Source organism: Arvicanthis niloticus, chromosome 13 (assembly GCF_011762505.2).
Source record: "Arvicanthis niloticus isolate mArvNil1 chromosome 13, mArvNil1.pat.X, whole genome shotgun sequence".
In the NCBI taxonomy this organism is placed as follows: Eukaryota; Metazoa; Chordata; class Mammalia; order Rodentia; family Muridae; genus Arvicanthis; species Arvicanthis niloticus.
This window is the reverse complement of record NC_047670.1, coordinates 22,690,792-22,834,970: the sequence shown is the minus strand read 5'-3', so window position 1 is coordinate 22,834,970 and position 144,179 is coordinate 22,690,792. Positions and strand designations below refer to the sequence as shown.

Genomic DNA, 144,179 nt, shown 5'->3' with positions numbered 1-144,179 from the left:
CAGAACATACAGAGAAGCACACTGGGAAAGCTGTATTAGGCAGATCACAGGTCAGCTCATTGCTCCCAGATACCCCTTTCTCAGAACCCCCTCCAAACTGAGTCTGGTCTTTGTCAGGAAGAATATGACCAATACATGTAAATATAAAATTTGTTTAAATAACAAAAAATAAGGAAAAACAATTTATAAAAAAGAAATTACATTCAGGAACTATTATAATAGATGAAAATAGATACCAGTGTATGGCTGGGGTCACTTCTAAATACAGCAGAGATTTATAGCCTAGAGAAGATTAGGTTTGGGAGGGAGAGTCAATGATAGATGGAAGCAGGAACATCAGGGTGAAGGTGGTAACATGGCCGGGTACCAAGGGTGAAGGATGAGCAATCTAACAAGTATGAACGATAGGCTTTTTTTTTCTAAAAGAACCTAGTGCAGTCCTTGTTCCAACAGTGCCCTCAGGCCTAATGAGGATGGCTGCCAATGTCAAAGCTTAGAGGGCTCAGAGGAGACTGGCTGATGCTTAGTGAAGGAGAATATCTGAGTACAGTTAAGTACTAAGTAGAAAGAAGTAATACGCATCTTTGCAAAGTCTCATGCTGATGAAAACGTCTTATGCCTTCTTGGTATACTTTTATTCAAAATGGGAACAAAAACTAAACATTTCTTGTTAATATTTATTAACCTTGGGAAATGTCAGAATAAAAATGGAGTCTTTTTTTTTTTTTAATTAAGACTAACAAAAATAGAAATGCGAGGAGGTTGTAAAGAATAGTTTTCACCCAGAGTTGTCTAAAAGCAACTATCAGAAAAGATTTTCCTAGAACCACAACTTTGTACAAAGGCTACAGCAACCTCTCTCTCTCACCCCCCCCCCCCACATACATGTGCACATGCTCATGTAGGCATTCTTCTGCAAAGATATCTTCCAGCAACTGCCTGTTCAACCTCAGGCTGCTGCCACCTTTGCTATGAATCCTTGTAGCTAAGAACCATTTTTAAAAATTATTTTACATAATTCTCCTTATGTTCATATTTAAAACTCTCCTTTGCTCGTGGAATATGCTCATAATTTATTTTAGCACAGAATTTTTATTGAAATTCTATTTTATTCCCATATACACATCATTATTCTTTTGAGAATTTGTCTCTGTTCTGTGAGAGTATGATGTACGATCTCTCTCAGAAGAGGGCATCTAGGACTATTTTACATTAGGAGTTCTGTTGACCATGTTGCTGAGCAAAAACATATGTAACCAAATTGCATCTAATTTTTCTTTTGTCTGATTATCTATCCTCATATTTCTGGTAAGGAGCATTATATCAATGGGAGATAAAGTCTATCAAACAAATTCATTGTCATCCTCATAAAATATTTTTTTTCTTGCTGTTAGTGGCATCAATGACTAATAAAGAGAGAAAAGATGAAAAGAACTAGAGAGAGAGGAGAAAATACTCAGAGGCCTAAAACGGTCAATACTCTGGTTCCAGTATTACTATACCCAGTATATTTCTCAAGTTGTCATGATACACCAATATTCTCATAATAAATTTCCCATTTTCATTTTGCTATGTTGATACTTGTTAGCAAGTATCCCAATTCAACAGGATCCTAGGCAGATCCACCAGATAACTGGAAGAGAAAAGGGCCTAAAAACACCTTTTTATCGGTTCCTTATGAATTTCAAATCTTGTAGTCCAATCCCACTCATCTCCCCCTCTCCTCCTATCTATACTCCACCCTTGGAACCTCCTCCTAATAGAGAAAAAAAAATCTCATTGTGGAAACTGTAGTGTGTCACACAGAATACCCTTTTGCCCACACTTCTTTGCTTGCAAATGTTCACTGCAATGACTTGTTGGTGTGGTGCAGGCCTCTGGCTTTTGCTGCTCTATGGATACTGGAACTCATTAGAAATTGGCTAGGATATCCTGTTGTTGCCTTGTGTCATAAAGGACCGGCCCCTTCATGCACTCTAGCAGTTCATCAGTGGGGAAGATGTTGAGGTGGGCCAATTCGAAATTCTGGATCTGGGCCCCAGAGGTATCTGAGTTGCTCAACCCACCAGCTTTTCTGAAGTCATGCCCTCAAGGCTGACTCACAAGCAACCCCTGCTATCAGGGCCAGCTCTACCCTGCTGCCCAGGTGAGATGCAGGGACAGCTTTCCAGCTCTGAGGATCTTGGGGCCAATTCTCCCTTCTGCCATTGGTGGCAAGGCACAAGAGGGAGGAGATTCTCTCCCTCCCTCCCTCCCTCCCTCCCTCCCTCTCCTCCCTCCCTCTCCTCCCTCCCAGCCCTCCCTCCTCCCATGTTACTACATGATAGACAAGTTGTGGGGACCATCTCTCCCTGTGCTCATATCCTCAGGGCCTGTTCACTATGACCCTCATCCCCACCATCAGGGTCATCCCTACTGTGCTGCTCAGATGAGACACAGGGTTTGCTCTCCCAAGTGCTGTAGAAAGTGAGGGAAAGGCAGAGCCAGCTCTCCTGCTCTCATAACCCTGTCAGGGACAACTTTCTTAATGGACATTGGTGGTTATGGCCAGAGGGAAGGGATGGTATCTCTTTCTCAGTGATGCCACTACATACCAGACAAGATATGGGCCAGCTGTTCTGCACTCTCCTCCTCTACTGTGCTCCCTGGGCAAAATACAGGGTCTGCTTTCTCAAGTTGTGTAGGTGGTAAGGGGCAAATCTAGCCATCCTGCTTTCATTATTCCAAGGCCAGGTTTCCCACCTGCCACAGGTGGTGAGGGGCAAGAGGAGAGGAGATCATCTCTCCCTCATCCATGATACCACACAGATCCAGCTCTCCTATTCTTTTATTTTCATCCTTTTTATTAGACATTTTATTTATTTACAATAAAGATGTCATCCCCTTTCCCCATTTCCCCCTCCCTAGAACTCCCTATCCCATCCCCCCTCCTCCTTTATGCTTTTATACCATTTTGATTACTTGCATGTATTAAGGTCAGTTCTAGAAGCCATTCTTGTCAGAACGACCTAAGACAGGCTCAATCTTGTTAATGAAATAAAAAAGGGGGAGAGGCGGAGAGCCTTTGGGCCTGCTTGGCAGGAATATGACATTGGCCAAGGACAAGGAAGTAGGCTTCAGGCAGGAATCTGACATTAAGCTAGAACAAAGAAGTAATTTCAGGTAGGAATCTAAATCTTAGGCTACAACAAAGAAATAATCTCAGCTCTCCTATTCTTGTATCAGGGGTGGGGCTAGAGCTCACCAGCACCTCCCACAATGTGAAAAGCACCTGGCTAGCAGCGGTGTCAGCTCTGTGGCTCTTATGTCCCCAGGGCCAGCTCTCTTACAGTGCCCAGGTGAGGTGTGGGGTCAGTTCTGCACAGCCCCCAAGCAGCAGACCAGACCAGCGATGTTTGACTGGACTATGGTAGTAACAAATCCCTGCTGTTTCAGGGCCATGGACATGCCCCCCAGTGGCATCACAGGCCAGAACCCCTATGGTCCCAGGTGGCATCACTGGTTACTCATACCAGGCTGTTCCTCATTACCTTCAAATCTCCAGTTCTGCCTCTCTTCACTGTGCCCATATCCTCTGTTTCTTTTTCTCTTCTCCTTACCAATTACATGTTCCTCTTAGAAATGCCTGGCATCTATGAGTGACTAGGGTTGTCTCAGGAATGGTCTCAGAAGTTCTACGACTCTATGATCATGTATCATGGCTCTGGGAAGGGGTTCTCATGGATACAATCTGACCATTAGTCCTATGACTGGTGGTTGTCTCAGGCTAGCTACCAGTCGAAGGCCCTTGACACAGGACTGGTTGTTGTCTTAGGCTTGATTTTTATCAAGGAATGCTAGTATTTCAATCATTCAGATGTTCATAGGTCAGAACACAGAAGGTAGACATGGCCTCTCTCCCCACTGCTACCTACATGTGATACAGCAGTCACACCCACAAAGCTTCTAGAGGCAGGGTTCCTTTTTTAAAGCTGGTCTCAAAACAAGCAAGGTCAGACCACAAGACCATCACTGAATAAATGACGGGCTCTTTCCTTTTCTTATGGAACATTTTCAAACAGAAGAGAGAATGTGGACTTTTTTTTCTCCAAAGAATAATTCTTATTAAAAAATTTAAAATACAATTATCATAAATGGCTCTCAAACTTTTCTTCACTCTTCATCTATTTTATAGAATAGATCTGGCATATATTCTTTCAAATCATAGCAATGATGTTTAAGTGAAGAAATCATGTCTATTAGTCCTTCCTTATTCTGGTAATTATTTGATATTTATAAGTCATAGAATTAGTTATTTACATCTTTTAATAAGGATAAACGTGTGTGAGTTATAGTGCCCATATCTTATTTTTAAAAGCACAAACTTTATAAAAAAAATGACACATGTCCAAAGCAATTAAAACTAATAGAGATAAATAATACAAAACACCTCTAAGTACTGATCAGTGGACTGCCATGTGATACACCTGATTGCAAACAATATTATGTATACTTAATTCACTTAAAGTTGGCTTTTTATAGTTCTTTATTGCTCAATGTAATGTACTGTATAGTACATACCTTTTTACTTTCAAAGCCAAGTAAATGCTTTTCTATTTCTAAGTGCTCGAGTAAAATCTGTTGAATGAAGGAAAAAAACTCAAGCTCCTGGCAGCTCTATTGCTTGGTTTATGTCAAGTTATAGTCATTATCATTGCAATAAATGGAGGTGGTTTAAAATACAACCTACAATAGCTATTTCAAACAAGGGGGTTTGAAGCAAGGGAATAGTAGTAGTAAGTATACATGCTCCCAGAGGACCATCTGACCTAAGTCGAGGGATATTGACTCCCAAAGAAAACTATACAGTCACTGTCCTGCAGGCTGGACAACAAAAAGAGGGTCAACTTGGAGTTACCATGTATCTTATATGACTTCAGTACTTAATGGCTCCAAGGTGATGATCAGAATTTTAAAGATGAGATCTTCAGAATTAGCAGCTTTTGCTGTCTCTAAGGGGCTGTAGTAAGATCAATTCAAGTCAGGTAGTGCCAGAAGAATCCAGAAGGAAGAGCAACTGTTGTCACTGAAGCAACAGCAGGTCAACTGGCGAAAGATACCTTGACTAATTTTCAAAAGCGTATGCGTGACTAGGGCTCCAGCTCAGTGGTGGAGTGCTTGTTTAGCATGGGTCAGGTCTGAGGTTCAATCTCAATCCTATCAGAAAGAAAACTGGAAGGAAAGAAAATAGCACATGTTGGTACAACCTGACCAGAAATACAGCCTAAGTGGCACATGCAGAATTCAGTCTGAATCCTTGTGGGACACTTCATGGTTCAAGTAATCACCTGGAAAGCTACATCTAAGGTACAAGGACAGACTATTGTCTCTGCTGATCTGGACCGGACTGACCAGCATCTCAGCCCTATTAAACATTACGCTCCACAGAAGATTTCTGTGACTCTGTGTTTTGGTTTGTCTGGTTATTCTTGATAGAAAATAAATTGCCCTAACACTTGGTAGCTCAAAACAATGACCGTTTTATTACTCTCATAGATTCTGAAGATTCTTTCAGTCAGCTTGTAGTAGAGATGACATGTTTCCATTCAGTATCTGGTACCTAAACTGAAAGGACATAGAGGCTAGAGAGTAGGGGGACTCAGCAGTTGGACTCTAGAATCATCCAGTTCTTCAACTGGTTTGATCAAAAACAATGATCCTGTCCAGAGTGTTGATGTCTTCTCTACATGGCTTGACTTCTGTGTAGACTACTGGTCCTAGACTAGACTTGCAAGTCTTCAATCATCCAATTCTTCCACAGTGCAGTTCTCCAACATTAATTTTATATGTGAATTTGGCATATTTGTCACTTATGGGTCAGTCTTTGAAGTCAAGTGTCTTTTCTACTCTATTCTACCATAACTGAAATAGCAACAAACTTCCCTTGTTTCAAGGTGTGGAGACTCCTTCCTGGTTGGATGTGTCAGTATCATACTAAAGAGGTTATAGGTGGCAGGTATCATCAACAGGGATAAAAGATTTTTAGAATACTTATCTCAAAAGTACTTTGAGTATAGAAAGATGGAGTCTTTCTGACAGAGGAAGAGGTGGTATGGCAGATAGTATCCTACATCTAACAAATTAGTCTCCAAGGTCTAGATGTGCCACTGAGACCAAAGGTTAAATATTACAAATAGATTATTTTGTTCTTGCTGTTATATTTATTATAACTTCTTAAACATCTTACAAATGCATGATACTGAACAGCCTTAAAATGTAAGATTCTTTGATCTTCACTCACTATTGCACAAAAATCCATACCCATTGTACTAGGACTTACCTAAGAAAGAAGTTTTAAAGAAAACTAAAAGAGAACTATAGAAGAAAACAATATAAACATACAATTTATATTAGATGTAGTGAATGTTACAATTTACAGCCTGCATTTTTATTGTTGTAACAGAGCCTGGACCCAGTTGGGACCACTTCTGTGAGTTCTGGAGAAATAGTGTGTCTGAGAGAAGGGAATTCCTTCATTCTCTCTCTCTGTCTATATATACATGTATACACACATACATATATGCATGATATACATATGCATATGTATATCATGCATATATGTATGTGTATAATATATATATATATAATATATATATGTATATATATATATGAATTTACAGGTAAAGATTTTGAAGTACTGTTTACTTTTGTCTCAAATGCCTCAGATTCTTGTTTATATCTTTCTCAATGTGTCAGGTTTTTATGTTTATCATTCAGAAAACAAATGACTATCTGAAAGAATTAAACATAACTTTCTCTTTGAATGAGTTAAATGTATGGGAATATACACTAATATTTTGCCTTGCTTTCTTTAGGCGTATTTGAGAGATAAGAGGTGCCTGACAAAAGCATTAAGGATATTTTATTTAGCAACTGTTATAATTCCTAAGAATATTAAAGGTTCTATAGAAAAGTAAAAGACTCGATTTTAAAATCTGTAACAAAAAATGAAAGTGTCTAACTGAAAAGGGTAAGTCAAAGTTAAGCATTAAATAATCAGTGGCTATATCACATAGCTACTTTCTTTGAAATTGCTTCTTTTCTTATCATTATAAATTGGTAACAATGAATGTGTATTTTAAAAGGACAAAAAATGAGAAACTACACATTTTTTATGTGATGTATTATATAATTCTCCACACTTAAGAAAGGATTTCCATGGAATTGGCATGATATCAAAATATTAAGGTAATGTAAAGTAATATAAAATGCCAGTAGGAAATCAAATATAAAATAGGAACTATTGTTAAAGCCCATTAATTATAAGTAAAGCACTATATATTTCAAATTGATACTAAGTAGTGATGAATAAGGGTTTGCATGATTCCAGGGGGAAATTACATATTCTTTTTAAGAAGCCTAAGTTATCTTAATTATGGTCATTGTCATTTTTGTAGTATTATTGGTTAGATAATACAAAAAAATCAATTAAGGCCAGCAAAAGTAGTTTTTCAATGAAACCTAATACCCCATTTATGTTCTCTCTGTCTGCTCTTTCTTACCCAGGAAACCTTCCCAGAGAAGTAAATAATAATTGCTTTCTTACTTATCTTTAATCTCCTCCTACACTCCTTCCTGGTTTCTCTTTAGGAACCTGCTGAACAACCTCTTACTAAGAAGTCAATTATATCCTAGTTTTCAGCTTCCACTTTCCATGATTCTTGATACTGCACAGCATGCCATGAATGTCTTTTCTTTTTTTTCTTCTTTTTCATTAATTTTTATTGCATATTTTATTTTACATTTCAGATGTGATCACATTTCTCCATTCCCCCCACCCAGAACCTCTGATCCCATCCCCCCTCCTGCTGATTCTATGAGGATGTGCCCCCACCCACCCTACCACTCCCACCTCCCCACCCATGAATTCCCCCACACTGGGGCATCGAGCCTTCACTGGACCAAGGACTTCCTCTCCCTCATATGCCCTACAATGCCATCCTCCCCTACATATACAGCTGAAGCCATGGATCCCTCCCTATGTGCTCCCAGGCTGGTAGTTTAGAACTTGGGAGCTCTGGTTGGTTGGTATTGTTGCTGTTCTCATGGGGCCCCAAACACTTTCAGCTCTTTCAGTTTTCTCTCTCACTCCTCCATTGGGAACCCCATGATCAGTTTAAGGGTTTGCTGTCAGCATCCATCTCTGGATATGTCAGACTCTGGCAGACCTTCGAGGAGATAGCTGCATCAGGCTCCTGTCAGCATGCACTTCCTGACATCCATATCAGCGTCTATCTTTGGTGACTGCACATGGGAGAGTGGTCTCCCGATGGCTCCTCCTTCAGTTTCTCTCCCACACTTTGTTTCCATATTTGCTCCCATGAGTATTTTGTTACTCCTTCTAAGAAAGGCCAAAGCACCGACACATTGTTCTTCCTTCTTCATGAGCTTCATGTGGTCTGTGAGTTGTATCTTGGATATTGTGAGCTTTTGGGCTAATATTCAATTATGAGTGAGTATATACCATGTGTGTTCTTTTGTGATAGTGTTACCTCACTCAGGATGATATTTTCTAGTTTCATCCATTTGCCTAGGCATTTCTCAAATTCATTGTTTTTAATAGCTGAGTAATATTCCATTGTGTAAATGTACCACATTTTCTGTATCCATTCTGTCTTTGTTATATGTTGGAGCATCTTCTGGGTATATGCCCATGAGTGGTATAGCTGGGTCCTCAAGTAATGCTATGTCCAATTTTCTGAGAAACCATCAGACTGATTTCCAAAGTGGTTGTACCAGCTTGCAATCCCACCAACAATGGAGGAGTGTTCCTCTTTCTCCACATCCAGGCCAGCATCTACTATCACCTGAGTTTTTGATCTTAGCCATTCTGACTGGTGTGAGGTGGTATCTCAGGATTGTTTTGATTTGCATTTCCCTGATGACTAAGGATGTTGAACATTTCTTTAGGTGCTTCTCAGCCATTTGAGTTTCCTCAGTTGAGAATTTTTTGTTTAACTCTGTACCCCATTTTTAATAGGGTTATTTTGTTGTCTGGAGTGTAATTTCTTTAGTTGTTTGTATATATATTGGATATTAGCCCTCTATCAGATGTAGGATTAATAAAGATTTTTTTCTGAATCTGTTGGTTGCCATTTTGTCCTATTGACAGTGTCCTTTGCCTTACAGAAGCTTTGCAATTTGATGAGGTCCCATTTGTTGATTCTTGATCTTAGAGCATAAGCCATTGGTGTTCTGTTCAGGAACTTTTCCCCTGTGCCAAGGTGTTGGAACATCTTCCCTGCCTTCTCTTCTATTAGTTTCAGTATATCTGGTTTTATTGGAAGGTCCTTTATCCACTTGGACTTGAGCTTTGTACAAGGGGATAAGAAGAGATTCATTTGCATTCTTCTACATGCTGACCTCCAGTTGAACCAGCACCATTTGTTGAAAACGCTGTCCTTTTTCCACTGGATGGGTTTAGATCCTTTGTCAAATTTCAAGTGACCATAGGTGTGTGGGTTTATTTCTGGGTCTTCAATTCTATTCCATTGATCTTCCTGCCTGTCTCTGTACCAATACCATGCAGTTTTTGTCACTATTGCTCTGTAGTACAGTTTGAGGTCAGGGATGGTGATTCCCCCAGAAGTTCTTTTATTGTTTAGAATAGTTCTTGCTATCCTGGGTTTTTTGTTATTCCAAATGAATTTGTAAATTGCTTTTTCTATCTCTATGAAGAATTGATTTGGAATTTTGATGGGGATTGCATTGAGCCTGTAGATTGCTTTTGGCAGGATGGCCATTTTTACTAAGTTAATCCTGCCAATCCAGGAGCATGGGAGATCTTTCCATCTTCTGAGGTCTTCTTCGATTTCTTTCTTCAGAGACTTGAAGTTCTTGTCATACAGATCTTTCACTTGCTTGGTTAGATTCACTCCAAGATATTTTATATTATCTCTGGCTATTGTGAAGGGTGTCATTTCCCTAATTTCTTTTTCATCCTGTTTATCGTTTGAGTAGAGGAAGGCTACTGATTTGTTTGAGTTGATTTTATATCCAGCCACTTTGCTGAAGTTGTTTATCAGGTTTAGGAGTTCTCTGGTGGAAGTTTTAGGGTCACTTAAGTATACTATCATATCATCTGCAAATGGTGAAATTTTGACTTCTTTTTCTATTTGTATCCCTTTGACTTCCTTTTGTTGTCTAATTGCTCTGGTTAGGACTTCCAGTACTATATTGAATAGGTAGAGTGAGAGTGGGCAGCCTTGTCTAGTCCCTGATCTTAGTGGGTTTGCTTCAAGTTTCTCTCCATTTAGTTTGATGTTGGCTACTGGCTTGCTGTATATTGCTTTTACTATGTTTAGGTTTGTGCCTTGAATTTCTAATCTTTCCAAGACTTTTATCATGAAGAGATGTTGAATTTTGTCAAATGCTTTCTCGGCATCTAGTGAGATGATCATGTGTTTTTTTTTCTTTGAGTTTATTTTTGTAGTGGATTACATTGGTGGATTTCCGAATATTGAACCATCCCTGCATTCCTGGGATAAAGCCTACTTGATCATAATGGATGACTGTTTTGATGTGTTCTTGGATTCAGTTTGTGAGAATTTTATTGAGTATTTTTGCATCAATATTCATAAGCAAGATTAGTCTGTAGTTCTCTTTCTTTGTTGGGTCTTTGTGAGGTTTAGGTATAAGCATAATTGTAGCTTCATAGAATGAACTGTGTAGTGTTCCTTCTGTTTCTATTCAATGGAATAGCTTGAAGAGGATTGGTATTAGGTCTTCCTTGAAGGTCTGATAGAATTCTGCACTAAAACCGTCCGGTCCCAGACATTTTTTGGTGGGGAGGCTTTTAATGACGGCTTCTATTTCTTTAGGGGTTATGGGACTGCTTAGATGGTTTATCTGCTCCTCGTTTAACTTTGGTACAATTAAGCTTTGTACCAAAGTTAAACTTTGTTTGTTTTAAACTAAGCTGGAGCCTCACTTTGGGCGGCCAAAAAATGTTGAGAGCCGCACTAGCCCCACGTTTGGGCACCAAAAATGTAGCGGCCCAAGCAAAATGTTGAGGCCCGGGTTGCCCCGAGTTTGGCAGCCACTGTATCCCAGTCCAAGCTGCTGCTTCGATCTGCCGCGGGTCGGGATTCAGCAAGAGAGAGAGAGTGAAGACGGACTCAAAGAATGGAGACCAGACAGAGTGTGTTTCAATCCCGTTTATTCTTCAGTCTCTCTTCTTAGTCCAAGTCCCAAGTCTTGAGTTCCTAGTCCCTAGTTTCTAGTGCCTCCAAGTTCCAAGTTTCTTCTTCCAAGTGCCAAGTGCCTTATGTCTAATAACTAACTCCAAGTTGTTGTCTCTAACCTAATTCCTAGTTCCAAGTTGTACTCTCTGAAGTGTCTGCTAAAAGTGTCTCCTCTGTCTGATGTGTCTGATTCTCTGTTCTGTCTCTGCCTTTTATATGTCTCACTTCTAAGCCATGCCTTTTGGTCACACCTTTAATCATGCCCTTAGGTCTTGTCTCTAAATATGATCTCTACACTTCTAAATCACATTCTTAAATTACACACCTTTAATCTCACACACCTTTAATCTCACGCACCCAAGGTATCTAAACCAAGATCATCTGAGTGTGCTCAGCTGTCCTAGGCTGTTGTAATCCAAGTCTCATGTCAGGGTATATGGCTCAAGATGGCTGCAAAGCTGATAGCCGCTTTCTGCTAAAAGTCGGCCCCCAACATTTGTTTAACTTTGGACAATTAAATAGAAAATTGGCCATTTCATCCAGATTATCCAATTTTGTTGAGTATAGGCCTTTGTAGTAGGATCTGATGATTTTTTACATTACCTCAGTTTCTGTTGTTATGTCTCCCTTTCCAGTTCTGATTTGATTAATTTGGATATTGTTTCTGTGTCTTCCATTTAGTCTGGCTAAGGGTTTATCTATCTTGTTGATTTTCTCAAAGAACCAGCTTCTGGTTTTGTGATATTTTGTATAGTTCTTTTTGTTTCTACTTAGTTGATTTCAGCCCTGAGTTTGATTACTTTTTGCCATTGACACCTCTTGAGTGTATTTGCTTCTTTTTGTTCTAGAGCTTTCAGGTGTGCTGTCAAGTTGTTAGTGTATGCTCTCTCCAGTTTCTTTTTGTAGGCACTTAGGGCTATGAGTTTTTCTCTTAGCATTTCTTTCATGGAGTCCCACAAGTTTTGGTATGATGTGTCCTCATTTTCATTAAATTCTAAAAAGTCTTTAATTTCTTTCTTTATTTCTTCCTTGACCAAGTTATCCTTGAGTAGAGCATTGTTCAGTTTCCATGTGTATGTGGGCTTTCCATTGTTTTTGTCATTATTAAATATCAGCCTTTATCCATGGTGATCTGATAGGATGCAAGGGATCATTTCAATCTTTTTGTATCTGTTGAGACCTGTTTTGCGACCAATTATATGGTCTATTTTGGAAAAGGTACCATGAGGTGCTGAGAAAAAGGTATATTCTTTTGTTTTAGGATGAAATGTTCTATAGATATCTGTTAAATCCATTTGTTTCATAACTTCTGTTAATTTCAGTGTATCTCTGTTTAGTTTCTGTTTCCATGATCTGTCCATTGCTGAGAATAGTGTGTTGAAATCCCCCACTATTATTGTGTGAGGTGTGATGTATGCTTTGAACTTTAGTAAAGTTTCTTTTATGTATGTGTGTTCCCTTACATTTGGAGCATAGATGTTCAGAACTGAGAGTTCATCTTGGTAGATTTTTTTCCTTTGAGAAGTATGAAGTGTCCTTCCTTATCTTTTTTGCTTACTTTTAGTTGAAAGTCGATTTTATTTGATATTAGAATGGCTACTCCATATTGTTTCTTGGGAACATTGCTTGGAAAATTGTTTTCCATTCCTTTACTCTGAGGTACTGTCTGTGTTTGTTACTGAGGTGTGTTTTCTGTATGCAGCTAAATGCTGCGTCTTCTTCATGTATCCAGTCTGATAGTCTATGTTTTTATTGAAGAGTTGAGTCCATTGATGTTAAGAGATATTAATGAAAAATGATTGTTGCTTCTTGTTATTTTTGTTATTAGAGGTGGAAGTATGTTTGTGTAATTATCTTCTTTTGGAGTTGTTGGAAAATTACTTTCTTGCTTTTTCTAGGTTGTAGTTTCATTCCTTGTGGTGGATATTTCCATAAATTATCCTTTGAAGTGCTGGATTTGTGGGAAGATATTGTGTAAATTTGGTTTTGTTATGAAACATCTTGGTTTTTATATCTATAGTGATTGAAAGTTTTGCTGGGTATAGTAGCTTGGGCTGGCATTTGTGTTCTCTTAGGGTCTGTATGATACCAGTCCAGAATCTTCTGGCTTTTATAGTTTCTGGTGAAAAGTCTGGTGTAATTCTTTTAGGTCTGCTTTTACATGTTACTTGGCCTTTTTCCCTTACTGCTTCAGTATTTTTTCTTTGTTTTGTGCATTTGATGTTATTATTATGTGACAGAAGGAATTTCTTTTCTGGTCCAGTTTATTTGAAGTTCTGTGAGACTGCGAAAGGATAGCATTGTTTTTGGTTGGGCACAGGTCTCGAACATTGGACCCTGATGGAACAATGGCGGGTATTTGGCCACACCCCCAGGGTCCTGGCATGAGTTGCAGTCTAAGACCTCCATTTAATCTATGCCATTCAGTCACATAGGGCAATGCCCCTACCAGCCCCTCCACAGGTAGAGGGCCTTGATTATTGGCCTCAGCCTCTAGAGAGATTTCCATATTAATGAAATACCTAAAAGCCAGAGGGCATAGCCTTTCCCAGACCCTCCTTCTTCCCCCTCCCCCCCCATTTAAGTCAGGTCTGCCCTGACCTAAGTAGGGGTGCAGGCAGATTCATCTACCATCCACCATGAAAATAAAGCTTATGAAACTATGGACTTCCTCATGTCTTTTGGGGTCCACCTTGGGGAACCGTGGAGAAGGTCTAAACTATGGAGCCGGAGTCTAATCTCCTGTAAGGACTTCTCTGTGTTCCAGCATGGGGACTGCCTCTTCGAACAAGCTAGCTGGCCCTGACAAGCAAGTATAGTAACTGAGTCTCTTCCCATGGAGCTTTCGGGGCTTTCCTCTCCGTTGTTCCTCTCAGCTGTGGGCCAGCCCACAGCTCCCTGTTCATCCGTGGCCTCCCAGCGGTGTCTGGGAGCTCCAATTAGAGGCCATCGGCCCTCTGAGGCATTCCATCTTTTTGCCCAGTCACCTTGGTGCTGCTTGGTCAATGGCCACTGTGAGCACTCGCCTGAGCACCCCAGAACCAGTAGGTGGAGGCCCTCTCTCCCGGTCCATTCAAGAGGCCCTGCCCCCTGTGGAACTTCAGATTGAGATTCTCTCATGCTTGGGTACAAGCCATGCAGTGTTCTCACTGTGCTGTGTGGAGGGAACTCAGTTAAATTCTTGCACTTCTGCCACTCTGAGCCCTGACAGACATATGGGGATCACAACACCACCCAACAGAGATCCATGCCCACATACAAGCTATCATCCCCACAGAAATCTGTAGGCTTCTTGTATGTTCATGGACATCTCTTTCTTTAGGATAGGGAAGTTTTCCTCTATAATTTTGTTGAAGATATTTACTGGCCCTTTATGTTGGGAATCTTCACTCTCATCTTTACCTATTATCCTTAGGTTTGGTCTTCTCATTGTGTCTTAGATTTCCTGGATGTTTTGGGTTAGGGGCTTTTTGCATTTTGCATTTTCTTTGACAGTTGTGTCAATGTTTTTCATTGTATCTTCTGCACCTGAGATTCTCTCTTCTATCTCTTATATTCTGTTAGTGATGCTTGTGTCTATGACTCCTGATCTCTTTCCTAGGTTTTCTATTTCCAGGGTAGTCTTCCTTTGAGATGTCTTTATTGTTTCTACATCCATTTTTAGATCCTGGATGGTTTTGTTTAATTCCTTCACCTGTTTGGTTGTGTTTTCTTGAATTCTTTAAGGGATTTTTGTGGTTGCTCTTTAAGGGTTTCTACCTGTTTACCTGTGTTCTTCTGTTCTTCTTTTAAAAAGTTATTTATGTCTTTCTTAAAGTCCTCCATCATCATCATTAGAAGTGGTTTTAATTCTGAATCCTGCTTTTCCAGTGTGATGGGGTGTCCAAGGGTTGCTATGGTGGGAGAACTGGGTTCTGATGATGCCAATTAACTGTGGTTTTGTTGCTTATGTTCTTGCACTTGCCTTTTACCATCTGGCTAACTCTAGTGCTACCTACACTTACTGTCTCCAACTGGAACCAGTCTGTCCAGTTATCTTTCTTGTGTCAGAACTCTTCACTGTCTAGATGTTTCTATGATCCTGTGATCCTGAGCTCCTGGGTGGAAGAATTCCTGGGACTCAGGGCACCTCTGGGATCCTGAAATCCTGCTGCTCTGACTACAGTGGTTTCTTTAGGATGGCTCAGGGTATGGTGTCTTCACAGGAGCAGACCAGCTAGGTGTTCACTGCTCTGAGTGGAATGGCTTCTCTAGGATGTTTCAGGATATAGTGTCCTCATGGGAACAGACCAGCTAGGTGTCTGCCCCAGCCAAAAGGACCAAGAGAGCTCTGTCTTACTTTCTATGACACCATTATCTCCTATTTTTCCCACCTCTTCAGATATTTATTCTCATTTTTCTTGGATGTAATATTTTTCTCTACACAGTACCTTAACTTTTCTAAAACAGCTACATAATTCACATAGTATGTGTTCTGCTATTTTAAAGGTTCAATGGCTTCTAAGTACTCAAGAGTTTGTATGTTTTAGTCCATCTTTTGTTGCTATATATGAATATAACATACTATTCATAAAAAGGGATAGAAATTTACCTAGTTCACAGCTCTGGAAATCGAGAAACCACATGTGTGGTTCCTACATCTCTTTGTCAATTACATATGGAAAGCACAGCAGATCTTACAGCTTCAGCCAGACCTCACATCATAAAGCAACTATTGCCTTAGAGCTGCTGTGGATGGACTGTGGGAGGAACTAACCACTCTTTAGAAGCACTAGCTCTACATACCACTAACATATTACTTTGAGGAGAGAGATGGACAAACATGCATTCTGAGAAGCAAATACTCACATCAAAGCATTTTGCAGTCATCAATAACTTATTCCACTCTAGTTTATCATCCCTCAGGGATCGGTGTACTCATAGGCAGCCATACTACATTCCCACTGCTGTCTTCTAGTGACCTCAAAAGCATTTCAGGTAAATGGATACATTGATTTCTTCACTTGCCAAATGTTTTCAAGTATTATCTATGCTACAATACATAGCAACACTTCATGTTTTCTAGATAAATTAAGAGATCCTAAAAAAAAAACTATCTGAATGCATAGGGAGTTTAAGATGAGTGTAACTGAGGTTCCAGAAGAAGGCTCAATAAATGAGAATAAAATCTCAGCTAAAACATTTACCATTTTGGTGATTCAGGTTAAAGTACAAATCTAAGAATCTCAAGAAACTAGCAGAACACATATAAAATGAACACAAGAAGTAAAGTAGTAAATATCAAATGTAGAAATCAATCTTGGAAGTAACCAGAAGATGTGGCATTTTTACAAACAGAAAAATTATGTTTCATTAATTACCAGGAACAAATATTTACTATAACCTTAAATAACGAATATTAATATAGAAACATTCAGTTTAAAAACCAAAAGAAGTAATTATCACTGAATTTATATTATAATACACAACACTATACTAAATTATACTATAGAAAGTTCTTCAGATAAATGAAGCTTTTTCCAGATGGCAATGTAAGCAATATAACAACAAAAGGAAAATATTATAAATGATAAACTGATATATAGCTACTTATAAATCTATTAGCATTCTCTTTTAATCTGAATTTCTTCAAGGACATATGATATTTGAAAAGAAAAGTCATAATGCTAATTCTGGCCAGGGAAGCAGATCAGTGTCTTGTTCAGCCATCATCAGAGAAGCTTTCTTCTGTAGCAGATGGAAACAAATACAGAGACCCACAGAGAGACATTACACAAAGAGTGAGAGATCTTGGGACTCTCTGTCCTGAATGGGATGTCTCCATACATTCTCTTCCCTCAGGGGTCGAGGAACCCTGTAAAACAGGAGGCAGAAAAAACTTAAGAGTCAGAATGGTTGGAGGAGGCCAAAGAAACAAGGCTTTCAACACCAACATGATCCAAGCACATATGAACTCAAAGAGACTAAGGCAGCATGCATACAGCCTGCACAGGGCTGCACCAGATATGGTCATAGAACTCAAAGGAGAAGAAAACACATGCTCCCATCTCTAATCCAGAAGATACTTACAACCGATAATCACTTGCAAAAGAAAATCTAGTTTCTTTAAAGGGAGAATAATTGGGGAAACAAAGTGCTTTTTTTTAAATTGGGTATTATATTTCCATTTCAGATTTTATTCCCTTACCCCACTACCTCCCACCACCACCCAGAAACCTCCTACCCCATCCCCCTTCTCATGCTTCTATGAGGCTGTGCCCCCACCTACCCCCCCCACTCCCACCTTCCCACCCTCATATTCCCCCCCATTCGGTGTTCATTCTTCATGGGACCAAGAATCTCCTCTCCCACCAATGCCCACATGGCCATCAGTAGGTGGTCAACAGAAAACAAATGCAAGAGCATCTTTGGATGTTCCTTGTCTCATAATTTTTTGTCAGGTTTTTTTACTTTTCTTTAAAAAATTTACTTTTTGTTTTGTTTACATATATTCTCTCTCTCTCTCTCTCTCTCTCTCTCTCTCTCTCTCTCTCTCTCTCTCTCTCCTACAAGTACTTTGAATATATATTATGGCTTCCAGTTTAATGTTCTTATGGGATTCCAGAGTGTATAAACAAGTGGGTCTCTGCATGTATATCTGTTTCTGGTTCCTTTTCTTGAGCTCTTTTCCTTCTGTTTGTTTTGTCCTGTTACAATATATTAGATTTTTAAAATTATGTTGATTCTGTTTTGTTATTGTTCCTTAGAAGCCCGTTTATTTTCTAATAGAAGACAGAAAGGAGTGAATTTCAGTGGAAGGGGAGGTGAGAAAGAATGGAGAGGAAGCTGTAATTTCAATGTATTATCTGAGAAAAACATCTATCTTCACTAAACAAAAAAATAAAAAGCATAATATAGTACTTTAGGTTTTATATTCAAACAAATCTATTTGTATTGACATCTACATTTATATCTTCTGTCTATATCTATAAATACATGTATATAGATAGATGGATAGATAGATGATAGATGAATAGATAGATAGATAGATAGATAGATAGATAGATAGAGAAGTCTTTGGGAGTAAGATTCGGGAGGGTACATGAAATCATGTTGTTCTACATTCTTTATATGGCACCAAAGTACTTGGAGTAGAGAACAATCTGAACAACAAAGAATTTACTATACTTACAAGATTAGGACCTGATAAATAAAAGAAAGTTTATGCTGGTATAAATATAGACACTTTAATAGTGATTAATGAGAAGAAATATTTATTTCTTATATAATAATCCCAATTGATAAATATAGACAGAATAAAAGCATACATCAGTTCCGTGGTATTCTTGTCAAATAATGTACAATTAAATCTAAATAGGAAGAAAAAAGAAAGTTCTCTAGTTAAGGAACATTATACAAAATAATTAATACTTTTGAAATATGTCAAGGCAAGAACTGCCATAGATTTTTTTTTTTTTTAGTCCTTGTAGTAAAGTCTTTTATCAGCCTGAAATTTATCAAAGTGTTGACAACTCTAGTCATATCAGGAAAGTTTATTCTGTGTCTTTCAGAAACTGATGGAAACACAATAAAGACTGCTTGCTGGACCACTGAGCAGTGGCTGCTCTAAGATTCTTTGAAAGTCAATCCCAACATCTAGGTTTTCTATTCCTTGGCACCTATTGATTCTAATTTGACTGAAAGAGACAGCAGAGAATTATTCTGCTGGTAGACTCATCAAGTCTTGTTGATCTTGTTTACATTTGATTAGAACTATGGGAGGAAAAAGCATAGGCAGGTAGCATGTGTGGCAGCAATTTCCTGACTAATGTCATTGGAAAAGGAAGAGGGAGGCTGAGCTAGAAGTTGGGAGGAGAGAAAAACTGCAGGGAGAGGAGGAGGAGTAACAGGAGAGAGGGAAGATGGCTGCAGATATATACACTCGTGTCTCTAGCAATCAAAGGTAGTTATTCATATCAAGGTTAGATAACTGAGAGATAACAATTCTAATTGTGTGGGCATCTTGTATATTGAGTAGTTATTGATACATAAATCTATTTAGTTAGTCTTTAAGCATTAAAAGTCTTATTTCTAACAGATTCTGGGAATTGGGATATCTACCTCAAGGATGGTGGTTATTGTTTAAGGTTAAGCAGAGCATCATGGGGGTGGCAGAGTTGGCCCAAAGACATGGAGGCCACAGAGATGACTGGAGGAGGCAGCAGTCACACCAACATTTCATGGGTCCCAGGCCAGCGCTACTGGTTAGCACGTACTACCATTAGTGTGAGAACTTAGAGCCGGCAGCCAGGCAGCTTCCATTTTTTCTAGTATCTCCCACAACAACATGAAAGGTAAAATAGAGGGAAACATTAAAAACTGAGCATGTACTCTAGTGTGTACGAGGGAGTTTTGTTAGGATTCATTGATTTTCCATGTACAAGAGAAGGTGAGGTGGTATAGGATGTTTGAGGCTTGGGGTTTAATTTTTTCTTTTAAAGTTAATGTTCTAAGCATACAAAGGAGTTTACTTCAATGTGATGTTTTTCACCCATTTTTATATGTGTATTATTTTTGTGTTTGTGTTTGTGTTTGGGTCTGTGTGATACATAGGTGTGTATGTGAGAAGCATTGACAAACCCATAAAGACACATTCAAGGAAGAGGAATACATCAATCACATGCCCTGTTCTTTCACTCTTTGCTTTACCCTTTGAGACAAGTCCCTCTCTTCATTTGAAGCCTGTAGATTCTCCTAGGCTGGAAGATTAATAAACCACAATAATTGTGCTTCAGCATGTACAGTGTTGGTGTTACAGGTACACATAGTCATGGCCACATTTTACATGGGTGTTGGGGATCTGAAGTCAGGTCTTCACACTTGAAGGTGTGCTCTTACCCACTGAACCATCCTCCCAGACCCTCAATATGCCTTTTGAAAAATAATTACACAATAATTATGGGGCTTATTTACATCAAGGGCTCTATTTACTTCAAGAAGATTGTGGCAGAAATTTTCCTGCCCAATCTATTTGCAGCGAGAGGCCTATGATTGTATAGGAAAAGAGTAGTCAGAGCTAAGGGGGAGAGAGATAGATAGAGATAGAGATAGAGATAGAGATAGAGATAGAGATAGAGATAGAGAGAGACAGAGACAGAGACAGAGACAGAGACAGAGACAGAGAGATGCAGGAGGAGAGAGCTAGGAAGGTGAAATGGCTGTGGACATAGACCTGAGTGGCATCCAGTAAATAGGTAGATATGAAATCTAAAGGTTAGGGTAATTGGGATAACTTTCTAAATTGTGTGGACATCTTGTGTATTCAGATTTTATTGATATATATATATATATATCAATAATATATATATATATATATATATATATATATATATATATATATATCTCCATTGATTAACTTTAAGCATCTAGAGTTTTGATCTACTGGGTTACTGGAAGGTGAGTCCACTGACAACCAGTTAGTTATGGCTGTGAAGGAACTAGCTAGTGGCTCTAGGGATGAGCGAACTGGCATTGGAAGCACAGTGACAGGTCACTACTAGGGCTAGCTAGAGAGAGTAGCCTGGAGGACACCCAGCTGGGACCAGGTGGCCCACCAGTAGCCAGCATTAGTGAGGAAACATGGTGGCTAAGCCAGAGCTAGCCGTGCTCCTTTCTCATATCTCCCGCTACAGAAGATAATTTCATGATATAGATTTTACCTGTATACTGAGTTCACTCATTCAGAGATTGGCCATGTTTTCTAAAAACTATAAAGCTTTGTGTGAATAAATTTAAGAGCAATTAAACAAGGATTGCCACCAACTCTTGTTAAAAACCTGTAGGTTTTCTTGCATGGTGATACATGGTTTCATGGTCAAACTATTCTTTGAGTATTGGCTTCATAACATAGGTCCAATATTAATGCTGTCACAAAATGGTAGATTGAAAAGAACTACTAGGAATAGGCATGTTTTGCCTAGGACTGTCAGCTACAATAGAGAGACACCCAAGCACCCACACTGAGTCTTATTGCAGATACCACTGTCCACACCAGATGTTTATCTTATTTCCCCTTCTCAGTGACATTCAAGTATCTTCCCTTGGGCATTACTTGTTACTTAGCTTCTTTGGGCCTGTGGATTGTAGCATGGTTATTCTGCAGTTTATAGCCAATATCCACTTATAAGTGAGTACATACCATGTTTGGCTGTCTGGGTCTGGGTTACCTCACTCAAAATATTTTCTAGCTACATCCTTTTTTTCTGGCAAATGTTATGATGTCTCTGTTTTTAGTAGCCAAATAATGGTGCCTTATGTAAGTGCACCCTTTACTTGAATGCAGTATCATTTGAGTTTTTTTTATCTTAGCCATTTGACTAGTGTAAGATGGAATCTCAGAATCAATTTGATTTGTATTTCCCTGATTACTAGGGATATTGAACATTTTTAAAGTGCTTCTTGGCCATTAATGAAATAAAGAAGGAAAGAAAGAAAGAAAGAAAGAGAGAAAGAGAGAATTTATATGACTTGGACTATATTTTCATCTCTCTTTTTTCTTCCTTCCTTCCTTTCTTTCTTCTTTCTTGTTTCTCCTGTATTCCTAGAATACAGAGGGTTTATTTCTGTATTCTCTCAAGTCTCCCAAGTTCTAGGACTATAAATGTATGCATATATGCACCATTGAAAAGTTAAACCTAGCTGAGTTTGTGTTTGACTCTGGCTTGAATCATGAGGGTGTGGTAGAGAACAGAAAACCATGTGAAGAGTGACTAAGTCCTGCTTAGATATGAGAAATTAAGCTTACATCTAAAATAAAAATTGATATCTATATGATATATTTCATATATATTATAATATATATAATACATATAAATTCACTATGTTGAAATCTTTTGAGAATGTGTATAAGAAAACACTTTTATTTTCCCAAGCTATCTAAAGAATAGTCTTGCATGAGGTGTAATTTGAAGGATACAGAATAGAAAATAATGACTTGGAATTTTTTTATTTTTATTATTTTAACTTTAAATCTGAGGAATTAACATTTCAGGTATTTAAAAGGTGCTAATTGGTGGCTCAGACTATAAGCAACACTGCCTATTTTATACAAACAACAAGTCCAACTTCAACTTCTATAATTAACAGCTATTTGTTTAGAATTTAAATCATTACTTCTGGTTCTATTTCACAGTGATGACAGTCAGTGCTTCACAGAGATGATTATAGGAAAATGCCATCTCCTGGGTTGGCTATAGTACATTAAAAACATCACCACTGATGAGAAAGCAGCATGTAACTGGGGAAAGTGATTCATGTTCAAGCATACTAAGTAACTTCATTTATAAGCTCCCTTTGAGACAAGGCTAGGACACGCAGTTTCAATATTTAAGGAAAAATCATTGAGATTTTTAAAGTATATTAAGAATTATTCTACCTTATTTTAGAAAGTCAACTATTAATCAGTTGTTGGCCATCATTCTCGGGCTTTGGAAATGTTAAGTATTCTCTATACAATATTTCATTTCACGCATCCATTCAGCATTTACATACTGAATATACACTCAAAACACTGCTCTAGATACTTGGAATAAGGAGCGAGAAAAGAAAATGGTAAAAGATGAGGAGATCATTAGATTTCTATAGGACTGTGAAAGGCAGCCTGGTTTCTGTTTGAGCTAAGGTTGGAAACTCCTGGACCCTGAGGGACGGTAGGTGTTTTGCCTGGATCCTAGACACTAGGCTCCTGACACGAAGCCACAGCCCTCCATAGATTTGTGGCCATCACTCACGTAAGGGCAATGTCCCAAGCCCTTCCACAGGTAGAGGTCATGACCACAGGCTGAGTAGCCTCAAGACAGATCTTCATTTTAATGAGGTACCTAAAGGCCTGGAGGACTTAGCCAATTACGCTTTCCTTCCTAGACACTCCTCTTTGCAAAAGGTATTTAACCTCAGGTCCACCTTGAGAAAATGGGGTACAGTTTTCTCATCTACTTTCCACCATGACAATAAATGTCTTAAAACCATGGACTGCCTCTTTTCATAGGGATCCACCATGGGGAGCAATGGAGAAGACCCTTGCCTACAGAGCTGCCTTCTAGTTTCCAGTACTAGGCCTTTCTGTGCTCCCAGCCATGACCACCAAGCCAAGCCAAGCCAAGCCAGCTGCCAGCTGACCAAGCCAAGAACTACTCCTGTGTGACCTAGCCAGAGTGCTCTCCCCTTCTCCCCTTTGTCCCAGGGATGTATACAGCTGTCCCAGGACCTCAGACTGTGCTCCCCCAACCCTGGAGTGGTGTCCCCCATGGCTTTTCATAGCACAGCAGTCAAACTTCCCATGGCCTGCCTCCCCAAGCAGCTGAAGCCCTGTGGCAAAGTGGACAGGGGACCACACTTTAACCCAACAACATTTCCTAGTTTATGTTTCAAACTGGTTACTGTGGTCGCCTCGGGAAGCATAACAGAGGACAGTGAGGGTGCTAGTATAGCAGCCTGGGTAAAGAACAACAGTATTTTGGACCAGGAAAGAAAAGGAAGATAAACACATGTCAGAATTTAGAGACAGAAGCATCAATGTTCTCTCTTTGTCTCTGTCTGTCTGTCTGTCTGTCTGTCTGTCTGTCTGTCTGTCTGTCTTTCTCTGTTAATCTCTCTCTCTCTCTCTCTCTCTCTCTCTCTCTCTTTCTCTCTCTTTCTTTTCATCTCAGCACTACCCTACATATTACTATGGCTGGTTGTATTAATGTTTCCTCTCTTTAAGTTTTACTTTCTAAAGCAGGCAGAAGAGTATAGTGAATAAGTATATTTTCTCACTATCTCTAGGCTGTGAGAATGTGGGAAGCTACACTTCCTATATTTCAATTAAATAGAGATGAAAACATAGTGTCTATCTCATGCTATTGTGAAGATTAAATGGGTTGATACACAATAGGCCCTTGGAATAGTACTTAGCAAAGAAAGGCACCTAATAATTGTTAGCCATGATTATAATCATCATGATAAAACATTCTATGCAAGGGTGATTCATGAGTACCCTTGGGCAAATATAATGATTCAATATCTTGTGATAACCTAGATTGCTTTTCAAATTCAATTAAACTCTTATCAAGTATTTAAAAATAATGTAGAAGACTAACGTTGTAGAATACACAGATGTGAGCAGGCCTACTTTCACTTAATAGGAAAGGAGGTAGACAAGAAAGGGTACATGTACAGACAATTAGGTGGATTTTGGTGGCAGAGAAATATTCACTTTGCACAATATTTACTAGGTTCTCACTGTGTGTCAGCCATTACACCAGGTGTCCTTAGCTTAAAAAATAATGCTTGCCATCCTATACAATAAGCTTCTTGCCATTCTGGAACCACCTTCTGGAGAATTCAAGGTGAGAAAGCTCTCTGAGATGAGTGTATGAGGAAAGAGATGAGAATGATTCAAAGTGAAATAGGAAAAATGAATGCTCTAAGAAAATACCATATAAGCTTTTGCTATATTAAGTTTATAATTTGAATTTTAAGTAAATTTTAAATGTATGTAATTTCCCCCAGTTATATGATTTCTCTGGCAACCTTTATTTATTCTGGCATGGAAACACAAGACAAATAGCTGAGCTCTTCTCCTAATCACACGGTTAGGAGAAGACTTGCAAACGCATCATTTTAGGAATGGTCCACCCAGTCTAATATGGTTGGCAGTAGTGGTGAGGAGGAGTGTCTGAAGGGGTGAGGTGGGGTGATGAACTGATTAGAATAATACAAAGTCTATACAAGGTAACTGGAAGTCCCAGTAGAAGACAAAGAAGGTGACTAGAGGTTATTAGCTGTTGTCAGAGAGGGTTGACATTGATGTCTTTATGGGTTGAAACTACTACAGGCAATTTAACACTGTGAAATTGAAATTATTTTGAGAGATGGTTATGAATCTTGGACTCACAGTGATGGATAGGTTCCCAGAAGTCATTGAAACAACTGCGAATGGTGGCAGAGTAAACCCTGAAGGGAAGAAGTGAACCTGAAGCTCCGGATGAGACATCTGCCAAGCCCATATGCCTGAGAGGAGCAATCCACATGCCAGGTTCTTTCTCAGCCGCAGCTAAGTGTTGCCAGCCAGGCATTCAGATTCAGTATTACAAAGGGTATGCATTTTCCCAGACAAGCCAATGTACATTTGTCTTATATAACATTCCTCAACTTTAAATGTTAGCAGCTAATTTGATTTTGGAAGGACCCTGGGAGACACATATCAAACCTAAACTTGTACCAGATTTGGCACACAGATATTCACATTTTCATCATTGAGCCAAAGACTTCAGTGGTTGAAGAGTAAGCTGGGCTCAAGTATGTGAACTCTGAGGTGGTGAGGAACAAATGATATGTTAGGCAAGCCACCCTACCCTCAAGACATTCAAGGAATAGCAAGGCTGCACTATAATCTTGTCTAAATACCTACAAAGCATAAGTATTTCCTGAACAAAATAACCAAACCTTTTCCTGTGTTAGCTAACAACTGTGTTGTCTGCCACATTTGTACCCTTGTTTCATACCTTCCAAATACTAGATATGATTTACTAAGATAACTTCATAAAATTACTTGTGCTTCTGGATAGCTTCTAATTTAGAATAATGTCCTGCCAACTTAGACATTTCCAGGATAGTGTCCAATCTTTACTTGAACAAACAGAGATATCAAAATCTATGAGTCCTCACTGAAAAACCCCATGGGTCTGTGTGATATATCAATTCCTTCAAAAGAGCAAATCAATAAGTTCAACCCTGTCCAAGAACAGGAGTGTTCCAATGGCCCTTGGTCAGAGGGTACTGACCTAAGGCTTTAATCTTACAAAACCTTGTCTCTTGTTGTAACATACAATTTCTCACTATTGCAATTACTGAAAGAATGAAGTATAAAAATATATACATTGTCAAAAGAGGTAAGAGGGATAGCTTTCATCTTTAAAATGGCTTTGGGGATGTTTCAACTTTTCTTTGTGTATAATGATTTAAAATCATGTGACTGACAGCACTGGTCTATAGAAGAGAAGGGTTTTTTGAATAGATCTTTACCATATCCAATTGTCTGGAACCTAGACTATCATTGGAACTTTCTCTTTCATATCTTCCATCAATTCATTTGGATAATATTTTACAATAAAAAAAATCCCAAAGGCTAAGGTAAAAGAAAAGGCAAAATGTTGTAACGTTAAATAAATATACTTTTTAACTAGTTAGCTGTACCAAATAAGAAAACTCATTTCTTCCCCCATTGAACAGCAAATTTTGACTACTGGGTATATAAAGCATTATTCTAGTTATTGGAGGTACAGTAATGAAGGAGTTTATAATCGCTTGAGGATCGGTATGGGAAATAAGAAGATAGTTGAACACAAACAAATCATAACAAGTGAAAGGAAACCCTGTGAAAAATGCAGAGCAAGTTAGAATGCCAGAGATGAGGTGATGGGAACTAAAGGAAAACTAATTTTGATGAGATACATGGGGAAGGGGTTAAAGGGGACATTTGAGTATAGACTTGAATGGACCATGGATGTCCTAGTAGATTGGTGAGCCTAGTCATTGAATCTGGGGAGACCCAAGCCTGGGATGAGTATGGAGATTGAAAAGGTAGGCAATGGACAGGAGAGTTACTGTGTGCCATGACAAGAACTGGACTTTGTTATAGGTATCTTGGAAAGATAATGGAAGAATTCTGGCAAGGGAGTTACCTGATTATTACATTTTAGAAGACAATTTGATTACATGTGGAGTCTGGAGAAGCAAGGGGTGGGGGAAGTGATCAATAAAGAGGCAACTGAACCTAGCATGTTCTATCAAAGAAGTCCTATCCAAGTTTTTAAAGACTAGGGCCTGTTATAAGAGGTTTTATTTAATAATATCTGAGGCTCTTTTCTATTCACCATGACATTTCAATTGTGCCAGGTTAACGTAATTTATGAGCATATTTGTAAATTTCTGGTTCACTGACCTGTATACATAACAACTATAGGTCATTTCAAGGTCATTGGGTTTCTATTTACCTGAAGAATTCTCCCTCTGTGGTCCTGCCATTACCTAGGGTTACCCCTCTTCGGATAGAAGGGATGGTGTCTTATTCTAATTTGAAGAGCAATGCAGGAATTGGAAGATAATTAGATTTAAGAGATCTGTGAGCTGAGAGCTGACAGGATTTGCTGATTCTCTAGCGATGAGTTGCAGAATACAAAAAGGCATTGTGACTGGTCTCTAATCACCTAATGATTCATTAATAATGGCATTACTAATTGAAATGTGAGAAAATTCAGAATAAAACCTCAGATCAAGATTTCTCCAGGAATATGCTATGTTTACAGAGAGTTAGAGTGTGATGCTAAGTATAGAAACACAAAGAGAAGTAAATATTTGTACATCTTAGTATCTAGAATATGCATCCTCTTTATATTAGTATATAAAGCCAGTCTATGCATGTTAGTTACCCATTCATAATGTCTTATACTTATGAAAAGACAACTCAAGGCTATGTTGCCAGTTATAGTTAAAACAACTCTCCTAGGTTTTAAAGGACTAGAGCCTGTTATAACAGAACTTATTTAAGTATATCTGAGCCCATTGGTAGTCACCATGATCTTCCTGCTCTGCCTGATTAATCTAAATTAAAGCTATATTTGCAATGTCTCTAGTCTTCATTATTCCATAGATGTGATAAGAATTGTTTCTTTCCCTATCCCTTGGATCCTGTGTCCTGAAGACTTCTTCCTGTGATACTTACTCTCCTTAAAGTTATTATATTCTGATTGGAACATTAAAGATGTACATCACAATCATAATTTTGGGAAGCAATATGTTCTAATGAAATGAGTCAGTTATAGAAGAACTGTGGGATTAGAAGTAGGAGATAGATAAGAAAGATATAAGTGAAATCAAAACAGAATAGAAGAGACTAGAGAACATAGAATGTAGCCCTGAAGAAGTGCTTTCAAGGAAAGTAGAAGCCATAGGTTTTTTTTTTGTTTGTTTGTTTGTTTAGGACAAGCAACAAACTCTACAATATATAATATAGTCAATAATATATCAGTACTGGCTAGGCAGTGTGGTACAGGCACATAAATCCCAACACTTAGGAAAAACCACAAGTTTCTGGTCTACCTAGAATTTCCAGGCCAGCTAGAGTTACATGATAAAGCCTTCCTCAAAAAAAAAAAAAAAAAAAAAAAAAAAAAAAAAAAAAAAAAAAAAAAAAAACAAAAAAAAAAAACCCTATTTAAGCCTGGCAGTGGTGGCACACACCTTTAATCCCAGCACTTGGGAGGCAGAGGCAGGCGGATTTCTGAGTTTGAGGCCAGCCTGGTCTACAAAGTGAGTTCCAGGACAGCCTGGGCTACACAGAGAAACCCTGCCTCGAAAAATCAAAACCACAAAACAAAAAACTATTTAAAAAAGTACTTTCTGCTTTGTTAATTTGAAACTGCTCCCAACTCCCCCCTAAAAAAAAATCTATGTAAAGAAAAAAAAAAAAAAGCCCAGTAAAACAAACCCACTAAAACAAAATCATTTCTCAGCTAGCTAAGCATTTAACAAATCCAGCACAAGACCATGAGGAGATGCCTCAGGTGTTAAGATTAGAGTGATGGATGCTGACTTGTCTGCAGATTCTCCGCTCTGCCGGAAGAGACAGGAGGAGGGGCTTCTGAAGACTGATGTCCAGGGTTTTGTTTTTTTTGTTGTTTTTTTGTTTTTTTTTTTTCATTATAGAGATCACAGAATGTTTTCTTTTGCTGCTTCCATTCCCTTCAGATCAGAGTAAAACTGTGATATGGTCTAAGGCAGCATATTTGGAGGTACGGCATTTTTCTTTGCACGGCTTCTAATTTTAAAGTTTTTCATGATCTTCTTGTTGCTGTGAACACATTCAGGACATAGCAAATTATCTTCTACTCCTGGTTCTGGGATAACACAGGATGGTAACAGGAAGAGAAAATTCATCCTTTGGGGAGTGTCTGGAACCCAGGTCTGACCAGCATAAAATTACAGGCGAACCCAGCCTTTCTTATGTGCAGGGCACTGCCTGCCATGGACAACACACCATCTGAATCCAGTGGTTTCTGACAGAAAGGCCTCCACATTAGAGAGAAGAGGACAGCGATTCGCAGACATGGACAGAGCAGCTCTCGTGGCAATTCTCCCCCAGACTGCAAGTGTGGAGGCCTTAGGTGAAGTTAGAATTTCCAGGATACCGCTCTCCTGCTTCTGACTTTTGCAGCTGCTTGGAGGCCCGATTCCTCTGAAGACTATCTTGGGTTTCTTGGGACCCAGCTTCAGTCTGGCCTCACGAGATTTGCTGGGGACATAACATTTTTGTTTAGCATATGAATGCCTCTGAAGTCTCAAATAAACCTCAACTTTCTTGCTGTCTGTACTCAAGTTATGATAACGACACCACTCCTGAAGCTTGTTCCGGGACACATGATTAATAGGAGACAGGGTGAGTGGAGGAGCGGTGCTCGGTATGGGTCTTGTTGGGTGTTTGATTCCCTCATACCTCACCAGAGAACGAGCTGGTGTTTTGTGGTCTATGACTGAAGAAACATTTGATTCCATAGGATATTCTATGGTTGACTCCTCAGTAAATGGGACCAGCGTTAGAACCACACTTTGTTCATCCACATCTTCCTCAGATTGGTTCTGGTTGTAAGCCTCGGGCCTAAGTATGACATTTTCAGGCAGGCTTGGGAGATGATAAAGGCAGCAGCTAAATGGATGCCGACTTCTTTTATACTGAAGCCATAGTTTTGTAATAGTGGCTATTTGAGTATGAAGAAACACTAGTCTATGTTATTTTTTTTGTTTTTCTTTTATTGGATATTTTATTTACATTTTAGATACCATCCCCTTTCCCCATTCTCCCCTCCCCCCCAGAAGACCCCTATCCAATGACCCCTTTTTCTTTTTGCCTTTATACACTTTTTAAAATTTTAATCAAAGGCTTTATAAGTTTGGTAATGCTCAATCAGAAGTGTAACCCAATACCCAACCTATATATATCAACTATCTTTGACTGGTGGAGACACGTAAACAGCTGCCTTGATATCCCCCCCCTTCTCTCTCTTTCTCTCTCTCATCACCTAGCTTCTCCGCTCCTTCTTCTCCTCCTCTCCTTTTTTTTGTTTTTTTTTTAAACTATTTATTTATTATATGTAAGTACACTGTTGCTGTCTTCAGACACCCCATAAGAGGGCATCAGATCTCATTACAGATGGTTGTGAGCCACCATGTGGTTGCTGGGATTTGAACTCATGACCTCTGGAAGAGCAGTCAGTGCTCTTAACCACTGAGCCATATCACCAGCCCTTTTGTTTTGTTTTTTATTGGATATTTTATTTACATTTCAGATGCCATCCCCTTTCCCCATTTTCCCTCCCTAGAAAACCCCTATCCTATACCCTCTTCTCCTTTTTGCTTTTATACAATTTTTTTTAATGTTAACCAATGGCTTTGTAAATTTGGTAATGCTCAATATCAATCAGAAGTGTAACCTAATACCCAACCTAGATATATCAACTATCTTTGACTGGTGGAGACATGTGAACATCTGCCTCCATGTCTGACCCCCCCCCCCTTTGTCTCTTATCACCTAGCTCCTCCTCTCTTTCTCCTCCTCCTCTCTTTACTCCTCCTCTCCTTACTCCTCCCATGTTAGCTCCTCCTACATATCACCCTTCCTGTTAAAATAAAACTTTTCCCTCAAAATACAGTTAGAGCATAACTATACCAATTTATGTCATCAAACTAAACAAAGAGAAACTTGAAGCAATCACACTAAAATCAGGGACTAGACAAGGCTGCCCACTTTCTCCCTACCTATTCAATATAGTACTTCAAGTCCTAAGAGCAATTAGACAACAAAAGGAGGTCAAAGGGATACAAATTGGAAAGGAAGAAGTCAAAATTTCACTATTTGCAGATGATATGATACTACACTTAAGTGACCCTAAAACTTCCATCAGAGAGCTCATAAATCTGATAAACAACTTTAGCAAAGTGGCTGGATATAAAATTAACTCAAACAAATCAGTAGCCTTCCTCTACTCAAAAGATAAACAGAAAAAAATTAGGGAAGTGACACCTTTCACAATAGTCACAAATAATATCAAGTATCTTGGTGTGAATCTAATCAAGCAAGAAAAGATCTGTATGACAAGAACTTGAAGAAAGAAATCGAAGCAGATCTCATAAGATGGAAAGATCTCCCATGCTCATGGATTGAAAGGATTAATATAGTAAAAATAGGTATCTTTCCAAGAGCAATTTACAGATTTAATGCAATTCCCATAAAAATTCCAAATCAATTCTTCACAGAGATAGAAAGAGCAATTCTCAAATTTATTTGGAACAATAAAAAACCCAGGAAACTATTTTTAATAATAAAAAAAACTTCTGGGGGAATCACCATCCCTGACTTCATGCTGTACTACAGAGCACAGTGATAAAAAATGCATGGCATTGGTACAGAGGCAGGCAGGAAGATCAATGGAATAGAATAAAAGACCCAGAAATTAATCTCCATACCTATGGTCACTTGCTCTTTGACAAAGGAACTAAAACCAAAGACAGATAAAACTAAAATGCTGGTTTTGGAAAAATAGACAGCATTTTCAACAAATGGTGCTGATTCAACTGGAGGTCAGCATGTAGAAAAATGCAAATTGATCCATACTTATCTCCTTGTACAAAGCTCAAGTCCACATGAATTAAGGACCTTCATATAAAATCAGATACATTGAAACTAATAGAAGAGAAAATGGGGAAAAGCCTCAAATACATGGGGACATGGGAAAAGTTGCTGAACAAAACACCAATGGTGTATGCTCTAAGATCAAGAATTGACAAATGGGACCTCATAAAACTGCAAAGCTTCTGTAAAACAAGGGATTCCGTCAATAGGACAAAGCAGAAATCAACAGATTGGGAAAAGATTTTTACCAATCCTACATCTGATAGAGGTCTAATAGCCAAGGTGTACAAGAAACTGAAGAAATTAGACTCTAGAAAATCAAATAACCCTATTAAAATGGAGTACAGAGCTAAACAAAGAATTCTCAACTTAGGAAACTCGAATGGCTGAGAAGCATCTAAAGAAATGTTCAACATCCTTAGTCATCAGGGAAATGCAAATCAAAACAACCCTGAGATACCACCTCACACCAGTCAGAATGGCTAAGATCAAAAACTCAGGTGATAACAGATGCTGTCAAGAATGTGGAGAAAGAGGAACACTCCTCCATCATTGGTAGGATTGCAAGCTGGTACAACCATTCTGGAAGTCAGTCTGGTCGTTCCTCAGAAAATTGGATATAGCATTACCTGAGGACCCAGCTATACCACTCCTGGGCATATACCCAGAAGATGCTTCAACATATAACAAGGACATATGCTCCATTATGTTCATAGCAGCCTTATTTATAATATCCAGAAGCTGGAAAGAACCCAGATGTCCTTCAACAGAGGAATGGATATAGAAAATGTGGTACATTTACACAATGGAATTCAGCTATTAAAAACAATGAGTTCATGAAATTCTTAGGCAAATGGATGGAACTGAAAAATATCATTCTGAGTGAGGTAACTGAATTACAAAAAACACACATGGTATGTACTCACTGATAAGTGGATATTAGCCCAAAAGCTCACAATACCTAAGATACAACACATAGACCACATGAATCTCAAGAAGGACGGTCAAAGTGTGTGTAATTTGGTCCTTCTTAGAAGGAGTATCAAAATACTCAACCAGAGCTCCCAGGGTTTAACCCTCCAGTCTGGGAACACAAAAAAAGGGACTCATGCTCTAACTGTATAGATAGTTGAAGATGGCCTTGTCAGGCATCAGTGGAAGAGGTGGAAGAGGTGGAAGAGGTGGAAGAGGTGGAAGAGGTGGAAGAGGTGGAAGAGGTGGAAGAGGTGGAAGAGGTGGAAGAGGTGGAAGAGGTGGAAGAGGTGGAAGAGGTGGAAGAGGTGGAAGAGGTGGAAGAGGTGGAAGAGGTGGAAGAGGTGGAAGAGGTGGAAGAGGTGGAAGAGGTGGAAGAGGTGGAAGAGGTGGAAGAGGTGGAAGAGGTGGAAGAAGAGGAGGGCCTTGGTTCCTGAAAGTTTGGGTGCCCTAGTGTTAGGGAACTCGAGAGCAGGGAGGCTGAAATGGGTGGATGTGTGGCATCATACCCTCATAGAAGTAGAAGGAGGAGGGATGGGTTAAGGGGTTTTGTGGGGGAATGGGCAAGGGGATAACATTGAAAGGTAAATACATAAAATATCCAATAAAAAAACCATAATGGAGCTGGCAATTGTAATTGAGCAGTCGAGACTTTTTGTCAACAAGTCATTAAGAGAATTCTGTATAGTCCTCATGGACAAGGTATTGTGGAAGACCTCCATGGAATTTTGAAAAGATTGGTGAGGCATGCTGTTGCTGAGACAAAGAATAATGCAGACCAGTGATTTTGCTGAGTGCCCTGACAAGGGTGACTGGGGAGCTGTATTGGACATATGTTCTTGACCCACCTTTGCTTGCCTATATCTCAGATGGGACAAGCTGCCTTGCCTCAAGGTTTTAGACCTTGTGGGACAGAGAATCAAAAAAAGAAATTATAATGTCCTTTGTATTTTTTCTTAAAGCTGATCAGCTATTATGACTCAATCATGTCTGGTCTAGAAATCAATCTAATATTGGAAACAACAGTCTACACTTGGAAGGCTGGATCTGAACATTTCTAGAAACATATTTGGAAGTTAGCTGTAGTTCAGTACAATGTTATGATAGCAAGAGATAAAGTAGGGACAGGATCTGGATTTCAAACAAGCATCAGTGCATGTTTTAAGGCTCTTTTAATTGTCAAACTAAAATTGGTTTTATCTTTTCTACAGTATTTATTGTAAGTTGCATTGACTGTATAATTTCCAATGGAAAACTGGCATGTCTGTTACAGGGGTCTATCAACCAGCTTTTGTCTTACTGCCCGGAGTATTAGAAAATCTTGATCCCCACCCCGCAAAAAAGCTTGAAAGTGAAAGTGAGTGAAGTGAGTTAGGCTTTAAGCAGAAGCAAGAGAGTAGCGGGCTTGATTATTGCTGGTATAATAGCTCTAATTTCATTAATTGCCAACACTTCTGCTTCTGCAATAGCATTGACACAAAAAGTTAAGACAACTGTTTTGTTGACCATCTAGCAAAAAAGTTACTAATGTATTGAGTATACAAAAGGATTTATACTGGTATCTGGAACAACGGATGATGCTCTATAACCTATTCAAATTATCTGAAGGAAGTTCAGGGTTCAAGAGTTAGGAGCCATCCCAAGTATCATGCAAATATCATTGGAGTAGTGCTACTTCTAAAATTTGCAATGATTGTCATTATAATTAGAAAAAAGTTTAAAGACACCTGTAGGGTATTTGGCATAATCCTAACACCTTTCTGGGTGTGTTAACTTTGCCTAGTGAGATTATAAATTTAAAAAATGCTGCTCTGTTGAGATTTGATGCTGCAGATAATGCAGATAAAATTATTCATGGCCTGAGGTCAATATTTCTATTTTGGTCAAACCTCAGGAATGGCATATATAGCTTGATCAGGCTAGCCCTTCTTGTCCTGAGAATACTTTTATTCCTGCCCACCATGTTAAAGCTTGTCTCTAACTACATCAACAGGATGGCAGCCAAAGTACATGACTTAAAACTGATAATGGACCCCCAGACAGAGGACAGAGTTATTAATTTTACAGGCTGGCAAGCCAAGGACAGGTAAAATCTTCACAGAGCCTTACCAACCTAAGACAGAAGTGCATTGCTTACGATAATGCATATTTCACGATGGGTAAGGAAGGCTTTCTTGTCAGAAAGTCCTAAGATAGGCCCAGTCTGGTTAATGCAATAAAAAGGGGGATATGTGGAGAGCTTTTGGAGCTGCCTGGCAGAAATCTATCATTGGCCACAGACAAGGAAATGGACTGCTTGGAAGAAATCTGACATAGGCCAAGGACAAGGAAATGGCCGGCAGGCAAGAATATGACATTGGGCTGGAACAAATAAGTAATTTCAGGTAGAAATCTAAATCCTAGGCTAGAACAAAAAATAAATTTTAGGCAGGAATCTAAATCTTAGGCTAGAACAAAGAAGTAATTATAGGAAGAAATCTAAATCTTAAGCTAGAACAAAGAAGTAGGCTTCAGGCATGAAAATGACTTTGGACTAGTACAGGGAAGTATGTTCAGATATTTTGATCATCCTGATAAGCCCTTAGAAATAGTGATCACAGGAGTGATTACAGGATTCTGTTTATTGTCATGCATGTTCTTTGATTATATGGGTTTATTGTCTTCTTCATTCCTGAACTATTTGTATCCATTGTAGTGCTAGTTCCTCAACCTAGAACTGACCTTAATATTTTCATGTAATTAAAACAGTATAAAGTTCAAAAAGGAAGAGGAGGGATGGGATAGGGGATTAATGTGTGGGGGGAATGGGGAAGGGGGATGTCATATGAAATGTAAATAAATAAAATATCGAATAAAAAAATCCATCCCCTTTCACCTTTTTTAGAGTACATCCCTTGAGAGACACAGTAATCATGTGGCTCAAACTATAACACTCACAAACTTGAAATAGTTCCTACATCTTGAATTATTCTAAGTGTTCTTATATTTAGTTACGTTGTTATGCAATACATTTGGAATGTTTTAAAATGGTTAGGATGAATTTTGATTGAGAATATCTACATGATCTCTTTTAGTATCTTAATATTAATAGCAATAAAATTTACTTTTCAAAATAAAAAGAACAAGGGGGAGGAGTGGAGGGAGAAAGAGAAAGTAGAGGATGATGCAATTATATTTTAATTTCAAAAATAAAACCACACCCAACAAAAACAACAGCCACAAACCAAACAACAACAAAATCAAAGGGCTGTTGGAGTTCTGATATTCAAAAACATCTAGCCATCCACTGAGAGTCCAGAGCTATCTTTGCCCTGGACTCTCTACCCTGAGTTTTTATGATACAGAAGAGAACAGAAATTACATTGTCATGTTCTAGAAACAGCTGTGATCAATAGAGAAAACAACAAAATTCTCAGTTGTTTCTAGTGTAAATGACATCTCTATGAAAAGGGCAGACCTTTACAAGTTATATGTTTAAGCCAAAACCAGGGTGTTTGTATAACTTGGAGAGTTTTATGCAAGTGTAGAAGACATAATTCTAAACTGGAAAGAAAAATCCATTGTGCACAACGTAAGCCTGTCCCTATGTCAATACTCTATAGTCAGTCTTTTCATCTTACTGTGTGAAGAGACTTTTGTAGGCAATGTTTTTGTATTTACTTGATAGGCAGAAAGCCCACCTATTCCTGTCTCAGGTTATGAGAGTCATGAGCAAATCTCACCAGCAGCAGGTCTATGACTATCTCCTGCGATGTCCACAGCATTTTTTTCCTGACAACAGAAAAGAGCCCCAGTCTCTCACTTCTTTGTTTCTTATTGAATGCATCTCACATATCTTTAACATCATCTTCTGCTGTGTTAGACTAAAACAATACGTTGACACTGTTGTCTCAAAGAATTCTCTCAAAACCTGTTCAGCAGAATTTATTCATTGTGACAGTGGTACCCAAGACTTATCAGGAGTAAAGAAATCTTTGATCTCAGCAGCTTCGTGTCTATTTACATATAGTTTTAACTTATCAAGGATAACAGTTAAAATAAAAATATTAGGTTTTCTTTCTTTTCCTTCTCTCCAATTGTTAAAGGTAAAATGTCTTCAAACTGCTGGTCACCCCTTCTGCACTGGGGTTCTGAGCATGATTGTTATTTTTCATGTTCTTTTTCAGAAGTTTCATTTAAGTTTCATATAAGTTTTTATATTCATATACAAGTGCTTTGATTTCTCCTTCACTAAATTATTTTATTTGTTTTCCACATCTGCTATGGGAGCTCTTCAAATAATGGAACTACAGTGACTTCAATCTCAGAAATTGGGAGCCCGAAACAGACATGAGGAATGTCATGAGTTAAAAGCTAGTCTGTTATCAAAAAGAGCCAAAGACAGAGATGGCTTAGTAGTGAAGCACATGGTTGTTCTTCCAGAGGATCTGCTTTTAATTCCCAGTAGTCATCTCATAGCTTACAACATTCCATAACTCTAATCTCAGGGGGTTTGACACCCTCTTTTGACTTGCATGGACACTGGGCATGCATGTGGTGCACAAACACACAGGCACACAAAAAATACACATCAAATAAATCAAAGAAAAGAAATAGAGATGGGGAGAGGTGGAAGTTAGGTCAGCCTTAAGTCTAATCACAACAGTTTTTTTTTTTTTTTTTTCATTTAGTTATGTTGTTCTTGTTCACAAGCCCCAAAAGACCACCAAAGAGCCAATTCTGACACAGTCACACTAGGGTCTCGGAGTGATTATGGGATTCTTGGATTTCCCATTCACAGCCAGCTATTGATGGATTAGCAGGACTGCAGCCTATAAAAATCATTCTAATAAATACCATTTGTATAATGAGATTTCTTCTGTGAGGTATACTATTCTAAATAGCAAGGATTAATATGATGAAACTCTGGTTGAATATACATACTTACCACTTGAGTAAGATGCAGAAGGCTCAGCATTAACCCATATAGATAGGAGTCCTAGAATAAACGAATTTCATTCTGGTGATAAGTAGGCTAGAATGGAATTGATTTAATTCTTTGAATATTTTCTGAGTGATATGCCAAGCATCTTAAAGTGGTCTGGCATCAAAAGTCAGCTTTAATGATCTATTAGTTAACCTATTCTATGAGGTCAATCTTCAATTTGATTGAGAGCCAAAATTGAAAATCAATTTCCTTGCAAAGATTTCCTAGCCATTATTGGAGTCATTTATTTTCTCAGATGCTGGGAGTTGTACCAAAACACTTTTCCAGTCCCCTTCAAGTTACTATTAATTGTTTCTGCTATTTTTACATTTAGAATCATATAGTTTAATGCAGTGCACTAAGAAAAAGCTAACATTGAATCAAGAATAATTTTAAAATAACTTTGCTAGGGTGCTATTTCTCCTCTATGTTTAAATACATTTTGTCAAAACTGAGGGCTTTAGGATTTTTATTAAAGAAATTAAAAATCTATATTCTGGTGCTTATCAGAAAAGCCTGTACCAATCACATTCTTATCTTGTTGGGAAGAAATATAGCTTTATTTTTTAATTAGAGTAATGCCTTAGCACATGCTTCAACAACTACTGGAAAACCAATTGTGAATGCATCTTGTGAGATAAATTCCCCAAATGGTCAGTTTTCATTTAAGATGATGTAGAATCAGAAGTAACCAACAGGTTGATTATAAATTATAAACCAATAAATTATTTTATCATGATGGCCACTTTGGAAATATGTAATTACATATAACATTCAATGTAATGGATAGCTTTTATAGATAGCCGTGGATAGTGAATATAGTAGTGTTGATGCCTTTTCTAAATGGGTTTGTAGATATGCACTGAACTGTCTTTAGTGTTAGAACTCTTAAAAATCATATACAAATATTCAAAACTTTATGAAAGTTTTGACAAGGTAAACTTTTCTCTGAATTTTATGAAAAAAAAAAAAAGCTTCAATTCCTAAACTATACTGGAAACTATTATATAGCTGCTTATTATATTATGTAAGATATGGAAAACATTAACCATGTTATAAAATAAAGTGACAATTAAAACAAATATTTTAAAGTCTTGCTTGATAAAATAACCTTACTGAATAATGAAATACCAAATGAAAATTTAGAATATATCAAATAAAATTTTTCCTGTGTGGAATGCACTTTCCACTAAACTGAAAAAATAATGAATTGGAAAAATGCTTCAGCTACTTAAATAAATACATATATACTTATATATACATATATGTATACATATATATGCTTACATATACTTTAAAATGTATATAAAACTTTATGACACTAAGGTATTCCACTTCAGCAAAAATAAAATGATTCTTTCATTTATGAATTTTATGAATGTCTGAGAAGTTGTTAATATTAAAAATTTAAATTTTAGCTTTCTTTAAAATTAAAAAAAATTCTTTAAAATTTTTAACTAGTTAAAATTTAGATATTATTTATTCATGCTTTGAAAATTTCATATGTGTATGCAATGTATTTTGATTTTATCCATCTCCTGCTACCTCTCTTCAGTTTCACTGAGACCCATGAATCTTGCTCTCTCCTGCCTTATTACTATACTAAGTCCCTTGACTCTAATTAATGTTGGACATACTCAAATAGCTGCAGGGTCATCCAACAGGGCATGGAAAGCCTACCAGCCAATACCTCCCCAAAGAAAGCTGACTATTTCTTCCTTCGCAGTAGTCAGCTTACAGTAGCTCCTTAGTTAGGGGTGGGCTCCCTCCCTGTCCAGGCTGGAATTTTGATTGGTTTGAATGTGTGCAGTCTTATGCAGAGATCCACAGCTACTATGCCTTGATGTGTGCATCATCCTTGTGATGTCCAGGAGTCTGAACATCACAGCCCTCAATCCAATGCTCAGACTCTTACATTTTTTATGCCTACTCTTCTGCAATGTTTCTAAGCCCTTTGATTTGGTGAGATTGGTAACACCCACCTAGGGTTGAGCAGTCACAGTCATTCATTCTCAGAACACTGACCAGTAATGGGTCTCTGTGCCACCATGCACAGTTTGTTTTATAGTTTTATATAAATTATTTTGAAGTCAAAATACAGGTTCCTCCCCAGCTCAATATTTTTTGCCAAAACAAAATAAACAAACAAACAACAAAACCATAACAATGACAATATAAAAAAATAGTTTATTAAGAAAGGATATGTCAATCCTTTTCTTTAAAAGGTTTTGAACAATTACCATGAGAGTGGTTATATTTATAACCAAAAGGTCACTAGTAGCCAACAAATCAGGACTCAAGAAAAGCCTACAAAGAGAAAAAGAGTGTGAAGCTGTTGACGACTACATGTGAAATGGACAGGGTCTCCAACTTCTACTTGGAATTTATTTGTTTGCCCTCTCTTGATAAAATACTTTTGATGGGACAGATCCTGTGCTCAATATTTAAATACAATCATATGAACAGAACCGACAGAATCTTTTCCTTAAATATGTTAGTGTTTAAAGGAGAACAATAACCATTAAAATGCATTTTTTTCAATTAATTAATTTATTCATGCATATTACAGCTTCATTGCTTTCCCTCTCTTTCCTGGTTCCCCCTTATGAAGTTGCTCCCCAACACCTCCCCTTCTCTTCTGAGACAGTACCCCTTTGTATACCCCCACCTTGGCACATCAAGTCTCTGCAGTGTTAGATGCATCTTCTCCCGCTGAGGCCAGACAAGGCAGCCCAGTTGGAGAATGGATTCCATGGATAGGCAATGGCTTTAGGGACAGCCCCTACTCCATTTGTTGGGGGACCCACATGGAGACTGAGCTGCACAACTAGTACATATGGGCTGGTGCCTTTGGTCTTGGTGAGCCCCTAAGGGTCCAGGTTATTTGACTCTGATGGTCTTTTTGTGAAGTTCCTATTGTCCTCAGAGCTCTCAATCCTTCCCCCTATGTGCCCTTCCCCCAGGCCTGAGCAGGCTTGCAAGTCATTTACCACAATAGACCAAGCAACAGTAGGACCTGAGATGCATTGCATTGCCAGCCTTGGTGCCTTGGAGTCTGCTACCTGAGCTAAGAAGAATGGACTGCCTGCTGAGCTAGCCTTGACACCTTCCAGACTGCTATCTCCTTACCTAGCCCCTGGGCTGAACTGAGAAGAGACTCTGGGGGTTGGGGCTTCCCCTTTATATGTGAAAGCAAAATATTAAACTTTGGGCCTTGATCAGAATACTTTGTTGGATCCTCTCTGCCAAAGCCTTGGGGGCTAAATTGTTAGAGCCCGCAATGCCCCAGACTGCTCTAGTCTGAGGGTCAGGGTTCAGCAAGAGAGAGAGCAAGGAATGGAGACCAGACAGAGTATGATTCAATCCCGTTTATTCTTTAGTCTATCTTCTTAGTCTAAGTCCCAAGTCTTGAGTTCCTAGTTTCTAGTCCCTAGTTCCTAGTCCCTAGTGCCTCCAAGTTCCAAGTTCTTTCTCCAAGTGCTAAGTGCCTACTACCTAATAATTATTTCTTCTGTCTGCCTCTTGCCTTTTATATATCTCACTTCTAAGCCACCCTTTAAGCCATGCCTTTAAGTCATGCCCTTAGGTATTGTCTCTAAATCTGATCTCTAAGTCACGCCCTTAAGTCACACACCTTTAAGTCTTATACACCCAAGGGAAAATCCTGGGTATCTAAAACAAGATGTTATCAGAGTGTGCTCAGCTGTTGTAGGCTATTGTAATCAAGTCTCTTGTCAGGGTATATGGCTCAAGATGATATGCAAGGATGATAGCCGCCTTCTGTTGGCTCCCCACAATCATGGTCAACACATAACTTGTTGGATCATTTCAGATTCAAACCATGCCTGCTCAAAGGGAGGGCATAACTGTTTTAACATGCAGAGGTTAGAGAAGATTACCTGATGATAGGACTTGAGATGGGCACTCAGAAAAAAGCAGCTAACAATTGACAATAAAGAAAATGAACTGAAAGCATTTCAAGCAGATAAAACTGTATATAGAGATGTACCAGACATAACTAGTCTGAAAAATTGAGGGGAGAAAGGAGGATGTGTATTTTGAAATGAAGAATTGTGGCTGTGTGGTAGAGCAGGCTGTAGAGACCTAGTTAAAGAAGATCAAGTAGTATCTGGTCTATATGTCAAATATTCTTGGATTCAGAGAATTCGGGGAAGAACTTTAGATGAAGTCCAGAATGTAGACTGAAGAAGGCAAGATGCAAATACATGGACTGCAGCAGTGAAGAAGCCATGGGAATGGTTCAGGTCAGAGATGATGGGTGTTTATCCCAAAATAAGAGAGCAGTTGAGAGCCTGGATGGAAACAGTGTGCTGGTTCCACTGAGCTCATAGTCTGAATATGAGTGAGCCAACCACCTTTCTTGTTCCACTAAATCCTCTCTTGATGATGACATTCATGGGAGAATTCATGTAATGTTTACCTCTTAAAAACATTAGCTGTCTTACAGAGTCACAATGTTTCAGTGCTGATTAAAAAACATTATCACTTATGTCATAAAATTGGTAGATAATTTTCCTACTTAATAAAGCATTGTGTTCTACTTTGCTCATCACATTTTATAAAAAATGTTTTAGCACTGGGAATCAAAAACAGATCTTAAAGCAGGACAATGAAAGAAGGTTAAAATGAGTTGACATCCTTTATCTTACACACACAAATAGTAAATGATGATTTGATGACTGCTTTGGGGGGAAACATTATAAGAAATGATGCAACCCATTATTTCTGTCTTTCCATGGTGGCTTTAATGCTTAGAAGTAGCTTAAATTGCTAGGAAGAATTTGCAAAATATGAGTAAACAGCAACAAATACAGAATGTCCATTCCTCTGTCTCTAATACCACATCAACAATAGTTTACCTTGAGTCCTGTGTTTTTGTTTATAAGGGCAGGTGGTGGCACAGAAGACTCTAGGAGGTCTCATTCATTCCTTTTATATCTGAGAGAAATCTTGAGAGATTCTGAAGATTTGTGAGAAGGATTGTGTCTATAGACTCTTGCTTGGTGACAGCTGGTTTCACCTTGTTTCTTAATCCTTACCTTAATGGCACAAAAGTTTCTTCCTTATAGCTCCCAAACACTTCTTTCTCCATACCATAGAAGGCTCATCTTTCTGGATGTGAAGGGAGTAACAACTAGTTTCTCAAGACTGCTTGTAATTTTATTTTAGCTTCTTCTGCTAAAATCTAGATTCAAGGAAGAAAAAAGAAAAAAAGAAAAACAAACAAACAAAAAACCCCCTTCTTCCTCCTTTCTCCTCTGTGGTAAAATTCAATTTGCTAGATTAGAGCTCAGACTCCTCAGCCATCTTCCTCTTCTTGTGTTCTTGTGGAACATCTGAGATTGGGGGGAATTATGGTTTACATGGCCCAAAGAAATGACCTATGAGGGGTTTCTATGGTTGCTTTTGTAAGGCTCGGGAAGCCCCCAAAGGGGACCCCACTCGAGTCACAGGATGGCGCGCACCCAAAGGACACACGGAAGACCAACTTGATGCAAGAACACGAGGTAGTTTAATGGCGGAACGTTCCGGGCCGACACGTGTCTCAATGTGGGAGACAGGGGCATCGACCTCGTGGCTCCAGGGTTTAGGGTTTATATAAGCTCGGGGTGGGGAAAGGGAGAAACTTTCGCGCGGGTGCATACGATTGGTTGTTTTCCAATTTTTGAACATCTGGCCAAACCGGTCCATGGGGGCGGGGAGCAGTTCCTTATCAGGATCTTCATTCCTGGGATGCATTCCTGGGATGCCTCGGTAGCCCATTGTCCTGTAACTCTGCATTCTTTGTTTACGGATTAACTGGCCTCTGGTTGGCAAACCAGAGGGGCAACTTTAGCTACTCAGGCTAGGGAAAAAGAATCTATAATTCATGGGACCCATAAAATTTTCTTTTACTTTCTGACCTTGATTGACTGCCTGCATGGTTGCTTTGTCCTATCATCTCTGGGAACCTGCATCTGCTGATGTTGTACCTCCCTTTGTGTTTAGTCATCTGGGCACCACAGAAAATATTAGGATCATTTCTGCCACAACTTTCTTCAGGTCCAGTGCTGGTTGATGTTCTTGGAGGAAAGCATCTATCTGCTAACTCTGTAGCTTCATTGCCATGTGATTGGAGATCTTGAAACCTGAGGGAAGCTTATTTTTTCCCAAACACTCTTTCTTTTTTTACTTTATGGAGTTATGTGGTTGAGGGACTTCTCTAATGAAGTATACAGTCCTTTTGAACCGACCCTTGAGTACAAGGACTGTTTGTCTACCCAGTAGAGAAGGGCTGTTTGTCTACTCAGTATCTCCTAACTGATGTTCTGACTGTGAACAGAATTACGTGTAAGAGGGTTGATGAGGTGGATCAGTGAGTAAAGATACTTGTTATCAAGCCTGATGATGACCTGAGTTTGATACTTGGGACACAAGTTGCAAGGAGAGAATTGTTTCTAGCAAGTTGTCCTCTGCCCTTGATGCTTGTGCTGTATGGCAATGCACATGCCCATAAACAAAGAAATAAATACATTCTATTTATTATTTATTTATTTAAAAATTTAAGCTCTGTAGTGGGTTCCAACCCCTAAGATACTTTGAAAGAAACTATTGCTCCAACTTCAGTACTAGAATTTTTCTTGTCTTGAACTGACATAAATGAATGCGTAGAGAATGTACTGTTGGTGCCTGGCTTGCATAATGCGATTGTACAGCTGTGAGAATTAGACCTGTTGTTGTACCAGCAATTTGCTCATTTCCACCACTGTATATTGAACCTCACTGGGTCCTTACTTATTTTGTTGTTAGTGGCTATTTAGGTCATTTCCACCATGAGTTTATTGAAAACAATACTAAACTCAATATTATAAATTTGGTTCAACATACAGTGTATGCATATCAACTGACTGGTCAAACTTTTAGGATTAAAAAAATGCCTTTTGTCTGTTTGTCAGTATGCATTGTATTTATGACTTTAAAAGCTTTCTGCTGTGATGTCTTGCCTTTCTTTAATGCCTTCTCCATGATGTCTATGGAATATTGTTTCCAAAACCCCTGTTTAATCCTGTCATTTTTCTTCTTAAACCACTTCAGTTGTGTCCTGTTGCTTTGGGAATGAATTGCAAACTATTTCCATGGTCCACAGAGCCTTTTGTAACTTGGCATCTACTTGCTTCATTTTTCACTTTTTGTGTAAGCCAAACCTCACTCCCTTTTCCCACAGGGCTCCTTCCCAAACTGCTTCCTTTACCACTAACTGTTTCTGTTGTTTTGTGCTCTGCTCTTTTTCCATATCATGCCATCATTTTACCTGACTAATTTGAACTGACTCTTCCAGTCGTTTGTCATTGCTGAGATAAACACAGGAATACAAATTGTCAGCTTGAGAACATATTGCAAATAGCAACATTCAAATGAAACATGGGGAAAGTCTAAACATATTAGGATACAAGGTGGAGTCTATGAGAATCTAAGTGATGCCTTGGGATATTATTCCCCATTTCTGTCATGGCACATCACCTTATATTCTGCAATAATTAGGCAGTGTGTGCATGTCATTTTTGGTGAATTATGTTCTGTAGACTGGAATTTTCTTTTAAAAGTAATATTCAACCTGGAAAGAACATTCAACACATCACAGAAGAGTCTTTCCATAGAAAATGTCAATAGGTAATTCATTACTGTATTTGCACAGAGATGGACAGTGATATCTCTTCCTAGACATTTACTTACACGACTTCCTTTTTTAGGAATAGATCATCTGAAGACCTATTCCTAATTCCCTCTGGCCTGCTTTCTCATATAAGCACTACTGACCTTAACCTGGGTGGGTGTCCATACTGTGTTTCTGTAGTTTTCTTTTGCCTATATTCTTCTCAATACCATGAGTTTGATTAAAATACTGTCCGCATGCATTTTGCCTATGACTGTGCACAGAGACTAGCACCTAGACTCTAATATTTTAAAATGTAACTGCATTTGTGAATTGCTGAGCTGCTCAACTCTATCTGTGCCCTTAAACCACTATTGTTTGTCATCGGTAAGCAGACACATTGCTTTTAGAGTGTGCTGAATAAGATTGAGATATAGTTAACACTGAATGATGACTTTGGGCAGAGAATAAAGAAAAAGATTTATTGGTTTCTTGTACAAATCTTATCATAATAATTTGATTTCATGTCCTCATCAAATGTAAGGCATAATATATGCCTTTGTTCTTTTCAGAGATGTCCCATTTATTTCCAGGCACTTTTCTGCTGACTTATTTTTCCTGTTTTCTCTCCTCTCTTCCTGTCAGGGACTCAGTGTTATTATTGTGTTCATTGGTTTCCATTGACATCTGCTTATTGTTTTATAGTTTTTCCATATTAAAAATACATTTTGTTCATTAGTTTTTGTCATCTCACAGAGAGAATTTAAAAAAGATTGAAACACTAAGTTTCTTGTTACAGTAATAATTAGAAGTTTACTGCCAACATTGTCCTACATGGCTGAACTCCAGTTACCCAGAAAGTTGTCTGGTAAGAGAAAATGACAGACTCCTAACAATGGTAAGATTACAGGCAATGGGAGTTTCAAAAGTCTTCCAAAACAGCACAAATAAGAAGAGATGTATTTTTTTCACTGATGCTTCAAAGAGTACCTCACTGAAATGTAATTCTTAGAATCGATGGCAATTAAATTAATGGGAGAACTCACATTTTTCCAAACTAAATCACTATTCATCAAGAGAACATTGTACTTTACATTACCATTTGGCCTTTTTTGATTGAGATTTGACTGTGTTTTCTGGAGCTATGGATGAATAGTGCCAATCTTTCTTTGCTGCATGCTTTGTATTCTAATTACTGATAAGTCTCTAATTACTGCTAAACTCAGTCATATTCATAACCTCATTTGATTTTCACCAAACATGAATACATAATTTATGTAATCAGTCCACCTCTAGTCTTAACACATTGTTTAGCTTTTATTAGCAGCAACTAAAGGAGTGCTACTTAGTATCAATGTAATTTTAATTATAAATACAGTGTAGACACAGAAATTATATGGAAATAATATGGTCATTTAGATGCTTTAGAATAAACTGTTAAATTTTTATAACTATCATGATAGTTGAATTCAAATGAACCATTTTTATGGAGACCACTCAGGTCTTTGACACTGTTTTTAGATTCTCAGGTAGTAACATCTATTAGTTCAAGAAATAGTAGCTTGTTCTGCTAATGCTTAGGCCAGTGATTTTGAAAGTCTGAGCCTTGGCTAACAACGTTTATATCACTGGAGGACATAGAAATACATCCTGAGCTGTGAGTATAGCTCAATGGTAGAGTGTTTGCATAGCACACTCAAGGTCCTGAGTTCTATACTAATCATAACAGGAAGAACTTCAGCTCTACTCCAAACTGATTGAAACAAGAACTTCAAAAGTAGGGCTCAGCTTCAGTTTCGGTTTTCCACATGATTCCAATATATCTTGGAACACTGTCATTCACCATGGCAAATACTACCTTTGTTAGTTGTTTTCTAGAATATGCATAGGATTTGTGTTTATATCATAAATCATTAAAAGATTTTTTAAAAAAAATTCTCAGTCATATAATGCAGCAACGTTCTTATAAACCATGCTTTAAGGAAAACATGAAGAAGATTAGAATCAGGTTATTCTAAGACTGGAATGTGTGCTCCTTGACTGGCTCTTAGTGCTTACATGTGAAGATCAGTTGAGAAGGTGAGTGCAAGAGCACAGATAGTATGTCCTCAAGTAACCACATGAGAACCAAGGATTAGAGGTTAGTAGTCACTATTTATGAGCAAAGCAAGCCCAAATTCTGACCCACTTGGAAACAATCAGTTGCTGCTTTTCTGTTGCCATGGAAACTTATTTGGAGTGGACCAGACCTCTGATTGTGAGAGAGCAAATTGCTACTATTCTTTAAATTTCAGTGTTCTGATAATTATGGTTTAGAGTATTATACTGAGGGTTATTTTCTGACATTGTATTAGAGAATTTATCAGAATATGAAGATTGTAGACCTCTGGCTCTCACCTAATCTTTTAGGAGTCAGAGTAAGTTTAACATTTCAAGGAATGTTTGAATGGTTCTATAAGGATGTAGAAAATATTTCTCTTGTTGCTACAGAGCATCCAGAATTCCTCCTATCATATATTCTTTTTTTTTTTTTTGATTTTTTGAGACAGGGTTTCTCTGTGTAGTCCTGACTGTCCTGGAACTCACTCTGTAGACCAGGCTGGCCTCGAACTCAGAAATCCGCCTGCCTCTGCCTCCCAAGTGCTGAGATTAAAGGCGTGCACCACCACCGACCAGCCTATCATACATTCTTAACCACCTACTATAACATGAGGGCCCTGTTAGTTCATGTCTTCTCCAGTATATTATAAAGTCATGAGATACTGTTTTGGGGAAGCCCAGAAGTACATATAAGATTTTCTCAAAGGCCCATGAGGACCCTTCATGTAGATGGCTAATACTGTGACTTTATATGGTAAATTATATACTCAAATCAAAAGAGAGAAGGATAGAAGATTCTATGAGACTCCATGTTCTTCCTTACATTCTCTCTATTATGCAAAGAGGCAGAAAACATATTCTTCTCCATAAATACATATGGTGCATGGCTACTGCAACATTTCTGCTTAGAGAAGTCCATTAGAGAGGATGTTCACAGCTATCGATGGTGGCTGGTCAAATTGCATGCTATGCATAGAACCAGACAAAATTCCATACTCTCAGATGTAAGGCAGATACACAGCATGAATTGTAACCATCGACTAGTCACTGTCATTTAACCAGTTGAATGTTTTCTGAGAGCACCAAAATAGCCAAATTCACATTTGTCAGGCAAGGCTGACTTTGCACGCACATCCTTCTAAAGATTGCAGTGGTGGGAGAAAGACAACATCTACCATAATCTTCACTGTTTCTCTAGAAATTTGAGATACATAAAATTGTCAGGAAGTAACTGGTGAATTTCCCAAGGCAAACCTGGCAGACCAGTGCCAATAAACAGCACTGTCCTAGATGCTTTACCTTGATCATGTTTGTACACACACACACACACACACACACACACACACACACACACACACACACAAACAGCTCTACCAATCTATTCTTTGTTTGAAGGCTTAGGTTCCTGATTCACCAAAGATCTCATGACTGCATGTAAGGAACCTAGCAGCTGCTTCAAGCCTCACAGCATCCTTTAATTTGGCCCTAGTCAGGGAAGATGCACAGAAACTAGGGTGCAAGTCATCTTCTCTTCCAAACATTTTTATTTAAAACACCAAATTGCTTTCTCTTTCTTTTACTACTATAATACCCTCTAGTTCTTCCTTGAAGTACACTCTTCAAAGTCATATTTCACGCAGACCGAGGCATGATCTAGACTCTGAGTTCAGTGGTAATTTTCTTTTAGGAGCACAGAAGTCCTTGTGGTTACAGGTAAGTATTAGGGAAGCTAGGAATGTTGAACATGCCGGATTGTCTCTCAAAGAAGGATGTATAATTTGTTTTCTGCCCAGAAGACTGAGAACAGAGGTGGTTAATAGCCTGTCTGACCTCTGCACTATCTGTATGACCTATTAGTTTCTCCCCTAAAGCCTTAAGATAATACACATAACCTATCTATAGAACCCATATTCATAGAAGTGACCTGTACTTTGAAAAGAGTTTCTAGGTAATTATGCCTCATTGTGCACATGGAATTGTGCTACACTAGGAAATGATTTTTCTAATGAATTGTATTGTACTTAAATATGATTTAAAAGACTCCAGAACTTTGACAGAACATCAGCTACTGGGTTGTGTTGAATTAGACTTCCTTTTTGCCTCACATCTATCAAACTTTTGCTGGCCATTATGTTTGCAGAGACCTCCACAACTTTTCACCTTCTTGTAGGACTCTCAGTCCCCTTTGCATCCAGTAAACACATCAGGTTTTACTTTTTTCTCTGTAAATACCAAAGTCTAAAGCCATCTTCATTCACCAAAGGAATTTTAACAGCAATAGGGTCCTTTCTGTTTTCATCTTTGCATCACTTTGTTAGGGAAATAATGCTGTCTTAGTGCCAACAGCAAATAATTTATAGCATGTAGGTAAGACACTTGGAGATTTTATTTGTAAACATTTTGTATTTGTGTGTATGTGTCTAATCACAAATACATAATTCTACTAATCTTTCTATGTTAGCTATGTGGAGTCATTTGGACATATGAAGAGCTGATTTATCTTTACTTCAACAATAGCCAACAGCGAAGAATGGTACCCTGTCTGTATTATAGAAGTTTTAGTCAGCTATGGAAAGAGAAACCCATTTATTGCAAGGTACATTAAGAATGGCTGATGGAGATCTGGGTTGTTTCCAGCTTCTGGCTATTACAAATAAGGCTGCTATGAACATAGTGGAGCATGTGTCCTTGTGGTATTGTGGAGCATCTTTGGGTATATGCCCAGGAGGTGTCTAGCTGTATCTTCAGGTAGAACTATTTCCAGTTTTCTAAGGAATTGCCAGAATGATTTCCAGAATGGTTGTACTAGTTTGCAATCCCACTTGCAGTGGAGAAGTGTTCCTCTTTTTCCACATCTTTGCCAGCATCTGCTGTCACCTGAGTTTTTTATCTTAGCCATTCTGATTGGTGTAAGGTGTTATCTCAGGGTGTTTTGGTTTGCATTTTCCTGATGACTAAGGATGTTGAACATTTCTTTAGGTGTTTCTCAGCAATTTGGGACTTCTCAGTTAAGAATTCTCTGTTTAGCTCAGTAGCACATTTTTAATTGGGTTATTTGGCTTTCTGAAGTCTAACCTCTTGAATTCTTTGTGTATTTTCTATATTAGCCCTCTATTGGATGTAAGGTTAGTGAAGACCTTTTCCCAATCTGTAGGTTGCCAATTTGTTTTATTGACAGTGTCTTTTGCCTTACAGAAGCTTTGCAGTTTCATGAGGTCCCATTTGTCAATTGTTGATCTTAGAGCCAAAGCCATCAGTGATCTGTTCAGGAAATTTTCCCCTGTGCCAATGAGCTCAAGGTTCTTCCTCACTTTATCTCCTATTAGATTCAGTGTATCTGGTTGTATGTGGAGTTCCTTGATCCACTTGGACTTGGGTTTGTAAAAAGTGATAAATATGGATCAATTTGCATTCTTCTACATGCAGACCACCGGTTAGACCAACACCATTTGTTAAAGATACTTCCTTTTTTTCCATTGTATTGTTTTGAATTTTTTGTCATAGATAAAGTGTCCATAAGTGTGTGGGTTTAATTATGGGTCTTCAATTCTATTCTATTGATTGACCCTGTCTGTCTCTAAACTAATACCATGTGGTTTTTATTACCATTCCTCTGTAGTATAGCTTGAGATCAGGAATGGTCATTTCCCCCAAGAAGATATTTTATTGTTAAGAATTGTTTAGGCTATCCTGAGATTTTTGTTATTCCATATGAAGTTGAGAATTACTCTTTACCTCTCTGTGAAGAATTGAGTTCTAATTTTGATTGGGATTGCACTGAATCTATAGATTGCTTTTGGTAAGATGGCCATTTTTCCTATGTTAACCCTACAGATTCATGAGCATAGAAAATCTTTTCATCTTCTAATGCCTTCTTTGGGGATTTGAAGTTCTTGTCATACAGGTCTTTCACTTGCTTGGTTAGAGTTACCCCAAGATATTTTTTTATTATTTATGACTATTGTGCAGGTATTTGATTATGAAAGTATATGCAGATTTCCTTGGAATTATAAGTGGTATATGTAAGACCACAGTCATGAGAGAACATAACTAAGAGAGATTGAAAATTGGTAAGGTGCACTATAGCTTACCTAATAATTTGAAATTCTCGGTCATTGTGAAGAGCTTAGGTGACAGTGAATTTATAGTTTCTGATAGGCCTTTGCTGGGAATAAATATCTCTCTAAAAGCAGATAAATTGTAGTAATTATATAGATAGTATATATAGTCTTTGATGTTTGCTCATATTTCAGAAGAATGCATGAGTTTCATAATTAACTCTATTAGACAATATTAATTCTTTTGTTTTTATATTTATTATAGTTTTAAATACTGAAAAATTAGTATATACCCGAAACTATGTTAACAACAACAGGTACAGACATGAATGAGACTCTGTCTCCATACTTCTGAAATGTGTGGTCCAGCCTGAGAGGCTTTCATGTAACTACAAGATATTGAGAGAAGAGCTAGAATGAGACATGGTATTGTCATGACACAGCCAGAGGCAGAAAGTGGAAAAGAAAGGAATACTGTATTCTATGAGTATTATAGTCTCTCCTGTCTCCTCTGTCTCTCTGTCTGTCTCTGCTTCTGTTTCTATCTCCCTCTCTTTTTGCATGTGTGTGTGTGTCTGTCTGCCTGTCTTTGTGTATGTATGTAAGAAACTCTAAGAATCGAACCTTTAAGAAGTTTGGTTAAGTAAGATAGTGCTATACTGAGGTCTCCCAGAACTAGAATAAATGTACTGGCATACTGACTCCTGGGTCAACCATTGATTCATTCCCAGAATCTTCCATTTTAGAATAGATGTATCATGATACTGAATGAAGCTATTCTGAGTTGAGGCAACTCTGCACAGGCTACATGCACCATCTATACTCAATAACACTGAAGTGGAAAAGCTGAAGAAGATTTAAAGTTGGGGATGATGAATTGCTTTCAGATCTTTACAAGTGAAATTTCATCCAAGGTGTACTTCTAGTTAAATATCAACACACACACACACGTGGGGAAGAAATCTTGTGGGCGGGGGGGAAGAGGGAGTCTGGTGGCCGGGTCCCACCGCGGACTGGCATCAGGGTCCTGGGAGGGCTTTCCACGCCGCCAGCAGAGGGTCCCACATTGGTACAGCTGCTTCGGGCTGGTGGTGGGCAGCTCAAGTTTCCAAAGGCTGGGAACCTGGCGGTGGCAAATCAGGCGACACGTGGAGTCTGGTTTTCCAAAGCTTTTATTGTTCATGGCATGGTAAATGGATGTAGGTGGTATGCGCTCCCCCCCCCCCCCAAAGGCCAAGGGAGCCTAATTTTATGGGGAGGGAAAAAGGGGAGGGAATAACTTAATTAGCTATGCCCCTGGCCTTTAGATAACTCATTAATATTTAAATCTCTGGAGGTGGCGACCTCTACCTGTCCTACATGATTGAAGGTTGCAATCATGAACCTTCATCATGATTCAATCATGATTGAAGGAATGGAGTTACCTCATCCAAGGCCCAACACACACACACACACACACACACACACACACACACACCCATACACACACACACACATGCACACACACACGCACATGATTTCTATTACATATGTGATGTGATAGCAAAATCAAATTAGTAGCCATACAATGAAACATGCAGACACATTAGATAAATAGTTTGAAATATTTCATTCATGTTTTCCTGTTTGCAGCAGGGCTGGAGCTCAGTTTGCAAGAAAGTGAGTGTTATCTCCATGTACTGCACTACTAAAAGGCGGTGTTTAGAAATGCACATCTTAGTGTCTGTGCATCCTAGCATCCATCAGGGCCACTGATGGATGCCTCAGGGACTCCAACACAGTACTCCGAACTTAGAAAAGCGTTTTCTCTTTTTATGGTCTGAAAGATAGAGAAGAATTTAAACATTTTTCTTCATAAATGTATTGCTTAGGTGCTATTTTAGTAACTTAATTCATGAGGAAGAGCCACCTAAACTCCAGGAGTGAGCTTAGAAAACATTCGGAGGGGAAACATTTCATTATGAGTTCATAAGTACAGGAAAAATAATACATTCTGCCATTTTGCAACTCATCCATCACTAGGCTGCATGCACTAGGCTGCATGCAACATGACCATATCATGCCTATTTGGGCTCAGATCTTGAGGAAATCATTTCTTTTTATTCAGTAAGATGAGGCTTAAAAATAACATTTACATCAGATGATTCTTGAGTGAATTAAATGATATGATGTACATTAAATGACTATATGTGTTCAACAAATGGGAACTATAATGAATGTTTTGATTCTGACTGAGAAACTTTTTGTTTGATTGACTAGTAAAATGATGTTTTGGTGACAAAATACTGCTATCTCAGAAACAACAAGGCGTTTATTAAAAGCTTGTGCTTAGTGGTTCTTCAAAGGGTAGATCTATAGAGGGGATTTAGTCAAAAGAGATAGAAGTCTAGGGCCTTGACAGAAGATACACTATGGCATAAAGCAAAGTTGTGAATAATTTACACTTCCGGTCAAGCTGTCAAAAGAGCATCTGACCTGATTTCTCAGACCCTCCTCCTTTAAAGAAGGCACAGCTAATTGGTAGAACAAGTGTCCTCACACCTCAGGTTTTGAGAAACAAACATCAAAACATGCCATCTGTCACTGCTCTCTGTCACCGCCGAAACAACAGAGTATCTGCACCATCAATTCGGGAACTTATACTTGCTTCTTAATCGCTGGCTGTTTTCCTGTTTTCTCTGATGTCTTTCATTTCTACTGATAAAATATCAATGGTGACGTAGTTCAGCTCGTTCAGAACTTCAAACACTGCCATGTTGAAACTGATAGTTTTTAATCCTAGGAATTGAATAAGAATAAATGAAAATATAGATATTGGTTTAAGGCTGTACATTAGGGCTTGCTTATGCGTGAATTTTGCAGTCTCAAATTTTTCTATTTCTCTCCACAGAGAAATTACTACTAGCATTTTCCTAATACCATGGGGAAAGAAACTAGGAATGACCTTTAGTCGGGAATTACAGAGAACTGTGTAAACATCAATTTAATTAGAGTTTAACAAGACAACCCAAAGCAGAAATTATCCACCTGACACCTGGTTGACACATCTACTTGGCAGAGCCCATCTCACACTGACAATATTTCAGGATGACTTGAGGAGTTCAAATGAAATCACGCAGAGGCTCTAGCCCCACTCCTAAGTCATCAACTGTCAATCTATGAAGATGGGATCTGAGACTTTGATATTTAAAAACTTCTCTTCCCAGTTGATTCTAACACATGAGAGTTAAAATGATGGGTCCCAGGAACCCCTTATCCCATCCCCCCTCCTGCTTCTATGAGGGTGTGTCCCCACCTACCCCCCACTCCCACCTCCCCACCCTCAGATTCCCCCCTATTCAGTGTTCAGCCTTCATGGGACCAAAGATCTCCTCTCCCACTTATGTCCAACAAGGCCATCCTCCCCTACATATACAGCTGGAGTCATAGGTCCTTCCCCATGTGCTCCTATGCTGGTGGTTTAGACCCTGGGGGGCTCTGGTTAGTTGGTATTGTTGCTCTACTTGTGGGGCCACCAACCCTTTAGGCTCCTTCACTCTTCTCTTTAACTTCTCCATTGGGAATCCTTGATCTGATTAATGGTTAGCTGTGAGTATCTGCCTCTGGGTATGTCAGACTCTGGGGGACCTCCAAGGAGACAGCTTTATCAGGCTGCTGTCAGCATGCACATTCTGTCATCCACATCAGCGGCTATTTTTGGTGACTGCACCTGGGATGAATACCCACATGGAATGGTCTCCATACAACCTCTCCTTCAGTTTCTGTCTCACACTTGGTCACCATATTTGCTCCCTTGGGTATTTTGTTACTCCTTCTAAGTAAGACCTAGGCATCCACACTTGTTCTTTCTTCTTCATGAGCTCCATGTCGTCTGTTAGTTGAATCTTTGTTGTTTCAAACTTTTGAGCTAATATCCGCTTGTCAGTGAGTAAATACTATGTGTGTTCTTTTGTGATTGGGTTACCTCACTCAGGATGATATTTTCTAGTTCCATCCTTTTATCCAAGACTTTCTTGAATTCATTATTTTTAGTAGCTGAGTAATATTCCATTATGTAAATGTACCACATGTTTTGTATCCATTCCTCTGTTGAAGGACATCTGGGTTCTTTCCAGCTTCTGGCTATTATAAATAAGGCTGCTATGAACATAGTGGAGCATATGTCCTTGTTATAACTTGCAGCATTTTCCAGGTATATGCCCAGGAGTGGTATAGCTGGGTCTTCAGGTAGTGCTATGTCCAATTTTCTGAGCAACCGCCAGAATGACTTCCAGAGTGGTTGTAACCAGTTTGCAACCCCACCAACAATAAAGGAGTGTTCCTCTTTCTCCACATCCTCGTCAGCATCTACTATCACCTGAATTTTTGATCTTAGCCATTCTGACTGGTGTGAGGTGGTACCTCAGGGTTGTTTTGATTTGCATTTCCCTGAGAACTAAGGATGTTGAGCATTTCTTAAGGTGCTTCTCGGCCATTCAGGTTTCCTCAATTGATAATTCTTTGTTTAACTCTGTACCCCATTTTTAATGGGGTTATTTTATTGTCTGGTGTCTAATTTCATGAGTTCTTTGTATATATTGGATATTAGCCCTCTATCAGATGTAGGATTGGTAATGATCTTTTCCCATTCTGTTGGTTGCTGTTTTGTCTTATTGACAGTGTCCTTTGCCTTACAGAAGCTTTGCAATTTGATGAGGTCCCATTTGTCGATTCTTGATCTTAGAGCATAAGCCATTGGTGTTCTGTTCAGGAACTTTTCCCCTGTGCCTAGGTATTCGACGGTCTTCCCCAACTTCTTTTCTATTAGTTTCAGTGTGTCTGGCTTTATGTGAAGGTCCTTTATCCACTTGGACTTGAGCTTTGTACAAGGGGATAAGAATCGATTAATTTGCATTCATCTACATGCTGACCTCCAGTTGAGCCAGCACCATTTGTTGAAAATGCTGACCTTTTTCCACTGGATGGTTTTAGCTCCTTTGTCAAAGATCAAGTTACCATAGGTGTGTGGGTTCATTTCTGGATCTTCAATTCTATTCCACTGATCTTCCTGTCTGTCTCTGTACTAATACCATGCAGTTTTTATCACTACTGCTCTGTAGTACAGTTAGAGGTCAGGGATGGTGATTCCCCCAGATATTCTTTTATTGTTGAGAATAGTTCTCACTATCCTGGGTTTTTTTGTTATTCCAAATGAATTTGCAAATTGCTCTTTCTATCTCAATGAAGAATTGATTTATAATTTTGATGGGGATTGCATTGAATCTGTAGATTGATTTTTGGCAAGATGGCCATTTTTACTAAGTTAATCCTGCCAATCCAGGAGCATGGGAGATCTTTCCATCTTCTGAGATCTTCTTCGATTTCTTTCTTCAGAGACTTGAAGTTCTTGTCATACAGATATTTCACTTGCTTGGTTAGATTCACTCAAAAATATTTTTATATTATTTGTGGCTATTGTGAAGGGTGTCATTTCCCTAATTTCTTTCTCAGCCTGTTTATTGTTTGAGTATAGGAAGGCTATTGATTTGCTTGAGTTGATTTTATATCCAGCCACTTTGCTAAAGTCATTTATCAGTTTTAGGAGTTCTCTTGTGGAAGTTTTAGGGTCACTTAAGTATACTATCATATCATCTGCAAATAGTGAAATTTTGACTTTTCCTTTCCTATTTGTATCCCTATTACTTCCTTTTGTTGTCTAATCACTCTAGCTAGGACTTCCAGTACTATATTGAATAGGTAAGGTGAGAGTGGGCAGCCTTGTCTAGTCCCTGATCTTAGTGGGATTACTTCAAGCTTCTTTCCATTTAGTTTGACGTTGGCTGCTGGCTTGCTGTATATTGCTTTTACTATGTTTAGGTATGGGCCTTGAATTCCTGATCTTTCCAAGACTTTTAACATGAAGGGATGTTGAATTTTGTCAAATGCTTTCTCAGCATCTAGTGAGATGACCATGTGGTTTTTCTCTTTGAATTTATTTATGTAGTGGATTACATTGATGGATTTCCGAATATTGAACCATCCCTGCATTCCTGGAATAAAGCCTACTTGATCATGATGGATAATTGTTTTGATGTGTTGTTGGATTCAGTTTGTGAGAATTTTATTGAGTATTTTTGCATCAATATTCATAAGAGAGATTGGTCTGTAGTTCTCTTTCTTTGTTGAGTCTTTCTGTGGTTTGGGTATGAGCGTAATGGTAGCTTCATAGAACAAATTGGGTAGTGTTCCTTCTGTTTCTATTCGATGGAATAGCTTGAAGAGAATTGGTATTAGGTCTTCCTTGAAGGTCTGATAGAATTCTGCACTAAAACCATCTGGCCCTTGACTTTTTTTAGTGGGGAGACTTTTAATGACTTCTTCTAGTTCTTTAGGGTTTGTAGGACTGTTTAGATGATTTATCTGCTCCTGATTTAATTTTGGTATCTGGTTCCTGTCTAGAAAATTGTCCATTTCATCCAGATTTTCCAATTTTGTTGAGTATAGGCCTTTGTAGAAGGATCTGATGATTTTTTTTAATTTCCTCAATTTCTGTTTTGTCTCCCTTTTCAGTTCTGATTTTTATTAATTTGGAAACTGTCTCTCTGCCCTCTGATTAGTCTGGCTAAGGGTTTATCTATCTTCTTGATTTTCTCAAAGAACCAGCTCCTGGTTTTGTTGATATTTTGTATAGTTCTTTTTGTTTTTACTTGGTTGATTTCAGCTCTGAGTTTGATTATTTCCTGTCGTCTACTCCTCTTAGGTATGTTTGCTTCTTTTTGTTCTAAAGCTTTCAGGTGTGCTGTCAAGTTGTTAACGTATGCTCTCTCCAGTTTCTTTTTGTAGGTACTTAGAGCTATGAGTTTTCCTCTTAGTACTACTTTCATGGAGTCCCAGAAGATTTGGTATGATGTGTCCTCCTTTTCATTAAATTCTAAAAAGTTTTTAATTTCTTTCTTTATTTCTTCCTTGATCAAGTCATCCTTGAGTAGAGCATTGTTCAGTATCTATGTGTATGTGGGCTTTCCATTGTTTTTGTCATTACTAAAGACCAGCCTTAGTCCATGGTAGACTGGTAGGGTGCAAGGAATTATTTCAGTCTTTTTGTATTTGTTGAGGCCTGTTTTGTGACCAATTATATGATCTATTTTGGAGAAGGTACCATGAGGTTCTGAGAAAAAGGTATATTCTTTTGTTTTAGGGTGAAATGTTCTATATATATCAGTTAAATCCATTTGGTTCATAACTTCTGTTAGTTTCATTGTGTCTCTATTTAGTTTCTGTTTCCATGATTTGTCTATTGCTGAGAGTGGGATGTTGAAGTCCCCCATGATTATTGTGTGAGATGTGATGTATGCTTTGAGTTTTAGCAAAGTTTCTTTTATATATGTGGGCACACTTGCATTTGGGGCATAAATGTTCAGAATTGAGAGTTTATCTTGGTACATTTTTCCTTTGATGAGTATAAAGTGTCCTTCCTTATCTTTTTTGATTAGGTTTGGTTGAAAATCAATTTTATTTGATATTAGAATAGCTACTCCAGCTTGTTTCTTGGGACCATTTGCTTGGAAGATTGTTTTCCATCCTTTTACTCTGAGGTAGTGTCTGTCTTTGTCACAGAGGTGTGTTTCCTGTATGCAGCAAAATTCTGGGTGTTGCTCATGTATCCAGTTTGCTAACCTATGTCTTTTTATTGGAGAGTTGAGTCCATTGATATTAAGGAAAAATGATTGTTGCTTCCTGTCACTTTTGTTGTTGGAGGTAGAATTATGTTTGTGTAACTTTCTTCTTTTGAGGTTGTTGGGAGATTACTTTCTTGTTTTTTATACATTGTAATTTCTCTCCTTGTGTTGGAGTTTTCCATCCATTATCCTTTGAAGGGCCGGATTTGTGGGAAGATACTGTGTAAATTTGCTTTTGTCATGGAATATCTTAGTTCCTCCATCAACATTGATTGAGAGTTTTGCTGGTTATAGTAGTCTGGGCTGGCACTTGTGTTCTTTTAGGGTCTGTATGATATCAGTCCAAAATTTTCTAGCTTTTATAGTCTCTGGTGAGAAGTCTGGTGTAATTCTTATAGGTCTGCCTTTATATATTACTTTACCTTTTTCCCTTACTGCTTTTAGTATTTTTTCTTAGTTTTGTATATTTAATGTTTTGAATATTATGTGATGGGAGGTATTTCTTTTCTGGTCTAGTCTATTTGGGGTTCTGTAGGCTTCTTGTATATTTAAGGACATCTCTTTCTTTAGGTTAAGGAAGTTTTCCTCTATAATTTTGTTGAAGATATTTACTATCCCTTTAACTTGGGAGTCTTCACCCTCATCTATACCTATTATCCTTAGGTTTGGCCTCATTGTGTCTTGGATTTCCTGGATGTTTTGGGTTAGGAGCTTTTTGCATTTTGCATTTTCTTTGACAGCTGTGTCAATGTTTTCCATGGTATCTTCTGCACCTGAGATTCTCTCTTCTATCTCTTGTATTCTGTTGGTGATTCTTGCATCTATGACCCCTGGTCTTTTTCTTAGGTTTTCTATCTCCAGGGTAGTCTCCTTTTGAGATTTCTTTATTGCTTCTACTTCCATTTTTAGATCCTGGATGGTTTTGTTTAATTCCTTCACCTGTTTGGTTGTGTTTTCTTGCAATTCTTTAAGGGATTTTTGTGTTTCCTCTTTAATGGTTCCTATCTGTTTACCTGTATTCTCATCAAATTCTTTGAGAGTGTTATTTATGACCTTCTTAAGGTCCTATAACATCATCATGAGAAGTGATTTTAATTCTGTATCCTGCTTTTCCGGTGTGATGTGGTGTTCAGGGCTTGCTATGGTGGGAGAACTGGGTTCTGGTGATGTCAAGTAACTTTGGTTTCTGTTGTTTAAGTTCCTGCACTTGCCTTTCACCATTTGGTTAACTCTAGAGCTACCCTCTCTCACTGGTTCTGACTGGGGACTGTCTTTCCAGTTATCTTGCTTTTGTCAGAACTCCTCAGGGTCCAGATGTCTCTGTGATTCTGTTATCCTGAGCTGCAGCTGCTCTGAGTGCAGTGTCTCCTCTAGGATGTCTCAGGGTAAGGTGTCTTCTTGAGAGTAGACCAACTAGGTGTTCGCTGCTCTGAGTGTAGTGGTTCCTCTAGAATGTCTCAGGATAAGGCAACTGCTTCTCTGGGTTCCATGGCTCCTCTAGGATGATTCTGGGTATGGTGTCCTCTTCTCTGAGGTTGGTGGCCTCTCTAAGATGTCTCAGGATATGGTTTCCACAAGGGTGTAGGCTGGCTGGGTGGCTACCTCTCTGAGGACACTGGCCTCTCTGGGCTATCTTAGGATGCAGTTTCCACAAGGGTACAGACCCTGCTGGGTGTCTGCCTTCCTGAGGACACTGGCCTCTCAGGGATGTCTCAGGATATAGTTTCAACAAGGGTACAGACCCCCTGGGTGTTTGCCTCCCTGAGGACACTGGCCTCTCAGGGATGTCTCAAGATACGGTTTCCACAAGTGTGCAGACCCTGCTGGGTGTCTGCTCCCACTACCAGAGAGGGGCAGAAGGGGAGTGGAGTTCTGCAGGGGCAGGGCTTGGGTACCTGGGGGGGGGGAGGTCCTGCGAGCTTCCTACTCCCAGCTGGCTCTGGTGCATAGGGCAGTGCTCAACTGGCCTTACTTGCCTCCCTGAGGACACTGGCCTCCCACGTATGTCTCAGCATACAGTTTCCACAAGGGTGCAGACCCCGCTGGGTGTCTGCTCCTGCTACTGGGATCCGGAGAGGACTTTCTTTTATATTTTAATTCTTAAATTTTTATTTAGAGTTGCAAATTTTGCAAAAATGATATCAAAAGGCCACATATACATAACCAGGTCTCCCAGTTGATAGTCCCTCTAAAATATGACCAACATTCACTTTTGCAAGCCCGCTCCACCCTTCCTTCCTTTGTGGCTTCTGCTCACCCATACATTGTAGTTTTGGTTTAACAAGAATGGAAGGAAGTTCAGGCAAAAGAGAGGTCTTATTTGGCACACAACTGTATCGCCAGCATTTAGATTGAGGATTATTAAACCTAAACATATGCCAAGTAAAATTTTAGACCATATGTTAGAATATTAGTGAAATGACACTCCTTGGCAGAGATATTGCTTCAGAACAGTGGGAACACCTGTCCAGAATTTCTACTTGAATATCTGTGTTAGCAGGTAAGCCACAGCTGGGCAGGGACTCATTTTCTGCACAAAATTTTCCCTAGCACATAAAGTAACACAAGGCTGTCACCTCTGCTGAATCTGTGTTTGTGCTGAGCCCAGAATGGTCACAGTAGGGACAGAGTGACATGGTTCCTGTCCCTGGGACAGGGCCAAGATGTGAGCCTCCAGGAGTGTCAGTATCTGCTGTGGGCACAAAACTTGTTGTGTAATAATGTACATATTTTCATATCCCTCCCAGGAATGTCCTCCCTATTAACTTTAATGTCTCTATGAGAAATTAGAAATAGCACAGGAATCGAGGGTGTGGCTATGTCTCTGCAAAATGGTAAATACTGGGAACGTCAAGACAGCCCTTAAGGTTAGGGGAAAGAACTCTACATACATATGTTTGAAAATATATCATTTCTCAACTATGCGAAACATAAGGATATAATACGAATTATGGGAGGCTTCACTAACTTAAAGGAACAATGGCAGCTGCATTAATGAGCCAACCTGTCAGAAAGATACAAAAGCAGCAAGATTCCTGAGTTCAAGGTCAGCCTGGGACACAGCAAGGTTAGGCCCAGGTGTAGTAGAGATGGTAATTTCAGGATGGGGTCCCACCAAACTAACTTATCATTTCTGCTTAACAAAGGCAGACTGATGTCTGAATTTTTTTGGAATGTTAAAAAATATTGTGCTTGCTGTGTCTTAAGTATTGGAATAAATGACTGGACTGATATGTAAAATAAAAGACTGGACCTGGGTTTCGCAGGAAATAAACTATCCAGAGAATTTATTAGGATAAAAAGAGAGAACTACTTGAAGAAACACACAGACACAGAGACAAAGACACAGACATAGAGACAGACACTCATACACACACACACACACACACACACACACACACACACATACACACAAGGAAGCAGGCATGGACAGAGAGATCTCATAGAATAACAAGCAGAATATAGACAGAGAAATCTCCAGAGAGAAAGCAGAATGTGGAGAGAAGCAGACCTGAAAAGCTGTATCAAGCACAGGCTATCAGCTTGGATCTATGATTTGACTTTGAGTTGTTCTTTTCGAAACTGCCAGACATCCCTTCTCTCAGAACCCACTCCATGCTGAGTCTGGTCCTTGGCATATTTGTTGAGTGAATATGCAAAATTGTACCTTTCCATGAGTCTCAACCCAAATTTTAACCCAAGATTCAGCCTAGGCATCTCCCTTTTCTTCATATGTTACATCAAATCATAAATTCATGTGAATTATGTCCTATTTGTTGTACTAATGCAATCTGTCTCATTCTGTCGCACTTACTCTAGGTTTTGAATGTTGCTCTCTGGATTATTATAATTGTCACACACATGACCTCGCTATAGGGGATTTAGTTTGGTTCTAATTTCTTCTTTCAATATGTAGCAAGAATATAGGTTATTTTTAGTGTGTATCTTATCATGTCTTAAAAGGAAACTTATAAAAGACTTCCAGTTGTGTTCAGAGTAAAATATAAAATTGTTAGAGAGGCTGACATGTATTGCCTAATTGGACCCTGATTTCTTCTTTACATTAAAGTCTATCTTCCATGTATACTGATTAGACCCTCCCTTGGTTCTGAAACACAGTGCTGAAGGGGATTCCTGTTACTAGAAGAAAAGGCTTGATCTTTCTTCCCCATACAGGTGTTATCATACCATTCTCGCTTCTCCTCCTTCAAGACTGGACTATGTGCCTTGTTGAGATATTTCCCACAAACACACTAATCAGTTTTTATACTTTGGAAGTAAAGACAGTATTTAAGTAGTTTATTATGGCATCACTAGCTCCAAATACAGACCCTGATATACAGTATAGATTGAGCAACTGTTTCTTGTATTAAATTTTGCTTAAAATTACGAAATAAGGTATGTAGTATAGACCATGCTATGTGGCTCAACTTGGAACATCTGTCACATAGGCTAAATACTATATCTCATAATTATTAGATTTAGTTTTTATGGAAACATATTTTCCTTAGATGTAATACTTGAGATAACATTTTGTAAACACTTCCAAAACGTGAAATGCATATTGCATACATCATCAAAGCAGTATTTTCAAACACAGACTTGCTCACTATTGGCAAAAAAGCCAAGATGGTGGCATTAAAGAGTATTTAAACAAAGAGAAAAAATTAAAATTATTCTATTTGTGTCAATGTAAACAACTCCCGACTAACTGATAGAAATTAAGAAATTATCATCACTTTTGCCAAGCACCCCTTTTTATGTATTTCAGTTGTTCTTCAGAGACATGTATTGATAGTATGAATATAAATGTGATAGCTACAGGAAAACACATGTGTATATACCAATAGTAGCAATTCTAATAGCAACAATTCTATAGTTGAATAAAAGATGGATGATAGTAATAATAGCCTGAGCGTAAGCATTTAAGCAAGTTTGTTTATAGGTTGACAGATAAACCTGGCTAAATGTAGTGGAATTTCCCCTTAATTGATTAAAATAATAAATACAGGAAGCCAATCACTGGGCAAGTAGAGGCAGGACTTCCAGATCCGAAAGAGGAAGTGGGAAGCCAGGAGGAGGAGACTGCCCTTTTGGACTGAGGGAGCAAGGAGATGCAATGTAGGCCAGAGACTGTTAGTCTGGGTGGCAGATCCACCAGGATCAGCATGAATTTGGCTAAGTTATAATCTCTAAAATCTTCATTTATTTACTTATAACTCAAGAATACTTAATTTTTAGCATGGTTTATATCAAGTGAACCAAATTCTGTATGTAAAACTTGGCAAAAATAAAACAAAGAATTTTAACAACAGTGTCTGATTTGTTATTATAATGGCTACTAAAATATATTCCAATCATCTTTCCTGTACTTGAATTGTTGTTGAACAGTAGTTGATTCTAAGTTCTAATACATTCCTTGAACTATCTAGCTATGTATTCATTGATTTTGACTTATCTCAATAGTAAATTGCAATATGTTTAAGATGTTAAGAAGGTAAATACAAAGAAATGGCTTCCAAAATTTCTAACCATCAGAACTTCTGGTATTAAAATAATAAAAATTATGCACTTTGGAAAAAGAACATTGTTTCAATACTGGAAACGTAATGGTGTGAGCTTTGCTGTTTTCGTGTAATTGATACCACCATAAAACTTGTTTTGAGGTAATTTAACAGAAATCTTATGAAATCTATACCATAAGATAAATGCTTAGAATTGACCAAAAAATATATTGTTGGATCATTTTAGAAAAAATAATTTTTTACATAAAGTATAGTACTGGGGGTGGTTCATTGCAAAACACTTCTCCTACAGTTGTTAGGGCCTAAGTTTGAGTTCTCAGAACCCACATGAGCCAGGAGCACACATCTATAATCCCAGTGCTACTGTGAAGATCTACAATATAAAGACACACTAATCTCTAGGATCTTGAAGGTCAGCTAGCAGCAACTTCAGATATCCTGCCTCAAACAAAGCGGAAGGGGAAAGATCCCCAAAGTTGTTCTTTAATCTCCACACACACATATGGCATGCATACTTAGACTCACAAATACACATGAGTGCATACACATGCACACACACAAGTGCATACACACACACACACACACATATATATATATGTATGTATAATTTATATACATTTACATACACATACACACATATACATACATATACACAGGCACAAATTATGCGCATATCCAAACACATTCAATTGCATACATTAAGAATTTACCATACTATTTTTTTGTAATAAGCCATATCTCAACAGAACTGAATGAAAAACATTCTTACCAAATGAAAAATAAATTATATTAGATATTCTTAAATTCAGCAAGAGATCAAGAGAGCTGACATCCCACGGCTTTCTCTAAGTTTCAAGTAATGAATCATTTAGAAGAAACATCTGTTGCATCTAGAAGTAAACTACTGGGAGCTGAAAACATTCTCTGGAAAACAGAAAATCTGAACCCGTGTCACAGTTTCACAAGTAGTTTCCAAGATTAAAAATTAAAAAAAAAAAAAACAACAAAACAGAATTAGAGCCAACTCTCATGACTACCAACCATGTTTCATGGCATTGTGCCAACTCTTGTGTTTTTGTTCAATAATGAAATTTAATCTTTAAAATTCTCTTCAGAGACTCAATCAGAATGGAGCTTTGAATCCGATCTTTCTTTGATTGTAAAGCACCCCAACTCTATTCTCTAAATTCAGTGTACCCATCTAGTTCTTTATCTGAATGACAGCTACAATGAAAACTAGAAGCATCTGTCTCCTTGTCTGGAATCAATTCTTGAGGGTACACTCTTGTGACAGAAGGGGCGCTTGCCATCAGGCTTAATTTGAATCCTGTGTCTGTTGCAGACAAGCTGTAGGAGTTCAGATAATTTGGATGACTAATTTCTATTGAGTAACATGGACTCGTATCATATATCACTTGGGACCATCACATTCACCTTGTACAACTGCTGAACTGAATGAACATTTGATGTTCTCATTATAAAATAGTACAAGTGCCTTCTTGTATATCTTTATAAATTCTATGCCAACCATAAAGAAACCTCTTCATAACCCTGGAAGACAGGACACAGGCAGAGAGTAACATCAGTGGGAAGCATTTTTGCAGTGGTCTATAATCTGCTGGGTGAGTAGTGTCAAATTAGTGGATCTATTATACCTGATATTCGGTTTCAAAAATGAACATCCTTTTAGCATTTTATTTAGCATCCAATTGTCCTTAACACCCCAATATTTAAACAGTGCTGTGACCGGCCCACAGTGTTCTCTTAAAATTTAAAATAACTCATCAATTCCTATTTGTGCTGCTTATATCCTCCTGGGTATGGGACAATCAACTGAAATGGAATCAACTCACCATGAGCCACACTTATAGAAAATTTACTCTCTAGAAGCTATCAATTATCGCTCGATCCTCAGGTAGGATTCAGGATCCCTCAGTTAAGATGGAAGGGGTCAGCCAGGCAGTAGTGGCTCATGCCTTTAATCCACTCGGGAGGCAGAGGCAAGTGCATTTCTGACAACAACAACAACAACAACAACAACAACAACAACAACAAACAAAGATGGAAGGGGTCATGAACTCCTTCCAGTTCTATGGTAGACATTGATTGGTTTTATCTTGTGCAGGCTACCACAGCTGCTGTTAGTTGATATGTGTACTTGTCAGAAGCCAGGTTCTCAGCCCCCTACCTACTTTACCTCTTGCCTTTCTCAGACCACCTCCCACTTACTCCCTAACGGCCATATCTTGCTTGGCGACCACAAGACTCGGCTTGGCAGCTACAGAGAGTTCCATAAGCAGTGTACTGTGTGTTCTGAAGAATACAGTTAGACCTCACATTGTTTCAGGGCACAGGCCAAGAAGATTCTGTACTTTCCCACCACCTGGATCCCTCTTACCCCTCCCTTTATAAACTGTGGTATAAAAATGCACTTTGCGCCCAAATACATGACTCTTGACAAGCAATTGCTTCCTTGAGTCCTTTCCCCTGTCTCGCCCGTTCTTCTTTCAGGTTGTGGTCCTCCTCGTGCCCACGAATAACCAAGACCCGCAGGTCAGGTCATGTACTGGTCCTGTCATGACCAGAGTACCCCATCCTCTGCACCTATCCCTGTTTTCTGGTTTTCGTAACATTTCTGTCTTCTCTTCCACAATGTTCTGTGAGTGTTGGGTAGTAATGTAATGTAGAACTGACAATTGTTCTTTGTGCTTTTACTAATTGTGAGTTTTAAAGTTAATACTTTACACAATAAATTTCTCTGATGGGGTCTAAGAGTTGTTTTAATTTACGGGTAGAGTAATTTGGATTCAGAGGGCAATATTATCCTATGTTCATCTAGCAAAATAATAGAATTAGGTTCAGCTCCAAGGTCTGTGAGCTCTCCAAATAGGGATCCTTGACCAGATTTATGGTCACAGCCATATGTTTGCTTCTGTGGAGTGGGCCTTAGATCCAATTATAAAGTTGCTGGTTACCCCTATGTCATAGTTAGGGTTTTACTTCTGTGAATAGACACCACAACCAAGGCAACTCTTAAAAAGACAACATTTGATTGGGGTTGGCTTACAGGTTCAGAGGTTCAGTTCATTGTCATCAAGGCAGAAACATGGCAGCATCCAGGTAGGCATGGTGCAGAGGGAGCTGGGAGTTCTACATCTTCATCTGAAGGCTGCTAGCAGAATAGTGGCTTCCAGGCAGCTAGGATGAGGGCAACCTATGTTTACAGAAGACCAGCTGAAACAACTAGCCTCGTGGGCCTAAAGAACTACTAGATTCTTGGCCTTCCCATCCACAGCTGCCCATTGCTGGGTTACTTGGACTACAGACTGAAAGTCATCATAATAAATTCCCTCAATATATAGAGACATTCCATAAGTTCTGTGACTCTAGAGAACCCTGACTAATACGATGCTCATCCCAGAAGTCCTGGGTTTCCAAATAAAAAGTCCCGTGCCAGATAGTGATACCTCCCCTAGATCTGTTGATCAGTAGTTTCACAGAGACAACCCCTTCCCAATATAGGCTGTTGACACTGCTCTTGGTTTCCTACCAGAACTCAGTGGTACGAAAATAATTGCTGAAAACACCACACATGTTAGTCACAGGATATGGATAAGTTAATTTAGAACTTACCAGGAAGCTTCCTCCCATCCAGCTTGCTCTTGTAGTACTGACAAGTGTTATAAAGCCTATTGAGTGATGAGGGTTAATCAACAATCTTACCTAGCATTGAACCTTGTAAAATGTTAGATTTTGACAACACCTTAAGAGTATAGCCCGAGTTTGTGTGGATGTATCGGGACTAACTACAAATGTAGCTGATAAGGTAATTATATATATCCTGTAACTTATTGGGAAATATGACTTGAGCAAATTGTTCTTGAAAACACAAATGTGGATTTTAGATGAAGCAGAATAGTAATAATTGTCATTTCATTTCCTTTTCTAATAAATGATTGTATAAAGAATCCACATCTCTTATGTGGATAATTGTTGTCTCTTTCACTTTGAAGAGTGCCCTGGAGAGTGCTGAGCTTCCTAACGGACTCCATAAACATCAGTGCTTTTGCAACTGGGAACAGGGTATTAACTCTAAGTTAGATGAACTTCCTTCCTTTAGAAATAAGCAGAACAGAGTCTCTATTTTCATAGTTTAAACAAGATTTGCTATTCATTATTTTGTGTATGTAACCTTCTTCCTCCAGCTCCCTGGAAAATTATTCGCTTATGTGCACTGAGTATGATTTATATCTAATTGCTTTGTAGTATGATAACAATTATGTAAATCACTGAATTGGGGTAGCTTTAACTTTACTTTTGAGTACAACCCAAAGTTTTGCATCTTCAATAATCATAATTAGCTGTTCCTATAATGTATCAGTTGGTGTGGTTTCAATTACAGTAGCAGAAGGTGTGAATCATCCTGATATAAACAAGAAGGAATGTTACTGTGCTGCATTACAATTATGCGGTTATCATCTGCAAGAGGATTTGATTCAGTGGCTCTAATTTTAACTCAGGGACTCAGAATGTTTGTCTTTCTGCTCCATTCAGGCTGACCAAGTGTCCTAAGGTCCTTCTCATTATTGCCATTAGATCACTGCTTGCAGAAACTGGAGCAGTGTGGTTCCTTGAGCACATCAAGAGTGTAAGAAAGAAATACCCAAAAACTGAGGATAGGTCTTTCAGTTTAGTCTGAGGGAAGGAACTAAACACAGAAGGCCATTCCTGTATTAGTAATAGGTTGAGGAGGCTGCCATGTGCTGAGGATTTTTTTGAGCCAATTATCCACCACTAATGCTTAAGGTTACATCAATTACCTCATAATCATGGATACTCTTTATAAGGATGGTCACCCAGAAAATAAAACAGAACAAAACAAAGCAAAACAAGCTAACAAATGAAAAAAAAAAAAAAAAAAAACCAACCAAGATTTGGGTCAAAGGAGGAAAAAGAAAAAAGGATGACTGTTAAGTGACTAGCCAAAAGCCCGTTGCTCAATAATCTCATTAGGAGACTATTTTTCTGAGGAGTGTATTATGGTTTGACTTGTAAATTGGTACCACAGGTCTACATTTTAAATACCACTTTCCCAGGATGGAGTTCAATTTTGAAGTATGTAGAAATTTGGGCATACGGGGCTTGACTGGAAGAAGACACTGGGTGATTTTTTGACAAAGTTAGCCCTGCTTTGGCCTTTGGCCATGTGAATATCAGCATTTCACACATGTTCCCAGTATTATGGATGGAGCCAGTCCTTTTGCCATGTATTTCCTGTCACAATGTACTGAAATATCACAGAAACCATGAGACAAAATAAGTTGTGTGACCTTTAAGTAGTTTTTAGCAGGAATTTTGATCATGGCAACACAAATCTTACTAATTGCAAAGAGAAGATAATAGATCAATAATAATCTCATAGTGCTTTTCATATATAAGATATGGTAGGAATACTTTACATACTTGTATGTTTTGAGCAAAACATAGGGTTGAAACTTTACAAATACCTACAATGATTTCTGTCATTAGTATTTAAGTAGTACACAAGAGAAAAATGATCATATGTACGTTATGAAATTGATTCTGATAGTAATGGGCCAAATGGTACATTCTTGCTAAATTGAAAATACTCCCTTATACTCCCCTTAAAATTTTATTCATTAACATTTCATTCATTAAAATTTCTTTCATTCCATGTGAGCTACTAGTAATGAGGATTTTAGTTTGCTCACAACTCTCAGTGGCTTGCAACTATTGTGTCACTACCTCTCAGACACAGGATATACTTGAACCTGAGGCCCCTCTAGGTTCCTTCAGTACACAGTGCAAGCTTCCTTCAGGATTCTCACTATGTTGGCAAGCCTCTGCACTAAAAGCAGAACTGAATTTGAAAGATTAAACAGCTTTCATATCAGTAAACCGAAGCTATGTTCTCTGGAGAATTGAATAAATGATTGCTTAAGCTAAAATCCATTTCACCAAATGGAAGAATTGATGTCATCTAATTAAACCCTGTTAGACTCTAAAAGCCAAATTTTTATCAGACTTTGTGATATAAGACAATGACTTGAGTTTATAAATCCTTTAGATGGCAGTTGCCCCTGTGCTTTAGCTTTGAATTAATGTAGTTATATTATGCATTCTCCAATTTATAAATCCATAGCAGTTGGAGCCAGTAAGTAAATGAATATGAAAGCTCATTGGTGAAGTCATAATTCTCAATCACATGCAATGTTCCAGGCAGGGTGCTAGGTCAAGGCCACCCTGTTCTCAATTTTGAATTGACACACATATATAATTACAATGAAATCCTTTTTTTTTTTGACACAGAAATCTGAAAATTTCAGTGTACAGGATAAGTGATGAATTCTATCTAAGGATGTCAGGATGGCCTTTACAGAGAAATCAATGTTTAAGCAGGGTTTTGAAATTGGTACAAATCTCAACAGAGAAATGAGCCAAAAAAATGTATTTTTAAGAAAAGAATCTTATGATCAAGGTCAAAAAAAAAAAAAAAAGAAAAAAGAAAAAAAAACCTGAAAAAGTGTGACAATGTCCAATAATGTTAATGGACTGAAAACTGTTAATGTGGTTTCAGGAAAAGAACTGAAGAAAGTAACAGACATGTTGTACAGAGATGAGTAAATAAAAAGACTGAAATGTTGAAATGTGAGACACATAGGTTGAATTCCTATTCTATCACTAACTATATAGAACTGTCTTATCCTATAAAATACATATACTAATTTGTTACAAGTGTGCTCTGACATGACCCCTAATTACTGTAACTTGCTCACTAACATGACCCTTTAAAATCTAAGTCTGGTTTCTAACAAGGACTCTAGTGGGAAAAGACCCAGTCTTCCTTCCAGTTCTTATGTAGGTGATTGGTGTATGTGAGTTTGTAATAACACATAACTGTACCTTGTACTAGTACTCTGCAGAGGTGAGGGATGAAACATTTTGGAAGGCTTGATGGTTAAAAATATTAAAATAGGAAAGGTAATATTTGATTGACTTCCAGATAGACTTGGCAAAAAATGGATATGAAAGACAATTTGAGGTCAATTGAGAAACTTTAAATAAGCTCTGGAGCTGATAGCATGCATAATATTACATTTCTGCTTTTGCAAAAAGAGTATCATTATTTGAGACAATATCTATATTTGAAAAATCCTCCCTTTGTCATCAGTTTCAAGTTTCCCAGTTGTAGTTACCTACAGTCACTATTAAATAGAAACATTTTAAATTTATTGGCATTTCATTATAATTTACTTTTATAACTGTCCTGTTGTATTATTAACTATTGTTGTTAATCTCTTTCTGCGGCCAATTTATACTTTAAACTTTATCAAAGGTATGTACATACAGGAAATAATATAACATATAAATTTTATATTATTCATGTTCATACTTCCATGGGCAGTTGTTCTAACTAGTGTTGACTGTCAACTTGACACAGACTAAAATGATCTCTGAGTCTCAATCAAGGGATTGTCCTGGTCATGTTAGTCTATGGGCGTGCTATGAAGGACTGTTGTAAAAGAATGTTAATTCAGCAACCCTGCTGTTCTGATCACATCAGACCTTAGGCACACCTTTAATCCCTCTGGCTAGAATTCTTTAGTACACATCTTTAATCTCAGACAATGATGTCTAATTGAGAATCAGATAAAGTAACTAATCAGAGAAAGATCTGACAGAATGTGTCTGAGATAGGATATTGCAACTCTCAGGAGAAAAGCTATTTAAGAACAGCACAGGAAGAAAGGGTCATTTTTGTCAGTTGGAGTTTAATCAGTTCTGTTCACACAGTTGAGTTCAGTACAGTGGAGCTGAGTCAGTCAGACAGGAGTCTGCAGTGTGTGCACTGCAGTGGAGTTGAGTTTGTTCCTGAGTTCAGTGCAGGTCAGCAGAGGCAGTTGAAGCCAGCGAATAGGAAGGAGCCAGAAAATTAGAACAAATTGTCAGAGTTAGTTTGAGCCCAAGTAGAGCAATTCAACGGGAAGCTAAGAGAAGCCACATTGATTCAGTCTGGTTGGAAGATTAGATTGTACAGAGGCTTAAATCATTTAGAACTAGGTCTAGGGATAGTTAGAACCAAAACCAAAACACTCTGGACCCAGACCAAGCCCTGTATTTGCACAGCTTGTGTATGGCTCTCATCTCATCCCTTCATGTGAGGAAATAAAAGCAACATGTGTATATTGTTTTGGCAATTTATGTAGAAGGACCCAGGCCACTGGCACTATTTCTTTGGTAGATAGTTTTGGGTTGTATAAAAGAAGCTATCTAAGCATGTGTCTGAAAACTATCCAGCAAACAACTTTCACTCAAGGTTATGCTTCAATTTGCTTCCCTATCTTTCCTCAATGATGGACTGTAACCTGTAAGTGGAAATAAAGCCTTTTCTTTAGTAAGTTGCTTTTGGTAACAGTAGCTTAACCAGACAGTAGAAAGAAAACTACAGCAATGGTCTTAGATTATAACCCCCACAGATAAGAAACAAGTAGAGGTATTTAGGGATAAGTGGGCATGTTTTCTCCAACTTATACACTTAAATAGGTCACTACACTTCTGTGTGAGCATTTATGTTTATGTGTGTGTGAGCAACCATACGTAGGCAGAATTTTTTTCTCTTGAAATGTTTACATTAATGTAATTTAAAATAGGAATGATTTAAGAGGAGATTAAGGAGCTGGAGAGATGGTTGAGTTTGTCTTCTAGCACCATGTTAGACAGCTTACATCCACTTGTTACCCCAGGGTCAGGGAACTGTATTCTTTCTTTGGCCTCTATAAAAGTAACTTTTATTCACCTATGTAATTTTCATCCCAGAGGCTTCCTGATAAATAAGTTCACTCTTTCTAGTTCTTTCTGAACTCTGGTTAGCTGGTTCAAGTAAGCTGTTCTGGCTCTCCAAGCTGACTGATTCAATCTGACTTCTCTCAGCTTCTACTGAATTGCTTTGCTTGACCTCAAACTTACTCTGGCAATCTGTTCTAATCTTCTTGCTTTTTCTCACTCTCTGGCTTGTTATGTTTTCACCTGTGTCTAGCTTGTTCTCTCTGCAACCTGTCACTGTAAAACTGTCCCTGTAAAAACTGCATCTGAACTTCACAAACTGAATTGCCACCAATTCCACTGTGTTGCACACACTGTCTCTCAACTTACTGACTCAACCTAACTGACTGACTAGAACATGAAGATCTGCATGCCTTTGTCTCCTGGGTGCTGGATTATAAAGGCATGTTTCACTACACCTAGACCTAAGCTTTTCTTAAGCTTTTCTTTACTTGGTACTTGCTGAATACCAGGCTACTCTTGATGTAAAAGATTTGCTTGCTCTGTCTCTTGAGATTAAATGTATGCCTGTATTCCAGCTGGATCACACAGACCTAGAAGATCTTTGGATATGATCCCTTGCCAGAGCATCTATGTTGCTGTACTAAAGTTCCTCTAGAGGCCTCTATTGTGCAATTGGCTCCAGAAAGGTAGCTGACAAGAGCAGTTACCAATGCTTGTTCTGCCTCTCTAGGAAGTAGCTGTTTTTGAGGCACCAGCACTCATATAAGTAACACCAACAATCCCGTGAAGTTAACTGAATGGAATTGTTCCTTTTGTTTGCATGCAGTAAATGTCTATCTTAGGTGATTAAATGCTTGTTTATATCATCCTAAGGTGAGGAAATAGGACATTTTCAAAAATTATTATCACTAATAAGAGGTCTTAAGCTAATAGGCTACATTTTTCATTTGATGAGGCCCTCTAAATTTCAATTTCAGCTACATCTTAAATAATTGTTTAGCAAGCAGGAATCATGTGCATATAGTTTTATTTATTTATTATTTATTTATTCATATTTTATAACTCTAAAACTAAATACAATTTAGACTTTTATGTGACTAAATTTCATTGAAAGAGACTTGTGTAGAGTTTAACCCTTCTATATTTTTTCTCTCTGGATCTCAGACTATAGTATGTTTTAAGGCTCTCCTACTCCTGGTGTTAAAACTCTCATAGAAAGCAATTTTTAGAAGAAAAGGCAGAAGGACTGTAAGAGCTAGAGGATCAAGGAGTTTTCTGTGAGATAGTGTCTCCTCGAAATGTCAGAAGCTACACTCACAGCCTCTCACTATAAAATGACTATCTAAACTTGAGCTGAACAGAGAAATGTCAAAGACTAGAGGGGAAAGCCCAGGAGGCCTCAACCCTATACAAAGAATTAACAAAGGAATGCTGACAACAGAAGAAACAGTCTTCCAAGGAAGAGTGTGCTGACTGGTGATGTATTGCCTTTGGTCAGCCTGGCAAGTATGCATACAAGAACAAGATATAGACTAAGCAGGTTATATTTAGAAATATATTATATACATATATACATAATTTTAAAGACAGCAAGAAGTATATGAGAGGTTTTGGAGGGAAGAAAGAAAAGGGAGAAATGATGTAATTATATTATAATTTCAAAAATATAAGAAAACAAGAAAGAATAAAACTACTGTATCTTTTCTGCCACATACACACATAGCATGAGACCAATAAATTAATGAATTTTAGTACAAGCTAGAGTGACAAGTGACACTTCACAAAGCTCACAAATAATGTTTGAGTAGATCATGGGTGTATATATAATAACTTTGTGTACTTAGAAAACTATAATGGACAATATATTGTGCATTGCACTGATATATTTGGCCTTCTCTTAAGCTCCTGAATTTCATCTCCAAACAAATTTTAAGATTAAAATAAAGCTTAGAATAATAGATTTAGACATTTGTTAAAGTTACTATTTTCCATGGATAATTTATTGTTTATATTATTATGCACTTATAATATAATTGCATCATTTCTCTGTTTCCTCTCCCTAAACTCTCTAGTGTACCTCTCAATTATTTTTAATATTTAAAGATAAATATCTTAGGAGTTCATTCTTTTATTAAATATAAATAAGTAATCTAGAATATAGTATATCACAGGAAAGTAAAACTAATGTAGTAATTTTACACATACCCTAAATATAACATTTTACAAAAACTTAAGATGTATTTTTTACAGAATCTTCTATGTATTTAGAAAAGGGAAATGAAAACACATAGTCTGAGTTTAAGGCCTTAAAGAATTTGTACTAATTGGATCATTTATAGCTTGATTTTTTTTTAAATTTAAGATAATTTTGTCTTTAAAGTCTATCCTTAAAGATGTTCTTCATGCTGCCCTGGAGATCAATAATTAACAGTTCCTTTATATAAGATGTATATATCACTCACATTGGAAAATGTCAATCAGTTGCACATCGTCCCACTTTATAGCCATACCATGACTCACTTATGTCAACCATCCTCAGTGATTTTTTATTGGATATTTTATTTACATTTCAGATGCCATCCCCTTTCCCCATTTTCTGTCCCTAGAAAACCCCTATCCCATGGCCTCTTCTCCCTTTTGCTTTTATACAATTTTTTAAATGTTAATCAAAGGCTTTATAAGTTTGGTAATGCTCAATATCAAAATGCCCATACAATCAGAAGTGTAACCCAATTCCCAACCTAGATATATCAACTATCGTTGACTGGCTGAGACACACGAACATCCGCCTTCATGTTTCTCTCTCTCTCTCTCATCACCTAGCTCCTCCTCTCCTTCTCCTCCTCCTCTCATTACTCCTCCTCTTTCTCTCCTTACTCCTACCACCTTAACTTCTCCTACATATCACCCTTCCTGTTAAAATAAAACTTTTCTCTAGAAATACAATTAGAGCATAACTATAGCAATTTGTGTCAGTAAGGTACAAGATAGACCTAATACCCAGTTCATCATTATGTTGACTAACCAGAACCTCTGTCATCTCTCCTAACTAAAACATTTAGTTTTGAACCTGGCTTTTTTCTTGGCCTTAGAATGAATGTCAGCTGAAAACCATCCTCTCAAATCTTTTGTCTCAAAGTAAATAGCCAGGATTGGCTATGAGACTATAAGTTTTCAACCCTGTCAGAAATCCAGAATGACTGAGTTAACTGAAATTATGGGAAGCACAAAGCATAGCTTCTAAAACTTAGCCAATTTATAGAGACCGCTGAACAGCTGGACAGTTCCTATACTACAAAAAGTTGGAGCATCTGATCTTCAGCCTTTTGGCCCAGGATCATTTGACAGATCTAGTGATGCAGAATTATTAAGGACTGATTACTCTGTCTCGGCAGATATAATCAGTTGACTATTCTGCAAGTGTGTCCTTTTCTGGACAGTAATTAGTCTGTGGATGAAAAGAGGCAATTCTTGCCTAGTGGCTGTCTCACCACAACTGGAGGAACTCCAAAGATGCTCAATTTCTTCTTAGAATCCAAGACAGGAAGCTGTCAGGAGCAGACAGGTCTCTAATCAAAATGAATATTAATACAGAAATGTTTGTAACCTCAATTCTGTGGACTTCTGATGTTTTGAAAACCAACTATTCATGTAAGGCAATCTGGACTGTAAGCATTATTTTAAAGAGGGTTTGTGCACATCTTCCAGCAGTTACATGAAATATATGCTTTGCAAGAGAAGTTTTTGAGTCAGAATTCTGTACACTTTAAATTTTGTTATGTGCTAAGTTGACCTCCCCAAACTTCATGCATATTCAAATACCCACTGGCAATGCATGCAGGTGTGCATTCTTCTGTTTTCAGCTACTCTAAACATTATCATTAGTTTTAAAGTTTCTTAAATGAATAGTTAAAAATCACACTTCAGAATTGAGTTTCCTTACTACTAAAAATTTCTTCCTACTCTCCCCTCCCTTAGCACATATTTCTATGTTTTGTAACTTGCTCTTTCATCTTCTCTGTTTACTTTGAAAATTGCTGGAGTTTTAACAATTTAATTTTCTACAGAAATTCTTCAGATACTTAGCTTCAGTATATTTAGAAAAATGTCTTATCCCATTTATCTGTTTGTTTTTAACATGCTTTATGGAATAGTTTTATGCAAAAAAATTAATTCTTCATGCTTAAAGTTTTATGATTATTTCCTTTCTAACTTCTGTGTTCTACAGCTCACTTGAGAAACTCTAGTCATGTTAAGGCAGTAAAAATATTATCCTATCAGCTAAGTGGGAAGGAGTACTGAGAGGAAGAGATGGAGTAAGGAGAGAAGATGAAGGAGAGGAGAAGCTAGGTGATGAGAGAGAGAAAGAGAGAGGGGGCATGGAGGCAGATGTTCACATGTCTCCACCAGTCAAAGATAGTTTTTATATCTAGGTTGGGTATTGGGTTATGCTTCTGATTGAGCATTACCAAACTTATAAATCCTTTGATTAACATTTAAAAAAATTGTATAAAAGCAAAAAGGAAAGGGGGCATGGGACAGGGGTTTTCTAGGGAGGGGAAATGGGGAAAGGGGATGTCATCTTAAATGTAAATAAAATATAAAATTAAATTAAATTAAAAAATATTATCCTATCTTTTTCTCTAATGCTGTCTTTTAAATTTTGAATTTAACGTATCTAGAATGTTGTGTGAGACATATGGTTAAATACTGTGTTTCTAATAGAAATTCAATTGTTTTAACACATCAATTAAATAATTTATCACCTCAATGATTAATAGAGTTGAATTACCTATTTAATTATAGTTTTAGTCATCTTCCTCCTAGGTCATATCCTCACACAGAAACCTCCAGAAACACAGGCAAGTGCTTTTCTGGGGTTCACATTTAATATTGAAAACAAATAAATATATTTGTGTAATATATATATTATATAATATATATTTATATATATATATATATATATATATATATTTGTGTGTATATTGTCAATTCCTTCTTATTTTTCTTTTGCCAAATATTCTAGGCATGTTCTTTGACATGCAGAATTTATATTACAAACATCAATTTCTATGAAAACTCCTGCTGTGATTTTAATTGAGAATAAATTAAATTATGAATTGATTTGGGAGATTTTAAAACATTGGATTTCTCCATGCAGAAATATGACATGTTTTTGCTTTGTTTTGGGCTTTTGTAGTTTTTGGCAAATAGTATAGTTTACTTCACATAGAAAACAGCCACAGGAGTGTAGCTTAGTGGCATTGTATGGTCAATATACACAGGTCTAGATTGAAATTGTGACAGCAAAGAGAGGGGGTAAAGTTAATTTTTTTTTTTTTTTTGATAGAGTCTCACTATATAGCTCTGGCTGACCAGAAAATTGCAGTATGATGTTGTCTGGCCTGGAATTCAAAGAAAGCTACTAGTTTCTGCCTCCTGAATGCTGGGATTAAAGTTGATAGAAAGCATGCACTACCATGTATGGCCAAACATTTTTGTTTTCTAAGAAATGTGTGTATTTTTGTTGTTCCTAAAAATTAAGGTTTTTTTTTTTTTCCACATCAGCTTCCTCAGTCATTGAGTACTGCTGCAAAGAAAACTTTGTATACTGATATCACTGAGTTTATTCACTATTGTCTCTAAATATGGGCAAGAATATCTTGTGCTTTCTGTTGGCTTTTCTCCTTGTGGGGGAGTATAATATTTTAAAGTTGTATTTATTTATTCTCCTACTTCTGGATGGCTTCCAGGGATCACGCTCAGATCATCAGCCGTCTGCAGGATGTTTTCACCCAGTGAGTTATCGTGGTGACTTTCTAATCTCATCTTCAAATAAATCAAAGTTGCATCTTCTGTATTTGACTTCTAACAGAACTTTGATGTGTGTGTGTGTGCGTGTGCACGCACGTACTTGTTATGGTTGATATAAGACATTACCAGCAGCATAAAGATGATCATATGAGATACTTACTCTATTTGACCTCATTTAATTGGCTCTCCAGGTAATAATTACATGAAAGATAGGTGTCTAATCAAACACAAAGAAACAAATGTCTAGAACCAATGCATTCAAGAAAACAGAGGTCATTTCCCAACACAAAAAGCAAGTTCTTTTAAATAATATCCAGATTTCATAACTTTTATATCAGTTCCCTTAATTATTATAACCAGTTTTATGTTAACTTAATACAAGTTATAGTCCCCAGAGGGGAGGGATTCTCAGTTAAGAAAATGCCTCCATAAGATTAATACTACAAGGTATTTTATTAATTAGTGATTAATGGGGGAGGGCCCAGCCTATTGTGGGTGGTACCATCCCTGGGATGATGGATGGTCCTGGGTTCTATAAAAAAGCAGGCTGAGAAAGCCATCAGGAACAAGCCAGTAAACCCTCCATGGCCTCTGCATCTGCTTCTGCCCCAGGTTCCTGTCCTGCATGAGTTCCTGTCCTCACTGCTTCTGATGATGAACAGCAACATGGAAGTATAACCTGAGTAAATTCTTTCTGCCACAAGTTGCTTTTGGTTATGTTGTATTTCATCACAGCAATAGTAACCATAACAACGATAATTTACTCATAAAGAGAAACATTTGTTTCCTTTTTGTAACAGCTTTAGCATAGAAGGAGAACACAGGCTTACAGCCATCAATTTCTGTTGGAGTTTATTTCAGTTTACTTCATTGCAATGAGATGAAAGATGCTCACCATTGATTCGGTTTCATTCTGTAATTCTAGGTTTGGTTTTATCTAGAAATCCGTGGCTTTATCTAGAAATCCAAGTTCACTTTCCAACTGTTTATGAAGTATGACACAAACAGTAAAATGGCTTTTCAAGTGTTTCTAAATAGTAGAAAATTATATAAAATCTGTTTTTAGAGAAAGGAAAAAAGCAAGAAGATAAGGTCAACTTGCCAAAGGCTACTTATTTCATTTACAAGGAACACATATAAATCTGTAGGGCTTTTAACCCTTCATGTGACATGTTCCAACCATGGAAGAGACATGGATGAGCTATAGTTCCAGCAAGCTGAGTAGCTCAAAGATACATGTCCCAGCTTTATGGATTGAAGGGTTGAGGATACAGTTAGTAACTAATAGGTGAGACTAGAAAGGAGTCAGTTGCTCTCAGCATCACTTCACTATCTTCTCCTAATTGCTCCTCAATGCTCCGTCTCTTTATTCAGGCATTCAAATGATCCCCTACCATAGATGTCCACCCAGGTTAGTTCTTCAGCTCCATCATTAATTGTTTCTCCCTATGAATGAGTAACAAATTCTAATTTTCTTAGGTTGATAAGCTTAAGTGCAAAGATCAGGTCTGCTCTTTAATACTTTGTACTTCTCAGCAGAAGTTGAATAAATGTCCATGGACCTAGTATTCCAGATTCTATCTAAATGTGAAATAATTAAATGATCTCACTAATATCCTATAAATAACAGAGTAAAGGGAACTACCTGCTTTTCCTTCTAATATGCCAGGTGCTGAAAGCAGTCATTAATATTTGTTCATACAACATAAAACTGCCATTGTTTTGAAATTGTCTCTTTTTGTAATGGTGTACATCAACATCCATAAGATTGTACATCTAGAGCTTACATATACATATACATGTACATCATATACATATACATCATATACATATATACATACACACATACACATGTACAAACATATTCAGTAGAGGAAAGTCTGCAAGAAGAAAACGATTAGAAAGACAAAAAAACATGGTAGCTTACGCCTTTGGTCCTGGTTTTTGGGAGAGAGAGGTAGGAAGACAAAGAGGTAAAGGCCAGTCCCGGTTATGCAGCAAGTTGAATGGTGCCAGTGTGAAATAAAATGGATCTTGTCTCTAAAACATAAAAAACACACTATGAATCTGGATAGTGTAGGCATAAATTTTAAACATTTTTTGTTCTATTTTAAAGCTGTTTTATTGAGATATGGGTGATGGACAAAATCTATAGGTATTAACAAAACCAATCTCAGGTAACAAATGGCAATACATGGGCATTAACAAGAAATAAAAACGAATAAAAGATCAGGAATGATGACACCAGTAATTCCATCATTTTCCAGGCTAAGGTAAAAAAGTCTCAAGTTCCAGGTAATCTTAAATGGTAGATTAAAATACACTCTTAAAGAAACTGTGCATCAGTTCATAAGACAGAACATAATTGGAGCTATCTTCCACAGAGAGTTATATTCATCCCATAAGCAATAAGTTGCCAAATATAAGTCCCAATGCTAAGTGTCAGCTATCTCCTCTCAAAGTTGTTGATCACGGGTGTCTCAGAAAGTGCTCAAATAATACAGGCCATTGCCATTGCTCATGGTTGCCCCAAAACTTGATGGTAAAATCGTATTTCTGAATACACCACAAAGATTATTCACACATATATCGTTGCTGACCAGCAAGCTTTTTACCTGAGGTACTGGAAGATGCTACATAGGCAACTAGAGGGAAAAGAAGGTCATCAATAGTTTTAACTAGCTGTACACTCTATGTGATGGTTTGTATATGCTTGGGCAGGGAGTGGCACTATTTGGAGGTGTGGCCTTGTTGGTGTGCCACTGTAAGTGTGGGCTTTAATACCCTAGTCCTGGCTGCCTGGAAGTGAATATTCTTCTAGCAGCCTTCAGATGTAGAACCCTCAAATCCCCCTGTACTATGCCTTCCTGGATGCTGCTATGCGACCGTCTTGATGATACTGGACTGAATTTCTGAACCTGTAAGCCAGCCCCAATGAAATGTTGTTCTTATAAGAGTTGCCTTGGTGGTGGGTCCGTTCATAGCAGTAAAACCCTAACTAGGACACTCTATGACCAGTAATGAACGACTCTTGAGGTGAGATATGCTAATGAGTACAATAGTGGCCATAAATAGTATGGGGGCAACCAACTCCATTCTGTTTGTTTGTATTTAAAGCCTACCATACAAAAGGAAATTCATGCTTGTACTGTAAATATGTGTAGTGAGAGATATTAGAAAAAGAACCCACAGACTTCCTACACTTCTGCCTGACTATTCTCAGCCCACCAACTCTCCAGCGGGGCTGGAGCTCCCGAGCTGGGTCCGTCCTGCTATTCCCCAGCTTGCTCCCATAGCGACCAGTCGCTGTGTTTCCAACTCCAGTTTGCTCATCCTTGGAGCTGCTAGTCCCTTCACAGCCATATCCATCCAATTCTCCATGGACCCACCTTCCAGTAACCCAGCAAAGTAAAACTCTAAAGCTTAAGATTAACCAAATATATTTATATATTAGCAAATACTCAATACACAAGATGCCCATACAATTAGAACTGTTATCCAAGTTATCTAACGTTTTGATATGAATAACTACTTGAGACTGCTAGAGACACAGGGGTATACATCTGCGGTCATTTCAGCTCTCTCCCATCCTTCTCCCAACTCCTAGCTCCGCCTCCCTCTTTCCTGTCCAATGACAGGGCTCCCACTGCAAATACATTGGGCAGCTCACTAGACCAAGGCGATATACCTATTGCTATTGTTTTACCAAATGGACATAGTATCAAATTGCCCCCTAAACTAATAGCTCTCTAACAATAGATTAGTGCAGCCCTCAGACCTCATCAGAAAAGTTCCATTGTACAATGTACAGTGACTTACTCACTTACTGTGAGAAACTCACAGCTGACCAAAGCATAGAGATAAGTATAGAGAAAAAGTGGCTGTGGAATATTCAGCCTCAAATGGGACATGTATATCACATCCCCACCTAAAGTTCAGAGACTACTGTAGAGGCGGAGGTATAAAGATGAAAAGAGCCAGGAGTCAAGCAGGACTCAGTGAACAATGTCTTCTGGACTTGATGAGACTGGTGCACTCTTGAACCTACTGCTGCCGTGGTTACCTGCACAAAACCTGTACCAAACTAAGCAAATCAACATTCAAGCATAGAATGGGATGTAGTTCCTGAGTCCTAAAACCCTAATTGAGGAGCTGTGGCCGTTTATGGCTTCACATCTAGGAGTATATTAGCAACACAAACTTGAGTCGACGGCTTATTAAAAGAAAAGAGAGGACGTGAAGGAGGTGATAAGGTTGTAGGAGCAGATCTAGGAGGAATGGAGGGGAGGAGTTAGGGTGCATATGATCAAAATATATTGTAAGAAGTTCTCAAAAATAAATAAAAATATTTTTAAAAATGTAAAAACCAAGACAGCTTGTGTTCAGAGTAAATTTTGTTCAGGTGTTACATTGTATACCTTGCTGATAAAACCTGATCATAGTAATCCCAGAAGTCTTCCTGTGGTGTTCCTAAATTCTTATTTTAGGAAATGGTGTAGAGTTTGGATTGTCTTCTATGCCAGAAATACTCTGGATTCCAGATAACTTCTGAGACCATGATTTAGTTACATTACAAATATTTTTGTGTTGTTGTAACCTAGAAGTGTTTCCAATCCTATACTAGAACATTCTAAATGGCCGCTAAAGCAATTCACTGCTTAATGAAGATAAAGGGCTTAAATTTTTGTGTAAAGTACTAAACACATAAACACATGCCCAATTAAACTTTGTGCAAATTTTAACCTTTTATATTGCATAAGACTATGACTGTATGGTTTTGGTAATCAGACCTCGGTATTAGATCTATAGGTATGTTGTAGTTACTTTTCCAACTTGAACTTTTAAGTCCTTTAAGTGTTCCTAGTGGTATTTTAAAAGACCTTCCAAAGCTGAGAGATTATACTCAAGAGACTTTGAGAACACTGTGAAGGTGATTTGGGCATTGATTTGGAATATGTCACTAAGTATCCCAGGGAAGTTATAAACCAGAGCTGGGAGCTTGTCCTTTTCAGTGTACTTGATGTCCCAGCAATAGGTTCTTTTCTTCTTTTGCAGTTCATTTTGCTCCTGGCATTTCCTCATTTTCTAGCATTTCCTCATTGTTTCCTCATTGCTTTGTCAATGATGTCCAATTAGGAAGGTCTTTCTCTGTGTTTGACAATAGAATCTTCTGAGATCCATGCTCAGTATCTCTCTGCCTTGGTCGTTACTGCTCCAGATCCTACATTCTACAATCATCCAGCTCTTTGGTAAAGCACAGAGAGACGAGAACAAAAGCATATCATAGTTCCCAGAGAACAGAGTCCGGAAAAGATGAAGAGCTGCGTTTCCCTAAGGTAGTTGTCAACTTAGGAAAAGGCATTCTGACAGCATAGCTCACACACTTCCCTAGCTACCTCTGACTATGATATTCTGTGTATTTTCTCCATTGACCGTGGGTAATGTGTGAGCAACTACATCTGAGTTACATGCATTGGTATTTTCTATTTTGCAAGCATCCTGTTTCCTCTCTGTAACTGAGAGAAATTGGCACCTGACCCCATTTCTTCTGCTAAGTTATCTTGTATCTTCTGAGGAACATGGCGCCTTTCCTCCATCTGCCCAGTAAGTAATAAAGAGGCCACACCACTGGTCACTTATTCACTCATTAGGATTCACAGGGAACCATACAAATAATTTTCTTAATTATAGTATGTGATGCTGCTGTGTGCCTCCCAGACTCTTGTGTGCAGATTTTGCAGGCACTCTGTGTGAATTCAACACCTTTAGTTGTGGAGGAACTTTCTCTAGGAGAGATAATAAGCAAAACTGGAAATTGGCTTCTAGGATTCCACTGAAAGAATGCTTATTTGCCTTTGCTCTCACTGGGTTTGGGGAATCAGACTGAGCAAATGTGATTTGCATTTACAAACCAAGGGGAAGCTTCTTTGGGGCACTGCTTATTCTTATTCACTAATAAAAATGCGGGAGGAGGTCTGGTTCTCAATCTTTTCTTATACAGACAAAATGGGTCATCTGACAGTCTCCAAAGCATGAAGAGAGCATTGCCACAACGTTTGACTGACTGTGAGATTGAATTTTATGAACCTATCAGCTAAGAATTGCAGAAGTAGAGTGCAGACACTGTGGTCTCCCTCCAAGTGCACTGACAAGGTTCAGAACTTTTAGGGTCTTTGTACAGAATGTTGACTAATCTCAGTCCAGTCTCTAGTATATATATATATATATATATATATATATATATATATATATATATATGCTGAAAAGCAGGATAAAGTCAGCTGAATATATTGTCTTTAAAGGTCAGAGCAGTTAAAATCTCTTGAGTTCCACCTTAGCACTCTCTGATGTCAGTTATTTGCAATACATAGATTTGTTTGTTTGTTTGTTATTTTCATTTCTGGTTATTTCTAGGCTGATGACAATCAAATATGTATCATTCTAGATTCCTCCTCCTCAAACCTCCAAACACATACACACTTGTTGATGCTGTTGGTGAGCTTGTTTTCATAGACATTATTGTTCCACATGGTATATACAATAGTGCTATTAATAGCTAGAGATACCTGCCGAGGTTTCCAGGTTTTTGTGTCCCAGAACAAGTAATTGAACAGGAACACTCAGTTACATCAGAAACAGAGATAGTTTTCCAAGAAACAGTATACTTCTGGAAAGCAGACAAGAGCAATGTGAAAGGTTAGGAACTTAACAATGTTATATACAAAGGATGGAGGCATCTGTACTATATGTGATGTGTATTTTGAAATCATTTATAGAGTGAAGCCTTTTTACACATGGTGTCTGTTACATATAGTTTATAATGTCACAAGCCGATTTCTGACTTCCTAAAGTACCACTGAGACTGCCCTGTAGCTCAGGATCTGCAGCTTTAATCTTTGCCAGTGGGCTTTTCTCATATACTAATTTCCTGCCTCAGTTTATACAAACAAGATCATGACAGAGAAAGTAGTAGGCAGTCTTCAGATATATAGAGCAGAGAAATGCAGAGAATTTTTTTTTTTTTTTTTTTGCACTGGGAAACTTTGTATATTTTTTCAGGTCAGAAAAGATGATTCCCTCCTCAACAGGGCTGTTAGCTGATTTGGGATGGAATCTGAAGCCAGGCAACTGGGAAATGGTCAGTTTTGCATGAGTATTTTCTTCTAGGTCATGGAAGGGACAGATAAAGGAGCAGTTAAAGCACCTTGGCTAGGAAGGTTATTGGCTTACTGGTCTAAATGTCCATTAATATTAATGTGACTCAATTAGTATCTCTAGGCTGCTGAAGGGCAAAGGAAACCAAACTGTATTTGCTTCTGTCTCAGACAATTCAAATACATATTTTAGACCCTAGGTTTCATTTACTTGAAAACAGAAGCAATAACGGCCCCCCTTCCCCCCCGAGAGACCAGTGAACTAATATCAAATTATTGACAAATAAGACCTTATTTATTTGTACTATTTCATATTTGCATGTGACAATTTTCCTAAAGTATGATGAGAGAAAAATTTTGTTGTAGACCGTTTCATAAATGAAAGCCTCCAAAAATGTCCCCTGCCCCCATGGGTAAAATGTTAATATGAAACCTAGTTCTTGGAAAGGGCAGTACTCTGAATAAATAGGTTTATTTAAAGAGAGGTGAGGTGAGAATGAATGCTAAAAGATGTTGGGAAAGCACCAGATACAAGGTTGAGGGACTGCTAGAAAGTGAATGATTAGTGGCAGCAGCAGGAAAGAGTATGCCAAGAGTAATCCTATATGCACTAAAGTGAAACATTGAAATCAATTATGCGGATGCTGAACTGTTTGCTGTGTGTTTGTCTATCTGGCACATTTCAATCTGAGGAAAAAAATATTAAAGGATCCATTGTTTTCCATTACCAAGGGAGTCTTTAATATAAATATCCTCACCTTGACTTGGAATTTCACAAGCCGAATACTGGGCATGAGAATTGGATTAGGGGGCTTGAATGTGGAATTTAAGGATGACAAGAACAAGAGGCCAGGCACTAACCACCACTGTAGACAAAGCACATGAACCAAGAGAGAAAGTAATTTGCTAATCTCAGTTCAGTCAGTTGTTCTAAGCAAAGATAATGTTCACTCTTAAAAAGATAATATTCAATCTCAAAATAAGAAAATGTTGTTTTGTTAGATAGAGAATGGTTGGGTAGCTGTACTTGAATGGGAGGCTTTATTAAGTATATGGCAAGTGAAAGAAAAGAATAAGTAGAGACCTAACAGAGAGAAGGATCCCATTGATAATAAAATGTCATCAAGTCAAGTACTCATAAAATCCATTCGAGATCACTAAAGGTCAGCATTAGTAAGTCAAACATTCATTAGAAACCAGCTGGGGAAGCCCTAATGAAACAGCCATGCTGCAGCTCCTAATCAAGAGGCCCAAGCAGATCAGAGCATTCTTCTCACAGATAGGTTCCCACATTTTCTTTCCCACTGTAGGCATGTTTATATTGTAAGATTATGAATAGTAACTCTGGTTGGAGTTACTATTTGAAACCTTTTGGCTATTATGAACATAATTTTTACTTGAGCCATTTTTAATATTTATTTATTTTTATTTGTGTGATTACATGTCTGTTGCATGTTTATATATGTAGTACTGTAGGAGGGGTCCGATTCCCTGGAACTGGAAATACAGACAGTTGCAAGGGGCTGTGCAGTGCTGGGCCTCGAACCTTGGCCCTTTTAAAGAGCATCATGTGCTCTTACCTGCTGAGGCATTTTCTCTAGCCCCATCTTGTGTTACTTTGTTGTTCTTCTTTCTCCCTGTTACAATGCCAGGGGAACAGTCAATTTGCAGACAAGGGGTACTGTAGAATACTTGAAACAAATGTTCTAGAGTCTGGAATCGGAGAACCTCACTTACTCTCAACATTTGCTTTCAACAAGCTTAATAAACACATAGCAATTGGCCAACATAATGTACATTATAAAGTCATTACCTCTGCTGGATTTCCCCTCAGAAAGCAGGAATACAGCACCTCAATCTCTCAGTGTCTTTTCATTACATTACTCTATTTGACTATGCAATGCCAATCTTAAGATGCAGATGTATTAATTTCTATAAAATTTCCAAACATGCAATTGACATAACAAAATAAGGTATAGCAAAGCATAGCAAGCATCTTCACTGCCATCTCATGTCCCCAAACATAGGAACAATTCTGAGCTATAGCCAGATGATCAATAAGTAAGAAAGCCTCACCGTTCCCAAGTTGTAGCTTACTGTCTAGTTATAAAACATTTCTTTCTGTCTTTTTTTTTACACATTTACATTAAAAAGAATGTTTGGCATTCTAAATGAAGGTACTGAATTTTTTCAATCATCTTAAGTATTTTAGGTGGCCAATGAGTTCATCCCAGAGAAAATGATTGATCCTGAGTAACATGTTACTCATATAAGATACGTTAATATTAAATACTAAAATGCCTTCATTTTATTTAATAAATCCAAGACAGAATATATGATTTTTTGGAATTTTTATTGATCTTTGTTTTACAAATAATTCTTCTTTTTCTTCTCTTCATCTACCTGGTTAGGGATAACATTTTCTAGATATTTCTATGCAACTCCATTCAATGATAAGAAAAAGACTTAAATACTGTGTTTGTTGCTATTGCCAATTGCTTTCAGGTTTTTTTTCTAGTAGTTAAAGTTAGTGTTCCATAAAACTTAAAAAAGTACTACAATGAATAGACCTACCAACACCAGGGTGTAATTTAAGGTCTACAGTATGAGGTAAATATTGAAACATTCTTTTTAGTCATCAGTGAGAAGTTTTCTAAGCATAACATGGCAAAGTCAGAGCCTTTATAAAGTCATTTTAGGTCAACTCCAGCTTCACATAACATGGAATTCCAAAGCACATATAGAGAGGACACATTATGTATATTGATCAATGAATACTATATGTATAGAATGAAGAAAAAACTGTTTTCTTTTTATTTCATCTTGTTTTGTACCATTAGACTGAGCTGGGGGAACCCAATAAAAGAGCTAGGGGAAGAACTGAAGGAGATGAAGAGGATTGCAACTCCACAGGAAGAACAACAATATCAGCTAACTGCAACACCCAGAGCTCCCAGGGACTAAACTACCATCCAAAGAGTACACATGGAGGGAGCCATTGCTCCAGCTACATATGTAGCAGAGGATGGCCTTATCTGACATCAGTGGGAGGGAGGCCCTTGGCCCTGTGGAATCTTGATTCCCCAGTATAGGGGGATGCTGGAGCAGTGAGGGGGGAGTGGGTGGAGGAGCACCCTCATAGAAGCAGGGGGAAGGGAAGGGAGCAGGTATGGCATAGGGAATTTTTGGAGGGGTAACCAGGAAAACGGATATCATTTGAAATGTAAATGGATAAAATGATTAATAAAAACTAAAATTCTATGAGCGAAGAGGAGTATTTTATTGTAGGCTCTTTGCTGATTTATGTTGCAAAAAAAAAAAAAAAAAAAAAAAAAAAAAACAAAAAACGGAGCCAACTGACCAAAGTGCAATCCTGCAATCCATTCACAAAGATCCTGCCTTGCTGCACTTAAATTGTGTTTGGCAGTTGGGAACACTGTTGGTCATTTTCAAAAGAAGGTTTGCATAATTTTTCCATCTGGCTAATGTTTTTTAAAAAATCTATCTTGATGCTAAAATAACTTTGGAGCTTATAGAGGAAAGATTTCAGACAGAACTAAATGGACACCCATTACTAATATTTGTTTGCTTGCTTGTCTTTTAGCAAGCATGTTTTTGGACAATTTTCAATATACAGAATAGTTCCCATTATTACCATGATTCCAAACCAGAAAATATTTAAGCAAAAATAATGTTTTTCTTCTTATTATAATGTTTTATATTTTCAAAAAAATTTCTTAGTTGGGAAGTGAGACACAGCCTAACAAATTTGAAGGAAAGTAGCCTGATTTCAGAGTGTTACCTCATTTTTGACATTTCACCGAAAAAAAAATACAAATTATGTCCAGGTATCTTAAAACTACCTTTAAATGTAATTTAATGCATTTAATTCATCTATAAATTATGTTTTTTCTGTTTCCATTTTATATTAATAATTACCATCTCTGAGTGCCAAATATTTATAGGCTACATTATAGACAATGAAGGCAGCAAAGTTAAATCTAAAACTTACATATATTTTAACACTGATGGTTGGCTGTGCCATAAAGCAGACCATGAAAGAAGGATTTGGAAACAGATGGTTCATGTTGGAGTTCTTTAGGGAGAAGAAGAATAGAGAGAATATCTTGTGTATTATATGGATGCATCACCAGTCAAGTAAAAAACCTATAGCTTATGGCTTAGATAGGAAATAGAGGTGGGATATCCTGGAGGAAGAATTATACTGGGAGAGAGAAGGTGCGGGTGTTGCCGAAAAGATGAGACAAGAGAGACACACGGTACCCGAGCACATGGTAACCAGCCACATGGCAGAATGTAGGCTAGAATAAAGGGGATATTTTATGTTTTATCTAGTAAAAACTGAGCCTAGCTATATTGCCAAAAAAATTGTAAATATATTTTGAGTCTGCATCTTATTTCTGGGAGCATGGGGCTGGGAGGACGAACCAGGGCTTAACTTCTACAAAGAGGTGAAGGAGTTTGAGTAGTCAAATAAAAAAAATTAGGCACATGTTTGGGGGCTTTTTCCAATATGGACAGCGGAAGCTTAGCCATGTATAGTCATCTCAGAAGTATTCCACCAGAAAATGAATGTAGTTAACACTGGGTTTCATTTGTTCCTGTTTGATTGATTTCCCCAGGTGTCTTAACTCCCTTGAAATTCTTGGTTATCTGTTCATTTGAAAGGCTTTCCATAGTTTTGCAGAATGTGCTGGACAAAGAGGCTGTTCCTTCACTTTTCTGGACAGGGAAGACGTGTACTGTGTATGGACTTGTCTACCACAACTGTGATGCCGCCAGAGAATCACGATGCAGTTGGGAACAAGGCACCACAAGATGCTGCCACCACTGGTTTTTACAGATTTACAATAACATAATGTGTCAACAGAAAGCATATTTGAGAAAGGGATTGGAAAGGCAAATGACTTTCATGTCAGAGAGCATATAATTAAATTGTTAAGCTTAAGTTATTTTAAAGTTACTAGGAATAAGTGAATGTTGTTTGAAATCTACGACTCCTAAGGCTTCTTGGCTTCTGTGGAGAACCTGCATGTAGTTAGCGTGTGTCATATGCACTGTTTCATCTTTATTAAAACTACCTTAGAAATGAATCCATTTGTTCTTATCCATCTACAAAGATTCTTGAAAGGTCCACTATTTCCCAGGTACTGAGCAAATTACTGCGCTTGGCTGACCTAGGAGAGAAAACACGGACTTCACTTCATTGCCATTTTCAGGAGCTCTAGAAAAGAATGATACATAATTTGGTTGAAATCTATTTTAGAAAATTGAGAACGTATAAAAATCTTAAGATGTTACATGTCACAGTATAAGGAAAATATTCTTTGAATGGTGAATAGTATTATGATTGATACTCTTTTTGTAAAAAAAAAAGTTTATTTATTTATTTATGTTGGTGAGTGCACTGTCATGCTCTTCAGACACACCAGAAAAGGGCATCAGATCCCATTATAGATGGTTATAAGGCACCATGTGGTTGTTGGAAATTGAACTCAGGACATCTGGAAGAGCAGTAGGTGCTTTTAACCACTGAGCTGTCTCTCCAGCCCCATAATTGATAATCTTGAAGCATCTAAATGAATGTTCTCTTGCCTTATGAAAGTAACAGTACTTCAAGCACACACACACACACACACACACACACACACACACACACAGAGAGAGAGAGAGAGAGAGAGAGAGAGAGAGAGAGAGAGAGAGAGAGAGAGAAACCTATGTTCAGCTGTAAAACAATGTGGCCATTTAACAAATCTGAGATTTACTGAAGCATGGAATTCCTTTTCTATGCCAAAATGCATTTTAATCTGTTTCCTGGAAGTATGGCCTAGGCACGGCAAAACTGTTTTACCAGTTACAGACATGTCTCAGATTATTTGGAATTGAAAGAATGTCAGGGTCATCTGCTTTATTGAGTATACTTTATTGAGTATAGTTTGTTATTATTGAAAAAGTGACAATAAAAAGTATTTGAAGCAATTACTCCAAACAACTTTCCCAATTTCAACTATTTCTAAATAACTGTGATTTTTGTCTTATTTAATATTAACCTTAAATAAACTTTAGTTTCAGTGTAACCATGGATAACATGACAAGTTAGTCACTTTTGTACCAATACACACTAAATGTCTTATTAAGGATGTAAAGTGTTTATTTGTGTATTACTTGTGGTTATTTGAAAGAAAAAATCAGTGGCACATGCCAGGTAACAATGTATCAAAATAAAAGGCTAGGTTTAGAGTCAAGATATACCAAAATAGGATGAGTTCAAAGAAAAGAAATCAAAAGACCTGGATCTTTCAGTTTGATACTTTATTGGTCACACATACACATACGAAACAGTTTCCCACTGCAGAGAGAACACATAATACTGCACTTTCTTAAAGAAGATTCTTTGTCCACATGGACACAATGGTTAATCTTCAAGCAATGAGATGAGTCAGCATATATTTTCTACAACTGCTAGAAGGAATCCAAAACATTCAGAGGCATGTTGTAATAAACCAATCATTCAGGAGCACAATATAAGCAACATGCAGGTCAACAGGTTGAGGGTGTTAGAAGCTAGTCACTGCTTATCAGTTTCACATTTAATAAGGATGCTTAGGATTATGAAGGGCTTATAAGCTAGCTTGGATCTCTAAGGTTAGCATAACTTCATGGCTGTTAAGGACCCCTGAATCATATATATATAAATAAATATACCCCATATATGATGACAATGCAACATAGAAAAGATATATACATGTATAATATAGTTTTTACTTGGAAAATTCTGACTCTAGTATACTTACAGAATTATATCACTTAGGAGACAAAGAGCATACTATATTTTTATAGATAATAAGTAAAATTCATAATGTTTAAAAAATACATGACAGCTTACTAATATACATATCTACTTTCTGTGTCTGGATGAATATTTCTTCATCAAATATAAGCATCATGAAGTACTTTATCTCCCTTCCTTTCCTCTCTCCTAGTTGCTTGCCTTAATCAATCCCTGATGAATCACACTGCACTGGATACATATCCACAACACTTAGACTTGTTTCTTTTCACCCTGTACTTCCTCACTTCTTTTTTTCTTAAAGCAGAAGTCTTTTCCTAACTATCTAAGCTAAGTCTATCCTTAAAAGAAATCCAAGCTTGCCTACAAGGTCTAATTACTCTAGCACCCACTGATATTTTTTCCCCTATGAGGAATTCTAATGTTTGTAGTCTGAAATCATACAGCTTCTCTTTCTACCATGTACCCTGCACATTTCATTTTATTCACATGTCAGTGATAATATGTTTTCATTCTCTGAAAGTACATGTAATACTCTTGATCATTATTAAATTAGGTGAGAGACATGTTAGTACTATTTAACTTTAAACTCACAATATATACACAGGGATGGTTGTGACCATCATCTGACAAAATATAATACATTTTAATGAGCTAGGAGAATGGTTTAAGATGATAAAAACAAAAAATAAACAAGTTTTATAATTGTAAAGAAGTCTATGGCAAAATCAGGCATCATGAAGATTTTAGGTTATATTTCTTAGTTGGAGATTCATCAATTTACTTATTCATTTGTTCATTCATTCAACAGAAAGTCCATATCAAGCTCATCACCTTAGTTTAATTTGTGGGATACAAACATGAAAGGAACTTGTTCTCCATGGAGTTTTCTGTTTATTTGCCTATTCAGAATTATTTGGTATTCAAGGGTCTTGAAGGATATATGTAGAGGCTCAGAGCAAATTGGTTTTCAGGATGTGCACAGAGTCATCTGGCAAATGACATATTTTTTTTGAGACAGAGAGACATATTAAGATAAAACATGCCAGTAATTTATATATATATATCAAGACAGGATTGGCTTGTCCTCATGGCTAGGGATCAAATGTTTGCTTGCTTATTGTCCTGTACTGTACCATTTCAGTATCATGATGTTCTTACTGACTTCTGAATGAAGACCTTTGGTCAGTTGGAACCATCTTATTCTGAGTCATATTGAATTTTTTTTGAAAGATTTCACTTTATTAACACCAGTCCAAGATGTTCTTGAGGAAGTTCATATTTGTTCCTGTTTGGCAGTCAAAGAATAGCCATATGCACAAGAACTGGGTCCATTTTTCTGTAAAGAAAGAAAGAGACACTTAGAGGCATGCAACTATGCTAGCTAACAGTACTAGTTAACCCATTTTCTTAGTATAATTTTCAACATGCTTCACATTTCCTCTATTCCAGTTGAGAGTCTACTGTATGGACCTCCATCAAGACTTACAGTGATTATGTGACTATGTGTTTTATTGGCCACTAAATTGTTTTGTTGTCTTGCTATATCCAGATTTGACAGTTTTAGGTAATATACCATATTAACTGGTATTACATGTTCCAGTCTTTTAAATTTTTCTAGATATAATTCTTAACATATGAATTAAACATATTCTATTTGGTTAGCATGAATTTGTTTGATATAAAAATGCTATTTACATATTTTTTGACAAGACAATATTGAGTAAAAACATAAGCACTCTGGTCAAAGAAGATTATTTGAGTTTTGAATTAAGAATGCCATAGATTAAATGTAGTCCATTAGTTGCTGAAAATCTTAATAGTGAACTGCTTCCCAGTATGCAACTCTCCTGATAACATGTTGCAAAATTATTTGAGATCATTATTGTGAAATAAAAATACATGGAGAACATTATAGGGTCCTTTATGGCCTTTTAAATTATGTGTTAAGTAAAATTAAGAATTAAAACAGTTGTTTCTAATATTAATCCATTAAAATAGACTATGTAAATAATCCTTTTATTGACCATCTTAGATATTTTCAAGTAGACTATTAAAAACTGCTTTATGCTATACTTCTTATGACTTTAATTTTGTATTCTAAACATTGCCTAAGAGTTCGAGAGTAGAACATCTTGAAGTTATATCATGTATATCTGCTTTCTTTCATTTGGTTGAGTTTTGTAAGAATAGAAAGATACACTTGTCTCATAAAATTTTAGCAATGATTTTGTATATATTTTATGTTCCTTTTCTAGTTTCTGACTGAAGCTTGTGAAATTCAAGCCTCTCCTTAACTCTTTTAGAAATTAGCTATCTTAAACAACTCATCTCTATATGATTCCTACTATATAAATCATGAGAAAGCTAATAGAAATTTTAGAAGCAACAGACAAAATTTTCTTTTACTTAAGAGGGATTTTATGAAAATTAATTTTTTGTAATATTTTCCCATATATAGTGCATTCAACAGAACATTTGAACTTTCACTTAAGATACTTCAGGTCCATGTTTACTCTTTGCAGAAGTTAGGAGAGTTTTCTTGCTCTGAGCAAAGTGATACTTGTAGAAGGATAAGAATTTGAGAGGAGGGAAAGGAGAGACAACACTATTCATAGAGAGTTCTACCAGATTCCTTTGTGCCTGCTAAGGTAACACTTTGTATTTGCTCAGTTCAGTGTTTGTTTTCATAGATATTTATTTGTTACCAGCTGAAGAAATTCAAGATGAATTGCTTCAGAGTCTCCTTTTTGTGCCTTTGTAGCCAAAGAGTGATTCCAAATATCTGGGATGGAACTGATTAGAGGCTCCTGAGTGTTTGCTCACTCACATATGGTTTTCTGACGTCATATACAAAATAATCATCTCTAGGAGTTGAATTGAAATAAAAATAATACTGAATCATTTATTTGTAAAATTTATAGAATTAGGGGTTAATAATTTATTTTCCTCATAAAAGCTAATTTTTCCCATCTTATCATTTTTATAGATTTAAAGTAATTTATCATGATATCACTAGGGGTTTACTTTTTTAAAGAAGTGAGCAGAACAGTGTAACTCTTTCTTTCCTAAGACATATGCTCTGTATAAAGCAACTTCACCATCTACTTAAAGCCTAATTAGATTTTACTACACTTTCTTTTACATGGATTTACTAAAATTTTAGCACAGATTACTCATTACTTTTGGTAGACTATAAAGGTATATGCATGATTATGTGCATTTCACCTACTTAGAAATGTTTACAGAATTTGAGATTATTTTCTGTTTATCTTCAGGATATAGAATACTTGAGATCTATGTCAAACTTTGAAAATATATTTACCAGACTGAGGAATAAATCCTAGGCAGGGATTTATGCTTGCTTGTGTTATTCATTCACTTCTGCCCACTTTCTTGCCTGAAGTCCCTCAGCAATGAATAGAATTGGAAGTATTAAGAACTCTAGGAGCGTTATTAAGGGAGTCTCTTAATAAGATTATTTCACTACACCAGCAAATTTTAATTTAGTCTTTTAGTGCCCATTTGATGATATATGATTGTGATTATCAATGGAAATATTTTATGACTTAATGTAGTATAATATTGAATATGTTAGAAAGTTATACCTCCTTTGTGTAAATTAAGCTATCTGTTGGACATTACATAGAAATATTTGATTTTATAATGGCATTTTCTTTGAAGTCAAAACATTATGAACTGTATTCTTTTGAATTTGTTATGTGGTCACAAAGCAAAACTAGCAAACAACTTTTCAAAAATTAAAAGGGGAAACTGAGGCTATACACTTAACTTCCAAAGGTCAGAAAAGTGCATTTTGTCTTGTGTAAAGCATGTTTTCATTATCTGATATTGTCATGTATGTGTGTGTGCGTGTGTGTGTTCGCGTGCATGTGTGTTTGTATTTATAACCATTAGATCACAAGAACTGAATTGTTAACTTTACAAAAGGCAAAAGAAACATCTCTGTAATCACCACACTGTTTAGGAAATTACCGTGGATACTTGTCCAGACAGGGTAGTGGAGACCATGGTGCTTAGGTATCCATCAGTATATCGAAGACATAACAGATGGGCAATGATATTATTTCCTTTCCCTAATCTAAGAGTTCTAATATATTCCAATTCTATTTGTACATATATTTATACACCTGTGGGTAAGTATTTGTGTGTACCTAATGTCATTTGAGGTTGGGTAATACTAGCGCCCTATCCAATAATAGAAATAACTCACCCATAATGTAAATTTAATTAAAATAGATCTCTTAGTGCCATGGGGATAGACTTCTGATACTTTCTGTAACTATTCTGTTACACTGTTTTACTAATATGGTAGCAGGCAGAAGAAATGTCTTCCTTGAGTAGATGAAGAAAAATTTCATACAAGCATATCTAGAAATGGGTCCTGTTTGACAGCTTTTCTATGAAGAGTAATGTTCTTTATTAAGAAGGTGTGATAGGTTAATTATCATTATCAATTACATTTCAAAGACAATCCATGAACTAAAGATATAGGTTGGAGAGAGGAAAGTACCATCTTTATGGGGTACTTAAAAATACGACATTTTGACCCAACAGTTAAAAATTAATGACTATGAAGCTATCACCAAGGCCAACTTATATTCTTTAATATCTTATTTGCTGTATCCAGGTAGGTGAGTTATTTGAATAGGACCTGTAAGCCTTCCAGGTAGATGCACATTCACACCTGTCTAATAATAACTAGGACACTAGGTCAAAGTTCAACCTGTAATAAGGTAGCGATAATAGTATGAAGTCAGTTTTAAAATAAAGTCAGTAGAGTTGTGGTGCTTTGGATTACAATCTATAAGCAAAATATTCTGAGAACTTGAAATAAAATGAATCTGAAAAATGACCAGAGGGAGCAATGAAAGGTAATTGCGGGCAAGTTAAAGTTTGAATTAGAGCCAAGCATCTTCACCTTGAGGCAAAATAGCTGGAATTTGACTGATTTCAAGAAACAACAATACCTCAGAAACTGTTTCAGACTTTGAAGAGTGGTTCAGCTGGATTTACTTGACTTGGCTCAGGAATTAATAACAAGACTGTTCAAAGAGAATTTCAACTTTAAAGGTTTTAAGAAAAAGACTAAACCACATTTTAAACCCTTGGTTTGGTACTTGTTATACATTTGAATATTCACTGTATGTTAGCTGGCATCTTCACAGCTATTTGAACTGAATACGTCTTTACCCCATCCATTATTTACGAAGCCTGAAGAGTTGGCAAAACTTAGGTTTGCTCTACAACCAAATCCACATGTTTCTAAAATTTGGGGGTTATTTCGAATTTCTAGTTTCTAGTTTGAAAAGAAGGAATGTGAAAAAAAAAAAAAAAAAAAAAAAAAAACCAATGTCATGGGTTAAAATATGCAGGGCCAAACTTTGTAAGAGCAAAGCCATGCCTCCCTGCGATGTCTCCAGTGCAAGTATAGCCTTGGATAACAACACAGATTCAGCATCTGACCATGATTCTTTTTTTTGTCTCATTCATGAATCAGCTCTGACTAAAGGTTACCTCCGAGGTCAAGCAGGTGTCATCAAATGACACTTTTGTGGTTGACACATACGTGTCGGTGACAGTGATGTCATCTAGCTCTGTGCTGAAGCGGTCTGACTCCTTGATGACACTGTAATTTAGGGCTACACTGTAGTTAGCAGCTTTCTCTGTGGGCTTCTGCTTGCAATTGCAGAGCTTCCTGAAGGCTGCACGAAATTTCTGAGACATGAGGTTGTAAATCACTGGGTTGATGGCACTGTTGAGATAAATGCAAATTCTGCAAAAGAGCAAGAACCAATTTTCCTGGAAAGGGCTGGAGAGAAATGAGTTGACAACCACAAGAGTCCTGTAGGGCATCCATAAAAGGGCAAACAGAATTACAACCACTGCGAGCATCTTGGTGACCTATGGAGAAACAGAGAGAAATGCAGTGCAAACATCAATGGAAACAAAGCAAGGTAACCCTACTGCCCCCTTTCCCAGCCAAGTCTCTCTTTTCCAAGATGTAGTCTGAGACTGCCTTTCAGTCAGGATTTTAATTTGGAAGTTGAACCCAGAAAGCAGGACTGAAAGAGCAGAGGAAAATATGACACACGAGGAAAGAACAAAATTGGTTTTGATTAAAATGGCTCTTGCTTGGGCAACTGGACTCAAATTCTGTATTCCAGAATTATCTGCCCCAAAGGATATTTATTCATCATCTGCATACTGCTATTTGTTGAAGGATGTTATTAAGGATTTTAAAACCTCTATATTTCCAGGACTTTACCTTAGGAACTCCTGGGGCCCTCAGTGACAAAAGTGTACTGCCACAGTGGTGCCACTGAGTACCCAGAATGGAATGCAGTCAGGAGCCACCCACTTCCATGGTGGCTGGAAACAGGGCAGCTAAGGCTCTTATCACAGGCTCCCAAAGGTGTCTGTGAGGAGCACTAAGAGACATCGATCTAATTTCATCTCCTTAGCTGTAAGGAATTATCCCAGCCTTTCTCATAGACCATCTGTAAAATAGGACAATAGTATTTTTCTGCATCAAATGTGGTAGCATAACTGCCTGAAAAAGATACAGCAAAATTGCAGAAGCCATGCAAGAGCTACTCTATACCAGAGACTAATAGGTAGATAGATAGATAGATAGATAGATAGATAGATAGATAGATAGATAGATAGATAATAAGAGAGAGATCATAGTACTCCAACAACATGATGAATGTGTATAATTATATAATTTTAGCAGACATTATCTTTTCATGCAGCAATAATAACTAACTGATTTTCTTTAAATGCAAAATTTTATACATTTAACAAGTTCAGTCTCTTGTTGCATTTGAGAGAATTAACTTTCTTAGTCTACACTTTGTAGATGCCCTGAAAGTGAGCAATATCAAAACAGAAGATATGTATTTTTTCTCTGGTATAGCCTTCATAGTTTTTGAGGAGTATATCAGATATCTTTAACAATAAACACCTCAACTTGAGTTTGACTGATTTTTTTTAATAGATGACTAAAGTTCTAGACTTTAAGAAGCAGGGCACAGTTATAAAGGGTCATTCTTGACACAATGTATATAAGATACATGTTTATCTAATTATATTATTGCATTTTGTTTTCCTTGAACTACTTTACATATAGTTATATATTATATGTATAAATACATATATTTATAATGTCAAATTTAAGAGATTTTAATATTTTAAGGGTTGTGCAACAACATCATAATCTACTCGTAACTCATCTCAGCATTCTAATCCTTTAGTAGTTATGTCCCACCTTTCACCTGTCTAAAGCCTCAGACAAGACTAATCTGCATGATACTCCTATATGGCTACCTATTTTGAATATTTCATATTAATGAAACATACAGTTGTTTGTGTACAACTTGAGACATTTAGGATAATAGTCATAAGGTGAACAAACTGCATATTTTATCAACTTTTTACTTTTTCACTGCTGAATAATATTTCATAGTACACATATTACATCAGATTTATCCATTTAAAAAACTTAATTGTAATCACTAATACAGCTATAAACATTGGAGTAGAAATTTTATGTGAATGTTTGATGGCATTTCTCTTATCTTCTTCTATTTAAACTATAGAAGTGAAACTACCTGTGTATACATTTTTAAAGTAAAATCTTACATGATAATATGAAATTCTCCTTTAACTTTGAAAAAATTTGAGACAATTTTCATCATGATTCATACCCAAAATACTAATTGTTTTTACAGAAATTTTAAGATTCAAGAAAGGCATAGATTAAAATAAAATTAAAAGGTTGTGAAGCATATTTTTATGCTGTTCTCGAAATTAAAAAATAAAAAAAAACAAAACAAAACAAAACTGGGGCCTGGAAGGATGGCTCTGTGGTTTAGAATGCTGGATACTCTCCCAGAGTTTTGTTCCCAGCACCTTATCAGGTGGCTTACAGCCCTTTGTAACACCAGATCTAGAGAATTAGAAGCTTCCCTTTCTGGTTTGTGCAGACGCTGCACTGACACACACACACACACTTTGCAGATTTTTTCAGACAAGCCTGTTTGCAGTGTGTGTGTGTGTGTGTGTGTGTGTGTGTGTGAGAGAGAGAGAGAGAGAGAGAGAGAGAGAGAGAGAGAGAGAGAGAGAGAGAGAGAGAGAGAGAAAGTTGGGTGTAGTCATGGATACATTTGTATATGTTTTTGAGGAAAGGAGAGTAGAGAACTCATGGGCTTACCAGAGCAGAACTTAGGAGCTTCAGTTTTCTTTCTTTCTTTCAAAGATGGACCATAGTACAGCATAAAAAAATTTGTTACCCAGAAGAGAATGAGGATAGGAAGCTTGAAGAAACAGTGTTCAGAGTGGAGAACATCATATCTAGTCCACCAGCAGTGGGCATATGATGAATCTCTTTTGCTCTTTCAGCCACATTTAAGAGATCAACACACACACACACACACACACACACACACACACACACACACACAGTGCCAACATGAACAATTGTATTTTAATACATCTTCAGAATCCAAGAGTGTTCTAGGAATAGTTAATTGTTGAGATCTCAGAAGCTAACAAGTTTTTTTTTTTCATATTCCTGGAACATTAGGGCTGTTACCCACTGAGATCTGTGGAAGAAGTGTTAGTGTTTTCATTTTGTTGATGAGGAAGGGGGAAATGAGCTCACAGAAGCTGAGAACAGGAGCACACAACTCTTGTGCAGGTGACAGAGTGACTGTTGAACCAACTCTCTGGACTCTAGTTGAATTGTTATTTTTCTTTCCAGGTAATGATAAAATTAATATATTTATTGAGGTAAGACGTGTGCTTGCTATTGATACTGCTTGTGGTCTATTTGGAAAAGATGATATGTAGCCATAAACTGTTAATATGCTCTGAGTTTCTGGTGGTTGATCACACTTCTAGCCACCGGTCAGAGTTCTCTGGATTTGAGAATGAAAGACACACACGCATGCACGCGCACACACACACAGTATTTTTTTTTTTTAATATGCCTTACAAGCTCAATGGCTGGACACTTCCTGAGCCTCCCCACAGCTAGCACACACTCTTCTTTGATACTCCTGAATTAACAATTTCTAAATTATATTTTATCTTTGCTACCTCACACCCAAAAGGGAGAGTGGCCCCTGAGGCCACTTTCCCAGATTCTTACATGTTGTCAGGCCTCTAAGTCTGATCTTTCTGCTTACACGTCATGTGATCCATTCCTTGTCTGGGAAATCTAAAAGTCCCACCTCTGTCTCCCTGCCCAGCTATTGGCCATTGGCAACCTTATTTTCCAATCAGAGCCAACTGGTGGCAGGTTTCCTTTATCCTATGTGTGGGAAACTGCAAATGGGTTTTCGTGTACCACAATTAGGGTGGGAACATAAGCTGCAGCAGTCATACTGTTGTCAGCCATCACTAGTAACCTTGGAATCTGCCCACCATGCCTTTGGCCCCAAACTGGAGTCTTGCATTTAGAGTCTCCTGATTAGGGAAAATAAAGTTGTCACAAGCAGACAGGAGTCCTTCACCCCTATCTACTTCCTGGAGAAACAAGCAAACAAGAGAATGAAATTGCAAAAATAATCACGTAAAGTAATGGAAACTCGAGTTTCTTAGTGCACAGCTCAATTAACTCTAAATCATTTATTAGGTTCTGGTTTCATGGGATCTGGGGTCATTTTAATTAATTGCCAGAGATCAGCTTGTTTTCTGCAGAGGAAGTCATAAGAGTTTGATTCATACCTCTGTTCCCTAGGATATTTAGTTGAGATTCTTGTACTGATTCAGAAAAATATCTGAACTTTTATTCTGTGAATGATTCTGAGAAAAAAAAATTCTGTGTGTGGTCATGGGACTTGCTATTTTCAGGAGACAAAAGATGACACTATTGCCTTGTGCACTCATCAAGTGACTGTGGCCAGAGACAGAGGTGGAACTGGATAATATTGTCAAGGTTTTCCAGTTTGTGTCTGTCTCCCAGGAATACGGAGCAGAATACATGACCCACTTCTGGATTTCTACATTCTAATGCTGAAAAGTTTAAGCTTGTCATTAAACATCTATTGACTCTTTGTTTAATGAGTGGCTTTCTATGCATCATAACAGGGAATCTTAATTTGTGAGCAGGTTCTTTACCAATTTTGGATTCTCTGTAGTAATAAATCATCATTCTCCCTTTGGCCTCTGAAGAAATATAAATCCAGAAGACACTTACATAGCACATCTGGGACACAAAGGGGTAGAAGGAGTCTTCAGTACAGAAGCATGACACATAACAGGTGCTCAATGCATGGCTGTATTATTGAGTGTTTCTTCTTACCAAATATATGTGACACAAAGGTCTTTTAAATTAGCAAAGTGCTGTAGTTCCTGCCTATTTTTTTTTTAATGGCTGGGAAATTCTCACTTTCAGAACACTTTATTCTGGAAACAGTTATTGGTTAATGAATACAAAACAGTTAGCCTTTAATATTCTAATGCCATCCTTTAAAGGGCAACAATACATTCTGTGTCTGGACTCTATCCATGTTCTTTTGCTTTCTGCATATTAACAAAGTGTTCTGAAACTGGATATGTTTTGCTTTTAGCCCTCAGCAAAATGATCAATGACCTTTTGCATTTGGTTATATTAATTGAGCCAGCTGAAAGATAAACTGACTTGGTAATTAAATAAATCTTAATGTAGCCAAGCTTCTGTGCTTGGGGACTCTGGGTTTTCTTTCTGTAGAGTATTCTGCATTGTTTTGACATATGTCTGAACGTTCAGTTTTGGAAAGATATATAAAATCAGTGTGGGGCTTTGCATACCATAGTGTGAGGTCATCACTAGGGTTTAAAAGTTGAATGACGGAACTGGAAAGGTTTTGGAATCAGCTCAAGATCAGTTAAAATACAATAAAAGTGAGCAAAAGCTGAGTGATGAGTCATGGGGGAGAGACTGTGGGCTGTCAGACTTTGCACTCTACATCACCTATGGATCTCTTGACAGGAAGCCATGCAGAAATGTGAATCCATGAGTCTCTGGACTTCCCCTGTCATCCTGTATTGAATGATTGAATACTCTATTAGAATCATCATATTGGCAAGAAGAAGACAGAGTAAATTCTGAGTTTTACTTTGATTAAAATATCCATAAAAATTTTGTTAAGATTCCTAATAGAGAATTTTTAAAATTGTATTTAGTAATATGTTCTTTCTCAAGAGATAGAGCTTGAGGGAAAGGGGCAAACTGATAGATGGTTTAAAAGTATAGGTTTATGAAAGTGGTACACTCAATATAAAAATTGTTTGTTTGTTTCCTCCATGATTCTAGAAGGGGTTGAGACAAAACAGTTTTCCAAAAAACACAAACAAAGACATGAAACTGGAATTTAAGCCGGGGGTTGGTGGTCCACAAGAACAGAAGGACTACAACGTCTGCCATCGGAAAGACACAAGCATTGAAGTTATATCTAGATGTAATTATGTGCAGCATACAGTGTGATTTTTCTCTGGTACACCTGCAGTTCCCCAGGAAAATATTCAAATGTAACCCAATGCAAATATGAAAATGCTCCTGTGAGAAGTAGACTGAGCTTCACACAGATGTCTGATACAGGATAACTGTGAAGCCAAAGCACATGAAGAGGGAGAGTTGATAGGACTTGGAGCTGTGCAAAACTGAAATCCCATGCTAACTCACACAAACGCGCTCTCAGCATACAAGAAAGCTGAGTGCCTGCTGTATAGGGAATGTAGAGTAATTTTTTAACATAATGTTGTATAAAATGGCAACACAAGATGGATGCTGAGAATAATAATATGCAGATTAGAGCAGAAAAATAATTAAGACATATGACATAATTTGTAATGATGTATGGGACATGTATATGTATTTTTTCAAATACATGTGCATTGAGGAGGATACAACTGTTAGCGTAAAATTAATATGTCCATGATTGAGGGCTACTGTGAAAGGACATGCATATTGGACATCACAATCTTTTTCTTGCTACTAAATGCCTTAAATTTTAAGAAAGCATTTTTCCTGATCCTTTCAAAACAAACAAACAAACAAACAAAAAACAATAAACAGAAAGTCTGAGATTAAAAGTGATAGAGGCTCTATGTCAGAAGGAAGCCAGCATAAAATAAGCTCTTATTTCCAAACAGGGCTGCATGCTTAAAGTACATGACAAGACTATTTCTATTTTCACGGTGATACTAAATCCTGTTGGGACATGTTTTTAAATATTTCTTATTTCAGGATTCTTTTGTTACAAGCGTAAGCAACTCCATTCTACGTAACATCTGTAGCTAGGCTCAATGCAAAACTTTTCATGATACTAGCAACTATTGTTGTGTGGCAGTTTCAGAATTGATTTTTTAGTCTTGATAGCACTGCCTGATGAATGGCTGTCTCTTCTGTTGCTTGGATGTTTTCTTGTTCACAGGAGGTGGATATTTAGAAACATGCTGGGAAAGGAAAATCTCAGCTTGCAGCACTGAGATTCAAATTACAGTAACATCTGAATTTAGAAAATAAAATGTCATTCTGATTTGATTCTTTTTTTTTATGAAGCCCCACATTTTATCTGCTGTGCTTTTGGTTTGCTATTGTGCCTTTCCAGGTGTTTGTCATCTCTTCCAAGTAGGAGACTGGCAAACCACTGCCTCATGCATCTTACTTCAGATTCCTTAGTTTTGCTCCTTAGAACATGGTTACCAAATCTGGACATGTTTCTGCTTGGGACCAGGCATAGAGATGCTAAATGGTCAGGGCATCTGGCTTCTTTGTCTGCTAGCCGTTAACACATCTCTACAGATAATGATACTTTCTGAAGATGATGTTTTCCCAATCTCGACTCTTTCCCATGCTTTCCTGGCTATATGCTCGTGATCTAGCAAGGGGTACATTGTAGACTAAAATACATATAAGGGATTTGTTGCCATTTATTCACCCAATCTGAGCTGGGAAACCAGTCTTAAAATGTAAAATGTGAGTGACAGAGGAGAGGAAAGGAGCGATGATTTATAAAGAGAAGGAAAGCTCTCAAAATAGTCAAGAGTATTGTGGGTCAAGAGGGGTCATTTAGGTTTTATTTTTGCTCCTGAAACTCTTGGGCAACATCTTTTATCAAAAGACTGACTGTGTCCTGGAAGCATGCAGCTCCTTCTGTACCCATGTTTCACTTAAGGTAGACAGGCTGTACCTTGGTGGGACCTGCCAGTGTCATGTAGCACTCATGTGCTACAGAGTTAATATTCTGGCTGGCCTAGAAGAATACACAGATAGAAACTACAGCTGGACATGTTTAATGCTCTCAACAAACCTCAAGTTGAACTGTTTTTCATGATTTCAGCTTCATTTACTTTGCAATTTTTAGACAGGGTCTTATGTAGCCCAGGCTGGCCTCTTTCTATCCTCTTGCCTTCACTTCCCAAGTGATAGGATTACACACATGCACCATCCACCCCAGCTATATTTTAGCTCTCTAATGTGCTACACACATTATGAGAAATCAAGAACTGAATATTACTTCAAGTTGCAACCCAACATTACTCAAAACTCTTTTGAGTTTTGATGTCTGCATTTAAGATGTGGAATTGGATGTGTGGTGACTAATCAGAAAGAAGATATGAAAACTGAAAGTATCACATATTTTCAGTGTAAGAGATATTTATATTTACTGTCCTCTCATGAAATCTGCATCCTTGGCAAGGGGTGAACATTGTGTTGACCAAATATACTGAATGAAGCTTTTTGCCTTTGTCTTCTTCTTACCTGTTTGAGGAGAAATTCATCTGAGTCTCTAAAGCCTACTAGGCAAAGCAGCACTTGGGAGGCCTAAGTATGTGGTCTAGGTTTTGACACAAATTTGTACACAACAAAGTCCTCTTTGGATGATATGGTCTAGGTTGCTTTGCATATTATAGTGATTGAAGAGACAGGGTATTAAGACAGAAATGGATTCTATTTCTAGTTCTACCCATATTGGTATGTCAGGGAACAAGCCATTTTACTCCTCTAAGCACCACTCCTCTGCTGTGAAATTGAAGGAAGTATGGAATATCAACAAACCAGACATGCTGCAGAATACCTTGGATACCCAGAACCCTGGAAGTAGAAGCAAGAGCATCATAAGTTCCAAGCTGGCCTCTACTACATAAAAGAATCCTTCTCAGAACCAATAAAATATAAGAACACATGAGCTCACATATGCAGAGAACCATTATAAATAGCTTGCTCGATAAAAAAAAAAAAACAGCTAAATTTATAATAGTTAGATTGGTAAGATTTTTCTCTTGAATGTAATAGAGACATGGAAGAATTATCAAAATAATAAAGTATCAAAACATAATATATCTTAAACACAGCACTAGCTACTCTGTTGAACTATATAAGCTTTAGAATATTTATAAGATATGTATTTCCTTTGTTTTATGGGTAAAAAGAGACCAAAGTAAGTTAGTATTTCTGGAGAGAAGTGTGAGTATTAATGTTTTCTCAGACTGTAGCTTTTTCTCTTCCACTGCCTTACTGTGAAGAGGAAAGAGTTCAGTGATGCTCTGCTCAGCCTTTCTACCTTCACAGAATCCCAGGTGATGCTCCTTGCTTCTGTCTCATCCACACATCACTATCATGCTGCATCTCCTTTCTTCTCTGGCTTGTAAACTATTGATGGCAGGTCTAACATTTTGGGTATGTTTTTAGCTCCACCCTAAAACAAGTTTTGGCATTAAAATGATTGCAATTAAAAGTTAAAGTTAGAAGAGAAGAAAAAAAAAAAAGAAGAAGAGATTCTTTTGCAAAAGAAAAGTGATGAATCAGACCATGTATGTTGATTCCCCCAAAAGGCTTTTGGAGGGATAGTTTGTTATTGTAGGAAAATGAAGAATTATTGGGTATATTGTTATAAAGAATTCAGGAAGATTAAAGATTCAAGGAAATTCTAACTTGATGTGACTCACGCTTAGATGACTTTCATTACTAAAAGTTTATTGATGCTATGTCACTATAAACCAAGTTGAGATGAAATTTGCCACCAAACATTACAAATATCATTCTGACAGCTGTTTTCATTTTGTTTATATGTCTGCTGTCACTTTCTATCAGTTGTGGTTTCTCTTTTACTCAGAAGTTGTAGAAATCTGTTTCTCCCAAGTGCCACCCTGCATGCATACATGATAACTTTGTTTTCTAGAGTTTATTGATGTAGGATTATCTACTCCAATGAGTAAGGCACCTTCTTTAGGGAGATTCAGAGTTAAGTTTAAGGAAATGATGTACATGCTAAATGACATTGACTCATTTTCAAATAGTACTGTGCCTTAAGGCTATTTTTTAAAGTCTTTTATCTAACAATTTATAGGTCTATGATATAGATTAATAATTACAGATCTGAGCTCTGGGACCAAAGTTTGCAATTTAACTTTTAAGCACTGATTTTCTAGCAATTTCTAAATTTTGTCATGGCAACACTGTGCTCTTTTTCTTTTTAAACAAACATGGTGTCTACTTTTCTAGAAAAGGAAGAACTCCAAGAATGATTATATAAGCACTTGTATAGAAACAAGCACATGAAGCTTTGGAAAAGACACATTTCCAACTATTGGGGGGTGGTGCACATCATAATTCTTAGCAAGCCAGGAACTCAGCTTTCCCACCAAGCTCTTGTAATTTACCAGTAGAAAAACCTCAGCTAGTTCACAGCAGCCATTGTGGGTTAACATCCTGGCCAGAACACTTAGTGGTTAGTAGACCCAGGACATTAATGCTTCTAGTTTTCACCTTTCTTCTCAGTAAATGGTGACAGAGGTTTATGTCCTTCCTAGGGTATTGTGCAGAGAGGAGCAATGATACAAGTGCCCATATCAGTCTTTTAGAGAGTATAAAGACTGGAGAAGTCAAAGGAATCATTAGAAAACATCTTACTTATTGTGTTTCAAGCTCTTTCGGAAATATTTCACATATATTGGTACATTTAATTTCTATAACAGCACATAGGAAAGTACCATGATCACTTCCATTTAGAAAATAAAAGAACTCAGGCTTCACTTGTGATGATAAAACCAGCATCAAAGACAATCAGAACAGACCCAAGTGTCAATATCAGCATCCTTTCATCCACAAATGTTAACAAAATGTTTAGGTAAAGGATCATTTAGCCAACCTCTTTTGGCCATAATTGTACCTAATGGTCCCTATTCCAGCATCAGGGAGTGTCTCAGCTCTTAATTAGAGCACAGAAGGTATTTTCTTTTAGAATATATGTTAATACATTTTATAAAATAAAACTAAATGGTATTACTAATTCCACACTCTTTGCTTAAAAGTCAAATGACCTCTGTAGGGCAACCTGCTGTGCTAATGGTGTAGCAGTAGGAAAGACTTGGTTGCATTTCAAGTATTGATTTTTTTCATGTGTGCATATAAAATCAAATCTCAGGATACTTAAGAATACTGTCATTTTACAAAATGACAACTCTCCTATTTCATTCTCTTCTTATTTTCCTTATATTCATAAGTTTTCCTCACAAAATTATGTCTTACATCTTGGCATAGTATGTGTGTTTACTTATTTATTTTCCAATTCTCTTTCCTAATAGAATGTGTGGTTCATAGGGTGAAACTTTGATCACAGTTTTGATATTAGTTGATAAAATATTTAAGGAGATATTCAACACTTTTTTCGGAGAATGACTAAATTATGCTCCCATGTATATAAGGAAAAGTTTCATTTCCTTGGACAAATACAACCTACTCTGTCTTTGTCTCATATTCAACACACTGTTAACAGGAAGAAGAATGTGGGTTTGTGGATGAAAGGTTGTGATTACATACTAGAATTAGATTTCTTGCCCTTTCAGTTTTGAGGACCTTGAAACTGTTAAGCCTCAGATCTACTATTCTCTAGTAGGGGCAAATGAAATGGGATGGGAAAGCTTCTTAGCACCATGCCTGGCACACAGTAAGGACCCAGCAATGTTACCTACCATAAAGGTGAACACATGCCGGATGCCTGATGCCAGTGCAAGTGGGCAGACAGCTCTGCACATGGCACTCAGATAGATAAGTGGGACGAGCTAGTGAAGGAAGACTGTAAGCTGGACCGTTTCAACAGTAGGTCTTAAACTGGGATGAAGTTGCATGAGAGGGGTTTTAAGAAGAAAATTAGAAGGCTCTCCAAAAGGCTCCATGCTCTAGGAGAGCCTACAATGTTGCCTTACCTTAAGAATTTGAATAAAGCTACTCTGTTTTAAGTGATTGGAAGTGCAATAAATGTTGAAAGCAAGTGTAGGACCATGAAAGGTAGCCTGGTTTCTAGTTGAACACAGGCTGGAAATGTGGGTGACCCTGAGGGACGGCAAGTGTTTCTCCATGCCCCCAGACTCCAGGCTCCTGACACAAGACCTCCTTAGATTTGTGTCCTTTAGTCATGTAAGGCCAATGCCCCTAGACCCTCCACAGTTAGAGGACATGACCACAGACCACATAGACTCAAGACAGATCTCCATATTAATGAGGTACCTAAAGGCCAGAAGGACTTAGCCAATTAAGCATTCCTTCCCAGACCCTCCTCCCTGCAAAAGGTATTTAACCTCAGGTTCACCCTAAAAAAACAGGGTAAGGTTTTACTCATCCATGCCATGACAATAAAACCTTAAAACCATGGACTGCCTCTTTTCATCAGGATCTTCCATGGGGAGCCATAGAGAGGGCGTTCACCTACAGAGTCTTAGGCTTCTCTCTGCTCCCAGTTATGACCACCAAGCCAAGCCAAGCCAAGCCAAGCCAGCCACAGGCTGAACAAGCCAAGGACTATCCCTGCAGGACCCAGCTGGAGTGCTCTCCCCTGCTGTTCTCAGCTCTTTTGACACTTCTGGGCACTTGGGTGCCCAAGAGCCCGAGAACCAGACGGTTCCTGGCTGCCCTGTAGACCAGGGGACCCTTGAACCTCAAACTGTACTCCCCCACCCCTGGATCTGTGTCCCCATGGCTTCACATAGCTTGGCAATGGCACAGTCAAACATCCTGCATCCCATGTCATGCCTTCCTGAGAAGCCCAGACTTCTGACACTCTGCCCCCTTAACCCAACAAGCGAATACATTAAAACAGAAGAGATTCACATCTTTATGATGAGTATAACTATGTCAAACACATGCATGATTGGCTAGCTAGTACACAAGAAAATCACTACTTGCTCCACAGGATCTTCTGCTATGGTCACCAATATTTGACCATTTACTAGGCTGTTTTACTTCTCAGTGCTAACATTTAGTTTCTTTTAGGGAATGTGTCTTTGTGAATTTTATGCTTGCTGGTCATTCATTATTCTTCAAGGTGTTTTTATTACAAATTGTGGATGTTTCTAAAAGAATAAATTCCTCATTGTTCCCAAATATCTTGATTCTGTACTCAATTTAAAAGAACACATATTCAGCAATCACTAAGATTTGTTTGAGGTAAGTTATCACAGCCCATGAGTTTGTGTATTTTATTGCTGAAGCATATAAAGAAAATACGTTTTCTTCTAGTACTTGAGTAGTAATTACTTGACGTATTGTTTTAAACTCATGAGTGATTTTTAAACTTATGTATACACACGGATATTTGTCCATTTAAAAATGTGATTATGATGGGGGAAATAAGTCTAGTGCAATGCAACATTATCTGGAGTATTATTCTGAGCAAGTGGATGCGGACAAGGAGCAGCCAGTAATAGACACTGATACTCATCAGTTTAAAAGGTCTGGTGGACCACAGCAGTTTCCAGCCCTTCCAAATTTGGACCTGCTCTGGATTTTGAGCAACAGAAACAAAATCAGGAGCAATTCCTGCAGGAATAAACAGACATCCTGAGGTGCTGAAGTATGCGAGTGATGCACAGACAGAGAATGAGTCTGGGCTCATTTCTCTAGTGTGCTCCGTGCTTGCTGTGAGGTAAACACACAGAATATGCTTGTCTGTGAACAAGGAGCGAAGTGCTCTTGAAGTAACCTGCTTTATTAAGAGCATTTATGAATCATGGCGCCACATACCTTTGAGATGAAGTCGGAAGCAAAGTCAAGAACTGTGGACTTTTATTCCAAGTCTAATTTATTCTAAGTGGGTCTCCTGAATTCTTCAGAGGCAAGGAGAAAGACCCAAGACTTCTGTGTTCAAGAGAGAACCAGCTCAACACTGGACATCTTCTGGAGAAAGGAGAGTCCTCTCTTAAGACCTGGGGGTGGGTGGATGGGTGGGGGAAGTGTATTTCTTTCTGTGGGTTTGTTTCCCTTTTAATTTAGAGGGGGATTTGGACTTTATTGATTTAGAATTAGGGCTTCAATGGAACTTTTTAGCAAATACAGAGAGCTGGACCCTGTGGTAATGCATCCGATCTGATTCAGTCTGTCCCCTCCCCTACCCGAAGTGGGTAGAGTGAAATTGTACTAACTGTGATGGATTCCTTATGCAGGAGAGAGAGGTAGCTTCAAGGATAATACCAACTTAGCTGATGGGGAACAAACTGCTTCATCCAAATATGGTTGAGTGGGAGTAAGTTCAGGATAGGTCCATGGGGAGGCAAGCATTTACAAGTCATTAATAAATTCAGATGTCCAGTAATTTGTGGTGTTACTAGCTCAGTTTTTATAAGCATGAATGGGATTTAAGTCTGTGGTCATGCTATCATTATCCCCGAAGTGCTGGGATTGCAGGTGGCAACCAGAGCATTAGCGTGCCAGTGCTGGAGATTAAAAATAAGGTTTCATGCCCTCCAGGCAGGCTCTCAACCAGCTGAGCCACCCCCAACCTGCTTAGGGATAAGGTTGCACACAGCTCTGACAGTATGGTCTATGAGTACCTCTTGCCAGCGAACGTGGGCCAGAGACAGGGTTTTCCCTCTCCTGTTTTCTACAATGGACAGTTGTGTCATGTTCCAATGTATACAGATAATTCCTTTTATTCTATTGGCTCGTTCTCATTAAGATTTATAAGGCTTAGATTTTTCTGTCTTCAGAGGTAGAGCAAAATACAAACAACAACAAAAAAAATGTTGCCTCACTTCTCCACATCACCACCATTCCTTCGTCGATCAGGCTTGTGCGTGGCTTCTCTCTCAAGTTTGCCTCAGTTCTCTATGGAGTCTGCACTCACAATATTTGGGTGTTTCTCAGTGCTTAACTCTACAGTTTTCTGACGATGACTGCTGAAACAGTCCCCTCCTGGCTTTCCTCCTTACACGCAGTACTATCTTCTCTCCTCACGCTTTCTCCACTCCCAGAATTCTGGCTACTTTCAAGGTTCTTTCCTATACTCCAGCATTTCCACTACGATTGAGCCTGTTCTTGGGCCATCATTCCATCTACACGCTGCTTGCTCAGAACTCTGTATTTATAGGATAACTGTTTCTTCTGACCCCTAAATCTGAGCTCTAAATCTATATTCTTGACTGTGTCTTTGTAGACTCTAAATCCGTAATATGCAAGGCAGGTTCACTCCATTGAAATCTTTTGTCTTCTATTAACCGTTTATTTGCTAAAGCACACTCTCAAAGAAGGATAGTGATAATTAATGGTTATTGTTTCCATGTTCCAAACACTATGACTAGTGATTGCACGGATTTTGGACTAATCCTAATTATTTTTGAACAAAGGTATTACCATTATCATCTTCTGGACAGATGAGCAAACTGAGGCTCAAGACTGCTAATGAAGTAGACCATATAACATTGAAGGGGATCTGGCACAATGCTATAATAGTCTAGAATTCATGCTTCACAGCTGTCATACCTCTTTATCTCCCGATAGTCCAATATCACCTTTCGACTCTTTTTCTTTCTTTCTTTTTCTACCCATCTATTCACACTAAATTCATTAATTCTATTCCAAAAAAATTCATGTCTTTCCATCCTTGCTGCCATTAATTTTATTTGGGTACCCTCTTGCACCATGCCTCACATGGCTCAGATATTTTCTAAATAATGCCTTTGACCCTGGCTCTCAATTGTTTTCCTATATTGAAAAAAAGAATGATAGCCATAGATCTTGTGACAACATAATTTTATTTGCCTTGCAATCTGAGAGTGATTTATCTAGCCTTTCAATTTTGTCCAGCACCCCCAATAGACAGGATAAAGACCATTCCCAGTCCCTTTATTCTCTTAAGGAGCCATTGGTGGTTCCCTGGCAGGGTCTTCCAGGACTTCTCATTGTTACTTGGATAGTTTCCTTTGCTGAAACGGTCATCTTTCCATCCCATCCCATCCACAAATGTCTATTAACTCACACGGCTCATCTTAGAAGTACTACTTTTTCTATAGCTCCTTTGTTGCACACTTCTTCCCAGCCACTACCATGAGATTCTTATTATTTTAACTCTTAGCATTTTGTGGATTTAGTTATTATGGTGCTTTGAATAAGAATAGTCCCCGTAGGCTCATATGTTTGAATGCTTAGTCATCAGGGAGGATTGTTAAGAGGAATTAGGATGTGTGGACTTGTTAGTGGAAGTGTGTGTCACTACAGATAGGCTTTGAGGTTTCAAAAGACCAGACCCAGTATGCTACTTTTCTTTCTGCTTGTGGATCCAGACGTAAAGTCTCAGCCTTTCCTCTAGCGCCGTGTCTTCTTCTATGCTGCCATGCTCCCTATCGTGATGAAAATGGACTAAATCTGTGAAACTGTAAGCAAGTCCCAATTAAGTGCTGTTTTTTATAAGAGCTGCCTTGGTTATGGTGCCTCTTCACAGCAATAGAACACTGACCAAGACAGCTATTACTTCACTTCCTTTCTTTTGACTAGATTGCAAACTTCCAGTGAGCAGAAATTTCCTCATTCAGATTTGCAACATGATGCCTGGCATAGTAGGGCTTATTTTATTAAATTATAGGTGAAAAGAATTGTGGATCTCTCCAGGAATTGTAGATTTGTTTTTATTTCCAATGATTACTCCCTCACATAACAATGTGCTGGGAGAGATTGTAACCAGACCATGTTTCATGCAGAGTAAGGCCTCCTCATTCCAGTGTGGTTAGTTTATATAGACGACCTCACTTGACTGATTTTAGCACTGAAAGATATATAATTGATTCTTAAAGAAATTCCTCGCATTTTGTCCTGGTACTGTATAATCTCTAGCTAAAAATTTCTCTTATTGTATGACTATTGCTCTGAGTCCATTTTCATCTTTCTTGATAAAATATGAAATGAATCAGGGCATTCTTAAAAAAAAAAAAACTCTGTCTCATTCAAATATTTGCAAAGTAGAAGCACTCCAAGCTGAGCGCTATCAGAGGAAGTGTGATGATGTCATCAGCCCTTCACGGTCTGTCACTTTACGATGTTCAGAATTTCATATGGTCTCAGCATTGCTTCACTTTAGTGTGCACAGTCTCATGATGACACCACATCTCTCACTGGGTCACTTCCTGAGCTAACCAAGCTTCATGCATAAACACATTGAGCTCTCACACATTCACAAATATCCATAAAACTCAAGCAATAACGGCTGCAAATGAAAATACATGGGGTACTTTGATATTCTGAGCCACTATATTATTATGCCTAGGGTAGTCCATGTAGAGTATACAGCCCAAAGGGACTTGTGTTGTTTATATAGGCCACATGCAACACTTTATATATGATTATCACATATATTACACACATATGATTAACACTTTATATATATTATGTCCAGGGTAGTCCTAAAATGCTACATATATTTGTTTCAACTATACTCTCTCTACCTCCTTCCCTCCCTCCTCCTCTCTCTCCCCCTCCCAGTCTGCACTGCTCTATTAAGTTACCTACCTTTCTTTCTTTTCTTCTTTTAAGAGTTGGGCATATCCTATCTTTTACTCATTATGTCAAATTTCTCTCTGATTCATCATTCTTTTCTGCTCCTCAATTAGAGAATCATTTAAGTAAAAACCGCAAGGCATAAAGTTGATACTGTGTGTGTGTGTGTGTGTGTGTGTGTGTCCGTCCTAGTTGATGTGGTTAAATCTGTGAAGAAGAGATAAATGCAAATAAAGAATGTTCTCTGTTTTCATTCTGTGCTGTATGCAAGATTACTACATTTCAGCTAAGACTTTGTCTTCCTTACCTGTCAAACTGCTGGTTTTGGTTTTACATATTTCTCGCTTGCAGTCTTTCCTTCTCATCTCAACTATTGCTTCTTACATCAAGTCTTACATCCTTCTTGCTGGATTGCAAAATCCTCATTTCTGGCTCTTTGATTCATGCTGACTAGGCCATATAATTTTAAGAACTAAGTTTAAGTCCCATTTTCTACTGTCACTAGGAAAGGCTGTGGTGGCTCCCCAGTGCTTTATGACCAAGTTTAGATGCCTTCAGATGAAACAAAATGCCTTATTCTTGGTACCTTGGCTACACAGATGACCTCTGCTCCTCTGAAAGTCTTTGCTTTCTGTGTTGACTTGAGACACTGGCTTATTTTAAGAACAGGAGCAGGTCTTACTGCTTCTGAGGATACTTCTCCAGCCTTAACTGCTATAGTCGCTCCTTTATTGATGCTTCTTCTGTGTACTATAAACCTTAATGTCCTACTTTCCCCTGGTTATTAGTGTCAATCTTTTACATCTTACAGTAAGTTCTATGCAGCAGTGACTGTTATTGCTTTTCTGAAATAGTGCCTGGCTTGAAATTGGTGCTCAACAAATGATTATCGAATTAAAAAAAAACAACAGGTGAGCAAAGCCATAAAACATGTTGAGGTTTTCAAAGACAGACAAAAGGGAAATATCTCTATACTATCTATCTATCTATCTATCTATCTATCTATCTATCTATCTATCTATCTATCTATGATGTGCATGAAGTATGTTAAGAAAATTACTCACTGGGGGACATTCCCATTCACTTGGATCTACTACTGTCTTTGCACTGATGCTCAATATGCTTTATCTTCCTTAGGTTGCCATTACTTTTCTCCTTTGCACCTTCTGTTCAAAGTAGCTCCTTCATTTAGGAGAGGATTTTTAAAGCCTGTGGGATAGGCAACTAAATTTTGTATTACAAAGTGAATTGTTTTAGTCTGCGGTGTTTCTGAGTTGGGCTTGTCGGCATTGTAAGGAAAAAAAATCCTAAAAAAGACTTACCTAATAACTTCATCATTATTCAGTAATTAGTTCCACTTGTGTTATCTTGAAATGCAAGGAAGGATTTAATTGAAGAGATGCAAATTTTACTTAAAATTAGAGAAGGATTGGGCACACATAGGTAGTATTTTCACTTGGGGCAAAAGAGTGTTGGGCATGACTGAGGCCTGAAGCACTCGTGCATCTAGTTTTTATATTCCTACTTATATTGCATATGAAAAGTGTTGTCTTTAAGGTATATTCATACAAACAGATATATGTGGGAAAATGAGGGGAAGGACTTTATCTTTACATTTGTTGATTCATGTAGTGAAGTTACAATAAGCGAGGTCAACAATGTTAAGATGGTTATGATGTGGAAATGGGAAGAGAGACTGGCAACCTGCTCTTGCAAAGCCTGTATTCCCAGGCTACAGTTTATCACCATATCCTTACACTTGGAAGACTTACCATATTCCACGTTCAGTTCTGAACATAGTAAAGGGTGAAAGTTCTTACTATTAAGGACATTAGGAGATATAGAAAACAGACAAGTTATTAAAATATGCAAAATACTGTAGAAGCACAGGAAAAACCACTTTATGTGTACTGCTCGCTGGGGAATCAGCTCTTCAACTCTGCCTAAGAATTTCAGGAAAGGCTTTAAGGGGTGCATGAGAGATTGATTTGAGATTTAAAAGACAATTGGGAAGCTGCCAGTGGAAGGATGTTCTGGCTGAGAACAGAGCATACTCAGAGAACTGAAAATAATTCAGTTCTGCTGGAGCATAAAGTATAAGTTGAGAGAGCCATGGGAGATGAAGCTGAAAGTTATGGAAAGGTGCCAGGATTTTATTTGTTATGCCAGGTAGTTTAAATGTTAGGCTTGAGGGAACCCTAAAAATGATGTTTGATAATGTAACTCTGCACGGGAGAGATCATTTAGTGAGCCATGTGCAGAGTAGTTGAGCGGAGTAGAACAGGAGTCAGAGAGACTAGTGCAGTGTGTATTAAACCAGAACAGTGAGAGGCAGTGAATCTGCACAGTGCTAGTGTTGGGGGAGAAGTGGGTCAACCCTGAGAGTTACCACGAGGACCGCCAGCTCTTTACTACTGCTTAAGTTTAGGTTAGGGGATAACAGGAGTAAAACGTGTTTAGACAGACTCCCCGGCTTCTGGTCTGGAAACATTAAATAGAGAAGAGAGAAAGATATAGATTTGTAAAGTGGAGAATGAGCTTAATTAGATCTACGAATCTGATGTAAACCTATGATGTCCAAAATGCAATCATCAATATGAACCAGAAGATGTCTTCTCTAAAGCTTTATATTAAAGACCTATAAGTGGTGGGATTAAGCATGGGAATAAGCATGGGAAAGTTTATGGAAAGATTCAACAGCGTCATAGAGGGTATTGACTGAAGAAAAAGGATTCTTAAGAATAGCTTGTTTTATGATCTGCAGTGGTAAAGGCATCCCTCTTTTGTAGAATATACATATGTTTGACAGTGAAATCTTGGCTCAGAGCTGCAAATCCAAAATTTGCAAACAAACAGGGTGTACTCATCTAGGAGGAAGGACACAAAGCACACAGCTGCAGAGGTTATCATTTCGTACATTTATGGGAACTGTCCTTGAAACAGTATATGAATCAGGAAATGGAAGCTATTCTTTTTTTTCTTTTTTTTTTTTTTTGGACAGGGTTTTTCTATGTAGCCTTTGCTGTCCTGGAACTCACTCTGTAGACCAGGCTTGCCTCGAACTCGGAAAGCCACCTGCCTCTGCCCTCTGAGTGCTGGGATTAAAAGCACGTGCCACCACCCTCAGGCGGGAAGCTATTCTTTATTAATAAAATCAAAGTGGCACACTTAGCTATATGTGTGTTCTGACAAACTACTTGTTTTTTTTTTTACTTAGAAATTTATATATATATATTATATAATATATATAATATATGTATATTTATATACATATATATGTATATATTATAATATATATGTATATTATATATACATATATATAATATATATAATATATATTATATATTATATATACATATATATGTATTATATATTATATATACATAATATATTATATATATAATATATTATATATATTAATATGATATATATAATATATATGATATATTATTATATATATATATATATATATATATATATATATATATATATATTGGTATGAAGATAGTTGAATTCACATGATTGGAAGAACGAAAACAATTAAAGGTGGAAGGTAAGCCTGTGTAAATAGCCCCAGTAAATCTGGGGAAACTTCAATGAAGGATCAGTGCTGAAAAGCTCACTATGCTTTAAAGGCCTTGTAAGGCCAATCACTGGCTAAGTTCCTGGCTGGGAGAGAAGATTACATTATATTGAGATATTACATTAGATGTGAAGCAAGGGGAGGTGGGGTTGTTCTCTAAAATGTGAATGCAGCTGCCAACTGCATGAGTCATGAAACCTAAAACCTTTGTGTTCCCAGCTCCTACATCTAAGCCATTCCACTATTACTCCGCTGCCTCTGTCTTTTGTTTTTGTTTGTTTGTTTATGTATTTAAATAGAGTCTTGAGGTGTAGGCTGCTGAATCACTCCACTGGCCTGCCTTACACTTGTCTTCGTGTCTCACCTTTCCAGTGTGGATATTGCAGTGTTGCACCACCACACAGGGGTTGCTTTGTGTTTTGACAAGGTTGCTTCTTTCTTTAAAAAATATACACACACAAACAGACACACACACTCACACACTCACATGCACACTCACAATTTTTTGAGATTATAATTATGTAGTTTTCCCCTTCTCTTTCTTTCCTCTGGCTTCTCTTATATGTCTTTACCTTGCTCTCTTTCAAATTTATCACCTCCTTTTCTTTAATTGCTGTTACATGTGTGTCTCTCTGTGTGTTTGTGTGTATTTAGAAATATATATATAACAGGAAGCTATGTATTACATATATTTGGCAAAATATATATGTATGTATATATAAAATATATATAACTTGCCTCCGTCTGTATGATATTATTTAGACATTCTCAGTTCTCTCATTAGATATTAGATAACCAACTCATCTCTTCTAGTCTTCCCTGGAGAAAATCGTCTTCCTGCTTTCAGCATTCCTTACTTGCCGGTAGTTCTTTGTCTAGAGTTGAGGCCTTGTGAACCTTCCACCTTCCATGTTAGCATGACTAGAACTACTGGTGTCTTCCTTGTTGTTTCTTTTAAGAGAACACATTGGACTACCAAGAGGGCTCAGTTGGTAAAGAGTTTGCTGCACAAATATGAGAACCCGAGTTCAGATCTCCTGCATCCATGTGTGTGGTTGCTTGTGTCAGTTACCCCAACACTATAAATGCAAACAAAGACAGTGCATCTCTGGATGCTCACTGAACAAAATGGGTGAGCTCTCTTAGGAAGTGAACCTGTCTAAAGAGCAAGACAAGGAGCAACTGAAGGAGATATGCTTTGTCTATCTTTGGACTTCAGACACACAAGCATGCATATATTTGTACATCACCACACACACACACATACAAGCATGTACATATTTATATACCACTGCACACACATGTATGTTTTTATACACCATGAAACACACACACAAAAGCATGCATATATTTATATACCCCCACACATGTACATATTTATATACCACTATATATACACAGATAAGCATGCATGTATTTATTTATATATTTATATGTCACTATACACTCAAACACATGCATGTACCTATTTATATATGTACATACACACACACACACACACACACACACACACACACACACACATACTTGCATCACAAATAGGGGTGGTTAACATTAGAGACAGACTGGAGAAAGGCAGAAAGAGAAGAGAGCAGGCACATTAGAACCTTTACTTCCGTGAAAAATACCAACTGTCTAGGGCTGCTTCAGAGCAGAGCAGAAAGGTGTCAGGAAGATTTAATTCCTGAAAAGCAGCTGACAGGTGGGGATAGAGCAAACACAAATTTTGTCTGGTGCATCTCACTTTATTTCCACAACAACTCTACAAGTGAATTTTTTTTTTTTTATTTTTACCCATTTTATGGGTGAGAAAACTGGGTCTTAGAAAAACTGATTAAGTTGTGATTACTTCTACTATTTGTGTTCTCTTTAAAATCTTTACTTTTAATACTTTGGGAGTAAAAATGAGAAGCAAGCATAAATAATATAGGCTATAATAATTTAAAGTGATCCAATTAAAGTAGAAGAAAAGAAATATAAGTAATGGCAGTGGTGGTCTTTGACAGAGAGTCGCCTTTTCCTCATTCCTAATCCCCCAATCGTCCCACAATACACTGTTACTTCATAACTTCCTAATCACTACCACCATCATCAGCGTCATCCCCAAATGGCATGTGTTACTTTAGAGAGGGAAGCTCCTTTTGTTTTGTTTCATGGGATTTCAACATATGTTTCTAACAAAGCAGAGATGTCTGAAGCGCTTTATAGAAAGAAGAGCTGGTATTTTAAAGGCTGGATTAATAAAAAAAAAATCTGTAATAGAAATGAATAGACTTTCTCAGAGCTTCTATTAGGACTAGGTCACTCTAGTTTCCCACTCCCTATACTGTAAGACAGGAGGAATGGCTAAGTGGTGGGACTGAAAACAAAACCAGAAACCCACTCTGTAAGACACCTTGCATATCCCTGCAGTCCATGGAAAGTAAATATTTGAAATGAGTTTGTTTATTGACAGTACAGAATTTTAACGAAAGGGTAGGAATTTTACCAAAAAGGTCTTCTGTGCTTCCAAACATTTTAGATTCAATAAATTATGCAGAAATATGCAGCCAAAGATGGTGATAATCAGTGATAGAGACTGTTTCTCTTCACAGTGCTGAACATGGGAAGCAGATGCACTGAGGGAGCTTGTGGCTCTGTGTAGGCAGAGCTGAAATGTAACAAATGCCACCCTTTAAACACAGGCAAACCACCTACTGTGAAACAAAACGCTGATTCAGTCAGGCAATCTTTACATACCTTCTAACCACAGAGTGGAGTAAGGTTGGATTTAATTGATCTCAACTCAGGGGTTTATTAAAATTCAATCAAATCATTGAGTAATGGAAAAAAAAGTTTGAATCTAGACCTTTTACACTGGAGATACAAGTAAAAAAAATGAATAAGCAAAGAAAGCATCATATTTTTCTTTCACAGAAAATAACTTTTCTCTTTCTTTCTTTCTTTCTTTTTTTTTTTTTTTTTTTTTTTTAAATGTAACCCTCTAAATTGTGTCCATTTGATTTTAGTAACTTGGCTAGAAGGACCTGGACCCAATAAGTATTTATTAAAATGTAAGTTACACTTGTCTAAAAGAAAAAAAAAATCAGAGAGAAATAGTAAAATAAACACCCTTGAGTTATAGGACATAGAGATTTTAACCTTATGAAGAATTAAGAAGTGATTTTAGAAAATGGAAAGTCCAGAACACAGGTTATTAACTTTGGAACAAGCAGACCCTATTCATAGCTGTGATCCCATTCTCTGGGGCTGCCACTGTCCACCCAAATATGAGCCTGCTACTATATTGCATAGTCTATATGTGAGCCTGCTACTATATTGAATGGTACTTTTAAAAATCCCTATGTCAGACATATTATTTACATTCCTTTAAATTCTCTCTATAGATCAGTGGTCCTCAACCTTTGGATGGTGACCCTTTTGGGGGTCACAAGACCCTTTCACAGTGGTGGCCTAATACCTTCAGAAAACACAGATATTTACATTATGATTTAAAACAGTAGCAAAATTACAGTTATGAAGAAGCAATAAAAATAATTTTATGGTTGAAGTCACCAAAACGTGAGGAACTCTATTAAATGGTCACAGCATTAGGAAGGGTGAGAACCACCACTATAGAGAATCTTACTTTTGCTTGTAACACTACCAGCTGCCCTCAGGGGTCACTTTCAGCCTCTCCATCTCATCTTGTACCCTTCCAATCTTCCTCATCCTGAGCTGCCAGTTTCTCATGTCGAAACACTACCTTGTTCTCATGCCTTCCATTTACACCCTTTGAAAAAATTGTGAACATGTAACATAATTATCAATCTAAAGCACATTATTAATGCTGATAGGTGCAAATGACTGTAATTCAAAGAAAGGACATCAGATCAGACAAACAAGCTTTTAAAAAATTATAACCAGAATAGAAATATGAGTATAAGGAATGCATTTTCTAACTGACCTACCTTGCTGCTAATATTAACTAATGTTTGGTCCCTAATTAAGATGTGCATATTATGTATTGTCATATTGTATTTGTTAAAATTTGTCTATATAGAAGGCCAATTTATCTTTCACCATTTCCATGAATCAATCTTTGATTAATGGCCAGCTATACCTTACATTAACATAGACACTATAGCATTGCTGTCTACGTTCAGAAGCAAAGACTTGGTAGTAGTTAGTCATGAGTTCCCTTTTGTCTTCATAATACGTGTCATGTGGATCAAGTGTCACATGTCATTTAGAATGATGCATGTATTTTCTTTAACTAGGGCTCTCTTCACTGCAAACATCTTTACTTTTATAAGTTTGCTCTGCCATGTGCATGTATACACATATCACAATTTATCCAGTCACAATTCATAACATATTAGGTAACCTAGAGTTTAAGAACTTACAGTATGGAAGGTCTACTTACATGCTTCTAAAAGCACAGTCAGTTTTTTATGTGCATAAATAGAATTAACTGTTTCTTCTTATAAAAAAATATAAAAAAATCAAGTGATTTGAAAGGAACTATATTGTTGATTCCATGATTTCTTTTTTCATTATGAGAATATTTACTTCATATTCATTACAAATAGAGAAAGAGAAGAAGCTGAGTGACAGGCTCATAAGTATCTCAGGACAGTCGTGCAGACACAAACAGATGATTATATGCTATAGAGCCATCTATTTTTGCAATGTCTTATACATGAGGTGCTTTAGTCACTAATAAAACCACCATCCCACTGAAGCCACATGCACATTAGGTTATATGGAAGCATAAAAGAATTCCAATTATGCTAAGTTAGCAACCCCACATTAAAAATTGTTTATAACTCATGCAATTTGATGTTGGCCATTCATTTGAATCCCCCCCCCCCCCCGAGGTAATTTCATTCCCAGCTCCTGCATACTAACATTACTTGGAAAGCTCTATAGAAAAGGGTTAGGGAATCATCTCTCATCAAGGCCAACCAAATAAAGCTGACTGCCTGTCTTTTGTGGAAGTCAGTTGTGAGTAACTATACAATGCAAGACAAGTTCCATTATTTTGACTCACTAACCTATTGTCAAATTCTCTTGGTTAATGTGTAGTACAGATCCTGAAAAGTAATTCTTTGTCATGCAACAGAAATTTTCCCTACAGAAGTCTGAAGAGTTCTGAATGTTCTGATACCATTTTCAGAGAGGAACATGTGTTTTAAATCAAGGTCTCTGGGGTTCTGTCTACAGTCCCTCATATCTTAACATGAAACTGCTTCCTGTCAAAGTGCTATCAAATCCCTCCATTTAATTTTAGATCTTCAGTTGATCCAGAGGTATGTTTAATATGCAAAGCAGAAGCTTATGCTTTGAGACATCTGCATGATTGTATTTTGCTTCTGCCATCAGCTAAATAGGACAAAGTTGATCCCATCTCACAAAAACTCTATTTCATATTTCCTCTCTTGACTTGGAAGTTCAGCTTTGCTTACCTGCTTCCTGGAAGATACAGTGCTATTGAAACATCTGTTGGTGGCATTTAAATTCAAATTCTTGTTCTGATGGATTGAGTCACTTTTCCACATCTTCGAGTTTTCTTTAGGGTCTGAAGGAATGGGGTTTAAGAAGAGGATTCTAGCTATAAATCCATAAAGCACAGTGGCCAGGATCATTGGAACGACATAAAAGACACCAAAGTCCATTAGGTAAATAGGCGAGTAGTAGTTCCTAGAGATCTTGTAGCCACAGGATACCACAATAGCATCTTTGTAGGTACTGATATTGAGATCCAGCAGGAAGAACCAGAGCATACAGTAAATGGATGTGAAGGCCCATACAAAGATAATGATTTTTTTGGCTCTGGAAAATGTGCAGAGAAACTGGGCTTTGATGGGGTGACAGATTGCTATGTACCTCTCAATGGTAAAGGCTGTTATTGAACATGAGGATGCATTAATTCCTAAGTACTGGAGATATGTAATACAGAGGCAGCCAGCATAGCCATAGACCCAGGAACCATAGATGCTGTCGGTTATGTTGGGGAGGCCTGCAGCCACCAGAACCATGAGATCCGCCACAGCCAGACTCACCAGGTAGCAGTTTGTAGGGGTTCTCATGTGCTTGGTTCTCATGACCACTAGGACTACCATGATGTTGCCCACAATGCCCAGTCCACAAATAACGACCACAAGTAAGATGGTGACCACCTGGTACTCAAGGGCCACAGCTGCTTGTGGCTGGAGCTCGGTTTGGTTCAGTTCACTGACAGTATCATTCTCCATCTTCAGTGGCTTGAAGCTTCTCTGACACAGAGACTCTTTAAAACATCTTTCCAGCCTTCACCCTTTTGTTGTTTGTTTTTGTAGTAGTTCTTTCCCCTGTGAAAAGCCACACACATGTTCACTCACAATCTCTCCATTTCCGATCAAGTCACACTCACAGGAAACTCATTTTCTCTCTTTACACCTCTGAGTGTTTACACTAGTGGGCTGCCAATGCACTTCTGAAAACTCCTTCTTCTGTTTATTTGTTAATCTTTTGCAATTCTAGGCAAAGTGAAGTATTGTTTTGACCACATCACATTTAAAGTAACGACTTAACAACTCTCTCTTCACAGGGAAAAACCTTAAGAAAAGAGAAGCAGAACGGTGTCCTGTTTTGAAACGGGGTCCAGTTGGAAAAACAAAAACAACAAATAAACAATTCTAAACTACCAAAATCCAAAAATGTGCTAATTGCAAATACAAAGAAACCTCTCAGATGCTCTGGGAAAGTACCGTGAAGAAAAAAAGGAATCACAGGAAAAAGCCAAAGGGTGCAATAGTCAAGCCTGGTAGGAATTTATCTATTGCTTCCAGCTCTTAGAAATGAAGCATCATTTGGTATAAAATAACAAGGTTTTGCACCTAACTTCCCCATGCTCCAAGTCCCTAATCTTAGTAAAAGACAGTTTCCTCTCTTACCTCTTCACTCTGTCACGCTGCCTGCTTCTCTGCGTAGATGAAGTGTTGATAGGTCCAAGTTTCCAGTCGTGCAGAAGAAATCTTGTGCAGTCTGTCCGGCAGGAAGACCACTTAGCAGAGGCTCAGTCTTCAGAGCGAGCGGCAGTTCCTCTAAACCCTCACATCCCTTTTCAACTCATGACAGACCACACAGCCGCAGTAACAGAAGCAGCAACAGCAGGAGCAGCACTGAGGCTGTCAAACCATAGATCGTCCCTTAATGAGAGTGTTCTCTCTCTCTCTCTCTCTCTCTCTCTCTCTCTCTCTCTCTCTCTCTCTCTCTCTCTCTCTCTCTCTCTCACACACACACACACAAGTGCTAGTCAATCCTAACTGCTTCAGAATCTTCTGTTGAAAAATTTACTTTTAAACATGTGGCTGGCACAGTGCTCAATGTACAAGGCTGATCACAGATAAAAGGATCTGGAAACGGCTGAGCTTGTAGGTGAAGATGCTCTAAGTTCTGCAGAAACTCTTGTGCCTGAGCTGCTCTGAGATATATTTTCCTTCTTGCTTAATGGGATTTTAGGAGGTAGCAAAACCCGGGCAAAAGCCCTTAAAGCTTGCAGTAGCTGCTCGCTTTGAAACTTCTCTCTGCTATGGAAACCTTTGTACTGTTTTGCCACTAAACCAGTACACCTGCTCCCTTCTATCATTTTATATGAGTGAAAAATGAGTTAAAATTGATTTTAAACCATTGCAACTGTGAGCTTCTGAGGCTCACATAAAAGTTTTATTTTTAAAGAGTGACTTGAAGACTTGGAGTAGGGGTGTATACATGCAATTGCAGTGGTCAGGAGTCAGGAGGGCTGTGAATTCGAAACCAGTTTGGGCTATATCTCAAGACCTTGTGTCATGAACAAACAAGCAAACAAACAAAGAAAACAAGAAAATAAGATTAACAAAATCCACCTGTGGAAACTTGTAGTACTCTGAGGCCCTCTGCTTGCTGCGGGTACCTTTGTCCCTTACATTATGGCCTGAAATGCCAACCATAGGACCTACCCATGAAAGCTTTCTCTCAATCATGCTTCTAGGAGGGACAATTATCTAGTGAAATTCTAACCAAGAGCCCCTGCAGTCCCCAGTGCTTGAGATGAAATGTGCTATGCACTCAATGTCGTTTTAGAAAAGCACAAGCTAGTCTGATTTTCAGCTCTCTAAAGCCACCTGTGGCAAATCTATAACATGGCTTTTCTCCGGATTGAATACATCAACTGCTACTGTTTTTGTGCTTTTGCCTGACCAGTGCACAATGAGAAAGAGCCTTTAGCTGGACTCCCAGCATGGGGCACCAATTCTCTATTTTACAAGATCAGATCCTCCTCAGGAGAGGAGTCTATTTTAAGTAGATAGGACCACTAGGACATCAGAACTGTGACCAAAGCCAAGTAGCAATGATACTGAGGCAATGTTCAGAGCCACAGTGAGTGACCCTACCTCATGGAGGAACACATCAGAACCCAGTTCTTTCCCCAAATCAGATGGTGTTACAAATTTACAGTGCACAAGACACATTTATCCGTCAGGTATGTATTGTTTGGCCTGAACAAGACCAGCTCACATGTGATTTAAAACAATTAGATTATTTTTACCTTTCAAAATCTAGAAATTACATATTAAAATCAGATTTTTTTTTCTCATAAAAATTCAAAGGGTCACGGTGCTGATGGGCCGACAGTCCTGCATGAAGCTTAACTGACAACTGGCAACTGTGAGTGAAAGGTTGTCAGAGTCCTTGATGTAGAATGTGATCTCTCCCATCCTCCACATGCCCCACCACCTTCTACCCACCTGTTACACAAGTTACCCTTTTCTCAGTAATCCTACATGTATGACCTCTGTCAGTATTTGAGTTTTGGTCTCTGAATCATTCCTTAATTTTTAGAGAGAAAAGGAGGACACCAGTCAAGCATACAATCTTTTATCCTGTGCCTGAATATTCGTTTGTTCCTTCAACTGGTTTAATAGACTGACCCTTTCTTCCTGGTCTACAGGGAAGAGATTACTCAGAATGGTTTCTTTCTTGTCTTTTAATCGGGATGAAAATGCTTTCTATGAGGGAGGCATTGTCTCCCTACTTTATCCTGACTTCACTACTTCAAATTAAAAATCCTACTTCAGAAAGCAAATCTTACCTTCTCATTCTCCCAGGGCCTTTATTCAGCACTCAGATCTCATAGGTGGTGTGTTAGGAATACTGTTTCTTTTTCCTGTATAATGAGCACTTGCAGGGGAGTAGGCTTTTTCAGTTCCACCTCCATGCCAGATCTTTTCTATTGCCATTCCTCAGCATCTATGTTCTGAATACATGCTCAGCTTCTTCTTCTATACCTCTGCTTCTCCTAAAAGATCACTGTTAAATTCCTGTTATGTTCTGGATGGCTGGGAGATAACCACCACATTTTACGTTCCAATAGTTCACAATTATTGGGAGAAACAGACTTAGGAATAGTTACATAAATTGTATGCCTGAAATAGACATTCAACAGCTTGAGGTATAAAACGAAGGCACTTGTGGGTGGTTGTACAGTGGACAGGAGGACCTGGTTGAGCCCTCCCAGAGAAGGTAACATCTGAGAGCACTCTCAAAGAAGAGCACAGCTTCCTTTTTAAAAGGGGATGAGAGATGACATCATGGCTGATAAAAACGAGCTATGTAAAGCTGTGGAAAGCAGACTGATGATAATGAGATACCTAAAGCTGTGGAGAGCACCAAGGATTACACGAAGTCGGGAAAGGTGTCACCACCTCCTTGACCTGGAGGACTTGAGCTGTGATGAGACAGACACTGGGTGACTGTGTCTGTAGAGTGTTTAATGAGGGTTCTTCCTGGGCTGTGACTCACAGTGTTCTTGAGTCCTTAATGTGTTCTTTACAGCATGGGAAAAAGTTCTTTACACACCTGACCGTTACCCTCAACCTTGTCAGATTATGTTATGTTTGTAACCAACTTTATTATCCTTACAACATTGTTATTAAATTAACTAGGATTTTTTTTAAAGTAGGTTTTTTATTTACACATCTGAATCAGGTAATATATAATGTATTTTTATTTGTAACAAAACCACAAAAGTGAGGTGAAACAATAGCCCGCCTTATATTTCCATTAAGATTTCCTAAGAATAGTATCCTAAAAATAGTATCTTAAGAGACAAAGACTAAAATATAAAAGACTGTGGTCTTTATATTTTTAAGTACTTCTAACTAGAGAAAAATGAGGGCATTTCTTTGGAAATAGTAAGTGAAGACACAGGGAAGTAAGTAGATGGTGAACCCAAGGTGACATACACATATCTCAAGTCCACATTTTGCCTGTATTTCTGGCCCTTTGCTGTTTAGATAGGGTTTCCTCCATTATGTACCATATTTCTTACAAGAAAAATAAACATCAAAATTCACAAGGTACCTTGTAAGATTGCCCCAGTTCCTAGCTTGGACTTGTTCATTTGTTTTCTGATCTTGCTTTAGACTTCCCTTTCAAGCCTGAGAAAAAAAGCAAACACTTCTTTGGACCCACCTCAGTCTCAGTGAGATGACTTACTCATGGTGTTTGCTTTTTATCTTTCCTAGTTGCCACAAGAAAGTTTCCATTTCTGTGACCAAAATTCCTCCCACAGCACATGTATACACTCCAAACCGCAGGAGCAATCCATAAGAGAGTCAGCTCTATGTTGAGGAGTAGGTGGGTAGTTCTTCACTAGTCATCATAATCCATTATTAAGCAACTATTTATGCTATCCACATTTGTTATTTTAGGCTACAGGAGTGTATAGGGGTGGCATCAAATTATCTCAGGTAACTTGATAAGATTTAGGGAGGTGATAGGCTCAGAAAACAGTGGAGAGAATCTTACGGATAACTAAAGTGCAATTTTATGGACTCTAAAAAGAAGAAATATAATATCATCATTCAAATTAGGTTTCAGAGACTGTACTAAGATTCTGGTCCCTGGATCTCGCTTGGGAAGACTTGGGCTCTGGAGGTAGGCTACGAAGTCAGTATAACTCCAGGGTGAATCACTTCTACATCACAGGAAAGAGCTTTATACTTCCTCTTTGCACATGAAGTTTTCATCACCATCCCTGGAGGAAAACAGAAGACATTTGACAAACTATCAAAAAATTGTCAAAATAGGTTTTTATTTTTTTGAAATTTTCTTTATTGGCTAAAGAAATCTTCTGGTTTTTGGTTAATAAATGAAAATACTTTATGTGCTAGAGCAAGAATTTGTGTTTTGCCTAAAGGAAAAGACATTCCATCTTGTTTGTTCAGAACTGTAAGAGACACTGTGTGTGTTATCTGAGTTGGGCACGAGCAAGCTAAACTTTTCAAATTTATGTGCCTTGCATATTTTTATACCACCTGCCCCATGTTTGTGAAGAAACTGAGATTTTATATTTAAGCACAAAATTGAAATAAACCAACACACATGTATAGCTTCCCTCTCTTGTGGTGTGTATGTACTGTTCTTATCTGGTCAGATGAACCTCATGTTCAGGAATAATACTGTTTCACTGTTTGAACAAATTTCCCTAAAGGGTTATTCAAGGATATGACCTAACAAAAGATTAAAGAATAGACTTTAATCAAACTGTCTGGATTGTGAGCTCACATTTAGTTTGATTTATTGCAGGTTTTATGAAACAATAAACTGATTTTCAAAAATGCATGTAACTTGAAGTTACTGTAAGAACCCTAGTGTAAAATCTGAATATTTTAATGGATTGTATTTAGTTTTTTCTTTGTCTTTTAGAAATTTTATGTAAAATTCCCCTCTATTTGTGAAGAGTTGTATAAATCTTTTTCACTAAGATGGTATTCTGTTTTCTTCACTGGGCTCTTCAATATAAAACTTCACCTTTGGTTGCTTTTCTGGTCTTATTATACCATTGACATACATGTGTATACAAATGAACACCTATATATACTGTTTCCCAGAACTCTTAGAATTTTGTAAAAATCTAACATGTGGGTATACATTAGTACATAAAACCTCACTTAAATGCAAGTGTTATACAACAAAAGGATTATTGTTATAAATCTGAGCTGCAACAACTACATAAGTTTCCTGTAGCCATTTTACAAGAAAACTGTTATCATCCTAAACTGATCTGTATACACCATCCCTGAACAAACCTGTCATCAGCTAGTCATTGCTCAACTTCTAGAATATATTTGTCATATAGAATTTTCACATAAATGGAATTAAAGAATATGCATGTTTCCTTTAAGTAGTATAATTTAAATATATTTAACCAATACTTATTGTAAGAATCAGTATTTTGTTCCTTTTGCTAATGTATAATATATATATATGATTTGTTATACAAACTTACTGGTTCATTGATTGTTTTCAACATAAATGTTACAGCCACAAATTTTCTATTTTAACCTCAGTGAATGGCATTAATTTTGATATGCTATACTAGCCTATATTAGTTCACTATGTTTTCTTTGTGTGTGTGTGTGTGTGTGTGTGCGGTGTGATGTGTGGTATGTGTGTGTTCAGCTACAGACACCTTCAGTGGCCACAGGAAGATTTTAGGCATCTTACTCTGTGATATCTCATCTTCATCCCTTGGGGTAGGATTTCTCAGTAAACCTGGAGTGAAGCTAGCATCCAAAAACCTTCATCAATGTCACCACCAGTGTCTCTACCATCCGTAATAATGGGATTACAGGGGCTCGCAGACACATTCACCAGTTTATAGAGAGGTGGTGGAGGTTTGCACTCAGGTCTGCAAGCTTGTATGGCAAGCACTTACCCACTGAGCCATCTCCTAGATGCCTGTGCATTGTATTTCCTAGCTTTTGTTTTATAATATCTTTAAGACATTAGAAATGGGCTATTTAATTTCCAGATATGTATAGATTTTCCAGACATATTTTATTTTATTTTATTTTATTTTATTTTATTTTTGGTTATCTACTGACTTTTGCTCCATATTATGTATAATTTCAATTTTTTTCAATGTATTAGGATTTATTTTTATGGCCTAGAACATGCTTTATATTGATGGAGATTCTGTGTGTTCTGCTTTTGCTTGCCAGAGTGTTCTGTAAATATTGATTAGCTCGAAATGGCTGATAGTGCTAAGTATTCCACATCCCTATTGATTTTCCGCCTACTTGTTCTGTAAATGCCTGGGATCTGGTGAGGAAGTATACAGAGAAAAGCATGTGTTTCCCATTCCTTTGTTGCTGTCATGCTGTGAATCATGTATTTTGAAGCTGGGTTATTTTGTCTCCTTGGTGATATGGTATTATGGTCTCTATAGTGATGTGCCTTCACCAAACCACCAAGAAGCTCATTGGCTACAAAAAAGAGATATTTTTGTAAGTTTGATATTATTTTGAAGGTGTTAAGTGGCATTTTAACATGTATAGTGATATCAGTTTTATTTTTCATATCCCCCTCATGTTGATAGAGTAGTAAATATAAAGTTTAATTGCACAGCAACCACTGAAAAGAGTGTCCAAGAAGTGTATGGTATATCATAACCTGCTATAGCTATAATTATTGAGTTATAAGTTGATTACCTGAGGAATCAGGTAACTTATTTACAGAGTGATTTTGCATAATGATACACTGCCTGACTCCTGTGCTGCATTGACTTAGGTCAGACAGAAAGGACAGCACATAGTATTAAGGCCAGATATGTACTTCTTTTCTCAAAATGCAAGGAAGCCAGAAACTGTGACTAAAATTTAGGCAAAGATTCAGATTGTTAACATTAGCTGAATGTTGAAGTCAGCCTACCATTGATGTGTAGATACTCATTTTGTATTGCTTCATGGGAATTTTTCTGCCAGCCCCCTGGTGGTCCAATCCTTATAGAAGGTGGATGTGTCAAGAGCTTGTTGGGACTAGTCATGACAGGCATTGGTATCTTATTTGAAGGGGTAAAGCAAAACCTGTCACATTCACAAGTATCACACTTCAGATAACCAAAGGCCACTTTAATAGTGGAAATATTAAAATATCAGTGTAACACAAATAGCAGCGATACTTCTAAGATGTCTTGTTATATTTTCCCTTCAAATGTCCAGGCCACTAGGAAAACCTCTGTGACAAAGACTGGCAGAGGAAGTGTGGTGAATGAACTAAGATCAACATTAAGGCAATTTCTCACCTGCAGGGTGGAGGTTTGCCTCTCCATCCATTCACAGTGGTTAAGAGCTCACTTCTCAAGTGCCAATTATTTGGCAGGCTGTATGCCAGCCTCTGCAATGGCAACCATAAATATAGAAAGCACAAAGGAGCTCCTAGCCTGGCGTGAGTGACTTAACATAAACTTCCAATTATAATGCAAAGTGTCAGTTGCTGTCACTGGGGTATGTGCACATTGTCAAGGGAGCATGGAGACAGAAATGAATGATATAGAAAAGCTTTCCAAGACCAGGAACAAGAAAATCCATTGGGGGTGGGGGGTGGGGAGAAGGTAATAAAGAGCTGAAGTCTGAGGGAAAACCCACACAAAGCAAATTCTCAGTGAGAACAGTGAGAGCCCAGGTCTTGCTCTCAGAGGGTCGAAGCTGAGCTTGACTGCAAAGCACAGGAAGAGACGGAATTCTTCTGGGCACCAGGGCTTGATTACGAAGGCCTGCTGTCTCTGCATGACTCTTGACTTACCTCTCCAGTTCACTTAATGCCTGTGTGGCTAAAAGTACTTTAACTTCCTTGTGCCTTGAATTCCTCACATGCAAAGTAGGATTAGAAAAAAAAATTACAGCTTAAGGTTGTGTTCCTTTTTTTAACATTGAGTGAAGTTATATGAGTAGAAATTACTAGAACTATACCCTCTGAAACGTATACTAAGTTTTAGCAGTTGCTAGAATTCAAACAGAAGGAAAAAAGTCTTTCTTATCTTACTGATCTTGGATGTTTATGTTTCTGAAACTCTTCTCACTTTAGTGGTGTATACAGGAACAATGGGCAAGATACAGAGTGCTCATTTGTATTATAGAGAACAGAACTCAAGTGTGACAATAAAGATCCCTTTTGATGAAAACATTCTTGAAATAAAGGGCTGGGCTTATTGATCTTTTTAACTGAAATTGTATAGTCTGCCCATTCTAAAAGAAAGCAATTCTTTTTCATTTGAATTAGAATAAATGGATATATAAAAAGATACTCATATTGACTAGCAGTGGCTTCGAATTTTTGGCTGAGAATCCAAGCTAAAGTTCTATGAGAAATATTTTTTTTTTGTAATGTAGATGAAATGGTTAGGTGTTATTTTGTCAGAGACTCATTTTGTTAATGTGTATAAATAATAACAAAACAGTTAAATTGATCATAACACTTGACACTGTTCTAAGAACTTGATATACAATAATTCAGTTAGTTCTTATACCAACCTCAAGAGATAAATCTTATTACTTACATAAATTTGCAAATGAGAAAACTAAGAGGTTGAAAAACTTCTCGAAGGACAGAATCAATGCCACTTTGGAAGTCTGGTTCTAGAAACTAGGGATGATATGAGAGTATATGCTGCATATCTCATTGTATGTCTGTGTCAAAAACATTTGTTTGAAAGATATTATCAGAGAGGGGAGATGAGCAAACCTATCACCCCCAGCATTTCTAGGCAGGTACACCACCTCTGTAGTCAACAATCTTGGCAAGAGCGCCTAGTTTCCATGTTCAGGTTAGTTCTGGGTTTTAGCCAAATGATCTATTCAATTTAAGAATTTAAAAAAGGAATAAAAGTGCACACAAAAAGAATAAAACATCAAAGTCTTGAAGGGCACGCTTTTAGGTTCTCCTAGGGTATACCAACTCTAAAAATCCAGTATCATTCACAAAACATGTTTTAGATAATCAATAAATATCGTATGCATCTACATATTCTATTGACTTTAGGTAGCAAGGATAAATAAGACAAAGCTGTCCACGTACAAGCAAATTTATTGTCCTATGGGAGAAATAACCAAGCACACAATACAGGTTACAATAAAACATTTTAAGTGAGATGACAAGAGTATAAGAAATTATGCAAGATCTCCAGTTATGCATAATAGTGACCGCTATTGTGACTGAAGGGTCAGAAAATCTCATGAGTCATCTTAAAACTTGACCTCAATCTTGAGAATAGGAAGAGGGGAGGTGTATTCACTGTTGAGGGAAGAATGTGTACAGTAAAGAGAAGGAAGCAGAAGGCAGAACATGGCTTGATCCTATTGACTCAGCAAACAGCATGCTTTCCAATGCTGAGATTGTCATTGGAAAAAATATTTTGTATTTCCTATGTCTTCATAACTAAAAAAGTCTGAACCTTTACAAAGTAGATGTTTGCTTTCTCTTACCCTATGTATAAGAGGATGCTACTGAGTCAGAACAAAAAGACAGTGTCCCCAATATTATACCTATTCTTAATAAATCCTCCCTGAAGTGGTTTAGTGAAGGGGCTAGTGCACTTCAGCCTCTGAAGCATTTTCTATTGATCGATGTCTTTCAAGAGAGATGTCATGGGCAGCAACTTTAAACTTTCTTCCTTGTGCTTACTTCAATTTGATCATGTCAAGTGTTTACGACTTCCTCCTCCAGGTGGATCAAACCAGAAGATTGTCACTTACTTCCAGACACGGGTTTCTAGCAGCATGTCCCACACAGTAAGCAACAAAACTCTTGCCAATATGTGCTTTTTAGTGATCTGTTTTTTTTTTTTTTTTTTTTTTACAAATGGCTCCAGCTCTGGAAAACAAGGGAGATGCGTGGACTTAAGGTTATGGAAACAAACACTTGAGTCTTCCCTCCAAATCTTTAAGAGACAGCAAGGGGGCTCAGAGAGTAGGAATGTTTGAGGACAGGCCCAAAGTCCAGAGTTAGATACCCGGATTCCCAAAAGTGACAGGAGAGTATACTAACACCTGAAAAATCTTCCTTTGACTTCCATATGAATACAACTTCCCTCTACACACACACACACACACACACACACACACACACACACACACACACACGGACAGACAGACAGACACACACACAAATTTAAAAACAAAAATCCTCTAGTACCCCATAAATACAATGACCCTGAAATATTTTTTCCCATTCTCTGTGCCTTCATTTCCTCATTTGTTAAATGACTGTTAGAATGAGTGACATGTCATGCTTTTAATGTGGGACTTTTAAAATATCATTTCAACCTCTGTTGGAGGGTCCCAGAAGGTTCTGGTGGCTAAGAATCATGCATAGCATCTTCCCCAGATCATAATTTTGGGGAAACTGAAGCAAATGTTAGTTTTGTTCCTTGGTAGACAAAGCTTTATTTTGATCTTACACTGTGAAGTTGAACCTGCTGCATGTGCACCTGGTTTTCATTCCATCTATAAAACTTCACTGCTCGTGCTTACTGGATGCAAGGATGCTGTTTGTGACCTCCTGTTGTGCTACTTCACTTCCATTGTGGAAAATGCCCAGCCTCTTGTATATATGAGACTTCATGCCATGACATGTGTTTATGAAGACTAAGGGCTATATAAAGAAACACATAAAAATCGTACATTAATGTCAAAGGACCAAGCATGGGACTGTTCGATTTCTGTAAATACACAGACACATCTCTTAATGGTGGAGTGGTGCCTTGTATTTGGAGGTAATCATGATATTTACTGGTTTGTTTTCAGTTCTTATGTATGAATATTAACCCAAGAGGAAATAAAAACAGAGCACTACAGTCTAAAAATGTTTATTTTATGTAAGTTTGCACCTTTTATCTGTTCTCCACTTAACTGTGGTTTAGGAAATGCTGAATTGTGCCCTGGCTGTTGCTATAGTGATTCATGAGAGACAAAAGCCAGGCATGAAGTATTCAGGTGAATTTTTTACCAAACTAATGTTTAAATTAAATGTGGCTTTTACTTTATTAATTAAAACATTTGAAATCTGGTCATCTGCTAGGATGAAGCTCTACTTCCCCAATTATATTGCCTTCTTTTTGATTGCTTTTTTTTTTTTCTCACATCTGTGTCTTTAGCAGGACTGACACACTTGCATTGGCTCATTCTCTGCTGAGGTTGGCTGGGCCATAGAGACACTGGCTGATCTGCTGATCTTCCCAAGGTGCTTCACTCTTTGAGTAACTGCTTTACCATTGATTCTTTGATAGGAGCAATCTATCAAAGAGAAGTTTCAAATGCAAATTCCTCCCTTTCCTCCTAAAACCCTGGGAGAGAAAGAGAGATAGAGAGAGAGAGAGAGAGAGAGAGAGAGAGAGAGAGAGAGAGAGAGAGAGAGAGAGAGAGAGGTATGGAACTGTGTCTGTCCTCTGTACATTTGTGCATGTACATGTGAATCTCAGAAGATATTAGGTGACTTTCCCTATCATTCTTTGATTTATTCCTTTGAGATGGGGTCTCTCATTCAAGCTGGGATAAGTATGGAAGCAAGCAAGCCACAAGTCTCCTGTCTCTGCTCTTCTTTTGCCATACAGAGGTTACTGGTACATATCTGTCCTTACCTGATATTTTATGTCGGTGCTGGGATCCAAACTTAGTTCATCATGCTTGTATTGCAAACACTGTTACCCAATGAGCCATCTCTTCAGAATCTGTCTCCAGACATCCCTTACATCAAAGTGGTTATAGCTATGAGAAACCACGTGGTAATTCAGTGTTGTTTAGAATGCCTGCCCTCATCATTGCTGATGTTTTATGCTCATATCTCAACTTACACACTTTGATACAAGCTCATCTCCTGGGGGCCTGTAACAGATTTCACATTGTGCCATATTTCAGTTCAAGAGGAAGAGGTAAACACAGAAGAGATGGAAATACATGGGTTGGAGGGTTGGTTTGGACAATGCAAACTACTAGATCAATAAGTGGAGACAAAGACTTTGTTTTTATTCCTGTGTCTCTGTATATGAATATGCATGTGCATTTGGGCTCAGAGGAGGCCAGGCAAGGATATTGGACCCTCTAGAACTACAGTTACAGACAGTTGTGAGACACTTTGTGTGTGGGCTGGAACCAAACCCAGGTCCTCTGAAAGAGCAACAAGCACACTTGGCCAGTAAGCTATATCTCTAGCCCAGGAACAGAGATACTCTACATTTTCTCTGGCTCAGTACTTCATGGACCAAGTGCTCCATTTTTTTTTCTGTGATAGTCTAAGGAAGAAAAGTTGATAGGTTTTGCTTGCTGCCAAATCATCTATTGCCTTGACTCAGTTCAATGTAGTACAAAAACAGTATTACACAATACATACAAAAAATGAACTTAGCTGTCTGTCAATAAAACTTTATGCATTAGCAAAAAAATTAGAATCTTGTATGCTCTCCCTATATTATCGAGTACTATAGGAAGATCTTTTGATCAACCCCCAACCCCTATTCTTAGTTCAAGGACAATTGAAATTGAAGAGTTTATTTGGCCAGAAGGCAATGGTTGACAGATTTGGATGGAATGTTAAAAAGAGGGATTTGGGTTCATAATAATTCTTTTTGAATCCTACATTTTTTTTTTTTTAGCCTTACAGTTTACCTTGTGCAATTACAAACAAAATTTGATGTTACTTTGCATATCCTGGTCTCCTGAATTGGACAAGAAAGTTGATAATAATGCAAATTCAAAGAAAAAAATTTCAATATTTTCAAGGGTTAAATAAGGGAATATGGTACCGCTTAGAGTTGATCTTTACAAAATGTGCTAATTCAGAGGAGAAATTATGACTCACAGAGAGGCCACTGTGCTCTATGGGAGATGTGTAACTATTATGACTAACTGAAATAGGAAGACATGATGTCTCTGGGAAGAGAGCATCCAGGCTAGAGTAAGGCTATCCTAAGCCTCTGTCTTGTCTGAGGTCAACACAGCACCACCTGCCCTGGCCCACCTGCTCCTGGCGACCCTCAGTAGACCACTTACAATGAAAGATTCTCCAGGGAAACAGCTGCTTGTTCTCTGCATTCTGGCACCTTCTGTCACACAGAATTTAATCATTTTTATTTGCTTTCAACTGCAGTTTCTAAGTGTTGACACGGTGCTTTCAGGACTGGCCTCATCATTTTTAGATCTATGATGGCTATGTTTTATACCTCATAAATCTAGACAGGCAGATTTTACTGAACATTATGCAGCTGTTGGGCAGCAGAGAACTGCCCCCTCAGAATCACCAGTAAAAAACACAGTTGTTTTTTTAATGATACTTATATTTTCTGTGATTTAACTGCTCATCATTATTTCTCACTCTTGTTCCTTTAGGAGATGTTAGGGCTAAGAAAATTTTTTGTGGTGGGGGGAGCATTGTAGAAGAAAGTGGATAGCATGCCCTATTTAGAAGAAATTTGCAAATACCTAGAGGTTGTCCTGTTGAGGGTTTGCTTACTTTTTGGTATACCATGGTTTTTGAAAAAAACTCTAAGCAGTTTTTCTGGGACACCAAAACAAAATTTGATGTTATTATTATTATTATTTTTAAAGAGGATGGAAGTCATCAAAAGGAATATCATACTAAAATATTTTCTTTATGTTAGTGGTACCAGATATCAGTTTGTACAATTTCAAGATGGAGATGACTGCCACTATTTTTAATTACTACTTAACGAATGTGCCATATGTTTTCTGAGATTGGCCATTTTCATGGGTTAAGCCCATAAAAAAAACCATTTAGACGTGTGTGTTTTAGGAGTGAGGTTGTAATTAGTTAAAATATTTATTCATTCAAAGCATGAAAGCCCAGGTTCTGATGTTAGTTCTCATTGTGATCCTAGAATTACTAACTAGCACTGTGGCTTTGGTTAGTTATTGAAGGTCTTTTGCTACATTATTTTTGCTCCTATTTATTACCTATTTTCCTCTGAGGTAAGAATTGGGTAAGTAATTATTGCATTTACAGGTTAAATTTGTAAAAAGTGAAAATGATAGCATTTATAATAGTATGAGAACGGTACCTGGCATGAAGCAGGAATTTAATGTGTTTGCTTTTTAATTAATATTTCATTTGCATGTCCTCAAAATCCTCTGACCTTGGCCCTCTCCTTTGTGAGATGTATAATCTTTGGAAAATTGCTTCCCTTACTAAGATAGGGTTTCTCCTCCATAATACCTGGGTAATAATTGCTCCTTCAGAGTGGCACTGAGGTGAGAAGAAAATGTGGTAACACATTTAATGTATTTAAATCACATTATTCAATATCTTCTCATTTTCTTTGTTGATATCACTGAATTTGTTACTTTCCAAGGGTAAGCTATGCATATTTTGAGATTATTCCTACTCACAGACTAATAAGACCACAGTGATTGTGACAAGATATATACAATGCTTAATTGAAAGTTAATATCTATGATGGGTCTTGTTCCTTAAAGCCAGTATCATCAGGATGCATTTAGTTTGTTTGTATTCCGAACAAAAAAAACAGAAGGCAAGCAAGCTTCATTGCAGTAGAAGGCTGAGGGACGCAGATTAAAGTACATACAGAAATAAATGCACGAGTTTGGTCCTCTGCCATTTACTAATTACGACCCTGTTATAGTTTGACTATGAAATGCCTGAACAATATTATATTTTTGAACATTTTGTCCTCAGCTGGTGATATTGTTTTGGGAGGTTCTAGCAACTGGGAAGTGAGAGTTATCTAATGACAGGCACTCAAGGGTGTCTTTTTCCTATTCCTGACTTGTTTCCCCATTTAGCTCTGTGATTAGATTAGATAGTGTGAGCTGTTTTGCTCTGTTATGACATTAATCTCTTGATGACACATCTGAAATCAGGAACCAATTGCATTCTTCCTCCTCTAAGTTGTTTACAAGGTATTCTGCCATTACAATAAGACCATAACACAGAATTTCGGTATCTCCAAAACACCATTGCTTCTTGTAAAATGAATGCTATCCTTCATAACTTAATAGCTGTTGATCGCAAATATTCAATTCAAATACCTGGGGCATGGGAATGAGGTGGAAGAAGTAAATGACACTGCCAAATATGTAATATGACTATAAAACCAATCATTTGTTGATTTAAATAAGGTCTAATAACATGGTTTTTAATGGACAAAAACATTAACATTACCAGTCAAACTTTAATATTATAAATAACAAGAGTGACTCTTGAGGACATAAATAGTTTTGGTTCCCAGAAAAAGTCATTGAATCTGTCATCAGGGTTACATTTTAAAAATATAATTCATGCAACAAATGATGCTGGAATAATTAGACAGACACATGTAGAACCCAAGCTGCTTAGAACATGGTATGGAAAGGTGTTTCAAATCAAGGAAATACAATTGACAGTAACAATGAGATGCTACCTATTAGAAGGACCCATGAATCCATCAAGTCAATATCAAATGGTGGGGAAGTTGTCAAGCAGCAAGAATGTTCAAGAAATACAAAGTAATAGACATACATTGGTTTGGTCTTGTAATTTCTGATGAAAGTAAACTCACTCTTATAAATTGAATCGCTCTTGTCCTTGATATTTGCTCAAAAGAACTGAACTTTATCTGTCTACCTAAATTAATATTCTAGAAACAGCAAAATTATAAAGGCAGTGAGATAATCAGGTTGTGGTACTGGGAGAGATGGAAATGTAGAAGAGAGGATTTGGGAGCAATAAAAGTATTATGAATGACACTAGTGTGGTAGACACATGCCACCATATCTTTGCCTCAAGTCACAGAATGTGCAATACCACATGTACTCTGTCATGTGAACTGTGAACTCTGGAAGGTGATGCTGTGTGCTACAGTTTGTCAGTTACTATGAAGGTACTCCTTTGGGCTGGGAAGGGTGTTGATAAAGGGGAAGCCGTACTCATGTGTGTTAGAGCCATGCAGAAAGCCCTAGTACTTTTCTCTTAGTTTTTCTTGGAAACTAAAATTTTCTAAAAATTGTATTTGGAAAGATGACAAAACCTTGAAAAACATAATTAATAGATTTCTCAAGTCTTTATGTAAATACTTTCTGTGTATTATTGAGAAAAATTTCCTCACCATGTTTTAGTGAAAACAAAACTGTGATAAGAATTTTGTTTTCCCCAAACTCGGAAAAACTTTGTTTTAAGCAAAGTTATTTTCTGAATAACATTTTATACCTGTTTGTGACATGTTGATAAAATTCACAATCATCTCAGCAAAAGGATAGAATACATAGCCTGTCTGCCTGTATTTAAGTATAGAACTCATGGATGTGTGCTTTCTATGTTTAATTTCACTAGAAGCTATACTGGAAATCAATGCATTGGCATTCATAGAACACTCATGTAAGTTGGGAGCACTTCCTCTCACATCCCTGTGGGTATTCTGAAGGTCAAAACATAATGCCGTGCCATGCTTGGTTGTCTTTTTTCATCTTCTGAAACTTAAAGGACTCAGAGATATTTTCCCTTTGAACTGCTTCCAGTGAGTTCATAATAAACATTTAAAAATTTTTTTTCAAGACAACTTTCTCAAAGCATCAGATTAATGCTTTGAAATAGGAAAAAAAAATTTACAAATACGGGAAAAGATGGCAGTGAAAGTTGGAATCCATTGTGAATCCACATCCCTCAGTCTTTCATCTCAGATTTGAGAGGATTTTGTGTATGCATTAATAAAAGCTTTCTTTCTATGCTCTTCAAGCTTTGGTATAAATTACTTTCAGATACTGCTTGTAAGACGCTTGCAACCAGGAAGAGAGGCTATGCATATGGCACATGTACTGCCTGACGGGGAATGTATTGTGTGAAGAAGAAAGTAAGTAGCAATGGCTAGGGTCAGCTGTCAGAATATTTTATTTGTAAGTATGAGTTGGGAAGCATTTAAGCAGATTGTGGAAAGCACATATGAGTTTTTGCATTGTCGATGTATTTGTTTTTTTGAGATAGGGTTTTACTACATAACCCTGGCTGACATAGAACTCTTTATGTAGAACAGGCTGGTCATGAACTCAGAGATACACCTTCCTCTACATCCCGAGTGGTGAGATTAAAATCACTTCCAGAGCCATATGAAGTTTTTTTTTTTTTCTTAGATCTACCTTGGATTTTATAAAGTACGCTTTTTTTGTAATACTTCGCATCTGTACCTATTCAGGAATATGGATTCTCTATTCAGGAGTATGGATTCATGTATCCATGCCAAGACCTCAAGCAATGTAGCAACATGTCTAGAGTTTGTGAAAGAGTTTCTTTAAGAGGAACTCTCATTGCATCAGACTAAATCTGGCCACCGGGGCTGACATAGCTCCAAATATAATGGAATATTGAGCAGCAGCAGTTACAAGCAGCTAGAGGGTAGATTTTTAGATCACACAGTCCTGGTTGAATTTAAAAGAAGAACTAGAACTGCTCTTTGATTTTTACAGTTATTTTTGATTTGTTATCAAAACAATGTTGATTTAGGAACACGTATTCAGCTTTTTCTTTACATTATTGAGAGCTTATGCTTTTAAAGGATTTAAGGCATTAATTACAAAGGTCATTTGTTATT

At 37.7% G+C, this 144,179-nt stretch overlaps 2 protein-coding genes and 1 pseudogene across 2 annotated transcripts; all 3 read right to left on the bottom strand.

Annotated features, from left to right (window-relative positions):
* Window positions 1–3,832: 3,832 nt before the first annotated feature.
* Window positions 3,833–3,956, bottom strand: LOC117719440 (small nucleolar RNA SNORA17; annotated as a pseudogene).
* A 25,056-nt stretch (window positions 3,957–29,012) lies between these two features.
* LOC117718706 (developmental pluripotency-associated protein 2-like) lies at window positions 29,013–88,227 on the bottom strand. Its single transcript, XM_076912206.1, is given in 5 exon segments — window positions 29,013–29,895; window positions 81,409–81,521; window positions 82,714–82,870; window positions 86,048–86,148; window positions 88,216–88,227. Coding segments are annotated over 5 exon segments (1,266 nt in total).
* Window positions 88,228–92,956: 4,729 nt separating this feature from the next.
* On the bottom strand, window positions 92,957–127,051 carry Trhr (thyrotropin releasing hormone receptor). Its single transcript, XM_034516822.1, has 4 exons — window positions 126,721–127,051; window positions 125,251–126,135; window positions 98,985–99,371; window positions 92,957–94,785 (listed from the first exon to the last, which is right to left on the bottom strand). The coding sequence occupies exons 2-4, from the start codon at window positions 126,037–126,039 to the stop codon at window positions 94,723–94,725; spliced, it is 1,239 nt and encodes a 412-aa protein (XP_034372713.1). The 5' UTR covers window positions 126,040–126,135; window positions 126,721–127,051; the 3' UTR covers window positions 92,957–94,722.
* Between the last annotated feature and the right edge of the window lie 17,128 nt (window positions 127,052–144,179).

Coding starts and splice junctions, on each gene's coding strand:
- Trhr (XM_034516822.1), bottom strand. CDS start 126,039: ATGGAGAATGATACTGTCAGTGAACTGAACCAAACCGAGCTCCAGCCA. Junction 99,372..125,250: donor CTGTATCTTCCAGGAAGCAG/GTAAGCAAAGCT, acceptor GTTTCTCCATAG/GTCACCAAGATGCTCGCAGT. Junction 94,786..98,984: donor ACACCTGCTTGACCTCGGAG/GTAACCTTTAGT, acceptor CTTTCTTTACAG/AAAAATGGACCCAGTTCTTG.